The sequence below is a fragment of the Alosa pseudoharengus genome, unplaced genomic scaffold, assembly GCF_046254945.1.
Source record: "Alosa pseudoharengus isolate Yale_2024_CS ecotype anadromous, Long Island Sound unplaced genomic scaffold, YU_APseudo_1.1 YU_APseudo_1.1_scf_16, whole genome shotgun sequence".
Taxonomy (NCBI): domain Eukaryota; kingdom Metazoa; phylum Chordata; class Actinopteri; order Clupeiformes; family Clupeidae; genus Alosa; species Alosa pseudoharengus.
Genome location: NW_027468630.1, coordinates 7,736,785 through 7,880,963, shown reverse-complemented (window position 1 = coordinate 7,880,963; position 144,179 = coordinate 7,736,785). Strand labels below are relative to the sequence as shown.

At 42.6% G+C, this 144,179-nt stretch overlaps 1 protein-coding gene across 1 annotated transcript; it reads left to right on the top strand.

Moving 5' to 3' along the window:
* Nucleotides 1-76,163: 76,163 nt before the first annotated feature.
* tox3 (TOX high mobility group box family member 3) lies at nt 76,164-119,931 on the top strand. The gene is made up of 7 exons (XM_076286933.1): nt 76,164-76,965; nt 101,033-101,098; nt 108,303-108,542; nt 115,182-115,445; nt 115,856-116,086; nt 116,636-116,716; nt 117,351-119,931. The coding sequence occupies exons 1-7, from the start codon at nt 76,864-76,866 to the stop codon at nt 118,248-118,250; spliced, it is 1,884 nt and encodes a 627-aa protein (XP_076143048.1). The 5' UTR covers nt 76,164-76,863; the 3' UTR covers nt 118,251-119,931.
* Nucleotides 119,932-144,179: the final 24,248 nt, after the last annotated feature.

The following is a 144,179-nucleotide window of genomic DNA, read 5'->3' as shown; positions in this document are numbered from 1 at the left end:
CTACATTTTTTGTTAGCAGGCTATTACAGGTAGCCTTCTCTCATTGGTTGTTTTGCTGTGAGCACTTTGGCTGACAAACACACACACACACACACACACACAGACACAAATAAACGGGGAAAAACCATGTCTCATAATTATAGCTTTGTAATAGAAAAAACAAGCCAGCATTCAATGATTTAATGTGCAACTGTACATGCATAAATAAATTGTCCTCTAAACATATTCATGAACTTGTTCCCCCCTAACGATCTAATGAACATGGCTTGCTTTTAAAACCTCCCATTTGTAAGTGTTGTGGTTGAAATGGAATCGCAATGCGTTTGCGTGTTACATGAGTGATGTTGTATTAAAGCCGAGGCCTCAATCTATTCAAGGGCCTCTGCTGCCCTATCTCCACAATTGAGTTAGTTCTGTGCAATCGGTGTCTATTCAGGAGCTGAGAAATTGAGTTTCAAGCCTGCAGCAGTACCAGTCTTGTGGAATGGGCAGAGCAGTGAAGGAGAGAGTGAAAGAAAGAGAGAGAAGGACACATACACACTCTCTCTCTCTCTCTCTCTCTCTCTCTCACACACACACACAATCACACACAAACACCCACCCATACACACACACACTCACAAACACACACACACACTCACACACACACACTCACACACAAACACCCACACACAATTCAGTGAAAGAAAATGAGTCAAGGTGTATCTCCATACTCTCATGGCCATGCTGCAAAGAGCAAAGTGGTGGCGTCCTTGAAGCTTAGATGGGAGAAATTCTGCAAAGATTAAAGAAAGGCCTTGAACTCCCCACACGGAGACAATGATCTGGAAATGGTGTTAATTGTCTCATGAAAACGAGGCAATGTCCAAATGGTTACTCTGATACCTATCCTTTAACCTTCTCGCTGATTATAGGATTCTGTTGTAATGATATTTCATTTCCCCATCTTTTCAAGGACTGATCGCTGGCAGAAAGTCACTTTCACCTACCCGCAATTACAAACCATAGGACAGAAAATTACATACCAGGCTGAGTTCTATTCTCATCAGCTTCTATCTATTTGCAGCCATCATGGCAGTATTTACCTGCTCATTTGCAACGGCTGATTTTGATTGAATTCTGGGTTTTAACCACCAGACCTTTCTTCTGGTGTCTCACGTGTTCTATACGAGTTGCTATGTTTGCCATTAGTGCAATCTTGTCATTACTATGTTCAATTATGTGTGCCTTTGTCTTTGACTAGATGAACCATCCACAAGAACAGGGAAGGTCCACAGCTTATCTCTGGAGAAACAAATGCCACACTAACACAGATAACAATATTGACTAGGTCCACACCTTTATGTATGATATAGGATTATATTTGGTATATATTTTGAAATATATTTAGAAGGTGCATAGACCTTGATGCAAACTGACTCTTATTTGTGACTCCTAAAATCCAGCAAAACAAATGACAGTAAAGCAAATTGCATAGATTTGTTATTCTCCTCTAATAGAAAGGACAGACAGACCAGAAAGCAGGCAACCCCAAAAAAGATTTGGTCATTATTTCTGAAATGCACAGCCATACATCATATGGCAATGATTCCAAATGCTGTATGCCATCAGCCAGTTCAGATGTTTCAACTGATTTGTGTAATGACTCGTTGGATATTGGACAGAGCACAATGCATGGCAATCACATCCTCTCAACTAAACAGCTTATTCATACGAGTGCACACAGAAAAACATTGAACCTTTAGGACCTGATTAAATGTCCACGATTGCTTATGTTGATAATCTTGGGAGTATAATCGCCAGTGGTTTAGGCCTAATATATGTGAGCATCAATATTTTCCATACATGCAGTAATTGAGTGAAGGATTTGTTTGGCACGGGGAATGGCTGTTGGCAGCCCTCCACACTCATTTGAAGGGAACAGGCTTGTGGATTTTCTTTCCAGATAGAACTGTTTTTCAAATCTATTGCTTTAGAATAAACAAAAGAAGCACTGATGAATCAATCAATGAACCAATAAAAGAATATCAGTCAGAGAACATAGACTATATCTCTGAAACAGAAATTAATTTAAATGCCTTGAGCTAGCAGGCTGACTCAGAATAACCATTATAGTTTGTGTATACATTTAAATTGGCATAAGGTATAGGGTGTCGGGTATAGGGCCTCGAGTGCAGCAAAGGTGCAGCATTATGTCAACAGTACCTGTGTTTGGGTAATCAGAGACTTTTTAAAAACACATCCAGTGCACATGAAAAGGGTGCACAGTGCAGTGCACAGTTTTATGCTATAACTTTTATCCTTCTTTTGGCAAAGACTTCCAACGATAGAAAATAATAGCATCTGACGTCTAGGCGAGATAGGTCACTTTGTAAGAGGTGTGTGAGGATACTCTGGCCACCCAGTGGGCAGTGTGCAGGGGCTCTGTCCATTTTATATGGTTGTCTCAGCGCTGCAGTACTTCATTACTTTCCAGGCAGCTAGATGCACCAGCAACTTGTTTGCACTTTATTTGCTTGTGTGGACTCAGGGAAAAGTGTTTGTGTTTGTGTGTGTGTGTGTGTGTGTTTATTTATTGCCTGGCAGTTAAGGGATTTGTTTATGCAGTGTCTTTGATAGCCTATTTCCCCGTGAGATATGCCTGAATTTGGCCCACGAGACAAAGCACTAACCTCCTACCTTCGGATGAGGGTAAAGAGAGATATTTCCATATCTGCTGGAAGTTTATAGTGGTTGTTTTCCTCTGCTCCAGTTCCAACCCTTAGGGTACGGTGAAGGAGAAACCGTAGATCATAATGTTGCAGGGAGAAATCGTGACATTTTCCTAATGGTCTTACAAGAGAAAGTAGACAGGAGTAGCCATAAACATGCCCAGGCATAAACAAATCTGTATGAATATGAATAAATGACACAAATAAAGTGTATGGGTCAATGCATGTGTGTATGATCAAAACAAAGCATAACTTGATAAAACATGAACTAAAGCACATGTATTATGTGGGAAAAAAATACTTTTCTGAATTGTCCATGGTGTCTCCCAGACTGGCTGATTTTGAAGATTATCAGCCACCCTTTTGTGAGAGCTGCCGCGGTTGAGCTTTTTTTTTTTTTTGATATCTCATGCAAATGCATTCAGCTGTGCTGAGTCAGTCAGACTCGGCTGGAATTAAAGGGCAAGTCATTAGAAATGAAGGAGTTGGAGCCGACGCGGCTGCAAACTTTTTTTTATTCCAACTCAAACACTACCACTTCTCTCAGGCAGCCTCCATGTCATCCTCTCTGTGTTATTGTTTTCCCTCCTCCTCTTCTGGTGTGTAGAGCGTTGCTGCATGTAAATAATTTAGGAAGTGTGGTGGGTGAGGGTGATGTTCAAGGTTTTGTTATGGCTGACTGATGGGCTTCTCTCTGAATGAAAAAAGGTCCTGCTCTATCACTTTGTAGTGATATGTTTCACTGCTTTAACAGAATTTATGAGTGGGTTTGTACCAGGAGGAGACCTTGTGTATCTGATTTGAGCGAATACACACAGAATTCTTGTTAGACATACTGAGTACATGATGTTTAGTTCTTCTTATCCAGTACTGAATGTACAGTACTTCTTTATTTGAATCAGCCAGTGGTGTGTTTGTTGTTTTGCTGAATATTTGCTACTACAATAAATATACACAGACTCTATTCAACACAAATCACAAGACAGAAATCTAATAATGGTCATGTATGCAAAGTGTCAAGTATCGAGATCACATAAATATCGAATTTCTGTTGTGATTGGATTATTTAAATTGTTTTTTTTTTTCTTAGGTGTGTCTCCTTGCAGCTGTCTCTCTATTATCCTATCCTATCATTACCTTTGCTGTCTCTGTGTTACAAGGCTACTAACCAAACATGCATTTCATTGTCTACTGTAGTCATGATTCCCTAAAACTCTTACCACCATTCAAATGATACTCACACATTGGGTGGTGTAAGTATGATGTGGATGAGCAAATGTAGGTGTCTATGCACGATCCTAAATATGTCAAGATGCCGCTATGTCCAGACTCACATTCTGTAGATACCTTGTACACATGGTATTTATGTATTAAGATGCCCTAGTCCACTCTCTGGTTGTTCATATATGTTAGTCCTGCTTATGTAAAGCCTTTAAGTCTATATGATCTATATATTTGCTTTGGACTCTTTCTTCTCTGCATGATATCCTAGTAACAAGAGAGTTCAAGTAGCTCTGGCAGCGACTACAAAACCCAGGATGTTGTATCACCCATGCTAGCATGCTATCCCACAAGGGAGCTCAACATTGCGCTGAATTATTGAGTGGCTTCACTGTTTTATCACAGCTGGACTATGGACAGTGTGGAAGAGCCACCTGGACAAGCTTGAACCTGTCGTCTGGCCCTGGAGGCAACAGTACCATTGGATATGGCTGGTCTTTAAAAAGGTCATCTGCTCATTTTCAGAGTTCACTCTCTGCCTAGCCCGTGTCATATGACAGTCAGTGCTGACTGCTTTTCCAGGTTGAAACAAACACACACACACACACACACAGACACACACACACACACACACACACACACACTTAAGCTGAACTGTGTGACAGGTGTCACCACATACTGTAGCTGGGTTTGCTACCAGTAACCAGTAGTCGAGTATTACTAATCTACAAACAATGGGGCTTAGCGCTTAATGCCCAGGAAATAGAGCTAGCAACAGGAGCTTATAAAGTCTATATCAGTAAGATTTGTTGGTAAGGAGAAAGCAGGAAGTAAGTGGCTAGCATATGGGGATAGAAGTAAGTTGTACAAGGTTGGTATAAATAACAGATGAGAGAAAGGAAAGTCAGAGTTAATTATGTAGAAATATTAGTACCATGGAACATGTTATACTTAAGCTATATGGCATTAGTGACTACTGCTGAACCAGGCGTGGGTGTATCCTTACCAACACCACATGTGTTCCATATTGCCTTTATACACCAGTTCTACACCATCTAATTTAGTTTAAAGACATCAAATTGTATTTTATATCGTCTATAAAAAATAATTCCAATCTCTGTTTTAGTGTCTCCTATTGTCAAGCAATGCAGAATATCACTTGAGAGCCTACAGTAGTTCAGTGAGAGAGACTGTGTACAAAATAATTTGAATAGCCTACTTGCTTGTATATATATCACATACCAAACTGAACATTCACTCCTCTTCCGTTACTCTGAAGTAAGTATTGAGTATTTTCTTTCTAAATAACTTTCTTTCTAAATAACTGTCAAATGTGACGTTATGAAATCACTATCGCGCTGAGTTAATGGAATGTTCACTTCGGACAATTCAATAGCTGTAGCCTAGTTTTATGATGCCGTCCTGAAAGGCAATTAACAAAGGCAATGAGGTCGATAAAAAACAGTTTAGAAATTCAGCCATAACTCCACTCCAGTTGGTTAGATTGGTTGGTTGTATTGTACCCAGGTCAGTGCCCATTGGAAATGTCAAGGATGTGAACAGATACCATTGGAGATTTGCCAGACCATGAATATGGTAAAAAGCAGTAGCCTAACTGTATGTCTGGCAGCTGCCATGGTAGGCTAGCATTAGCAGATACACTTTAGCATAAAGCACCATAACATTTAGTCCCAGCATGGCAGCCTTATCAAAAGTGAAACAGCCGACCACCAGGGGCAGTGTTAGGTGGAACTGGTTTGGTTTTCCCCCCGGGCAGCAGGGCAGCAATAATTTCACATTATTTCACACAATATCAGCCTTGTTTCCTTCGGTAACCAAACCATTTTCTTAGGTCAAATGGGTCTCATCTACCATGGCATATGATAACTGCTGGGCTTAGACCTGGAGTCAGCCTGATTCTTATTCTGAGTCTTAGGATGGAAACTTGTGTAAATCCATGTTGTACTGTCCCTATAGTCTTCTTGGGTGCTGCCTCTGTTGGGAAGAAATTAGTTTTTACTAATGTTAGTTTAATTTACAATGCTTCTGTGTTGTGGTGAAATGTTGTGCTGTGGTCAGATATTGTTCAGTGGCTAGGGTTGTTCTTCTGCAACATTATGGTGTGTGCCACCGCACTTTAACAGGCAGGCATGGGCAGAGATTGACATGTTACAGCCAAGGACAGAAATAAAATTAGACACACACATCTTTCTTGCCTTAGTCTATTTGGAAATGTGTCTGTTGACTTTAGTCATAGTCATAGCCAAACATCCTTTACTGATTATGCAAATTCTACATATGCTTTCATATCCCTTACCGAGATATACAGTATCAATCGAATACATTACATTCTAGTATATTATATATTTCTAACAAAAACAATGTCAACATTTTCAATGATATTTAGCATACTGTAAAGTTCTGTTCAAGGTGGGATATAAATTATGGAATAATTATTATGATTAGTGTCAGGTCTTTGTTCTTTGATGACCACCATTGCCACAATAACTACTTTCAGGGTATCCACAAGCTTAATGACATTAATACAAGCAAATGCATTAATGCGTAATGATAATTTTATGCAAGTTCACTACCATCTGTGTCTTTTACTTTAAAAAGCCATTGTAAACCATGCACTTTCTTACTTGGTGTAGATAGATAGATAGATAGACAGATATATAGATAGATAGATAGATAGATAGATAGATAGATAGATAGATACTTTATTGATCCCCAAGGGGAAATTCAAGTGTGTAAACACACTGAAAAATATTTATCAGCCGTCATAAATACCAATACCGATATATCGGCAAAAAGCTAATATCTCTATGATAAGCTAATATCTCTATGCTAAGCTACTTATCGGTCTGGCTCTATACAGTATGCAACACAGTAGTTGGAATGCATGCCAGTCTACATGCTGTAAATCCAGTCTGTAAGTCCAGTCACTTTTGCTACAGTGGTTCATGCAAGACTTAAAAAGCTGCTTCACACAATTAAAATTGTGCATTTTGATTAATTAATTGATTGACTGACAAGAGTAGACCAAATAATAACACATCCTCTAATACAGCCATATGGATTTTTGAGTAAAATCTAATTCTGTTGTGCTTGATTATGAGCATGTGGTGTTTTGTTTTTAATTAGCACAGGGTGGATGTGTGTGATAGCGGAGGCAGTGGCAGGGGGATTTGTCTGATTAGGATAATAAGTGTTCTAAATTACATTTTGGTGCAGTGTGTCCGACAGGTGTAGTGGCAAGATAGGGGAGGGGAAGGTGCTGTTGGCCACTGCAGCTGTGTTTACTGTCTTTGTGTGGAACAAAGGGCCCTGTCATATCCACCATGATTGATGCCTCCACCAGAGAATAGTTAGGAGCGTATTTACATGAATCCCTCACGGGGGGTGAGTTGGTGAGTTGCCTACATGGAGCATGCACACACACACACACACACACACACACACACACACACACACACACACACATTTTCTCTCCCTCTCTCTCTTTTTCTGACGCACACACACAGACACAGACACACACACACACACACATTTTTTCTCTCTCTCTCTCTCTCACACACACACACACACACACACACACACAGTGCCATGTTCATACAACACCCCCCCCTCGTCCTGCCTCCTATTAGCCGTTACTTTCACAGGTCTCGATCAGCACTCTCACACCAGCACACATCTTGCTAAAAACACTACCAACGCCGTAATAACCTTTCTGTCTATCCTCTGTGTGATTAGACCAGTGTGCTATTGCACCCCCTGCGATTCCCTCTGCTGTAAGACTTGCCGTCCGCTTCCATCAGCATTCCCCTGAAAATCCCTCACACCATTTGACCCGCTCTATTCACCCTGCCTTTATTTTACGTATGCATTTTTTAGCACATCACATCAACAAAAAGATAGGAGGCCCTGAATGTGTTAGCAAAGAAATTCCACCCGTGCATACAAAGGATGTTTAAGTTCATGCATGGCAAAATAACGTTATCACACCAGCATGCTGATTATGCATAGAGAGCCAGGTAAAACAAATAGGCTTTCCTGAGTATTCATATGAGTGTTTGGGATCACAGCAGGCCTCCCTGCACACATCAACCAGACACAAAAAGAGAGAGAGAGAGAGAGAGAGAGAGCAAGAGAGAGAGAGAAATGTTGAAAGGGCTAATATAGCTTTGTGTTGATTTGAAAACCAATGAGGGAGAGGAGCCTCTCAGGCTGAAGGGTTCAGAGACTCATTTCACCCCCTCCTCCTTCCTCGAGTGCTATACACCCACAGTGCCCCCTCCCCCCACATCTGATCTATTCCTCATACATTTTAAACGGCTGACAAATGAGAGAGGGGGGGGGGCGATATTGCTGTCATGTTGACATGCAAAAAATCAAGTGTGCGTACACATTGCACCGAAAAGAAAACCTGCTCGCACAAAGCAAACAATGGCAAATTCAAGTTCAGTGCGTGGATACAGTGTGCCTTTTGACTAGGCCAGGGTGAAAACACATTAACGAGATCTCGACTCTCGATCTCGCCACCTCTTTTTAAACAGTGGTAAATCCCGACTATAAAGGGGCATTCATTCCGATTTAATGGTTGCCAACCCGCAGAGGAAATGTGATTCATACGGTATGGTGCACAGTTAAAACAGAACATTCCCTCTCTTCCTCGCTGTAACATGCTGGCCCAGGCCAGTTTCCCATGCCTATAATTAGATGGAGCATCGGAGAGCCCATGAGCCCAAGGTAAATCAATGTCTCAATGTGCACTGTGCAACGACACGGCTTGAAAAAAAATGGGTCGAGGATTATTAAAAACTACATGTATGCAGGCCGCTCACCAAGCAGCTCATCTGAAGTAGGTTTAGAAACTTCTATAAAGATCCATCACAAATAAAATGGAGTGTGTTTGTATTTTTTTTTTTTTTTTGTGGATGCGTTTTGACCTTTCAGTCGTGTGATTGGACAGAGGCTCTGTCAGTCATGTTTTAAGCCCTCCCTCTTTGAGGCAGGCAACGATTTCCCTTGAGGCCAGAGCAGGATGTTAATCAGTGTAACTACTGACAGACAGATTATTTGGAGGGAAGCATTGTGTGCACATCTGGGTTTGCCACAAACTCAAATATTGATGTGTACACTTATATGCAGCTATTCAAAGCAGGCTTCCACATTTCCTCCACTCTGTTCACTAGTGAATGGGACAAAACAAGATGAGAACAATATGAGCATGAGTGACACTATTGTCACACTATATAATATTCATGTAGTATAATATAAATCAAGTTATCATGCAATGGTATGGCTTATACCATTCTAGAAAGTATGCTTAATGGCAGTTCTTGGAAAAATGATACAGGGTGATATTGTAACATCCTCATTAGGGTATACCTATCATATATGTCTACATTTTGTATAATATGACAAATACTAATTTCAAATCATCATACAACGTTAAAGTAATGTATACAGTAAAAAGGAAGCTAAATAGCAGTTGAAACGAAAATGGTACAGGGTATCATTGGAACACACCCGTTAGAACATGACATGCTATAGGTTGATGTGCTTGTTCAAAATTAACCTGAACCTGACCCGGTGCTTGTGTAGAGACAGTTTGGAGGCGGATGTTGAATTAGAGGTAAAGTCCCGTCTCAGGAGAGGAATTTGCTCTGTTTAAACAATACTGTGGCTAAACGTGTGAGGTGTGCCTGGGCCGCACTCATCAGCCGGCTAAGGGTGCAGTTTATGGAGAATAAAAATACTTTAATTGCCGCTTTCTCCTTGACTTCAACCCCCCTCCGTCTCTGGAGTAATCAATATGCATTAAATCTCATCTCATTTTATGAATATTAGTGGAGCAGTGAAAGGGCTGAGGAACAAAAAGACACCTAGCACACAGCCTTCATGATTGTTGTGATTAAAATTGTGTGTGGGGGGAGGGGGGGAGTTTTTTTTTTAATTGGAATGTTATCCTTTTTTTTTTTGTTCCCCTTCACTGCCAAGATGACTTATGTTTGACAGATAAATAGTGACTTCATATGCACTGATTAAAACATAACAAGTTTCCCTGACACATTTTTCTGTGAGTCATCACAAGCTTAAAGTATCCTCCATAAATTAACCATCACAGATGGCCTTGCCAATTTTCTTTCTTCTTTATGGACATGAATACTGTATGAGCAGGTCCTTCTCCTACTCCTGGAGCACAGGGAGGAAGAATGAATCAGTGATTAAAAGAAGAATAATGGAATTGTAATAGAAATTAGGTTTTGGACACTCATAATCTGCCCGGGCTTCTTTGTTCAAATACAAGTGCTCGGGGCTTCAATTTCCATTTTGAATAATGAGACAGTAAAATTGAAGTGCGGGGCAGAAGGGCTGAGAGTGAGGCAGTCACATGGCCATCTGAGCCGCCACCTCACTCCGGCCTTGTTTTGGGGAATATTAAATATTCATCTCATATTTCTCACCCCGGCACAATCAGAGCCCATTTCAGACGCCGCGCCAGGTGACACTGCGTTATCGCCGCCAAAGTGGCAGTTGATGTTTGTTATTATCGTTATTATTAGGAAACCCATTTGCTGCTGTCTGTCCATTCTCACTCTCTTCCTGTGTATGTGTGTGTGTGTGTGTGTGTGTGTGTGTGTGATAGGCGTGCCACCTTGGGTTCAGATAACCCCAAAAAACATGAGCAATCTGTATTCACTCACATGTTGTGGCATGCTGCTCTTCCTGCTGCTCCCCTGCTTTGTGTGTGTGTGTGTGTGTGTGTGTGTGTGTGTGTGTGCGTGTATGTATGTATATGTGTGTGTGTGTGTTGTCTCTAGTTTGCATTTGCATCCCCTTCCTTCATGTGTGAGGCATCAGTCATTTTATATGATCTTACACCAAGGTCTCTTGTTAGAGGGGGGAGCTTATGTTCTCTGCGGGGGGGATGGGTGGAGATACAGTGATCTGATAATAACAATAGGGTGGAATAAGTCAGTGGCGTAGTCAGCTCCAGACACCAGAGAGACTTCTGGAAGACAGGCAGAAAGAGAGGGAAGGAAAAAGAAATAAAAGAAATAGAGTATTTGGGGTTTCATGACAGGCAAAGGTGCTCAGTAACTGAGTCACTCTCTGATAACTGAGTTATTTATTAATGACTGAGTGTTTAAGAAATCTAAATCGAACATGATGATTGATCATCTACCTTGGGATATTGATCTTTACATATCTTTATATGAAATAATTCACTTTGTAGCTACAGTTTATTAATTTGGGGCAAATATTGATTGTTGACATATGACTACACATTCGCTGATTAAATATTAAATCATTATTGAGTCAGTATGTTTGTCTCACAATAAACAACAATAAATGCCTCTCACATTTGAATACAGGCTAATTTAACCACATTGATTGACCTAGTGCATAAACTGATTTTTTTTTAAATATTGTGCTACCATTTTGCAATATGATGGATAAAGTGAGACAGGAGTATATGAGTTCCACCTCCCCTCTGTCATGCACACACATACTCAATAGGGTACTGTCGGTTTTTTATCCACCAAACAGTAATATATAAGGGATAATGGCCGCCGAGGTGTCCCAAGACCATCCCACTTATCCTCGGTTGCCACTATGTATACAAGCAATAGTCATGCCTTTATAGCACGCAAAGGAAACAAGCAGTTCAGTTTAAAGGTACCCTTTGCAAGATCTTTACTTTAATATAACAGTTTCAAAGTCATTTTGATGGTAAACAAACTCGTAGTAGAGCGAATCATGCTGCTAGCAAAGCAGGAGGGGCCCAGCAATGCAACCAGCAATGCAACTTCGGAGTCGCCTACCCGAATCCACGTCGCTAGAATCACAAATTGCTTTACGGCATGACGTCACACACATCAACAAGATATAAGAAGCAGCTAGCACGCTAGCACGCTAGCACGGTATTTCAGATGTGAATGATAGGAGAGGTGGGTGGTGAAGGGAACGAAGAAAGCGATTTCGGAAGAGACGAGGAAGAGGAAAAGAGAAAGCCAACCTCGGTCAGGCTTTCAGTCATTAAATACAAATACTCCACGACTCTGGGGGGAGCTTGTTAACAAAATGTATGCAAAACTGCAAAGTATACCTTTAATAGAAGCCAACTTGTTCAGTTTGTTGTACTGCTTTCTTTGGTCCTGAGTCCTGACAGTGATAAAGGTAAAAAGTATCTTTGATAACAGTGCTAAAGTATCTTTGATAACAGTGGGTAGTTGGCTTGCTTACAGTTGATTCCATTGTTGCGAAGTCTGATTCCTAGTTCAACCGACGTTTACTATGGTTGTTGTTGTTACCATTCAAAATAGCATTAATATGGAATGGTGATTAAACTTTTTTTTTTACCAGATCTACTTCATAGGTGTCCCTATATACAAAATGAATAGCCACCCCACCAGCCAACAAGAAAAGAGAATTTCATGCCTCCAATGGATAATGAGTACTTAAATTGTATAATGTTAATGTTTACAGCATTTTTATATCTAGTACATACAGTTAGTCAATGAGGTATGTGGGCCTGTGTAGTTTTTTTTTTTTTTTTGCGGATACATTGATTTGACGTTTTCCATTGGCTGCTATGACAGTGCTTTTGGTGCATTGTGAGTTGGGGCTTTGGCCATTGGCTTGATGGACAGTGGTGCTGAAACACTGGCAGGCGGGATAGCTTGACCTGCAGCGTGTAAGGGCCGGCGTGTGTATGCGGAGGAGAGCTTATGAGGGAGCAGCAGGATTCCACTCCCCCATCTCTGACACCCCGTTCCACATCCACGTCAATCTCAGCGCTCTGAAGGACAGCAGTGAGATGGGCTGCTGTTGCCGCTGCTACTCATTCCAGCACAGCTACAAATGGTCTGCTGGCCGACACGATGTGCGGACGCAGGTTCCTGCCTGGGCTCGGTTAGAGAGAAGTTGGCTCGTGTCACTATCTGTTACTGTTCATGAGAGAGTGTCAGCACAAGAGTTAAAGGCAGGTGTGTGCCGTGTCGCTCCCTGAGGAGATTTGCTAAAAGAAGAACCTCAACAAAGCCCACAGGATAAGGGGTTAAGGGGCTACCTTTGAGTGGTTTTCATTTTGCTTTGAGAGGCTATGTTTGAGTGGTATTCATTTTGCTTTGATGTGAAAACACATGAAACAAGCTATTACACTTCATTGATATTCACTGTGTATTCACATACTACATGTGGTTGAGGCACAACAGTATTTCAATGTAATATTTAGTATTCAACAGTATTTCAATATCCACAATAGTGGGTGAAAATAATAAGTATAGGTTATAAGCTCTAATGCTCAGAATTAGAGTCACATTGCTGGACTGTATATGATATATGCACATAATTGCTTATACCATATCATTACACACTGGGCCCCCTATTTTCCATCCTGGCGCATGGCGGAAAACCCGTTTTCCACCTGGCACTAACTATTTTGCTATTTTACACGTCTTTAATTTTACACGTTTTTAAACAATACGTCAGGAGGTGTGGCGATGAACAACCTAGAGAGTGGTCCGGCGCGTTGTCTAAAAATCGCTATCGTACACAACCTGAAATGCATTGCGCCACTGACCAAGAGAAACCAGGGGCCCGTTGCACAAAACTAGGATAAGGGATTAAGCCGGGATATCTTGGTTATCCTGGCTCAATTTATCCGTGATCCAGTTGCACAAAAGCGGGATAGGGGGCAGCAGGATATGTTATGGTATAAGTTACCATGGCGATTTATTTTGTGGTGCTAGCCTGCTCCAGACCAGGCTAAGTTCCAGGATCTATTTAATCTCATCCCTTATCTCAGTCAGCAGTCACCACAAACGGAAACCAATAATTTTTCCATTTACACATTGTTATCACATATACCTAGACCCACTGTCATTATTTAAACGTTTGTGATCATTAAATAACTTTTACATACTCGCCGACCTGCATATGCGACAATGTGACGTCACGGGAGTGCCCAACCATTTCACGCGTGGTGGTCGCGGAACTAGTTGCAATATTCTCCTTAACAGAGGTGTTGCTGTTTGTTACTTCACACCGTAGAAGAAGCAACGAAGCCCCTCTAGTTGCCATGGTGAATCAGTGAATCTGTGATCGGTGGCGGGGTCTATTTGAGGGAGCCGTGAGCGCGCACTTATCCAGGATAGGTTTCACCTGGCTTGATAAATCCGTGTCTGCTCATCCTGGCTTGCTCTTTGTGCAACCAATTAAGCCTGTACGGTCGTGTTTTAGATTCATTGAGCGCAGCTCATCCCGGATGTCTTAATTCTGCTTTTGTGCAATAGGCCCCTTGTCAGAAGTCTATGGTGAGTTGTTTATATGTTATTTTAGGAGCACATTGTCAACGGTTATACTATGCTAGGTTTTATTAAAGTATGGTTTAATGGAATGACTGTTCTATACACAAACAGACTCCTTCAAATGCGCCGCTGACTCAAAATACCGATGCATTCTTTGACGTCGCGCTTCGCGATGTTAAAGGGAATGACAGATGTCATTCTCATTGGTTTAAATGATGTTACAGCCCAAACACACCCATGACTTGTTACACCATCCACCCGACGTTTGATAACAAGAACACTCCCAATCCTACTAAATTTGATTAAGCTTTTGACTAGTGACCATGCGCTTTAGACTGTCATAATAAGTCCCTCGGTCTATATATCCACGAATTCATAGTCGGAATAATTTATTCACCGGGACAATGGTTTCCTCTTTTTTCATGATGCCCAGCTTTGCTAGAATAGAATATAAATAAAAGTAATTGAATAAAAACATAGACTATTTGTTTTCAGGAACACAATGTGCAAAAGCCATTACTAAATCTGAAAAGGAACACATAGGTAATTCAGCCATAAATAGTACAAATCAAAGGTCTCTGTGCCATTGTCTCCTTTCCAGCCCATGCATCAATAGAATAGATCTTTAATCCATGTGTACCTCAGAGAACAAGGCAAAATGAACCCATTTCATGCTTGTATAACCAGTCTCATTAGTGCAATTAGGGGCCCTCTTCTGGCTAAAATAACCATTGGACTCTTTTTACAATAACACACTAAAATGCCATGCAAATATGAAGGCCGCCGAGAGAGAGCGAGATGGAGAGAGCGAGATGGAGAGAGAGAGAGAGAGAGAGAGGGAGAGAGAGAGAGATGGAGAGGAGGGTGGAGATGGAGATGGGGAGAGCAGAACCGCAGTCTTGAGTGCAGCCACACGGCTTTGATGCCACTGGCATGGCATGATACAAGTTGTGTTCTTTGGCACACAGACACCACCAGCTTTTATAAAAATTCCCCCCTCTGAAAATGTTTTGTTAATCACAACCTCGAAAAAACCCAAGCCCGTCTATTTACTTTGCCTCTGGCTTTGAAATACAGTGAACTTTTGTGGCTTTTTCTTTGTTGTGTAAACACGCCTAATACGTCAAGTTTGCTTTGATTAGAAAAGTGAATCATTGTCAGCACTTGAGTTATGAGAAGAGAGAGTGCAGGAGAAAGTGAAAGAGAGAGAGAGAGAATGGACAGTGAGGGTGTCCATTTTGAAAAAGAAAAACAAAAAAAATGTGTCTAAAAGAGTGGATATAGTCTGTGAGTCTGCACACACAGTCCTGAGAGAAACTTAGTGTATCAAATAACCTGCTCTCACTCTCCTTGGCTGGAATCCAGGTGTGTGAGGTATGCTATGCTCAGTGGCCCAGGCTGTTGCCAAGCAGACCTACTTTAACAAGACATGCAGCTAAACCTTGGAAGCCCGAGCAGAGTATACATTGCATTTATTCAAATCTGCCGTTTCTGAGTTAAAGGGGTTGATTAGGTAAACAGTTGTGACCTTTATGAAATTGCAATTAGGGATTTTCAAAAATACCTTTGTGTACTGTGTGATCTTATGTACTGCTCATAAAATCATGTAGACGCAACGTTTTTTATGTGAGATGGTCACACCCCTCAATAGCAATATAATAACAGATATGACAAAACAGTAATGTTGTTTTAACAGCTGTTTTATGTCCAGATAACAGATTCTGCATTCTGTGTGGCATATGTGAGATGGCCATCTGAGCTAACACTGGTGCACAGTGCATAATCTCAGAGATCGAGACGCACGATTGATAAGCAAGGAAAAGCTGTGTGGATGTTGACAGTGGAAAAACATTCCTCCCTCCTCCACAGCCCATTCCCCCCCAACCCCCCCCGTCCCCTTGTTTTTTCCCCCGCCCACTTCCATTCCCCTATGGTTAATTGAACAGAATAGTTCAGTGGCACAATTAATTGTGATGTGGGGAGATGATGTATGACTCTGACACAGTATTGTGTGCAATAACAAGAGAGATTTATTCACAAGCTGGCAGCAGACCCCCCTTTCCCGACTAAATTAATATACTTTTTCAGATTCAAATTATGAAAGAAAATAGGGAGGAAATTGTGTCAGATACACACACACACACAGAGGGAATCAATGTTGCTCTGGTAGGGTAAATTGCAAATGTAAAACGGCATGAATGAATCATACTAATGGCACGGCTGACACCTGGACTCAATATTGCGATTTCAAACCCTCCAAAGATTGATTATATAACCTACACTTTATTTACTCTGCGGAAAAGGATGGGAATGCGTTGCCCTGCAGTGTGCTGGAGCAGCATAGAGCCGGTGCAGAGGAAATAAGAAAATAAAACAAGCACATTTGTTGAGTTAATGTGCAGTATCTGAGAATAGGGTGAAGACAAAGGAGAACATGGTGTGTGTGTGTGTGTGTGTGTGTGTGTGTGTGTGTGTGTGTGTGTGTGTGTGTGTGTGTTTGTGTGTGTGTGTGTGTCTCTGTCTGTGTGTGTGTGTGTATGCGTGTGTTTATGTGTGTGTGTGTGTGTGTGTGTGTGTGACTTAGTAACACTTTATTTGTCCCAGAAGGGCAATTATTTTGCAGAGGTAGCATGCAAGGTTACACACACACACACATAAACACACACACACACACACATGCTTCCACAAGATAAGTCAAAACACAGAATTAAAATAAGTCGAAGCACAGAATTAAAAATAATAAATAGAAAGAGAAGTGTATGGGGCAGAGGGTTATCTCCGTGTCCTAGAGTTCAGTAACTGAACAGCAGATGGTATGAAGGAGTGTTTGTATCTGTTGGTTCGGGCTAATGGATATTTAAGACGGGACCCAGAGGGTAAGATCAGAGGGTGTGTGTGTGTGTGTGTGTGTGTGTTTTCTCAACTGTGTGAATAATGTACCAAGTCTTTCTAAAGCTCCCTAAAGACACAAGGCTCCTCTTTTAAGTTTGCTCAACAGTGAAACAGGTGTGAAGTGGAAGTGTTTGCACACTGAGAGATCAGGTCCGGTAACTTTTCACAAAGCCCGGATCTGCCATTAGCACATGTAATTTATGTTAACAGAAAGCTGATTGATGCTTGTCTGCAGTGTGCAATAATCATTATGATCACAAGCACACCTGGGGTGACGGCATTGTGGAATGAGAGGCTAAGAGAGAGACATAGAGACAGAGGAAGAGAGAAGGAGAGAGTGAGAGAGAGAGAGAGAGAGAGAGAAAGAGGTGGATAAAGCAGGTGTTGCTCAGGCGTCATTGAAACAGGCGAGAAGCGATGCATTATCCCCACATTGTGTGTGTGTAGGCGAGTGGAGCGCGTGGCACCGCACGTGAATGGTGACACTTGTGAGAAACAGTTTCGCCAGAACACCAATTCTGTGGCTGACACTTCAGCGTAAATGCTTTCAATTTGAGAGGGGAACATAAGGCATAACTAAGCAGCGCATAATAAAATCCAAGCTCGTGAGGAACACAAATGTGTTGATTGCTCGACAGAATAATGAAGCACTTTTTCCTTTTTTGCTTTTCATCTGTGTGTGATCTCAAATTACTTTCCTCCCCCCGCGGATGTCACTCAATCCTTAACTGCTAACAGCACCTTGCCCAGGAGTGTGTCTGCTTCATTCAGAACCAGCGCAGGATCTCTGCCAGTTTCTGTCATTGTTGCACAAATGAAACAAATCTCCTCTGTTCTGAAAATGAGCTGGACATGGAAAGGATGATGTTACCTCCTCTAGAAAATAAAAAAAAATAGCCCTTGGTCCAAACTCAGCCTCAGCCTCAGCTTGTGTGAAACTGGTTCTTCTGTTTTAAGCAGCAGCCCTGGCTGGGCTTTACCCAGAGATGGGGACACAAGGTTCCAAAAATTCAATCTAGCAAGTGGGAGGAGTTAAAAAAACTGCCCAGAACCCCCACCACCACCCGACACACACACACACACACACACACACACACACACACACACACATCTAATGTATCAGTAATGTTTCAGTGAACTCCGAGGAGATTATGTCACTCTAATGCAACAGTAGAGAGCCATTTATGAAAACAGTTAACCACAGTTGGCTGCAGGGATTTGCTCACAAAGCAGTCCAAACCCCTCAGCCACGAGTAAACAGATGTGAAATGGAATTCCAAATGAGTACCTGTCAGCACTATTTGCCCCTAAAATTATACTGCACTTCTGTTGATTGAAAAAGTGATTAGCGGGCATCTGTAAAATACTAATTATAGAACAATACCGTACATCTAGAAGCCATGACCGTAGCTTGGAAAGTGGTTGCACACTTGTATGGGAGGGAAATATATATGTGCTGTATTACATACATGTATAAGGCCAGGAAGAGGTGCTGATGTTTGACTCCATCTGTTCCCAATGCATAAAACATCAGTCACAGTGTTGCATCCAATCCTACAGTGTGCGACATGACAAGCATGATAGAAACTCCAGTTCGCTTTTGAAACCTTGGAAGATGAAATGCCGAGCTCCAGTCCTTGGCCCTAACAATACAACTGCAGGAGCTTTTGAAAGCAGGTGGTGTTGTTGTTTTGCCAAAAAAGAAAAAGAAAAAAGAAAAGATGTTTTTTAGAGTTTTACAGATTGCTTGTTGGTGCTGCATGCATACTGTACCATGCGTGGTGTTCTGGAATGATAGCTCTGTGTCCTGCTGGGGAAAAAACAAGTGGGAAACGTCTGTGCCGTCAGCAACTCTTATGAAAATCACTAACCAAGCAGAGTTTCATCAGCAAAGGTCAAAATTGCATGTGTGTGCGTGTGTGTGTATGTGTGTGTGTGTATGTGTGTCCGTGTGTGTGCGCGTGTGTGTGTGTGTGTGTATGTGTGTATGTGTGTGCGTGTGTGTGTGTGTGTGTGTGTGTGTGTGTGTGTGTGTGTGTGTATGTGTGTGTGTGTGTGTGTGTTTACTATACAGTTGGCCATTTTTACCTGCCCATAATCAGTGTACACTGTGTTTGTATGTGTGAGTGCATTTCTGAAATATGTTACATTTTAAACAGCTGATGTTCAAAAAGGCAAGTAAACTAAATAATTCAGTCATATGCACATGAAATGATAATATGCAATCTAGCCTTTTCTCATGATTCAAGACTCTAGTGACCCCAAAATAGGCATTTCCTGTCCCAATGTACAATCCTGTGTTTTGATGCAGCGTGTGCTGGTGGGGACTGCTCATCTAGTCTCCCTGTCATTTGCACGCCACTATCAGAGCGTATCAGATCTTCTCCGGTCGGAGCGCATCATTATGAGGTGACGCGATCCCCTGCTTTTAATCAAGCCCTGGTGAAACCACAGATGAGATGGTGTCAGTGTCACATCCTGCTGGTCCAAACACCCTCACCCCCTCATCCACACCCCTGTCCCTACCTCCATCTAAAAGCCTCCACCCAACCCCATCCTACCACAGCCCCTGTGTCCTGTCTCAAGCTTGCTCACCTCCCCGTTCATTTGGCAGGGGAGTTCAGAGCTGGGGACGGGTGCCATTTTGAACAGAGTTTTATTGGAGATTAATGAGCTGATGCTTTGTGCAGCTCTTACTTATCCCCTGGCTGAGAGACCGCGCAGCCAATCACGCACACAAAAGCCGCTGCAAAGGCGACAGCCGGCCTCCATTGAAGTGCTACTCATCGGCTGGACTTTCAATTTCCCTCTGCCACAGATTACGGTAATTGTGAATCAAGCTGAATAATAAACTTTACCATGTTTTCACAAGGTTGTGAGGCATATCAATTAACACGCAGGATACACTGAATGGATGACAGAGTTTAATTAGCTCTGATTGTTTGCCAGAGAAATGCCATTAGAAGGATTTTTTATATGTGTTGATGGATCATGTTTTTCTCCAAATGGAATGTGAGAATTTGCCTTCTCGTTATTAATAAAAAAAACACAAAATGACACATTGATACTGCATAAAGCATTCTGAATCTGAGGAGTAGTGTACATGGAACATGCTTCATTTATGCAATTGTCTGCTTTCCTCATTCCATTCACACTTTGTCCTTCATCTTGCAAAGGAAGACGGGGGGGGGGGGGGAGAGAAAAAACGCGATAATCATCTTATCTTGGCAGTGCACAGCTAGCCTTTCATCAGGACTTTTGAGACCAGAGGAAATGGTTTAGCAGTGAAATGGTATTTCAGTCATGGTTGGGAAAAGAAACAGATGAGTGAAAAGAGTGACAAAATATGAAAGAGAGTCAGATAGAGGGAGGGAGCGAGTGAGTGAAGAAGGGAAAGATAAAGTGAGAGTGAGACAGCATAGATACACTCCCTAGCTCTGTGCGCCCTAGCCAAACAGAACCAGTGCCCATGATGAATTTCACAGGGCGCCCCAGACCCCTTACACACTCACTGTGCACATGTACCATACTGTACAACCACCAACTCCTCTCTCTACTGCTGTGTTATTAGCATAGCCCTGACGTGTCCCTGGTGAAAGCACACTCACATGTACAGTGGACTCCCATCCATCCTCACATATATACACACACGCACACGCACGCACACAGTCACATGTAGAGCACATCTATGCATGCACACGTTCATTCACTCAGTCATGCTTGCTCACGTTCACATGTGTACTGTTTAACATATGCATGCACAGACATATGCAGACACACACACACACACACACACACAAACTTGGCCGAGTGAGTATAGACGTTTGGCCATAATCTATCCCTGGCTTCCGGCCTTGTTTTTAAGCAGCCGCTGCTGAGGTTTGGAGTTTGGAGCCATGGCGATGAGAGCTGGGAGAGATATGGATGAGGGGCGATGGCGGTGATGATAAGGTAATGATGCCATTGATTAGGGGCATAATTGGCAAGGGGAGCCGAAACTGGTGCTAATATAAACACTGCTCGCTTGTAATTTCATGCATGGCGGAGATCAAAGAGTTGTCTTGCGCTAAAATGATTTAGATACAGTTGTCATTGGCAGCTGCTGGGTAATCATATTGCTCCCGTTGTCAGCTGACGGACCCTGATGAGCAGGCTAGCGGCTGAAATCATTATTAGATCCCCATTGTGATAAATATTATTTATTGCTGTCAAGCGACATTAATGTTTAATTCAACGGTGGAGAATGGGCACCGGCGTCACTCGCCGGCCCTGCTGCTTACGGACAGTTAGGACAAAAAGGGGAGGGGTGCTCTGTGTGTGTGTGTGTGTGTGTGTGTGTGTGTGTGTGTGTGTGTGTGTGTGTGTGTGTGTGTGTGTGTGTGTGTGTGTGTGTGTGTGTGTGTGTGTGTGTGTGTGTGTGTGTGTGTGTGTGTGTGTGTGTGTGGGTCTGTGTGTGTGTGCGTGTGTGTGTGTGTGTGCGTGCGTGCGTGCGTGTGTGTGTGTGTGTCTGTACACCACCATCCAGATGAACTTCAGGGCCCAGAGAGAGAGGAGAGGGGTGCACGGATAATGGCGTTCATTTGCATGTGTTTTAAAAGGGTAATGAAGTAATATGATGTTTATCTTCTCTGAAGAGTTTAATTTCTGCTGGCCTGCGCCCAGAAGGCCTGTGACACAATGCAGTATGGGATAGCTGGGGGGACGGGTGGGGTATTGGGGTATTTGGGGAGGGGGTATGTGTGAAAGGAGCAGATGCCAGGCTCTGTGAGCTGGTAAGGTGGGGGGGGGGGAGAGGGGAGGGGCATGAGTTCCATTTGGGAGGACTCGATGAAGAGGACAAGAAGGGGGAGGAGTGGGGGGCAGGGCTTCATGTGCAATGATTTATTCATTAAACTGGCTAACCAGCACCAGGGCCTTGTTTGTTTGTTGACCCTCAGTGGTGAGCGTGTGTGCGAGAGACATTTATATCTCTCCTAATCAATCGATCAAGGCCTCTTTCCCCCATTATCCCCGACTGGAATTGTTTCACTTCAAAAAAGCAGCAGGATTCCAATTAGTTTCAAGAACTCTGTGTCTCCTCCCATCGGCTCCCTTCTGAAGCATATTCTCTGCACTCTACAATATACATATATTCAGCAATCTGTGTACTTCTCTTTTTTCTCAAAAAAAAAGAGATTTCTCTGAACCTTGAAGCAGTTTCTTTTATCTTCTAAGGCAGAGGAGAAGAGAAGAGTTTCTCATGCCCATGAGGAACATGTTCCTGAAATAAGAGGATGATGCAGAAGGGGTCAAGTGCTAATCTATTTTTCCCTAAGTAAAGCCCCCATTTATTATGTAACACAGTGCATTTGTATGCAGGCCACAGACCCCTGGTGCAGAAACATTTTCAGAGAGATCCACTTATAAATACTCCCATTTATTTGTACCTCTCTGGCTCGTCTCCTCTTTAAACCTAGTGGAAAACACTAATGGCTAACCTTGAGGAATCATGTATTTTTCTTCGTCCTTTACACAAAGAAATGAGTAGATGAGAAGTAAAAAAAGAATTAATATTGACCCCCACCACCCCCTCCCCACACACACATTCTCAACTCCCTTCTCTTTCTCTCTTTGTCCCAATGAACCATCAAATATTTGCTTTGGTAATGAACAGGATCCCTGACTTCATAGAAACCTTACCCTTGAGCTCGACAGGAATTTCAATTTGAAACCTTATCTGGGGTGCAATCGCATGAGAATGAAGGGCTCTTAAAACAAGTTTTCTCCTTCAAAGTACTTTTCCAGTCCTTTTTGGTGCACAGCGGTCTGTTAAAAAACGACAGCATTTCTCCCCACACTTTTTTTATTTTACATTACCAGTTCAGTAACAAAATATGTAAAAAGTGTCAAGTTATTCTCCTTGTGGCCATTTATAAAAACGCCACTACAAGTACAGGAAATATAACGATCCAGCATGAAAAACAGCATCGCTGTTGGTTCCTGCTCACATACAAAAGGGACACGGCTAATCATTATTCCAGATGATTATAATTGCACTGAGGCAGTGGAGCGTCAGTTAAGCATCTCTTTAGCGATACGAGGGAAGTGCAGCAGTGCCTGAAGAGGGGTGAGCCACTGCCTGAGCTCATTTCCCAACCTCCTCTCCGCACGATAAAGGGAGGTTGACATCATCTCGAGCAGCCCAGGCCCATTTGTAACCAGGTTACCAGCTATCTTTCATCTGTAATTGAGAGCATGCAGCTCGAGTCAGAAGTGTATCAACAATATAAAATGTTGTTAGGCTTCCATCAGGCAGGCTCTGAGGGGAATTAATAGCTATCATCTGAGTGGGAAAGAGACCTGAGACAGAGGACAATAGGCTTTTAGTGACAGTGAGGGATGGACATTGTGACTATTATTATTCCTGCGAGTGAGTGAGTGAGTGAATGAGTGAATGTGTGTGCTTGTGAGTCAGTGAGAGAGAACGAGTGTGCAAATATGGTGTGCTTTTCATGTACATAGTGTAAAGGTTTTTGAACACTGCAGTGTAGAGAATGTTTTTTCCTCCCAAAAAAATCTGAATTTGTAAATCAAAATTTGAAAAATGGAATCTGTCACACTACACTACACCTAAAGAAAACACTGTTGAACTCAACCCGCTGGCCACATGTCTGTCATGTATGTGGATGTGTTATGTGTGTGTGTGTGTGTGTGTGTGTGTGTATGCGTGTGTGTGTGTGTGTGTGTCTGTGTGACAGTGTGGATGACTGTATGTGTGCATATGTGTGTGTGTGTGTGTGTGTGTGCTTGCTCGCATCTTCTCAGATTCCCAGCCCAGCTTGACACAACATCCCGCCGCTGACCTTGGACAGCGATCGCCAGACACTCACTCGGCTGGCATGCGAGAGGGTACACGCAGCCGATACATGATAGAAACACACTTCCCCCGCATGTCAGGTCATTTGCCCCCACCCTCCGCACCCCCCTCCCATCCCCTCCCCACCTCCACCGCCTCATCACTCCCTTCCTGAAATGGATGTGCCAGCAGAGTGGTAGAAAACACAGTTCCTGACATACATCCGATCCTGTCATAAGACCGACCTGATTAAAACTCAAGTGTCAGGACTCTCCTCGCCGTGGCAACGTAGACCTCCGCCCGCCATTACATCTTGCAAAACGATTTGATGCAGGCCTGCGATAACGCTCTCTGATGAAAGCCGGTCATGTTTTATTAGGTTCAGTAGTAAAAGAGACCGTCAAATGCTCTCAAGTGTGTGTGTGTGTGTGTGTGTGTGTGTGTGTTTGCCATGCCATATGCTCAGTCATGGGGCCAAAGGCAGAATTAAAATGACAAAAAGTGTTCTAGAAGCTTGCACAAAGAATCCAACTCCCAAAACAGATTCAGGGAGGAAATCGTTTTTCGAGTTGTTTTCACAAGTTTATGAACATAAATGGTTTGCTTTTATGGTGCTCGGCTGCAAGAGCGCTCTGCATAGTAAGCAGAGCGGCCCAGGGGGCCGTTGAAAGAGATACATATACATACTAAACTATCTTCAAGCACAGCTACACGCTTTTCATCACTTAGAGAGGAGTCACATAGCAAATAGACCAAAATGTCCTTTCATGCGAAGAAATGAGTTTGGCTACTTCCTACACACAAAGAAAGAAAAGCACAAATAAAGGAGATGGAAAGAGAAAGAACGAGAGGGGATCAAGGCCAGTAATGTTTTCCTTTTGCGACCACTGGCTGACATCCAGTGGCATGTTCAAATGCAAAGTCATTTGCAGTGATGGGGAAGTGTGTGTGTGTCTGTGTGTGTGTAATGGGGGGGGGGGTGACCACTTCCTATTATTTCACAGTAGCATTGTGAAAATGGATTAAAATGTAAGTGATGTAGAAATTGCAGGCGTCTGAGGGAGAGTGCGTCTGTGCCTGGGGCACTAAGCAGTTCTGATATAATGGGAATTTTCAGTCCTGCCTTGTTTGCCTGGAAGCTGAACAACTCCAGTGCTCTGCTTGTGTGTGCTCTAATTACAGTCAAGATTAGAGCAGGCAAATTAAACTGCTACCAGCCACTGTTTGTAATTGCTACAAGCAAATGTTTGTAATTATGAACAGATTGCTTTACTGTCGATAATTAAAACAACAACAGAACTTACTTAATGACTGTCTGGAGATGGCACTCTCAAATTGACAAAGTAACCACAGAAAATTATTTTTTCCCTATTGCTGCCTGTCTTTATTCTTTTTTCTCTCTTGCAGTCTATTTTTCTTTGAAAATGCCTTTCTTTCATTCTTTTTTTCAATTTATCTATCTATCTATCTATCTATCTATCTATCTATCTATCTATCTGTCTGTCTGTTTTGGTCAGCTCTTGTTTCTTGGTGCTATTTTTCCATGCGCCCACATTGCAGATCAATATCCGTGGGGACAGCCTCTTTTGTCCCCATGCAGCTGAGCCTGTAGAGGCTCATGATGTTTATTTAGCCACTGCGATCTCTCTCAGCACCCAAGTACAACGTGTCCAGAGCTTGTCCCGCCGCGGCCGAGTTTGGTCATTGTGCTGTGAGAAGGAGGACCACTGCATTAAGCCCTCGATAATTTTAGCTCCCTTACCATGCTTACTAAGCCACCAGCAGCTGCCTGATATTTAATATAAGCCACATATGACACACGCTTTAAGACGCAAGCGCACATAGTGAATGTAAAACTAGACCTGGAGGCCTAGGAAGCCTTTCTTTATGTCCCTCCAAAAGCAAAACCACTTTCTTTCAGACTCAACATTGTTAGTGCTATTAAACCCATTCTCTTCATAGTCTCATGAGATTGGTTGTTGGTTGGAGGAAATCTGGAACATGCTCCCCAAGGGCATATATGGGCAATGATCCATGACAAAAGTGCAGGAAAAATCCTCTATCCTTGGCTAAATCTCATCACCGCAGCATGGACAGAGTTTATGTAGCATTCATTGTATCTTCGCATCTTCATGGTATAGCTTTTCTAAGCATGGCTGGTCATTTGAAATTTGGGCCTGCATTTTGACGTGCTCACGTTTGTTTGTGTGTAGATAGATAGATAGATAGATAGATAGATACTTTATTGATCCCCAGGGGAAATTCAAGGTCTCAGTAGCGTACAGACAACACACACACATTCACTAACAGCAGAAAAAGTAATTAAAAGTATATAATATAAAAACACAACTAAGCAATAAGGACAGTAGAAGATAAAGAATACACTAAATATACTAAAATACAAATTATACTTAATCTAAATCAATTCTAAAAACAGTGTCCACATAGTGGTGATTAATCAATCAAGAGGCGTTTGCAATGACTGAGGCAGGGACTGAGCCTGTGATTCTCTGTGCATAGTAAGGTAAGGTAAGGTGCTCTGTGTAAGTGAGTTTCACGGTGATAGTGCAATGGTGATAGTGGTCATGGTGATAGTGCAAGTGAGTAAGTCCAACAGTGCAAGAATAAGTCTATATATCTATATATATAACTATTATAAGAAAAGGTATAAGTGTGGCCACAGTTCGGCTGTGGCATGGAGGGAGGGGTTATGCATATGTGCTAATGTGCTAATATAGCACACAAACAGTGAGGCAGAAAGACAGTGGTAAAAAGTGGCTAGTGGACAGACAGTATCCAAACATGGAGGGGGTGAAGAGGCAGACAGACTATGCAGAGAAGTCTATCTCTCCTCTTCCCTTAAGTGAAGCATTGAACAGTTCAATGGTCCTGGGGACAAATGACTTCCTCAGTCTGTCTGTTGTGCAAGGCAGTGAGCGAAGTCTCCAGCTGATCAGGCTCTTCTGCTTAACAATAGTGCTGTGGAGTGGGTGACACTCGTTGTCCAAGATGTTGACCAGTTTGATGGTAATTTTGATACCATAGATTTAATAGAGACCCAGTCAGACCAATAGTATGAAAAATCAGGAACAGAGTTTATTACAATGATGCGCATCAAGGGAGAGACAGCATGACTTCACCTAAAGATCCATCAGCTGCTCTAACTAGACAAGGAAATAGTTAGAGTTTAAGTATCCTTCCAGGCTGACGGGAGATGGCGTCGGTCATCCCATCTCACGTGGACTACACTGAATCAGACCCTGATTAGTGGCAGCCTGGCAATCCGGAGCAGATAGCTACTGACGCAGCCATGCAGAACAGTAAAACACTGCAAAGTCATAATGTTCCTGCTTATCTCTAAACACAGTCACACAGAGATATACACAGGGACAGTACAGATATCATACAGTCATTACATAGAATCATACTTTTAATATCAAAGTGACCCACTAATGAGAAATGCAGAACATTAAACCACATATTGGAATATTGGACATAATGCAGAACATTAAACCATATATTGGAATATTGGACATAATGTTCTATTCCACTTTCTCTCAAGTTTGTTCAGGGTCCTTTTGTCAGATATTGAAGTGATGCACTTCAGTTCAGCTCCCACTACAGAGCCAGCTTTCCTTACCAGCCTGTCAATTCGCCCCGCATCCTTCTTCTATTTGCTTCCTCCTCAGCATACCACTGCATAGAAGAGGACGCTGGCAACAACAGACTGGTAGAACATCCTGAGGAGCTTGCTGCACACATTGAAGGACCGCAGCCTCCTCAGGAAGTACAGCCTGCTCTGCCCTTTCTTGTAGAGTGCATCAGTGTTGGCTGACCAGTCCAGTTTATTGTCCAGGTGGAGACCCAGATACTTGTAGGTGCTTACCACCTCCACATTGACCCCATCAATGGGGACTGGTAGCAGAGTGGGCTTAGACCTGCGGAAATCCACCACCATCTCCTTGGTCTTTGAGTGTTGAGTTGAAGATGATTGAGTTTGCACCATTGCACAAAGTCCTCCACCAGGCTCCTGTACTCCTCCTCCTGCCCGTTCCTGATACACCCCACAATTGCAGTATCGTCAGAAAACTTCTGTGTGTGGCTTGACTCGGTGTTGTAGCAGAAGTCAGATGTGTACAGGGTGAACAGGACTGGAGAGAGCACAGTTCCCTGTGGCGCTCCGGTGCTGCTGATCACAGTGTCAGAGAGACAGTTCTTCAGTCTGACGAACTGTGGTCGCTCGGTCAGGTAATCTGTAATCCAGGTTACCAGGTGAGCGTCCACACCCATCTGCAAGAGCTTGTCTCCCAGTCTGAGGGGTTGGATGGTGTTAAAAGCACTTGAGAAATCAAAGAACATGATGGAGTTAATGTAGCCTTCCAAGTGTATGATCACTTTCAGGACTTCAGTCTGAGATAAAGAGAGGAACAAGTGGACAGAACTGCTGGATGCCCATGTCTTCATCCTGGTGAACTAACTGTGGATATTGCTTTCTTCTGAGAGAGAGAGAAAGAGAGAGAGAAGGAGAAGAGGGTTCTTTGCGTAGAAGGTTATTTTCTTGACGGTTGTGAAGGTGGCATTTTGCATTCCACTGCTCAAATACATCTCTCAGTCAAATTTCCAAGCTCAAACATAGACACACAAACACACACACACACACACACACACACACACACACACACAGACACAAACACAAACGTTCACACAACTCAAGATGATATGGATCAATATGCATCTTCTTTCCATAAAGCACTATTTGTTATCTTGGATGAAATGCAGCCAGCCTTGACACTGTGTATAAAACGGTTTGCTCTCGTTGCGTGGAAAAGCGCAAGTATAGGGTGTGGCGGCTGAGCCAACCTGAGCGGTAGCCATGCCGACGCACCCGACGCTCTCTCTCTCCATCTCTCCTGCGCCTCCTATCCTCTGATCGCATTCTATTTCCTCCCGTATTCATTATCCTTACTCTCACCCTGCTGTCTGTTGGATTTTTATGTTCTAATAAGGCAGTCTTGATGCGATAACAGATGGCGCTTCATTTCGCACAGACAGCCCTTAGCTGCAGAGAAGAGGAGAGAGAGAGAGGGAGAGGGAGAGAGAGAGAGAGAGAGGGAGAGAGAGGGAGGGAGAAAGACAGAAAAAAAGAAAGAGTGTGCCATGAGTTGTGATGTGTTTGATTTTATTAGAGATGAGATTTAACGCATACATGCTACATTACTGCAACAGCACTACCATCCCTCATCTGCAGCAGAAAATGAAACTGTGATGAAATGTAATATAGTCCCCCTCAGGCGAAACTGAAGGGACTGGGAATTGCAGCACAATAAATCTAATGGATATTACTGCACTCAGCTCTCTCTCTCTCTCTAGGCACACACACACACACACATGTGCAGTACACACACACATGTAGACACACACAGACATGGATCCAGACACACACACACACACGTGCACACACACACACGTGCGCACACACACACACACACACAAAGGCATTGTGTCCCTGTCAGAAATAAATTTACATTTGTTGCTGTATGACCTGCTCTTGCTTCCATGAAATCCACTTATATTTACCATCTGATTCATTTGAGGTATTTTTTTAATGGATTTCAGGGACTTGGTCTCAACTTCAAAGCTAAATGGGGTCCATGCCTTTCTCTGCCTCCAAATGTGTTCTAAAAGCACAACAATTTAAGAACATGGGGACAACACCTATAATTCATTACCTAAACCATGTAAGAATAAATTGTTCCTTTTTCCCCCAGTCAAGACTGACAAACTGAATAAGGATGCTCTGCCCAGAACACATTGTGTCTGTCCTACTGTAGGCTTTGTTGTCGTGTCCCTCTTGAGATGAAGTAGGCTTTTAATGCTAGGATGAGAATTCATTTTTGTTTGAGATGAACACTCCTGGTTTCTGCTCTGATTGATGAGAACAATGGCTTAATGTCAAAACCCTCAGTATAGATGTAATTTACTCCATTGATTTTGTAAGTTAGCCTTTTTACCGTCCCTGTCATATTGTAGGAACAAACATGATTTGAATGATTATTTGTGCATAGATCACAAAACAAACAAACAAAACAAAAATGGGTTGGTATTGGTTGTAAGCCTCCTTTCCATCTGATGTAAACCACTTGTGAAGTGATTATTTTTCCTTGATTTCTAGAATGTATTATAACAAAGATCTGTGAAGGACACACAGAGGGAGTGGCTGATATTTTATGCAAAACTTCAACACATTGATTGCACTACAGTTTCGGCTACTTACAAAGACGTCCAGAGGCAGATGGGTTAACTTCTTCCCCTTTGCATTGCAAACCATTTTTTAATGGTTTTGTTGTGTGGTAATTAAAGGGTCTCATCTGGAATAGCACTATTCTGTGACACTGAACACAGTGTTATTTCGCCTAACAACAATAACAACCAACAAACAACCAACCACTAGCACCTAGTTATTTGATGGTTGGTAATGCCCTCAGATAAAGACACAGGCCAGCCTGTTCAATGGATTTACTCTGGTATACTTCTATTTTGAAATGACATCTCTCATAAAACCGTGAGACTATTGACTCTATACTTCAAAAGCCCCAATTCACACACAGCACACTGACCACAACATGGCCACCGTAGGCTCCAGGGCCCCTGGGACACCAGCACGTGGGCACACAAGACAGAAGGTCCAAGAGCTCCTCTCAAACGGCAACCAATCATTTTTGTGGTATCCTCTCTGTATCTGACATATGTGTTCACTGTTACTAAACATTTCCTGTAAAAAAGCGACTGTAAGTTATTGGCAGATATTGGCCAGTAACGCAGCTCTTTTATAGTATTTTATTGCCATAGTAACAAGAGGCAGACTGTGTGAACAAATAAGTTGTATATTATCTCCCAGTAAATTACCAGAAAAAAGGCAAAAGTAAGTCACTGCAATATCAATGTTTTTGAATGTATGAGTACTTCTACTGAAAAAAAAGCAGCAGTATATTACTGGCAGCAATTAGCCAGTGAATTACTATAATGTTTTTTTAGCGTGATCTACCGTTTCCTTATGTGATGTACAGAAAGGCTGGGATTATTGGACTTCAAACAATTACACCCCCCAGTTCTTTGTCAGTGCACTCACCTCAGGAACATGACACTTGTAGTGCACAGGTGATCAATCCCAGTTTTGGGGGGTATACAGCACAGTTTATTCACAACAAAGCTTATTCCATTTGTTAGTCTGGCAAATTCCAGTTTCTTCCAGTAGCAGCAACTAGAATCCATGCATTTCCACTGAATTATTTTTGGAATCTGATCCCTTATAAGTTCTCAATGTCTCGTTTTAAATGTCAGGGCCTTCGGTAGTATACCAATGAAGTGTGGAGATACATTGAGCCTCGTAAATGGTGTAAAACAGTGATTTATTTGCACGGCTAGCCCGATGCCGAAGCACCACCATTGAACAAGCTGTTGGTAGCATCGGCTAACTAGCACCAGATTTTGGAGTGCAGGGGACAAGCCGAGATGGGCTATGAGACATACGTTCACACTCGGTATGATGTTTCAACACACTTTAGGTCAATATCACACCGGAATTCTCCTTTAACTGCGAGTAAATCCCGTTTGCAGCCGTAGAAGAAACGCAGGACAGATTAAACATTCTGGTTTTCTCCGAGTGCAACGATGATAGACAGACATCATTTGGACAAAATATAGAGCATATTAACCTCCGTTGCTCAGCCAAATGCCTTCCTGTTACGTCCTGTTATCACAGAGTTACAGGCGATAAACGATTTTTGATTAGTTTACTTCATTAGGGACTGTTCGTTATTTATTTAAGGGGCTACCGGAGGAGTTTTGGGAGCATTAGTCAAAAAAAAGGTGACCCTCCCTCGCCAGCAAGAAATTTTTCTATGACCCTCAAATGATTATGAAAAAACGCATGACCCTCCCCTTCAATTTATTGATGCTTTCTGTAGGCTACTGGGTCAATTTGGGAGCTTGCATGCTACCACTCCTTTCTTAAAATGCCTTGAAAAGGCTGTCGTTTGCACAATTTCATAAATAATCACCAGGACCGAAACATATCCTACCTGTCAACTTTTTCCGGGTTTATCACGTACTGTATTTTAACTTTTTTCCCCGTCTTAGGAGGAGCTGCAGGGCCGTCCCAAGGGGGTGCGAGGCCCTGTGTGAACTTGACAGGTGCGAGGCCCTTTTCACCCTTTTCTTGCATGAAATCATGCGATAGCCTATTGACGGTGCATTTTAATAGTAGGCAAAAGGCTACACCAGCTTGTCTTTAAGAGGAGAAATTGTATAGCCTATAACATTAGCTGAGTCACATATTTGGCCATAAGCCGTTTATCATAGGCTATCACAAAACCAAACTACAAAGGTGAACACTTTAATAGGGGGAATTAATTGGGCATGAATCATGCTGAACGCTATTTGTCAATGAGTTGAAACACACATGACATTCAAACTATTGATACATTGTGCACTATGGAAACTAGTTTGTAGGCTACCATTGGACAAATAAATGACATTGACTCGCCATATCCTGACTCAGAAAAAAAACATCTTCTTGCTTTTTACCACAAACTCAGCAATGAAATCATAGGCCAGCTTGCAGGTAGCCTACGTCTTTTTCATTTCATAGAAGGGTGGATGGTTGCAACCGCGAGGACGGCAATGAGTTGTTAACTCATTGAATGCCAAGCTGTTTTCGGAAGCTTTGTCCTAGAGTGCCAGCAATTTAGACCATCGTTGATGATTTTTGTATAGCCACAGCATATTCTGTGTTATAGCTATGAACACATACAATGGCTCGTTTGAAAGGTGAGACTTTAAGCTCTCAGTGGGTGCAAACCGTGTATTTCTACACGCTTCTGTTCCTGAGAAATCGCAAGAGAAAACAGTGGCTAGTTTTAGTTGTCTGTTTTCACTCAATGAGTTAACAGACATGAACCAAGACATATAGCCCAGCAGCAATCTATCTAAAATAACACATACTTGAAGTACCATTCATGATATGTTGTCAAATATTGAAGTCGTGGGAAGTTTACATAATTTAAGCTGTAGGATGTTTCATTCGTCCCCCTTAAATAACTCTTGAACGGGCCCCAGCTGTGGCGCAACTGGCTGGGGCACCTGCACCGTATGCCGGTGACCCGGGTTCGATTCCCGCCCCGTGGTCCTTTCCGGATCCCACCCCGACTCTCACTCCCACTCACTTCCTGTCATTCTCCACTGTCCTATCAAATTAAAGGCATAAAAAAGCCCCCAAAAAAAACTCTTGAACGGTTTTGTTCAGAGCTATACATGCAACTGCTTTCGACAAAGGACAGATGTATGTTGCTAGTGACAAAATATTAACTTTCAGTGTTTTACGATGTCTTTGTCATGGGTAAGTGTTTTTCCCCATGCATTTATTCTAGGCTACTGTCAGTGACTGCCGCGAGAGAAGCGGGTTCTGTGTTGCATTCATTTCAGTGACTGACGCGAGAGAAGCGGGGTCTTTGTTGTGTTGCGTTGCAATAATTTATTTTCATTGGGCATGCCCTGCCGTGCCGTCCACAGCTCTTCAGTTCCGACAAAGCCGAAATTACTCATTTTGAAACAATGAGTGCAGGCCGCGTTTGTATGGTTATATTGCTATACCATGATAGTTTCCAAACTTCAGTAGTCTGGACTAAGGTGGTTAATGTCATTTAGTAGCACGTGAAGGGCACACCTGCACATACAGTAACAGAGACTTAATGATGGACTACCTTAGTTTAATCCGTGAAATCTGTTTTTCTCAGGGTCATCACGTTAATTCATTGGTTCATATAGACTGACCTTGTAAATTAACCACTGCTTTGAATTAACGTTTAACACATGTCATTTAAATGTGCTGGTGAAACAGTTTTGTACTCTATTGTTATTTATCCCCTATTCACCCACACTGTCAATTCTGTGGCGCAGTACGTTAAGGCCGGCTGATGACAGCCGCCGTTACGCAGCAGTTATCAGTCCCCTGTCCAAGAGTTTGTATCTGGGTTAAGCGTAGTTAGCTTTTGGGAAACGCACCCCTGATGTCTGATGTGTGATCAGTGGAATATGGGGAGGGAAGTGGCAGTGTTTTTTTGCGCGTCTGCAGAAGTCAGCCATGAATGTAATTCTGCAGCATAAAGCAGATGTATTTGTTTATTGTACAGAAAAATAAAAATGACATGTCAAGCAGTCAATTGAAGTATAGCAAATTATTTTACGAAACCAAAACGTGGGTCATAGTTGTCTAAGCCTCTATTGCGTAGCCTGTTAAAAACGTCGCCAGATAGTATTAAAACGCCAACAACATTGTTTTCTGCAGAAGCCTACCCAAGGCTACAGATTAAAGGACAATTCCGGCGCAAAATGAACCTAGGGGTTAATAACACATGTGTACCGAGTTCGACCGTTCGCTGGGATTTGTTTTCATGCTAGTCGAATGTGACCAGTTTTATTGCAAACCGCTTATTAGCGTTAACGCTAGCCTTCGGGGCACACGTACAGAGAAAGACATCGCTATTTCTATACCATTAACAAGGCTCAAAATAGCCCCACACTTACACAGTAGCATAATGAGGGTCTCTACATGTAAACCGAAGCATTGAGAACTTTGTAAGTGTACAGGCAGTTTATTAAAAAGAAACACATTACCGTTGACGTCTGGTTCACATACAGGCAGGCGCCTTGGTTACAACTGGGATGTGAAGTGAATCTCGGGTGAAACGTTGTTGCAGAAGGACTGTGCAAAAGAGAAGCACTGAACGCAACAGGAGACATAAGAGATGTCAGGTTATTTGAACGAATTTGAAGACATCAAGGATGAACCCTTATTGGACGTCCTTATCTTTTCGAGTCGGAATACCAACGAAGAGCTGCGGGAGCTCCGTGAAAGGGCTATGAGAGAGAGCTAGAAGCTGTAGTCAATACCACACACAGGCGGCGGCGATCCATAGGCTACCAGAGGGACATGGATCCACTAAGTAAGTAGCCTACACTACACAAGTTATGTTACATCGGAGCTATTATTTCTGATAGGCCTATATTGAGCAAATTACGTTTGATTTTAGTTCACATCGCCTGCCTGTATATGTGAACCAGACGTGAACGGTAATGTGTTTCTTTTTAATAAACTGCCTGTACACTTACAAAGTTCTCAATGCTTCGGTTTACATGTAGAGACCCTCATTATGCTACTGTGTAAGTGTGGTGCTATTTTGAGCCTTGTTAGTGGTATAGAAATAGTGATTTATTTCTACTGTACGTGTGCCCCGAAGGCTAGCGTTAACCGCTAATAAGCGGTTTGCAATAAAACTGGTCACATTCGACTAGCATGAAAACAAATCCCAGCGAACGGTCGAACTCGGTACACATGTGTTATTAACCCCTAGGTTCATTTTGCGCCGGAATTGTCCTTTAATTCTGAACAGTTATTTCTCTACTGGCTCAATTATCACACAAGACACTGTTTTGATTTGCGTAGTTGCGTTACCCCCAACACTGACAATAATGTAGACAACAAATTAAGATATTTTTTCGTTTTGTGGAGCGGCACCGGTAGGCTATCAAAAGCAGATTTCGATTTTCGTTACCACCGTGTAGTCAAGCCTTAAAGGAATTATCCGGAGTAAAATGCACTTTAGATCAATTTACGGATGATTGGGAGTACATACGTTGAGTTGACATCAAAATCATGTCATTCGGATGTGTTTTGAGAAAGTTCGATTTTACCGTTTTTAGTCAAAACTCGTTAGCCTGGAAGTGACCAGGGCATGTCATTTAGCCGCTACAAAACGCTATTTTTATACCTCTTCTACAGTTCCAAACAACATTACACTTACGTGGTAGTGAGTAGAGGGTCCCTAAAGCCAAACCAAAGTATCCTGAGGTCTTTATGTGGTCGGATAGAGAGTCCAGAATGAATTTCATCAAGCCAGTACCTTTCTGGAAATGTTGCTGCTGCAGCTGGCATCTTTAGGGGAAAGTCCGTAGAAGTCGATTGCATCACGTAGTTGCACGACATCACGTCACGTGACATTTCAAAATTCCAACCTGTTAGTAAGCTAGGGTTTGCTGTTGCATACAACTTCATTTTAATTTCGAAAGAAATACTGGACTATGTTTTTTTTTTTTGTTTTTTTTTAAACGGCGACGAAATTGTGAATTTCCAGAGCGTGTTACTCCACACTCGGCAATCGACTCCTACGGATTTGTTCAAGTCAGAGTTGTTCCTGGACCAACATTCTAAAGACGGTCCTGGACCAACAACTCTTTAACCAATCACAGCCTTGTGATGTCATCAATGTGAGTCTTCTGCTTCTCCCATTGCCATTTTGAAATTTCCCTCCAGAAACAACCAGTGGATCACCAACTTGTATCTCAATAAAGGTAGGTCCTTGCATATTTGTGTGTAAAATAGTTGTAAAATAAAGTAATTCCGAGTGGAATCTGAATATATGCACCTTAGATTTTTTTTTATTTTCGTTTTAGTTGACTTGGTTCCATGTTTGTCTAATGTTAGCTGCCAGGCTAGGGACCATACATTTACTGTAATACATTAGCTTCCTAATAATTCAGTGGCTATGCATCTTTTAAATAACTTATTTCGAAGGGATACAGTAGTTGAAGTAGCTTTGAAGCTCATTTAGCAATCTTGGTGCCGCTGTTATTATGTTAGAGGCTAGGCTAGGGAACATAAATGTATGCCAACATTGTAATGACGGTCCTGGACAAACATGACAATGACGGTCCTAGACCAACATTGTAAAGACGGTCCTGGACAAACATGACAATGTGGGTCCTGGACCACATTGTAATGACGGTCCTGGACAAACATGACAATGTCGGTCTTGGACCAACATTGTAAAGACGGTCCTGGACAAACATGACAATGTGGGTCCTGGACCAACATTGTAAAGACGGTCTTGGACAAACATGACAATGTGGGTCCTGGACCAACATTGTAAAGACGGTCCTGGACCAACATTGTAATGACGGTCCTGGACAAACATGACAATGTCGGTCCTGGACCAACATTATAAAGACGGTCCTGGACAAACATGACAATTAACATTGGCGCTTCACATAGTTGCATGCTGCACCTACCTATTAGCAAGCTAATTTGGTAGCATAAATTTATGTTCCCTAGCCTAGCCTCTAACATAATAACAGCGGCACCAAGATTGCTAAATGAGCTTCAAAGCTACTTCAACTACTGTATCCCTTCGAAATAAGTTATTTAAAAGATGCATAGCCACTGAATTACCTATTAGGAAGCTAATGTATTACAGTTAATGTATGGTCCCTATCCTGGCAGCTAACATTAGACAAACATGGAACCAAGTCAACTAAAACGAAAATAAAAAAAATCTAAGGTGCATATATTCAGATTCCACTCGGAATTACTTTATTTTACAACTATTTTACACACAAATATGCAAGGACCTACCTTTATTGAGATACAAGTTGGTGATCCACTGGTTGTTTCTGGAGGGAAATTTCAAAATGGCAATGGGAGAAGCAGAAGACTCACATTGATGACATCACAAGGCTGTGATTGGTTAAAGAGTTGTTGGTCCAGGATCGTCTATAGAATGTTGGTCCAGGAACAACTCTTACTTGAACAAATCACGGTCACCGCGAAATGACATGCCCTGGTCACTTCCAGGCTAACGAGTTTTGACTAAAAACGGTAAAATCGAACTTTCTCAAAACACATCCGAATGACATGATTTTGATGTCAACTCAACGTATGTACTCCCAATCATCCGTAAATTGATCTAAAGTGCATTTTACTCCGGATAATTCCTTTAAGCCATACCCAAGTAGCCTAAATCGAGGTAATGTTTAATTATGCATGATTTATTTTTTTATTGAATTCGTAGGCTGGGATTCCTCTCGGCAACAATTATGTTTAATGGTAGCCTCCTGCTTTTTCAGAAGGGGCAGCGGGCAGGCTGACAGAGCGAGGCACAGTGGCTGAAAGTGGTACTAAAGCTTCACGCAGCTTCACGCCACGTAATGCGCAACTGAAGAGGCAATTTGAAAGCAACGGCCACTGTATAATAACCACACTCAAGGCTATGTTGATGGACAACACGGTGGTCTGTTCACAGAAATTAATGGTCGAGGTTGTAAAACGGCCCCGACGCGAAGCGGAATTTCTGTGAACAGACCACCGTGGAGTCCATTATCCCGCTTATTCCACTGTTGCCACTTGCGTTTTGTTCATTTCCTGTTACAATTTAAACGTTTTGATCGCTAAAACTTTCTTGTTTGTAGAACTACTTTCTTCCGACACATATCAACTAATTTCTCAACTTGCAGGACAAACTGCCGTTACTAGTTCTAAATGGATGGTTGCTACGGCCAAAGGCCAGTCGTTAGTTATATCTCTCCAGTTGTCAAGCGGGCGTATCCCAAGATTCTGATGAACTTTAGCTTTGAAACATCGCTATTTTACTTAGCCTGCTGTCATCCATCTAGCAAAAAGCCACCTTCGTCATATGCTACAATGTTGCTATGTTCTAAACGTCTGCATTTTACAGCTTGGATGCAACGTGACAGTTCATTTAAACTTCACAACGAGTTCGGCAAATTAAAGAAGCCCTATGCAAGTCTGGTTATTCCTTCGCTGTTTCTGGGTTTTCGCCTGATTTGGGCTCGCATTTTTCATGACATAGCTCCCCCTGCAGCTTCGGTAGCAAGTGACTGCTACGCTAAACCCCCACTAGCTAACGAGCTAGCCATCAAGAAACCAAGCTAAACACATACAGGGCTCACAATAAAACGGTCGAGCAAACACATTGTTCAAGAGACTATCAAACCACATTACAAAAACGAAGTTCACCCAAGGGTAGGCTACTTACAATTTCAGCAGCAACAAAGCCAAGTCGGAGTCCGTTTTGCAGTCTTCTTAGAAACTACAATCTGACTACATTTTCGAGGCCTTCCGCCGGGTCACATCCGGATTTCTTCGGTCCGGGACCAGAAAGTTGCATATTCGTTTTTTCCGCGGAGAAGCACTAGGGGGAGACGAAGCACCCACCAAACGACCCAAAAAGTGTTGTAGAACCATCAGAACGACTCTCAACCTGCATAATCATTTTTGCTAAAATTGTTGCATAGGGCTTCTTTAATATACAAGTGTGATAACGGCCAAAAAAATGGATCTACTTCATAGGTGTGCAAATACAGTTTTTCTCAGTCGCTTTGGTGCTTTTTTCAGATCAGAATGAAAATTCTCATAACTATTAGTTCAACCTCCACAACATTTAGTCATTTGTGCACATCAGAGTAGCAAATTCTCCTTCCTCTGAACAAATTGCAAATGCTTTTGGACATGTATCAGTTGCTTTCATACAATTCTCTGCTGTTTTTTAACATTATCATTTGCTTATGTCATGTCAGTCAGTCATAGTCGTTCCCTATAAAACTAATAGTCTTCATTGATTGAGTCATTACATACAAAAATGGTGAACTAGTTATCAAATTCTGTCAAAATGCTGTAGAATTGCAAAGAGCATACAGTAAAAATGTACGTATTCAGTGTCTTGTACTCACTTTCTCCCCTAACTACAACAATGTGTAACTTTACTGTAGTTTTCAAATGGCTGTACAAGAACTGTATAGTGCTGTCTTGAGCATGTTCAGGTAGCGTCACCGAGTTCTGACCTTTTTTTTGCATTGGAAAACACTGAGAGAACTGTCATAATGAAAACATGACAAAGTCATTTGACTATCTTGTTCATAAACGATGGTGTCAAGACTTCTCATTTTGATGACACTGACAATGTCATTGACATGAATACGTGCTTTTGAGGAATGGACTATCCATTTTGAGCAAGTGACACACTTTTGCAGGTCATCCACTAGGTTTTGCAGTTTGCACCAATTGTTTTGAGAAATGCACTTACTGCTGTGCAAATGTTAATAGTGATGTGAGAATAGCACCAAATCGACTGAGAAAAACTGTAACATACGGTTAATGGTCGTTCTAAATTACGTATGTTACGTCCCTTGTCTAGGGCTTAGGGAAATAACAAAGAGCAATAACAGGCAGACAAAAGATGTCAAATTAATTACATTTATTAATAACAAAAATAGAATAACTTAGGAAACTAAGGCTCAATTTTAAGATTAACGAAAAAGTACGGCAAACACAGGAAAAATCACCACGAAAAACAACTCTGGCCCGAGGCTGGGCCCAAAGGGTGGCGCGGAGTGGCGTGGCAGGCGTCTCAAAGAAAGTCGGAAGAGCGCGCCCCTGCTAACGTCATGGCTGAACTTTTAAAGGGCCAGCGGCCCGAAACATCCACTGGCTGTGATTGGTCAATTAAGCTGCACCGGCAATCAGCAAACTGGCAAAGAGGCAATCTGCAACACAAGAATGAACAAGGGAGCCACAAGGAACAGATATTTTACATATATATACGACCACAGGGTTGTAACACATAGGACAATGGGAAATTCAACCAAGCAGTGGAATAAATATGGGTAAGGCTATTTGTACCCCTGGTACAATTAGCAGTGCTATTTGTACCCTGGTGCAATTAGAAATGTATTCTATTCGTACCCCGGTGCACACAGCAATGTGTCCTATTAGTACCCCGTCTGGTACAAATATCAATGTATGCTATTCTTCCCCCGGTGCACACAGCAATGTGTTCTATTAATACCCCGTCTGGTACAAATATCAGTGTATGCTATTTGCACCCCTGTGCATTTATTCTGGCATATTGATCACACAATATAATAATAAAAAAAACAAGCAACATGTTTTTTTGTTGTTACGTAACAGGGTGTGAATAGCTCAGCTGTGTACAGTAATAGACACTCTGAATAAGGTATTCTGTTTGCATCAATGTATAGTTAGAAGTGGATGCTATTCGTACCCTGGTGTATATAGTACTGTATGTAGGGCTGAATCGATTAATCGAGTTACTCGAATAACTCGATTACAAAAATTACTCGAGGCAAAAACCCTGCCTCGAAGCCTCGTTAAATTCCTATGACGCACACTATACACGCAGGGATTGGATTGTACCACACGGACCGTTGTTCAGGAAGCACACCACTAGCGCGTGAATCATGATACATTCTGAATTTAGCTGGCGCGATGGCGGAGTCAAGATGTCCATAAATGGCAGAGAATGTCTAAAGTTTTCAAGTAAAGTTTTGGGATCTTTACATACTCAAAAAGGAAAAGAACACAAGCATCTGAACCGAAAACATCCACTCCATGCTGTTTCACCAAGCGTCAATAAAGTAGGCTATCTAGCCTATCTGCGTAGCCTATAGCCTACAATGATGTTGGCTGATTTTAATCACATGCTGTATTTGTAGCGATGTTGTGATATAATGTTTAGCTTTGATGTTTTTAAGTAGTAAACGTATTCATGTTCAATTGCAAGACAGTATGCCTAAAAAAGAACCCCTTCCTGTACACACATGCATGCACCCTCATCTTCCCTCACGCACCGCACGCCTGCACACACACACACAAACACACACACAGGTTGCTAGGTTACCATAGCAAATAGGCTCACCCCAGAAATTATTTTTTAAGTAGCCTAATGGTAAAATTATTTGTTAGTAGCCTAATGGTAGGCTATTTTTTAGTAGCCTAATGGTAAAAATATTTGTTAGTAGCCTAATGGTAAATGCTGCAGAAATGTGTAGAAATCTACATAAAACAGATATTTACTTTGATGTCAGGTCTAGATTACAGCATGAAACTTGTTGTGCATATTAATACATTACAATGCTTTCCCTCTTCTCCCTCCCAGCACTTCACAACATAGTATGGACAGCTTTGTTCGCCCAGCTAAGTCATGCACAAGAGGCTGCAATTTTACAGACCGCATTTTGAACATTATTTAATTGTTGGCACTGGAACTTATAAACACTAAATGGGTAAATTGCAATAAATGGGCTTAGTTTTGGAGCCAAATGTTGGAGTTAGAATAAATACCTCTGTGCCAATTGCTTGATCATTTTACAGCCATGTCATTTTCGTTATGCATTATTTGTTTTGGTTGTTTAAAAATGCAAAAAAAATGTATCCGATTAATCGATTAATCGATCGATAAAGTGCTAGATTAATCTATTACAAAAAGAATCGATAGCTGCAGCCCTAACTGTATGCTATTTACACCCTGGTGCATGAACTAGCTAATTGTTGCAATCAAAACTTCCGTTTGAGAACCGATTTCTTGTTCAAATTGCGCGCCTTCTCTCCAGAGATGTTGGTACACATGCACACTCACTCTGCCAAAACGCATCAAACAGGAATCAAACCCCGGTCTCCCACATGCTAATCCATGTCTGTGACCACTGCACTATCTTCTTCCACAAGTAGATTGTGTTTGCAGGTAAACTTATAGTTTATAGGCCTGAACGTCATATTCACAAAATTTCTGTTAACTAACAAACTGACGGTTATATGTGTTCACTGAAAATAAAACACAACTTTTCAATCTAAAACTTAATCTGAACAGATATTAGTGCCGAAACCTTTCAGAATTCTTCACTTTCTGCTGACGAAAAAATGAATGTCCGCCATGTTTTTTTGTGTATGTGAGCAACGTCTTTTTGTTGTTATGTCACAGAGTGTGAATAGCTCAGCTGTGTGGCCAAGGCTATTTGTACCAGGGGTGTAAATAGACACTCCGAATACATACATATATATATATATATATATATTATATATATATATATATGTATATATATATATATATATGTGTATATATACTGTACATATATATGTATATATACTGTACATGGATTTTATATGTTACAAATCCATGAGAAAATGTTGGAATAATGGCATTCTGTAGCTCAACAGGTAGGCTAGTTGCTAAAGCGCTGTTTTAGCAGTACCAAGGTCATGGGTATGACTCCTGAGAGATGCATAATGATAAACCCTGTAAGCTACTTGTAGTTTCCCTGTGTTAAATAAAACAGACTGCTAAGCTTATAAATCTTACATACCCTACACCTGTAAATACAGCGGCACCTGACCAGTTTGATCTCCTCATGTACTGTGCTTATACAGCATACATCATTTACATTATGGCATGGAAAACGGCAATCCTTGGCTCTGCCATAATCAGACATACATCTTAATATGCATTGCTCACCAGTTTATAGAGACACACTTTTGCAGGGTGCTGAATTGTCATTTTTGCAATTACATTTGCTTATAAAGCACTAAATTGACATGAGCCCAGGACATTTTTTCACAGTAAAAAGTTGTATTTTCCTACAGTATAATTATGGGGTACAGTATGATATGGTTTCATTTAAGTAATGCACTACAAAATCAGTCTACAATAACATCCTATAGAAAACACAGTAAAAAAAGTGTAGATTTCACACAAATTCCCAAAAGTATTGTGCTATTTTGCACAGTAGACATTATGTGCACAACTTTGTTTTCCCAACAAGGGCCCATTTTGTGTGGTGCTACAGTGGTATATAGCCCCATAATAACCTCCATGCACCAAAGCACATGAATGGACCTCTCCATCCCTCCAGTCATTGTCATTGTAGTGGTAATCTAAATGCCATCCCATCTGCTGTGGCAGGCTTGCAATATCTCTCTGTTATGTTTGGTGTAAAGAGGAACAACAGTACCCTATGTTGGTGAATTCCCTCATGAGTAGCTCGACATTTTTTGTCATTAGTAATGGTGTAGGTCAAAATCAGTTTCTTTTTTTATCCCCAAGAATCTGTTTGTTTTGTTTGAAGTGCTTTCTGAGGTTCATCAGATGGGGTCTAAGTTGTAAGCACAACACATGAACTCCCAATAGATACAAACTGCTATGTACAAAGGTATTTTTCTCTTATAATTAAGACATTACATTAGTTCAGAGCACTGCTTTTTTCAAAATTCTGCAAGTTCATCATGCTCTGCTATTCTCTATTTACAGACTGACAGTCACTTTGTGTTTTGAAAATCAGTGAAAAGCTTGAAATTCTTGAAAAGCCCACTTTTGTCCTCCCTTGCCCACTTTGTATCCTATGCTCAGTTATTAGTGTAACTACTGCTATACTCATTTTCTTATCTTATGACCATAAAGATATAACCTTAATTCATGTCATGATGCTATTGTATAGGCCTATTCTGTTGTTAATATTTACACCCAGGGATGTAATGGTAAAATAAGAGGTGGGTAAACTATGAATTCTGCAATCTCGGTGAGGTGGACTGCGCCATGCGGTATCAGATTTTTTAAAAAGGCATTCAGAACATGTTTGATGATGGTGAAGGTTATTGTACAATGTTTATAACAATACCAGTGGTATTAAATGGTTCCTAGAGTGTTGATGAGTGTGCATATCGGGAATATAGGATAATATTGGATAATACAGTGTGATATTTGAATGTTAAAAGTGAATAAACTCTTTTGAGAGGTGGATAAACTGTGTTTACTTGCGTTTAGCCTCCACTACATCCCTGTTTACGCCATCTCACTGACTGATGAGCTGAGCATTTGGACATGGCACATTTATCTAGTTACAGGTTTGTTGAGGTGTATGTGGCATCGTTTAAAATGAGTGCGACCCAAACCTTCATATGTTTTGTCTGTGTGGCCCTTGTGGACTGTTTGAAAATGACTTCCAGTAAAAAAAAAAACATGAATGGTTGGAAGATGGTTACGTTGTTGGTGCAACACAAAACAGGGCTTATGCATCTTAAAGGTGCCATTTGTAATGTCCGGCAAAAAATAAATTCATACTCCACATTCCATAAAAGATGGGGGCAGTATGCCTCCAGAAAGTTAGTTGGTTTACCCTAGAGTAACAACCGAGACACGTGTATTGCAGTTGCAGGCTGGTGGTTATGTTGCCTGCATACCGCCTCCCATGGCCGAAACTGGTATTATGACACCTGTCGGGCTGTGGCTAGAAATTTAGCATGCTATTTCAGGTTGATTTTTTTAATGACATCATCTCCCTTATTTCTTCTCATTCTTTTGATGCGTGTAGCTCATTTTTTGGATATTTTTACCTCAATTCTTACACATGGCACCTTTAACTTGCAGGATTATGGCTGGAGACAATCTGCCCATCTATTGTCTTACAAGAACTTTTCCACACACAGCATTATTTAATTAAGTATTATTCTACCCTTTTATACTGCTTTCAGTGAATACACTGGCATTTATTTATTTTCCACTATTATTTGTCAGGGCAAGTTTGCTCAGTAAGTATAAAAAGATGTCAGACTGTTACATCAGCTCTGATCTAATGGAGAGCTCAGATTTCAAGTTGTCTGCATTTCATTTCGATTTGGCCTGATCTCCCCCTCTTCCCTCCAATAAATTAACTATCGTCTCGGCTTCTACACCAGCCCACCTGAGCCTATAACTAGCCAGACTGGTTCTTATTAGGACTGCAGCACAATATACAGACATACAACAAGACACACTCAAAGGGAAGTGGTTGCACTACATAGGGCCTAGATGATTTTAAGCTAACTTTATCTCCAAACAGCACAGCTGCATTGCGAGTTCCTCAGTGCAGAGGTCGGAGTCTGATTAAATTATCATCAGCGGTACAATCTGATGCCCACGTGGCTCAGTCCTCTCTCCAGCCCAGTGGCTCTCTGATGTTGACATGCACTGAGATGGGAGCCTCAAACTTAATAGACCTTGCACTGAAGATTTTTATCTTGAGTGGCTCTCGTTTGGAAGAAAACGTATATGGCAATGAGTAAATGGATGCATTATGCTGCACACTTGAAAACAGTTTCTTCTGCACGCCTCTGCATATATTATTACAAAACTACATCAATTTATACAATTGTTCTTGATGGAAAATGGATTTGATCATGTCACTAAACATGTTGAGGGTATTCATGCTAGCCACTGCAATTCACAGATCATTTTGAGTTATATTATCTCCTATGTATTACATGTTTTTACTTCACTGAATCCTAGGTGCAACTACTCAACAAAAAAGTCATCTGCATTAGTGTAGACTATCCACTCATAGAGAACGCATGGCCTTGGTGCTGTTTAGACCTTTGTCTATTTCAATTGTAGTGCAAAGTAGAGTAGTACTGTAGTGAAGAGGCTCCTGGGTTTGACAGTTATATATATATATAGTATAGTATATAGTATATATACTTTTTTGATCCCGTGAGGGAAATTTGGTCTCTGCATTTAACCCAATCGGTGAATTAGTGAAACACACTCAGCACACAGTGAGGTGAAGCACACACTAATCCCGGCGCAGTGAGCTGCCTGCTTCAACGGCGGCGCTCGGGGAGCAGTGAGGGGTTAGGTGCCTTGCTCAAGGGCACTTCAGCCGCAGCCCACTGGTCGGGGCTCGAACCGGCAACCCTCCGGTTACAAGTCCAGAGGGCTAACCAGTGGGCCACGGCTGCCCCACGGCTGACAGTTGAGAAGAACTCTCTTTAGTCCAAAATTCCACACTTCTTTAAACAGTGAACAATTGCTTGTTGGTTTCTAAAAATGTTCACACGACCCCTTCATCATTCACTGTAGTCCTCTGATGTTGACTTGAGCTTTGACACAGACTGAAGTATGAACTGCCCTGAAAGATTTGACCTTTTGCCTTTGCAATTCACTGTGGCTCACAAATTGCTGAGTAGGAGTAAGAGAATTTAGTGGCACTGTTTTGGAAAAATTACTTACTGCTGATTTTTGGTGTCTTACAAGAGACCACATGCTATTAAAGATTCCCGACTGGTGTCGTCATGGGCTGAACTAAAAGGTTCTCTCACTTAGAAAATACCAAGCTCCATTGGACCATGAAACATGCTGGATTAGTTTGACTGATCTTGAGACTTTATTGTCCGTCTGATGGAGAGAATTGTTACACTGCAACCAATCTGGAGGTTTAGAATGTTTTACAGTGAGTGGTATGTTCACAAAGCAGTGAGTCTTTACAGATGTCAAACACAGATTAATAGCGTAGTACACACACACACACACACACACACACACACACACACACACACACACACACACACACACACACACACGCACACAGACACAGTTCCAGTTGAAGTTAATGGATACATCTCAATTACAGTGTATTCCAGCAAAGTGGATGCGAAGCACTGGGGAATTATTAAACCGGAGAGAAGGAGATCAATTCCTGTCTACTGCTGCGCCATCAGCCTTGAGTGTACAGAGCTCAAGCACACACGGCTGATGGTCATATTTAGCTTGCACTAGCTCTTGTCACCTCTGCTTTGCCTTTCCTGATACCAGGCTAATTAGCTAGAGGGAAAAACAGTACCCATACAGATGCAGCCCCCAGTCCTCCTATAAATATGCCATTTACAGGGTCCACACAAGGCGGAAAAACACCTCAACTTGTTCCAGTTTATGTGATGCACATTGCCATGGCAACACCATTTGATAGATCCCATTGTTGTGGAAAAAAAGAAAGTGTTCAATATCTGCTGGTTTTAAAAGGCCTAGTCTTTGATCACTGCACAAGGCCAATGCCGAAGATGTTTAAAATAGGACCTTGGGACAATGTTTCGATGACAAAGGTCCAGAGAAATCTATTTTCTCAGTGTTAGTGTGCTCGACAAAGAGCAGGCATCTTTCTTTGGTCTCTGGCTCCATCTGATTTCTGGAACACTTCAAACACGATCTTATTAGCACAGTAGCACATTTGCATTGAGACAGACATCAGTGCATATTGGGTAATTCACGCTTAAATCTAAGATAAATGGTCTGATATAAAAACTAAAGTTTCAAAGTGATTGTGCTGAACCGTTATACCGTAAGCTAGGACTGACATGTGCATCCCCTTCAACCCAGGGCTGTAATTTTCCAGAGCATTCCATTTCATATCCTTGACAAAATTAGTTGACATGTTTGATTATCGATCTGGATAATAAATGGGCATTAAAGACCCAGAAAATGAACTGGCTTCCCAATCAATTATCTTTTCAACGGTAAACTATAAAGGAATTGCGAGTTGGGGCTTAATGTCTTTTGTGATTTGATGAGATTCTGTCTGCGAGCCAACTGAAATCGATATAGCCATGGCAGATTTAACCTCTCTATTGCTATGAGTGAGCTGAATATCTGTTATGAGCCAGAGAACTTGTCTTAAGGCGGACATAAATTGGACAGTGTAGCGTCTTATGTGCAAATAGATTGATAGACCATCATGCAGCATAAAGGGGAAAATGATCTCTTCTCCATGTATGGCTCAGGGGTACTTACAAGGGAGTCATAATTGAATTCACTGCTGGATGGTGTTGGAATCAATCAATGATGTGTGATTGGTGAATATACATACTCCCTTTATGGCTGAGTATATAAATCAAAGTCTCTATTTGTCAAGTACCTACACACTGTCAAAAGGTCTCATTAGCTTTAGGTTTTTCCTGGGGCTGCAAAAAGGGAATGTTTTAAGGCTTAGGATACCGAGTAACTATTGAAACAATTCCTTGTAAAATAATGAAATGCCTCCTGAGCCAGAGATGCCTGACAGAAATCCTGAAATGAGGGACAACACTCAGGTGTTTTCAAAACCTTGATGCCTTTGTGACTGATGCAATTGTCTGCTGTTAGTGAGGTTAAGGTGTCTTAAGTTGTTTCTTCTTTTATTTATGCCACATTTTACCCACCATGTATGTCACGGCCAAAGATCTGTGTGTTATATAAAAGTGCTACAATAATCCTATAGACAAAACAAAAACATTCAGTTTAACATTCATAATTTAGCTTCACTATAGCATGATCAAATGGATTATCAGGGAGTGTGATGTTAGTGTACATGGATACACAAATGTATAGTATCTACATGGATTAGCAACATACCTCCAGTTCAGAGGTTCTCAATTCAACTAAATCATCTCAACTCGTTGCACAGTAAGCTCTTTATCCAGTTCATATATGTACAGTCGAGCGTAATCTTCAATATGGTGAGGTAGCAGATGACCAACACAGAGGGACGGACGGCAGCTGAACACTGCTCACAAAATTGTAAAGATGTAACAATAGGAAGTGTTGTTTTAGTGAACCTGTTTATATGGACCAGGTTGCATGTTGTACCTATAGTGAATGAGCATGTTAAAATGCTAAAGGATTTTTTGAAAGTTGAATAAAGAGTTGCCGTGTGGGGCATAAACAATATATTCTGTGCACACGAAAGGAACAGACTATAGCAGAAGATGCTGCTACAACACAGCTGGTGCCTTCCTTGGATAAACTGAACTTAATGTCAGAAAATGTTTGTTCGGGTCCAATAACATTTCAGAACTTGTATCTATCAACTGGTGATGTATCTTTAAACAATTTGTTTTCTTTGGGGGGTGGTGCATTATTGCTTTAATAACTTTCCTTTGGGAGGCCATGCCATTAGGGTTCTTACCTTATCAACAACAGCTCTCACAGCCCCTGGGATTTGAAGAGGTTTGGAATTCTGCCACCCTCCAGAAAAGCTTGGCTGACTGCCCTTCATTTATAATTATTACTTGGTGCTCTACACTGTCTCTTATGCTACCATCTTAAGTTGCAATTAACACATTGTACTTGTGTCTTGTGTCCTCCTACTCAATCCGTGGTAGTCTTGAGTTAGCTCGTACAGTGCTGTAACATTGTTTTTCCTTTTGGAACATCTCATTAAAACTAGATTGGATATCCATAGAACTAAATGAGGGATAGGCATTGGGGTACCATTCAGACTTTGTTTACAGAGTGTATATAGCTCACTGAAGTAAATATGGCCTTTTCGATTTTGCCGTCAACACCACCTTTCATTACTTTACTGAGCGATAAAGAAGCCAGGGACAACAAGAACACCACTGCAGGGTGCATTCCTTTTTTCATGATGAGTCATGTGGACTGTTTTTGGCTCAGACTCTATGCCCAAGTTATGTTTTGAAGAAGCAATCTCCCTGGCTGAGGCATGACTCCACCCTGTTATTGATTTGATGTGTAATGGCCTCTAGTTACAAACTACTTTCTCATATTCCAGCGCTGAAAAAACAAAACTGTCAGTATCACTGAGCGATGCTGCAAGGATACATTTTGGCTCTTTATTCCTGTCTTGACTCTTATGTAAACAGACAAGACACTGAGTCATGTTTATTACTGATGTAAACGAAGGACTAAGCATGTGCTATTTACTTTTAAAAATGTCTTGTTTTTCTAGGACTAAGATGCTGTTGCCGTCCAAAGGGGCATCACTGAGGTTACACGTAGCATCAGTGTATCCCTGTTTTTTTTTGCTCATGCTTATGTAAACACAGAGAAACAGGGGGATGTTTACTGTTGCTGCTGCTGCAGCAGCATCAACAACTTTGAAACTCATTACTCCCATAAATCCGCTCTCATTTTCAGATGTCTGAGTGTGCACTCATGGTTAAACTCTTCTCGATACAACCGCACAGTCCGCAGGCCTCAACGCTGCAGTCCCATCTGTCCCTGATGCTAACGCGCCCCGAGAACCTGTCAGTGTCGCTGACAGCTGACCTGCTAATTAGCCAAAAAGTCTCAGTCTTCAGTTTGTCAATGGAAGTCAAACATGCCCACTGTGCAGCCAAGCGCTAGGGACCAAATCATCACTGAGCTTTCATAACGTTCGGATACATACCAAAGTCATCCATGGAAAAGAAATCTTATTAGGCTAGCTTCTCCGCTATTTATATTCACAGGACACAGATCATAGAGGAACATTTGGAAGTGGACTACTATCAGAGGTCAGAGGCTCTAGGCTATTGAGCAATATCTTCTAGGTCATGTTATTGGGCACTATGTAACATACCCTGAAGCAATAATCAGGAGAGCAAAGATGATGAATGTATGTAGGTAGGTGTGTGTGTGTGTGTGTGTGTGTGTGTGTGTGTGTGTGTGTGTGTCTGTGTGTGTGTGCGCGCGCGTGTGTGTGTTTGTGTGTGATGTGACTTCATACATAATCTGTGGGATGTGTGTGTGTGTGTGTTTGTGTGTGATGTAACTTCATACAAAATCTGTGGGATGTGTGTGTGTGCGTGCGTGCGTGTGCGCGCGTGTGTGTGTGTGTGTTTGTGTGTGATGTGACTTCATACATAATCTGAAACCAGTGAGGGCATGTAGATGCACCTGCATAGTAACACCGCATTGATTAGATGACATCAGCTCTGGCTTGCAGTGGCTTACCACATAGTTAGCCACTTTCCATCACAACACAAATTGGGTGGCATCCTAACATCTGTGCTGACATGAAATGATTTGTTCTCTCAAACTTTCATGCACACGATCCGCCTGTCTTGCAATTCATGCTTCAGGCAACGATGGGATTACACTTTGTTGTTAGAATGCATGCAATGATGGCTCTGGTTTTTAGATAATTAGAACTCTCGAGTTACCCGTCTGAAGATGCATGTAATGAAACCTTTGTACTTTCAGTGGTAGAGTCTTTTTCTGGTGACAACTGTGGATGTCAGAGAAGGTTTGGAATATAATTGGTTGAGGTTGACTCATTTCTGTGTTATTGATGTCATCCAGCTTGGAAATCAATCCCACTTGGCCAAAGTGAAGCTGTGTTCTTTCAGATCTCAGAACATGCAGTGCCAGAATTTTCTGTCTTCATCTCTCACTGTTTTCAACCAAACAAAAGCAGTAAATTGTGAGGTATCGAAAGCCCTGTGTGTTCCTCAAGAAATCCAGTAGCAGTTAATACAGATGTAAGCAAAGTAAGAACTATTTCATGGATTTGAGCAGACACTCCAAGTGTTCAGTGCCTAGCTTAATGGCAGGGCTGGGTGCAGGTTGGATAGGAGAGGTTATAGTGCACTATCCAATTTGTTTATAGCCTTGGCTGACAGAGCACATCTATACATAGTAATTCTCTGCCACTGGGTGTCACAGTAAGGGGACAGAGAATCTGCCATTTCTAAGAAGTATGCTAGCAGACAAACTGTCTTCATTAATCCCCTCAATGCTCAGTGCTACATAGAATGAAACAAATGAGCTGACGCTGAAAAAGTTCACATAACACCGTCTACAGAGTTCAGCAGAAGGAAGCAGAAATAAAAGCATGTGTTCTCAACAACACTCTCTCAGCACATTGCCTCAATACCAATGACCTATGTACAAGGCAGTTACTTCTTCTTTAGATATAACTGAAAAATCATACAGGAACTGCTGTCCTTGTGATAGGAGATTAAACTAGATGTACCGCAGAGCGGTACAAAATATGACCGCCGCCCAGTCCATTTTTTCCACAAAAATAAATCACGCTGAAAGGCCTATATGATTCTGTCTCACTAAATTGCATTATCCACACTCAATTCTCACTGATATCTGCTAGACAACAAGTACCAAAACATGATTAGTTCATAGATTTCACATGTAAAATTAATTTTATACAACCCCACCTCCATCTTGCCTGTTCATAATTCTGAGAAATTCTTGAATTGTGTGCATGTACATGTTTATGTTATGCGTGTGTGTGTGTGTGTGTGTGTGTGTGTGCGTGCTTGTGTGTGTGCCTGCGTATGTGCCTGTGCATGCAAGCGTACATATGTCTACTGTGTGAGTATGTGTCATACGTATGATTACTGTGAATGTATGTGTGTGTGTGTGTATCTGTTTGTGCACATGTGTGCACATGAAATGGGTTAACATGACCCCTGGAGGCAAACATACGGAAAAAAATGGTCATCCTAGGCCCTACAGTTCTCAAGATATTCACAGAGCACTGTGTCTGCCCTACCCTTCTTTCGGGGGGTCCAGTCCAGCGGGGGGGCTACAGATCAAAACGAAAAATTACGGTTCCATGCTATCCATGTGGGGGTACATGCCCACCAAGTTTTGTGTACCCCGGTCTTTCAGTGTCCCGGGAATCCTTGTTGGTGTACGTCACTAAATGTACACATAAATTATTTTATTGTAAGGCCCCCCATGAACGAAAGTACACAAAACTTGGCATGCATTCGGAGGGTGTCATAATGATCCTACACTTTTAATTTCGTGCAGTTTTGACCTTGTCAGCCAGAGATATTGTGATGAAAACACCTAATTTTTTTGCTTTTTCATTTTTAACTAGGTGGCGCTATACATAAAATAAGTGGTAATGGGATGGGTTGACATGCCCCCTTAAGACCAACATACATAAAAAAGGTGGACCTCCTAGGCCCTACGGTTATCGAGATATTCAAAGAAAACTGTCTCCGGCCACCTACAGGCCAGTTGGTGTATAGTAACATAAATTAATTTATTGTGTGGCCCCCCATGAACGGAATTCCACGAAACTTGGCGTGCATACAGAGGGTGTCATAATGATCCTACACTTCCAATTTTGTACAGTTTTGACTTTGTTAGGTCACAGATACCTTCAATTACAACACCTCATTTTTACTTTTTTGTGTTTAACTAGGTGGCGCTATACATGAAATGAGTGGTTATGGAATGGGTTGACATGGCCCCTTGAGATCAACATACAAAAAAAAATGGTCCTCCTAAACCCTACGGTTTTCGAGATATTCACAGAAAACTGTGTCTGCCCTACCCTCCTTTCGGGGGGTGCAGTCCAGCGGGGGGGCTACAGATCAAAACGAAAAACGATGGTTCGAAAAAGAAAAAAAAAAAAAAATCTGACTAAACCTATATGACCGCCGCTTCGCTGCGCGGCGGTCATAATGATAAAGAGATCATGTTATTATGTTGGAGGCTATGATGTTACAATGGTGTGGTTTTAAAGAGTAAGAGGTCAAATGCTATAAGTTTAATGTTATTATGAGGTTATAATGCTGCACGGTTGACTGCTACAATGATACTGTATGATGCATCAATCTTTGGGGCCACAGCCATTGGACTCTTAGGTAATATAGGTACAAGGTTGGAGTCACGATAGTGAGGTGATCAGACTATATGGGCTCTAGTTTATGGCTATGGACGCATGGGGTAAGTGTTACAGTGACCCTATAGTAATACCATGGAATGTTCTACCCATATTTCTAATTCTAGAGAACAACCATTTGACCGGGAGGGAGAGAGAGAGAGAGAGATAGAGATTCAACGACAAACAAAAGCTTTCAAAGGGCTATTTGATGTGCCACTATAGAAATTTGGTGAATGTTCTCTACTCTTGTTCATGTTTTATTGAGGTGGGGCGTGCTTGCTGACCACACATTTTTTAGGGGTAAAATGGCCCTTTGGGCAGCAGCTCAGCTTTGCGTTCTCACTCTTTGTTTAGCCATATTCATTGTGCCTCTATGCCTCCTATAGTCGGCCAAAAAGCATCCAACACCTCAGGTTAACGGCTCATTAGTTGTCACCCAGGCCCTTTGCCTAGGGGCGGGGCACCTGTCTTATGTCCCTTAAGCCCCCACACCCTGAGCCCAGCGTAAAGAGAGAGATGTTAACCAAACTTAAGCATCGCTTACCAGCCGTTTCTCCCACACCCAGGCTGTATGCTGGGGGGTTAAAGAGCACAGTGGGGTTCATTGATTGCCTTTGAAATTATCCTCTTCCTTTATTTTCATAGGTGACTGCTTACTTACGAACTGTTTATTCCTTTATGATAATCCTTTTGAAAGAGCTTGCTGAAAGAGTGAGAGAGAGAGAGGGAGAGAGAGAGAGAGAAAGGCTCAAAGCATTTGAAGAGGCAGGTTTCTGAATATTAAACACAGTTTGTTCCAATATCATCACAGTAAATTTTGCATGAGATGTATGTAGGGGAGAACATATGAGGAGTATCTGATAGTTTATCATGTGTTCAGTGCATGTAAAAGAATAGATCCGAATTCACATGGTGTATGTTATTTTAATTTATTACACCATGTAGATACATGAAGCTCTTCCCATAAAATATTTCATTCACAGACAGCCGTCAAGGGCACAGAACCGTGCTGAGGGTTGCTCTGCCTCTACAGAGGGGGAGAGAGAGAGGTGCATTACTCACTGTGTCTTGTTAAACAACAGAAGTATGCCGAGGATTCATTAGGACAAGTTGTATAACAGATGTTGAATATAAAAGAGAATTTTTGATTGAATTCCTATCCCCCTTGTGCGTTCTGAGAGCCTGTGTAAAACCACCGGCAAAGGCAGGCCGCCCATCAATTACCTTCCATTTCCATGGCGACGTGCTTGTATATCATTATATAACTGTGCAGCTCTGTTTCATTTTTAATACACCAAAATAAAGTTCTCATTTATGCAGCTCTCTGGCTCCTGTGCTGAGTTAATCATTTTTCTGTTTTTGTTTGAATAGCTCTGAGCCACTCTATCGTTCTCTCCTCTTTGCTCCCTTTCTCTTTTCCTCTTTCTATTTCTCTCTCCTTCTTTTTCTCTCTCTCTCTCTCCCCCCCCCCCCCCCCCCTCCAGTTTCATTTCAATATCCATCAGGATTTTCATCTGAAAGATATCACTGTGGAACAATTCTCCACAAAGTCAGATGAGAGGGGCTGTGTGAAGGTTGTCCTTGTGTCCAGCGAGAGAGGGCCTTGCGGTTTGGACCACGATCGAGGGCCGCACTCTCTGTTTTCCCAAATCCCCTCCCTGCTGATGGCCGGGGAAGGATAACAGAGAGGGCACGGCTCACAAACATGAAGGGCTTTGATTTGATTGTTTAATATCAACGAGTCGGGCTACAGCGCGAGGGGGAGATCTCGTTTGGCAGATTATACGATTATGAGATGTTTGAGCACAACAGCTCCGCTTTGCTTGTCGGAAGGCATCGCTGGATTATGTATGTCTCCATTCAATTAGGACCCGTCAGAGGCTAAATCAAATGGAAATGCCGCGAATTGACATCAGGCCAGATTTATTCACTGTTCAATATTGTATAACATCTCGGCTGATTCGTATTGATCAGGAGCGAGGTGCGTGGCCAACGAGCTCCTACAAGCCCTGGCGCTGAGACATATTGTTCGAGAGATGGGCGTTTGAGCATCATGTCGGATTCTGAGCCAGCGGCCTCTGGAGGGCAGTCTGTAGTTCACAGGCGCCGTAGCTGTCTGGAGGCTACATGCCCCCTGCACACAGAAACACATTATTCAGAAACGTGTGAGGAGGGTCACTGCGAGTATGAATACTCTTGTGTGTGTGTGTAATGGTACTGCTGAGCAAAATCATGTTGTGATTGATTTGACAGTGTTTGTTCAATGTTCTTCATGGCTCAATGTACATATGATTAAATATGTATGTGTGCTTGTGTGTGTATGCTTCCTATTTGTTTCTATACAGATGTTATTTTCTCAGCTTTCATCTCTAGTAGGAGTGTGCACAGATAGTAGAATAGCCAGTTAACTGTTCGAGACTGTACTCCCCATTCGGTTATTGTATAATACAGTATTTCCCAAACTGTGTGCCGTAGCAATTTGCTTAAAATTGTAGGCTAAATCACTTTTCATGCAAGTACTTTTCATCCGTCTTTCATGTGATACCATTTGTATTGGTCAATATTACACTTGCGCACACTATAAGACACAACAAAAAATGTGCCCTCTAATAACAGGCATGCTGTATAGCTGAGAGGCATTGAAATAAATAAACAAATACTGAAAAAAAGATGCCTGACCATGTTGCACTATGAAGCGGGCAACAGACAGACTGTAGGCTACAATCAATGATTGATCTTTGGGTTATCACATAACCTGCCAGTATTATGCCTCAAAAGACCAGAGTTTTTAGGTGGTGTGGGGATGGGGGGACAATAAACAATAAACTTGCAATGCTATGACTTTAATATCTTTAATGTTATAGTATAGTATATATACTCTTGATCCCGTGAGGGAAATTTGGTCTCTGCATTTATCCCAATCCGTGAATTAGTGAAACACACTCAGCACACAGTGAACACACAGTGAGGGGAAGCACACACTAATCCCGGCGCAGTGAGCTGCCTGCAACAACAGCGGCGCTCGGGGAGCAGTGAGGGGTTAGGTGCCTTGCTCAAGGGCACCTCATCCGTGCCTACTGGTTGGGGTTCGAACCAGCAACCCTCCGGTTACAAGTCCGAAGCGCTAACCAGTAGGCCACGGCTGCTTATGGTGGTGTGCCGTGACATGTTCTCATAGCAAATAGTGTGCCACAAGAGAAAAAAGGTTGGGAAGCATTGATGCACAGAATCATGGTAGAAGTTGTGTTACCATGGTAGCAAAGCATATAGAAGTTATGCTATCATGGTAGAGGTTATGCTTCCAGGTCACTAATCATTAAGTTAAAATGGTGCAATCACAATTAACAGTGGATCTGAGACATTTTTGCATTTTCTTTGCCCTGTTTTATGTAACATTTAAATGTACAGTTTTATGAAGGGACACTGTACTGGAAAGGCCAGGAGCTATCAATCTTATGCGCTTGATAATGCACTCTCATAATAGCAGTGTTGAACATGCAAATAACCGAATAACTTTAGGTTGGCTGTTCAATATTAGGTTATTGAAATGCGCATCTCTAATATTAAGCTATGTAACTAGAGAGTATTGTTAGGACATGAGGGTATAACTGTGTGTTGTATGCTTCCAGAATGTAGAATGTTGCATGCTTCCGGAATGGCCCTGACCTGGTCCTAATCGGACCCAGATTTAGTGCAGATTGCTGCCATGCGGTCTGTCTCTACCAACAGTGCTCTACTATATGTCAGTGCCAGTGACAGGGATTTGTTACAGATGTATATTTCCTGTGCTTTTGGGGTACCCCAAATATATAAGGCTGACAATGGGTGGCGATTAGATGTTTGTTTTGTGTTTGTTTTAACAATTCTTATTACTTATCCTGTGTTTCAAGGACTTAGCATCTTTTAGTGCATTTTATATCTTTCTGACCAAATGCCCTGTCCATCCATTTGTCTTTCTTATTCATATCGTATACATACTCTTTTGATCGCAAATTTGTGTAAAGGGGGAATCAGGCAAAATTATATATTTTATTTTAGCAATAATGTTGACCTTTGATGCAGACACAACAGAGGTATGGTTCAAGTTATAGACACACCAGATGTAGCCCCAGATTTTAAGAATAGCATTTAAGTCTGTCTTTACCTAAAAGTTTCACATAAATGCATGTCGAGCTGCTTGACGCAAGCCCATCAAGGTGGACTAAGAAATCAGTTGCCAGAGCTCTGTAACAATCTGGAGGCTGTTTGAAGTTTTATTTGACAAACTGCACTTTCTCATAACGCTCAATATGGGACACATTTGGGGCCCTATAAAATGTACTGTATATAAAAGAATTCATGTGCTCGGAGATCATTAAAAGTAATTGATTTGGCCTGTTTGAAAAGAAAGGCTTTAGAGATCTAGCCCTTGTCAATCTAAACTGTGCGGTATTTATTCCCGGACACATGCTTTCAATGGAGCTCCGGCCTGATTGTTGCCAAATGGTCGAAATGGAGCCTGAGTTGAATGTAAGTGAATAATGTAACATTTTGACTCTATAACTAAGGGTTGTCAGTTATGGTTAAACGTGTGACTACAACGCATGCAAACAGGCCAGAACTGACTCTCAGTGCCTTGGCCTCTTCTTCTTAATCTCTGCATCTTAAATAAAGCAGAAATCATTGAGTTGTGATCTCAAAAGAACTGCTTCTGAATCCACCCCCCATCCACACACACACCTACTTAATCTCTTCCCTCCCCGCAAAGCCCAAAGAAAATCACCAGGGCTCCACTCTTTTGCCTGCTTTGCTTGGCTTTCTCTTTTCAAAATCATTTGTCATTTGTTGTGCGATTAGCGCTTAAAAAAAAAAAAAAAAAAAAAAAAAAACTAGTGAGTGACCTGGTTAGCGGTCAGGGGGAAACATTGTCTCTCTGAATATGGGTAAGGGAGCAGTGGAGGTGCAGAAAGATAGAGAGAGATAGAGAGAAAGAGAGAGAGGGAAAAAGAAAGAGAGAGAGACCCATCAGGCCGCAGACAATGGGCCCCATCGCTGCTGATGCAGCTTGACATGTGAATGACATGGTGAATGGTTGCCATGGGAACAAATGTGTAGAATTTATGCATGCGTTTTTTCTCTCTCTCTCTCTCTCTCACCCCCCCTCTTTCTCTCCCTCCACCCCCACCCCCCTTTTCTCTGTGCAATGGGGAGATTTGACTAATGATGTGGTGTCTAAACATTGTGCTGAACAGCGTAGCGCAGAGGGAGATCCTTTAGCAGGACTTACTGGACATTATACTCCTGGCCAAAGCTAATGCGTCAGACCGGTGCAGTTAACGCCTCCATGTGTATGAGTATCAGGAGATTCTGTAGGTTCCCTGGGTGGGGGAAATATGATGATGTGTGGCCCCAACAATACATTACACGTCAACAATGCTGCAATTACCAAGTGAGCTCATCACTTGCTGAAATGAATGGCTGTGCAAGTAGCACAATGCGAGGAATGTTTTTGTTATTTTTCCAAAGTGATTTAGTCATCCCATTGAATAGTTTGGTTTATTCTGATCTCTGCTTAGAGCTATAATAAAGGTTAGATGGCACACAGATCAGCCGTAGTCTGTAGATGTGTGTTTTGAGCTTGCTAGAGCCAGATTTTAGCATATACAACACCTCACACTGAGATACAGTCACTGTGCTGGAATACATGAATATTGGGCTGTGGGTTAGCGAAGCTCTCTCCCCACTATGCACCATGCAGCCACTACTGACTGAGAACTGAACCAGCCGCAGGGCAGATTATGTGCTGCGTCGTCCCCCCACAAAAACCTGCTGATGAGGGGGTAGAAACTACACTCCAAGAATCTCTTCTCTCTCCTTCTTTCTCTCTGGCTCTGTGTGTGTGTGTGTGTGCGCGCGTGTGTGTGTGCATGCGTGTGTGTGTGTGCATTCGCGCATTTGCATGTAAAGACAACAATAGATCTGTCAGCTCTGCGTAGATCTCTCTTTCTCTCTCTCTCCAATTTTTCTTTTTCACTCTCGCATGATAGACAGCAATTTTCCTATGCTTGATTACACTATTCAAAATCATTGTCAGCTGTTAGGGAGACTACAGGAAAGACACTAGATGTGTTTTCTTTTCTAAACATAAAGTATGTTAAGATGTTTCCAGACTTGACAAATTCATCTAAGGGCTGTATCATTCAAAATTGAATGAGTGATGGCATTTATATGTCACCATTATGGCAATTTAGTATGCAGATATTTTAACCATTTATCAAGACATGGAAATTGTTAATGGTTAAGAAAAATAATGATTGTGTCACTATTTTAAAAACTCTTGTACTATTTGATCAATTTTACATTTTCATTGTAATTGAACCATTAGTCTCGTTAAAGCTTGGATTTTGTATAATGGATATTTCCAGCCGACATGACACTTTTGTCCTCTATTTAATTTGTCTGTTTCATTTACAGCTCTGTATTGATTTTTTAGCTCTGTTGTGAACAGGGTGTGGTATTGTGTCATTATCATATTCTATAGCTATAACTATTGTTTACTTTAACACATGCAGTGAAATGGAGACAGAGAGAGAAAGAGAGAGAGAACGGAGAGAGAGAGAGAGAGAGGAGAGAGAGCACGCCATTGGTTGTCCCAAGCCATTAGAACAAGGGATATTTCTGGTTGACTGAACAATTCATTCTCAACATGTCACATTGAATTTCTTCCATTATAAAACACTGCTGCCTTCTCCACTCTTCAGGCAGATTGCCTGCACCTATTTCACTCAGTGAAATATTGCCTCGCTCTCCAATATCTTTTTTTCATCTTAAAGTTACAAGGACTTTCAAAACATAAATTTGGTTGTTTGTGGGATTTCATGCTTTTTTGCTTCGGCAAAGAATTGGAAAATACTGTTGATATGTCAAATATATTCTTGATTTGCATAAACACAAATCATAGTTGATTAAGGTCTACTGAACAAAAAATAACATACATGCTGTGTGACGCTAGTTGTTTCAACATTGATTTTTAGTGCATTCCCCAACATATTTATAGTAACAGAATGTAGTAGCCTACAAAAGAAATGTAATCCATCTGTCATCAATGCACGCTGTGCATTTGTAGGGCTTTTGCAGGCTGGTATTTTTTACCCCAAAAAAGCTCTCGTCCTGACACGCCATGTAAAGAGGTGGACGGGGTCTCCTCCATCACCCAGTGGTACGATCTCCTCTCTCTCTTATCCCCAGTGCTCGAGCTGGTGGTTAGCTCCACCACTTCACAGAGCCTCGTGCGAGGAGCTCTCTACCCGGGCTCTGGGTCGCGCCGAGCCTCAGACAGTTCTGACAGGCCCTGCTACTCAGATTGATGTTGCCCAGATAGACACGGCAGAAAGAATGGCAATTATGTCAGGGCCGGGAGAAACATGTGTCTGTGTGTGACTAGAGAAAGCTCCCTCCTCTGTGTTGTTATCACTCCCAATAACCTAAACTGGGCTTGGGAGTAAATTGAGCATCTGCAGAAACAGAGAGACTGAGAGAGAGTGAGCAAGAGAGGGATAGAAAGAGAGAGAGAGAGAGAGAGAGAGAGAGGGATAGAAAGAGAGAGAGAGAGAGAGAAAGAGTAGAAGAGTGTTTGTGAGTGAAGGATCTTTCTCTTGGCTTTGTTCTCCTCCTCGCCCCTTTCTTTTTCCTCTGCTGAACCTTATACTATCACTGCAAAATAACTTGAAGCCCTTTCTCCCACGGTGAGAACGGAGGGATTAACAATAAACAGTAGGGCAGCAGAAGCATGACTGTGCTGATTGAGTTTCACTGTTACACACACCGAGCAGAAAAAAAACTCCAGGCGTTTGGACACACACTCGCTAACATTCGAGAATAGCAACATACAAATACGTAGTTACACGCTGACCACAAAATAGGCCTGTTGAGAAAATAAGAGACTCCAGAGTTCCTTGTATGATTATTTTTGTGCAGAGAAATAGTAACTGGGACAGAGGAAAGATGATTTATGTTTAATGTGGTGGGAGCCTTTTTTTTTTCTTCCTTTGAGGTGCAAGTGCGCACACTATTGTGGGTTAGCTTCCAGCTTTGCACCATATGTGAGCTGCATGGTAGATCCATATTCACAAAACAGAGGAGTAGCTATTATCGCAGATCCAGATTGCATGGCCCAGTGGTGGATTCTATGAATCTGGCTTGTGTCAGAGTTAATATTCACATCATCTACTTTGGCCAACAATAGCAGTGCAACCAAGGAAGGTAATTGACTGACATGGCCACTTTTTCAATGTCAGCGGTTAAGACAACACAGGACCCAAACTTGGTAAACAATGGGGGAACAAGGCAATAAAAGACTTGGGGTCTGATCGTGGGCAGAGCTGACTATATCTAGGCCTGTGTGTGCACTGGAGGAAATGGCCGTTGAAAGGGAGGGCCTGGCAGAATGTTGGCCTCGTGCCAGGCGTTCCTGTTTCTTTTCTCTCTGGGTTGGCCACCTTCCCTGGGCCCTTTCTCTCTCTCCCTCTCCCTCTCTCTCTTTCTCCCTCTCCCTCTAACTATCTTTCTCCCTCCCGCTCTCTCTTTTTCTCTCTCCCTTTCTCTCTATCTCCATCTTTCTTACTCCCTCCCTCTCTCTCTCTCTCTCTCTCTTTCTCCCTCCCTCCCTCACTCTCCCTCTGTCTCTCTCTCCTTCTCCTCCCCCCCTCTCTCTTCTCCCCCCTCTCTTTTTCTGAGCTGAACATGACACACAAGCAGTTGTGGCAGCTCCTGTGCCACATTCACACAGGGGGTTGGGAGACTATAGAATGCTGATATTAACAATGTTGCAATAATGACGCATAAGATAACAAGCAAGCTGATTCATGATACCTCACTTGGGTCTGTTCCTGATAGAGCTGTACAGATGCATGCATTCCATCGACACAAAACTGCTATATCAAGTTCAAGGTTTCTCCTCCATTGGAGGCAAACCTATATGAGGCACAACACAATGATGAAATCTATATCTACACCCTACAGTATCTGGTTAAGTGATTACACTATACAATGTGTTTCCAGAGCGATATGACTTTCAATGTTTGTGGATCTTTTTTTTCACTAACCCCAGCTCACTGTTTATTCACCGTCCTGACAGAAAGGGCACATGAAACTAACCCTCGGCTGTCTTCCCTGTCAGAGCGGGTAATGGGAAAAGCTGACATAAATGATAGCCAACCAGATTAGAGAAATAATTAAATACTCTCTACAAATCAAAGCTCAACAACGTGTCAGTCAAAGGTGGGACAGATCTCACTTAATTTATAACTCTAAGAAATCACTATTTCTCCCGCCAGAACCCATCCATATCGGTAAAGGACACATTTACATTCCAGGGAATATGGGATAACATTGGGTTTTACTGTCATGTTGACATTTGATTAAAAAGACAACGACCAAGGGGCCAACACCATTTTCCAGCCCTGGTTAATGTGTTTGAGCTCCCTGCAGTCATAATGTCTAGTCAAGATTTTACTGCAGATAGTGTTAAGTAAAGTAGATATTAGGGAGGGGGCAGGGAATAGATTTATGTAGACATTATTGAGTATATGTAAGATATCTTTGTTAACACTTTATCTGTGTAGCTAACTTTAGATTCTTAACAAATGGTAATCAAATAGTTTGTAAACTATCAAACAACTAGCCACCATACACATGAATCTTTAACTATAACCAAAACCATAACTAAGTCTAAACTTAACCTTTCAATGTAACTCAAACTTAACCCTTGCACTAATGCCACCACTACAAGGTAACGTGACCCTAATTACAAACAGAAACGTGTTTCCATATCTCACTATCTCAAGCACATTTTAATCAAGATTTAGCCAGTTAATATGAGCATTATTTGTATTTGTAGATTGTGCCAAGTAAAGAGGTTTCTTAAAGTGTCTTATTGTTTTTATTACATCTTATTCACATGGGTTAATGAAAGATCCAATTCTCAAATGTAGATAATCAACGTTAAGTAAACATGTAGCCACTTCCTTGTATTTATGACACATTTAAGCAGCAGGCCTGACCCTCTGTTTCCTGTTCTGTCTGTTGTTTATACTCTCCTCCATTTTACAGTCACCCCTGTCACATGTTCCATTTCCCATGTTATCAGATGATATTTCCATGACGACGTGGGATCTGAACTGCTGTGGTTAGTTACTCCAAAGACAAGACCCACTGTAACAGCACATATAAGTCTGATAGAGGGAGTAGTCGGCAGTGGACAAATGAAGTTTTGTCTTTCGTCTCCCGAATTGAAAGTAAACTCAGGATGAAGCCCACCAACAGGAATGCACTAGCAAAGTTTTGTAGCCAATGAGGAGGATTTGTCAGCTACAACAGCAGCAGAGTTGTAGGTGGTGTCTTTTTCTCTTCTCTAAGAGCATTGGATTAAATGTGTGCATGGAGGAACTGCATTAATATGCATGAGCCTTCACCAGCAGCCACTACATAAACATCAGAATATGGCTACTGACAGCCATTAGAGAGTGGCCTCACTGAATCAAACAGAATAATCTGTCTTTGATGCCACAGGGTTATCAGCAGTACCATTACCACTGCTATTAGTGGACTTAGACAGTGCCGGACTTCTTATGCAGGCCTTTGCAAAGTTTCTCAGCTCACTGAATCATGTTTCTGTCACCATGCACAAATCAGACTGTCACCCCAGCAACATGTATACTGTGCAAGTGTGTAAGTGTGATTATAGACATAGTCTATGTTGTGTGTATTGTGTCCACTGAATTCTCCATCTCTTGACTACTGAAAACAAATGCCTCCATTTAAAGACCATTCGGATCTATTCTGAACATTCATGTGCAGAGCTCTTAGCTAGATATTTTGAGCAGGACAAAGTGGTTAAGATTGTATTTTGTTCGGATTTGAAAAAGGACTCTTTTTTTCTCTCTTAGATGCTAATGTGACTGGGTGTAGTTCTGTAGTACAAAACTTCAAGCTCAAAGCAGAGTAGAAATATGTTTATAGATGTTTATAGGTTACAAAGAAATATATACATCCTTACATAAGCACAGCTCCTACCCACAAAGGGTTAAAATGCCACATGTGTAGGAGAGGAGGGTTATAGTGTAATGCATAAGTAATGAATACCAGCACAGTGGCACAAGGAGGGTTGACAGACAGGCTCAAATTAAAGCGTGAGTTGGGAACGATTCAGCTCTGTTTGAGAGAAAATTCGTTCAGCTTTGAGCAGAAATCAAGCACCAAAGGAAGGCATATTGTGACAATGTAATTGATTGCAAATAGAAACTCCAATGATCTATTAAACAGACTATGAAAGGAATTGCAAATCTCTGCTAGGAAAATTGGATATTGTTTGCAATTTTGCACCCTCCATCAGCATAACCACTGTATTTTATTAGACTGTGGGGCATATCTTTAACTGTTCCCTTACAGTAGCATATTATCACCACAAGCCTAATGTAAAACTGTGATTGCAGTGCAAAAGAGATTAAACAGTTTCAGAGCATATTAAAAATCTGATCGCTCATCAGCTAATTGTGCTGAAATATTTTATGGATCCAGTTAATTCATTTGCTGAATCTGAGCTTTGATGTCTGACAAGCATGCACACACAAAGGTTCAAAGACAATTATGTGTGACATGTTGTTTGGCAAATGTTGTTAATATCCATGAGTGTTATGCCTACCTTAGAGCCAGCATAAGCTCATGTTAAATGAATAATTAATAAAGCCTTTGCTCCGTGCTTCATGGTAAACAACTGACATAACTAGGGGAGACAGTTTTATTCACCAGAGTTCATCAACACACCACCAAGAAGCCTTTTTTGTCAAGACAGGCTCTATCATCACAATAATTAGGTTGATAAATATTCCGAAATGCATCTAATCATCTGTTTTTTTTTTATCGTAGCCTACAACCCTCTCTCTGGTACATTCAGTGAAATCTCAGCCAGAGTCTTTACTTTGTGAGCATAGACTCGGCTGCATAGCAGAGAGGACATCTTGAAAAATGAAATTATAAGGTGGCAGAACACACTGAAGCATGAAATGTAATTACTTCCCTAAGTTTCACAGAATGTCAATCACCGACATATCGCTGCATCGTTTAATGGGATATTGAAATATCCTCTTCCAGAAAGATGCAATGACGGCTCCCCCTAATTAGTATGAATTATGAGGACTGAGGTGACTAATGCTTTGGTGGACAGGTTTTAATTGAGAATAATAAAATGGAGTATCCGGTGAATTCATCGGAGCAGTGCAAAGATTTTTCATAGGCCCGTTGACATTTTTGAAAGGTGATTCACGATAACAACATTCATCCCATTTGGACACTGAAAGACCTCCACTTTGTCATAGATGTATTACTGTACTGTAGAGCTAGTGTAGTTATTGGTGTATAGAGTATAGATAGAAATAGCTGTATATATTTTTAAATTTTTATTATGACCGCCGCTCAGTGAAGCGGTGGTCATATAGGTTTAGTTAGATTTTTTTTTTTTTTCGCATGCCCAAATTTCCGTCAATGATTCCCGGGACACTGAAAGACCAGGGTACACGAAACTTGGTGGGCATGTAACCCCACATGGATAGCATGGAACCATCGTTTTTCGTTTTGATCTGTAGCCCCCCCGCTGGACTGGACCCCCCGAAAGGATGGTAGGGCAGACACAGTTTTCTGTGAATATCTCGAAAACCGTAGGGTTTAGGAGGACCATTTTTTTTTTGTATGTTGATCTCAAGGGGCCATGTCAACCCATTCCATAACCACTCATTTCATGTGTAATTCCACCTAGTTAAACACAAAAAAGTAAAAATGAGGTGTTGTAATTGAAGGTATCTGTGACCTAACATAGTCAAAACTGCACGAAATTGGAAGTGTAGGATCATTATGACACCCTCTGTATGCACGCCAAGTTTTGTGGAATTCCGTTCATGGGGGGCCACACAATAAATTAATTTATGTTACTATACACCAACTGGCCTGTAGGTGGCCGGAGACAGTTTTCTGTGAATATCTCGAGAACCGTAGGGCCTAGGAGGTCCACCTTTTTTATGTATGTTGGTCTTAAGGGGGCACGTCAACCCATCCCATTACCACTTATTTAATATATAGCGCCACCTAGTTAAAAATACAAAAGCAAAAAATGTGGTGTTTTCATCACAATATCTCTGGCTGACAAGGTCAAAACTGCACGAAATTAAAAGTGTAGGATCATTATGACACCCTCCGAATGCATGCCAAGTTTTGTGTACTTTCGTTCATGGGGGGCCTTACAATAAAATAATTTATGTGTACATTTAGTGACGTACACCAACAAGGATTCCCGGGACACTGAAAGACCGGGGTACACAAAACTTGGTGGGCATGTACCCCCACATGGATAGCATGGAACCGTCATTTTTTGTTTTGATCTGTAGCCCCCCCGCTGGACTGGACCCCCCGAAAGGAGGGTAGGGCAGACACAGTTCTCTGTGAATATCTTGAGAACTGTAGGGCCTAGGATGACCATTTTTTTCCGTATATTTGCCTCCAGGGGTCATGTTAACCCATTTCATGTGCACACATGTGCACAAACAGATACACACACACACACACATTCACAGTAATCATACGTATGACACATACTCACACAGTAGACATATATACGCTTGCTTGCACAGGCACATACGCAGGCACACACACAAGCACGCACACACACACACACACACACACACACACATAACATAAACATAACACAAACAATCAAGAATTTCTCAGAATTATGAACAGGCAAGATGGAGGTGGGGTTGTATAAAATGAATTTTACATGTGAAATCTATGAACTAATCATGTTTTGGTACTTGTTGTCTAGCAGATACCAGTGAGAATTGAGTGTGGATAATGCAATTTAGTGAGACAGTTCAAATCATATAGGCCTTTCAGCGTGATTTCTTTTTGTGGTAAAAATGTGCTGGACTGGGCGGCGGTCATATTTTGTACCGCTCTGCGGTACATCTAGTTTCAGTTGTTGTGCAAACCGAAAGCCAACTTTTCTTGTGAAGTAAACTCATCAGGAAACAGGCTGCCTCTCGTTAGCATAAAAACAAGCTGTTTAGAGGAAGTCTGATTTGAGCGCTATTGAAGCAAATAAACAGCGAATCTAAGTGAAAATATTCTCAAAGAGCTTTGCCTCCACAGTCAAGTCTCCAGCATAAACGTTTAACTAAAAAAATTGAGGGCTGTGCGCAGATGTTATTATTCAGCAGTGAGGATTCTGGCCAATTATGCACAGTATCAAGCCACTGCAGTGTAACCGAGGCTGTGTGTGCAAGTATGTGTGTGTGTGTGTGTACATGAGAGAGAGAAAGAGAGAGAGAGAGTGGTAAAGAAAGAGAGTGAAAGCAGAAGAGGAGGAGGAGGAGGAGAGAAGGGTTATGGCTTTAATCTTTAATCTTGCTCATCATTACTGAGTAGTGTAATAGAGGCAATGGGCCCCAAGGGCACAGCATAAATGCAAACACAGAAGACTAGAGCCTCCAAATATCCTGCAGGAAAAGGCCTGCTATGTACTCTGAGTACCACATACACACACACACACACACACACACACACACACACACACACACACACACACACACATAGTCCTTAGGTTTACTTTTCAAAAACACATAATCAGCTTGGGGAAATGTTCGTGTTAGAGGAAATCAGTGAGGAAACTTGCCCTAGATGATGAGGTCTGAATCATGAACCTCATCCCTCTCTCTCTCATGTGCTGTTATGGTTCCTTATTTCTCCCTTATTACAGTGAACGGGATATTATTGCAGAACTAAAAATACCTAGAGATCGAAATGTACATACTGTATGAACAGACATAGAGACATTCATAATTTTTTTCTGGGTTATGGGTGTGACCAGCATAGAGGAAAATAGCCTGCCTGTGTTCTCTGCTGAGAGAGCAAGTGTAAAGACCCAGAAATTAGCAGCTTTTAAATGACTTTGTCTAGGAGTCTCTGTGGAGTTTGGAGTTTGGAGCTTCCTCTTGTGCAGGCAAGTTGACTAGTGGCTGAGTCAGAATTCTCATTTATTTGCTTGGGATGGAACATTCTGCACTGCTTAAGAAGGAGTCTGGTGTTAAAAATCTCTAGCCCGTAAAAAAACTCATCAGAATGGTATAGCTCAGTAAAGAATATTTTTTATTGATTGAAAATATGCCTTTTGTAATCAGCTTCCTGTTGCTCATGGCAGAGCCTGATGAGTGAAATATGTTCTTTCTTCTGATACTGAGCGCTCAATTAAGTGTTCGCCAAATCTTGTTCCAATAGCTGATTTAGGCCATTTCATCCAGGAACCCATTGCCCAACAAATTTGTGGTTCATTAGCAATCAACTAATGTCCATGATTGCCATGTTTCCTGGCCACATATTGTTTTACTGAAATGTGGTTGGTTACATTTGTTTATTCTGTTGCATGTTCATTCAGAATGCAGAGAAGTATTGTTGCGCTCAGATGATAGTTTCTAAGTCCAGGCGCGTACGCATAGGCGGAGTTTGACATTCAGGCCAGGGGGGGCAGACAAAAAAAACTAATTGTAGCAGCTGAGACCTGGCCTACCACTTGGGGAACACAGCATGAGCACAAATAAGGAGAAAACAAAAATGCTAAATAAAGATATATATAATTACATTGTAACAATTTAACAATTCATCCTTATGAAATCCAATGCAGCAAGGCTGTCTTGAAATTCAATAGACAAGAGTGTCTCCTATAGCAGTTGAAAACATTCGGGGCTTAGCCCATATAGAGTCTGGTTGCTGCTCACTTTTGATAAATTAATCCACCGCCTCTAGCCTCATTTGCGCCAAATTGATTGAATATTTTGTACAATCATACTTTGTCAATTAAAGAATATAATGACCTGTTGCCATCTTGACATTTCTGTTTGCTATTAAAAACGAACTATATAGCCTATAGCCACCTAGCAGAGTGGAGTTTTAAATAACAAGATGCATCGGTTCGTTATGCTTAGTTTAAGGAGAACGAGTCATTGAAAACTCAAATTCGATTCTACAAAGGTAAAGTAAGTAAACTCCAAACTGTAGGCTATTGAGTGCAGGGCAGACCTAAATCATGGCGAGAACTCCAGGAATCAAATGAAGTGTTCACCTACTGTCTGATGCCTCTCCAAACGCATTAACAAAGCGCAATCAGGCCATTACGTTAAGACGTGTTAAAAAAAATATTCAGATTTTGCTGTAAACCAATGACATTAACATGTGTAATCCACAGCGATCAGTAGGCCTAGATGCACAAAAAGGGTCATGGTGTATCTAGCCAGGCTTACGCACGTCACATTCACCAGCCAGTTCCAAACAGGTGAACAAGGCCTCTCCACTTTGCTGTTTAAACAAAGTGGAATAAAAAGTCCAAATCTACACACAACGCAAAATCAATTAGTAAGCTGACAGGACATTTGTATACATGCCATTTAGGCAACCTTTATTGCAACGTTGACACGGCAAGATGTCCAGACTAGTGCAACAGTAATTTTCGTTTTTTGCGTCCTGCCTCGTCAGGTTGGCCGTAATGTCGCTTTCGATGTGAAGAATCAGAAGAGAAGAAAACCTGGCTGCTCCCATCATCAACCGCAGCCCGTTCCTTATATTATTGTAACGTCGGCGCAAAAGACAGTGTTCGCGTTCTCCCGCGCAGGGGATCCTGGGATACGAGAGCGAACATTTGGGGGGTTTATGTCGTTATTCTCCTTAGTTTTGTGTGTAATGTTAGCGTCTTTATTGTAACATGTTTCCCTTTTAGTTCTCCCTCGTGTGTGATCCTTTTTGTGTGGGAGGCTGCGTCCTCCCCTGTATGTGTAGTGTGTGTGCGTGCTTGACCTGCCCTGTTTGCATTGTGTTCTGTGTCGATCTGTGTCCCGGCTCTCGTTCCCAGTGAATAAACCTTTTAATTGGACAACTGTGTGGTTCGCTATCAAATCTTTACATTGGTGTCAGAAGCGACTTTCGAACATGGCCTCCGCTCAGCGAGAGAAGCTGGGAGCGGGAGACCTCACCGCTGGGTGGAGGCCCACGCAAGAGGATCCAGAGAGAGCCCTTGTAAGGGCTACTGAAGAGCTTGAGGCCTTATCGTTACCGCCGCCGGAGGAGAAGAGCTATCGCCGAGACCTGCCTGCTGCCATGGGAGGAGATCTGGCCAGATGAAGTGGTCGCGGAGAAGATGACGCTGGCCTGGGCGCTGACTCCACGGCGAGCCGCGACGCGTGAGCAGAGCCGAGGGAGTGCGGCGAGGAAGAGGTTCCTAGACGATGGACGGTTGGCGGAGCCGCTGAGGGCAGCGAACTCACGACGGTGGGGCAGGTTTGACGGAAATGCCCTCTGAACTTTTAAAAAAAAAACTTTTGGGTGCGTGTGAGAGGCACCGTGCTGTGTGGGCGCCCGTTCTAGTTGGCCTGTTGGCCGGCGCCTTTTGAAAAAGTTTGTGTGTGGAGTTCGATAACACGACCATCTCGGGGGTCGTGCCTTCGCCGAGGCCGCGAAGGAGTGGAACGGGCCGGGAACAGAGCAGTACGGCTCTGCAAGATGGCAACACGAGGAGGGACGCCGAAGACGGTAGCTGCAGCGGGAGAGCTCAGCGCGGTCCGGTTGCTGTGGAGTCGGTGCCTGTCTGTCCTGGTCGGCAGCTTCATCTGGCCCCCCTCGAACCCCGGTGCTTGGTACAGTGTCGACGGTTGTAAGGCCACCTAGGGCCCCGTCTGGAGAGGAGGAGTGCCGTGGTGACACGCCGCGGAAAGGGCAGCCTGAGGGCGGCTGCTGAGAGGGAGCTGGTGACGAGCGGGGTCGGCCACGTGGCTGCTAGCACGCCCGAACTGGATTGCTAGCAGCGTGGCGCCCCGTTGAGTGAGCTCCTGCGGCGCGTGCACCCCACGTGAGTTGGCGGTACTGTCGCACTGAACTGAGTGGCGGGCGACACGCGCCGACGTTAGCATGTGGCTACCTCGTGGTCATTGCCGAGGACGGCAATGGCTTGTTGGGGGACCTATGTAACGTCGGCGCAAAAGACAGTGTTCGCGTTCTCCCGCGCAGGGGATCCTGGGATACGAGAGCGAACATTTGGGGGGTTTATGTCGTTATTCTCCTTAGTTTTGTGTGTAATGTTAGCGTCTTTATTGTAACATGTTTCCCTTTTAGTTCTCCCTCGTGTGTGATCCTTTTTGTGTGGGAGGCTGCGTCCTCCCCTGTATTGTGTAGTGTGTGTGCGTGCTTGACCTGCCCTGTTAGCATTGTGTTCTGTGTCGATCTGTGTCCCGGCTCTCGTTCCCAGTGAATAAACCTTTTGATTGGACAACTGTGTGGTTCGCTATCAAATCGTTACATTATTGTTTTGTGTTATTTAAATAATTTTTTAAATATCTGGTCATGCCAGACATATTTCACTAATTTTTGAAACAATGCAATTACCCGTTTCCACCAGGGGGGGCAGTGCTCCCCCTGCCCCCCCACAAACTCCGCGTATGTGCGTAAGAACCAAAAATGTGAAGATGAAGCTGTAAGTGGTTCGCACTCTGATAAAAAAAAAGACTACACAAAATTTTGCAAGAAAGGAGCAACTAGTTTTAATAGAGCAAGAGCAGACATTTCAGCCATCCATTCTCAATGCTCGCAGTAAATCAACCACAGACATGCAATCAACAAATACCCAGTGGGTTCAGTATGCTCATTCAGACCATTTATAGAGCATACTATCTTAACATGTGGTATGCATTGCATAGGATCCCAACAACAGGCCCTTGACATTCCTGATGGGTTTCATATTGCACATAATAAATACTATAGCTGTTGAAATGCTTCAGCAATAACATGATGTCTGCCACTAAGGAAAATCACCTCCTTAATTTGAATGGAGCATAAATAAAGATTATTAGGTTAATTAATTATTTTGCATTTATTATTCTCTCATACCTCCACATAATTACTCTACGCGCATATAATTGAATTTGAACCGGAGCCAGTGGAGGATAATTTGTTTTCAGGTTACCAAATGGTGACAATGTTGCTTGGCTGAGAGGAAATGACACATGGTAGCTAGACATAATTCATCTGGCTGCCGCACTGACACCAAACCAACAAAAGGAAATTAATTCAGCTCCCCAGCCACACTGGCAAACAACATTAAACACAGAAATGAATAACAATTGGGAATCAAAGACCAGCACGGGGACTGAGGTAGTTGATATCCAGACATATCAAATACAACAACTCCAACCAGGTGAATATGAGATACAGAGAAGTGCTATTTCTGGAGAAATAATATGATGCATGATGGTCTTTTTGCATAACCTATTTAATATGTGAGCAAGGGAGGGAAAGAGAGGGAAAAGCAAAAAGTAGAACAGAGAGAGAATACAGAGAGAGAGAGAGAGTAAGAACGGGAGAGAGAGAGGGAGGGAAAGAGAGAGGGACAGAGAGAGGGAGGAAGAGAGTGAGGGAGAGAGAATGTGTTTGCTTTTTATCATGTAACCACATGTGTACACATGCCTTTGGTTAGTGTGACAAAATGTATTTGTTGGCTGCGTTTTTTTGTCGCAATTCATGCCATATGGAATCTCTCTCCATGTATGGGTGCAACCCAGCACAAAGAAAGCAGTGGCGCACTGGAGCAAGCACAGCCATGAGGATTATCGCTTATCTTACAGCATGGCAACTGTGGTCTGGCTGGAATGTGAGTGCATTTTATACCTCTTTGATTCACTCTTCGGGGAGCATAGTACATGCAAAATGCATTCAGCGCTCACATCCACGTAATTCAATAGCACCATTTGCTTCCCACTCACCCCGGCCTGCTTCAAGCCCGCCACGCTGCCTAGGCTCTGCTGTGACGCTGTGAAATAAACATACATCTAGTAAACTTGTGTCCCACTTTCTCCCCGCACTCAACATTCCTGCGTTCACTACACCAGCATGTTTCACTGTTACAACAAGCAGTGGATTGGTTAGATGTTGATACCTCTATGAATAAAAAAACACAATGTCATACAAGCTCTTGCAGTATAACACTGTATGTTCTACATTAGCTGATGTTTGACCTTATATAGCAAAATCTTACTGAGGCTACAGATCTCCACCCAGACATTAAATCTTTCTGCAATATGTTTGACAAACACGGCATGTGCATATACTGTAAACAAACATGGACACGGAAAATGCTGGAAACGGAAAATGTATTACCTTTCCACTAAACACACATACACAACACACACACACACACACAAACACACACATATACACATGATGTACACATATACACAACCACATTCACATACACACACACACACACACACACACACATACACACCTACACATACACACACACACACACACACAAATTTACCTTAAAGTCAACCAACATTTGAAGGAATATACTTAACCTTCTGGTCAGAGGGCACTGGGCTAGGTGGGAGTTGAAATGTGTGTCTTTGTATCAAGGACAGCATAATCTGATCAAAGCATTGTGTTAACCCCTGGTTGTAGGTTAGAGAGGGACATCTGTTTTTCAGGCAACAGGAGAAATGTAGTACCATTACTGGCCACTGATGGAACATATTACATAAACAATCAAAAACTGTTTTCATTTAATGGTTTGTGCCCACACTAACTGTGTACCTATTTTTACTTGCCTGGTTCAGGTTAGTTCTCTTGTTATTTCTAATAGTTTATTTATCCTCGTCACTATAGTTACATGTGAAATTAACAACATTGTGTGTCTTTTCCTAGCCCTCATATGTATACCAGTACAAAATAAAACAGAAAAATCTGAGTGTGGGTAGACCAGCCCCAATAATTTATCTGACCCTGCTGCACCTCCTGCCAGTGGACCTTAATGAAACGTATAACAGGACAGATCAGTCAGTGAGTAAAACCACAATAGTCAGAATACAGTTAATGATCCCAGGGGCTTCACAAAGTCATAAAGTGTAAAGACATCCTTTTACTTTTTAATTCCTCTGCCCCCTGTGGTCATTCTGCAGAAGGCCAGCATGCTATTTCAATAGAGAGAGCTGTTTGGCTTGGCTTGTTGAACACATGCGGCTTTGAGCTCATTTTTTCCTGTGGCAACTCGACTCACTGCATATGTAGTTTTATGTAAAATTTTGTTCAGACATGTTTTCTGTGGTGAACAAAGAACATGTCTAGCTTTGTGCAAGTAATGTATTGAACACGCGTCCACTCTGTGTAGAACAAAACTGTATAGTCTCAGGCTTGTTAAATTGTCTTTATGACTTCAGATGCTGTAAACATGTCTTTAATGTGTATCATTTATATCTGCACTGCAGTCTGTGTTTCTGCTGAATTCAGGTTTTACCACTGTACACAGTAACCTAAATAGATGATTAAATGAATGACTCAGTGTCCCTGTTTCATGCATTTCTATGCTTCCCTCAGTTCAATGTGCACAGTGATGTTTCTTCAGCTGTTAACAGACTTTGAATTATTAGTAATAACATGGGTAACTCTGTAATAACATGGCTAACTGTGTGGCATCATCAATATTTAACGTCTTATCTTTTAGATGGATCTATGCTGAATTTAGAATAAAAGGATATCACATGCACTGTAGCCCCTTGGCGGGTCGACAACCTAGATTGTTTGCCCCCATTAAATACCCTGAACTTATTTGTGTGTTCTGAGTCTTACCGTATGTTCAGTCATCAGAAGTGTCCCATTGTGCTTTGTGAAGGTAAATTTAGAATTCATCAACGTTTCTTAATGAGAACAAAATAAAGTATTAGTCTACTATGAAGGAAGTAGTAGTGAAAACAACTTTTAGTTGTTCTACTTACACATGTTTTGTAGAACCAATGTTAGATGCTGTGTATTCAGAAAGAGTAAGTTTCTCATTCACATGTAAATTCCACCTGCAGAACTGGAGTCTGGTAAAGCCAACAATGTGATTACTTGTGCATCAGTACACACAATATCTTGTTGTATATAACTACCTCTACTACATATTGTATCACTCACCTCAAGTAGGTATCACTCTGAAATAAAACAGTGACACGTTTATATAACATGTGTTTCTTTCTTGGTGTAGGTATGTGCATAGGACAGTTTTCCCAGAAGGACTGGATGTAAAAGATGTTGACGCCGTTTGTGATTACATGCCAGTCCAGTTAAAACGAACGAGGGTATCAAAGTCTGAAACCTCTGAATCACAGCACACTAGTGCTACACGAAGTGTCACAGTTGTGTATCTCCCAGAACGGGGAGTGGCGAGCGGTGCCCGGGGAGTGGTCCTACTTCTCCGCATGTTCCCCTTGTTCATTATGCTTACAAACTGAGCGCGTCAAGAAGTGGTACGGAGCTGATTGTGAAGGTTACCTCCAGTCAGTTCAGTGTAAAACTCCATTTGAAAGCTAAGAAGGGACAAAAACTAGCGGGATAACCACAATCCGCACCGTGGGACTTCCACAGAGGGAATTAATTTAATTGAAACTGCTGCAACCATAGGACAAACTTCTCCAAGTTTGAAAAAACTTTAAATAACAAGATACGCATGGACCTTAACGGGCAGAAGACAGTGCTATCACTATGGGAATAGTTTGAATGAGTCTACGTTTCAGCGAAAAGTGGTTATTTTTGTAGATTCGTAATAGTCACCGTGTATTTTTCCATTTTGTTTTGTGGCACACCAGCAGGCAGGACTGTGGAGTCTCTTTTGCCGGTCGCGTGGCTTCTTTGTGTACAGCTGCTGCTTCTATGTGCATGCTGAAACACCGTGGCCTGGAACAGAATTCCCAACCCACTAGGAAAACGTCTAACATCACACAATTGCTTTTAGGCTTTAAATCAGGAGCACCAACAAACGCCAGTGAAAGAGGATTACCTAAACTTCACTTCGCCCCTTTCCCTTTCCCCGAGCTGTCCCGCACCGTCCCGACTACAGCCTGCTCGTCTCTCTCCATTGCTTACTGCGCGTGGATTGTAAAAAGAGAAAACAAATTGAGCTCAGTTCATTGTACAGCTGCGCTCTACACACAGAAACATCATGGATGTACGCTTTTACCCGGCTGCCGGAGGGAATTCTATTCCTGGAGATCCACAGAACCTGGATTTTTCCCACTGTTTGGGCTATTACAACTATAATAAGGTGAGATAGCTATATTTTCAGTTTGCACCGTGGACTGTGAGTATTTGTGGGACTAGCACAGCGCGTCTTTGCTAGGTTGAAGTTGATTTGTGTTCCGTCCGATAAACCGACATGCTCGCGGATGCTGGGATAAGGTTTGATATTTGACACGCAGACCAGTTTGAGTTGTTCCTTCGTTATTGCTGTGATACAACAGTTCTGTTTAAGAGTGCATAGATGTCCAATAACCTGGAGGCTCTGCCTAGCCTATCTTTCGGCCATACAAACTTCATTGGCACTTCATTATGTCATTGTTATAGTGTAAGACTTAGGTCAGAGGGACTTCGTTAGGGTAGGTGGAAGTGTAAGTATTAGCGTATGATGTCACTATTATAACATGCTCGGATGCAGTGTAATAAACGGACAATTAGGGAGACATACAAGTGGTTCAAATAATTGGTTCGGGAGTAGCCTATGTTGTATCAAAGTAAAACCTCTAACCGAAAATCTATTGTTATTCGGAATGGAGGGGGCGCATTTGAAACTTACTGCGTGATGGAACATAGCCTAATTTTCAATTCATGGCTATTATAGGTGTACAGATCTAAAAGGTCCTCTCAACTTGGAGTGGGTTTACGATGTAGTTTGACCCAAAACAAAGACTTGTCAATAGGAGAGCTCATATTACAAGATTGGTAAAAGGGCTGTGTAGGCTAAATAACGATGTTCTTCGTCAATTGTAATTAGTTATAAACACGTTATAATGAATAACAGAAGGCATGACGTTAAAGTGTATTAGGTTAGTATAGTTAACTCGATAAAGTTTACAGATGAACAATATGCAGTAACTTCGCGCCAGCAGTTTAATACTTTGTTGGATTCGCTTGCACTTGTCGGCAGCGTCACATGCCATTTTCAATGTGAAAATTGTCATAGGCATAAATGAGAGTGCACACGAGTTGCCTGTGCAGGCCATTGCCTCTAGAACCTGCTCTTTTGATATGTAGGCTAGGTTAGTAAGATGTCAAACCTCATGTAAAAAGTCATTGTTATCAGAAACAAATTGCTATCAGTAGCTTATTTGCACCGAATTAGAAGTGTAGTTGATCATGTCTGTCATTGTCGTTTCTTGTTCTTTGTTTCCTGACACATTATGTATTAGTCATATCCCTTACGGGTTTGTAAAAGTTATTCAGCTATGTGGTAATGTGGAAGTTATAATGGTTTTATTAAGCTTGCATAATGAGGCCGTGTGTAAAGCGTTTTTGAGTCGTAAACAAGTTTGGTTTCTTCGAGTATCTCAATGCGAACAACATGATTGTTAGCATGCATATGCATGCAAATCTGCTTGTGATAGTCATCAGCTCTCTTTACAATAATCATAAATCAATGTGTGTCATTATATAGTTAATATGACCTCACGTTTCAAGCATATAGCCTACTTTCAAAGTACATGTGATCTCAAATCTGTCCACATGTCAAAAGGGGAGAAATGTAAAAACAGTTCAGATTCTCTCAGGGTATGTGTTGAGTTAGCACATAAATGGTGTGCTGTGTGTGTGTGTGTGTGTGTGTGTGGGGGGGGGGGGGGGTGCTCAATCATAACACAACTGAAACTGATCAAAAGGTCATGTCGAGTCATCACATCATCAGCATACCTTCCAGAGACCACTACATTAATTACCCCAAACTGTCTAATCAATCTTACTGCCTCATAAGGGATTTGAGGGGTTGAAAGGGATGAAGACAGGGAGGAAGTCAAACCAAAGCAATTAGTTACTCACATTATGTGTCCAGTTAGCATTGTCTTTGTGTGTGTTTTTGCATGCAAGGTGGAGTCTATCCTTTGACAGAAATCTGCTTGTACTGGGACGCCAACAGTTGTGCTTATCACAAACAATCTTACATCATTCCCAAAGGGCTGTGATGTAGCCTAAATGACAGAAAAATGAAGTAGTGTTTCAAAACATTAAATGAGATTTTGTTGCACATGCAGTCACAATGAGTAATTCAAACTTAATGAGGTTCTACATCCAAAGACACCAACTGCAAATAAACATACATGGTTGTAAGTCAAAACAACTTTCTTTTGTATGGATATTATTACATTCTGGATTTAGTCATTGAATAAATGTTAGTTTAGCTCTTTTTTATAACTTCTGAGCAAGCTGAGGTCATTAATTCTGATACATGAAAGGTAATTATATTTCAGGTAAGAAAGGCTTGTCCTTCTACATTATTCTCTTTGCAGGCCACAACACAATAAGAGCAATGTTCAGGAGCATTCAAACAGAAAACCCCTTTCATTCAGTGATTAGTTTGGTGTTTTTTTTTAATTGTGCGCAGTCTTACATTCTACCAGAACTCAATTTATCTGCGTAATGGCTGCGGTTTTTACTGGCTCTTTGGTTTATACAGAGAACATGTGGTTGTAGTCAGAGAAATTTACAAGAGAATAGCTTCACTTCTGAGATACTTAAAGGAATACTTGCCCATATTATCCTGGACATGCCATGGGCTGATGTTCAATTACCTCGTAGGGGTAAAATAATGTATATGTTACATTACTTATTTTGAACATGTAGAGTTTGGATCTACAGTATGGCACTAGTATATTTTCTTAAAACAGTTCAGTTTAAATACTAGTGAAAGGTTTTGAAAGGTTAGACTTTTCTTACTGCACTGACTGGCCCTTTCACATGAACAGGCGCATTTATTTTCTTCAGTTTGAGATACTCTTTAAGTGCAGCACTGCTGAATCAGTCAAGGCAGGATTCAATCAAGATAGTTGTCCAAGAGCTATTAAAGACTCCATTACTGCTGGTATCTTTAGTTAGTGCACTACAGTGCACTCTGCTCGCTTATGAAGATGCTTTGCATGTGGGTTAGACTGTTAAAAAGCATATGAGCAAACACATCAATATTTTGATAACTCATTTTTTTAAAACTAGTTCAAAGTCTCAGTATGAGCCAAATTAGCAGGTGGAAAGCCATCTCTCTCTCTCTCTGTCTGTCTCTCTCTCTCTCTAATGATCACCGTCATTTAGTTACACAAGCATAGATGATTCTCTTTGTGGAGTTTTCTCCATGACAACCTCTTTGGACTTTGTGTCAGAAAGTGTGTACCATGGAGGATTTATCAGAGCAGATGGTGCCTGTAAAAATATGACAAATTACCTCTGAAATTCTGTACAGTGCATGCACTAATTTCCCCTGCTTTCACTGGATTAGAGTAGACCAAATAAATAAGGGAAGCGAAAAAAAGATATTAAAAACGTACTTGATGTCAAACGTGGAGCTGCACCAACTGTTACAGTAAAACAATCCAGCCCCCTCCATTGTTGGGAGATTTGTGGATAGTGTAACATGCAAGGATGGAGCAAGCAGCTGTGGTTATCAAGAGATGTCAGAGGGGCCCCCCTGTATACGCTGCTCTGGCAGAGACAAAAGCTTGATTGTGAGGACTTTGGTTGGCATTGTTTCACGCCTCAGCATGGAAAACAAAGCTAAAAGGAAATGCGGGGGAGACATCAGTGATGTTAAATTACAGCCTCTTCCACTGTAAACCCACCCCAGGCAAAACTCACAGTGCAGACCCCCTCCATCCAAACCCCCAATACCCCTCTTCTTCCACCTACCCCCCATTCATCCGTTGTTCTGGGCCTTTTGTGAGATGAGGATTGAAAGGGTTAAAGTCCTCTCCAAACACTGAGCTGCATGTGCAATGCAGCCAGTGTACGCAGCTGGTGCCATTTCATCACACACATTCTAAACATATCCAAACACAACTTTAAATGGAGGTACCTTGAGAAGCTGCTTACTTAGTTATTTTTGAGGCCTGATTGATGAAACCAAAGCTCCTTGCTGAAGCCCCTTTTTTCCACGGTAGAAATGAATACCTGTTTTGTATGCTCTGAACCTTTTGAATCACCCCTTGTACGTAGACTGTTTCATCATGTTTATTAAATGTGCTTTCTCATTGGAAAAAGGTAAACTCCTTACAGCTCTTTCTGCTTTTCCAGCCTTTCAACTATATTAGGTTACACTTCCAGTCAAACAGAACACAGATATGTGTGCCACGAAACATGTATTTTCACATTCATTAGTGTTATTTTCCTTATTCTCTGACCACACCCCTTAGCTTCTTTTTAACTCCTGTGAAGGAAGAGCTTCCTTGACAACCCTTGAACAACAGCAGTGATGTTGCCATGGGAGCCATGCTCAGACACTTGAGTGATAGTGTATATTTGCCTTTGTAATGGTGTAAAGAGATTGGTGGCCCTGAAGCAAAGGAACAATGGGATACTTGCAGGACTGAAATGACATTTCAGGCTTTCATAAACAACAGAGTACACCAGATGCAGAGGCTGATTAATCATGAAATGGGTTCCTATTTTTGAGCAGACAGCACTTGTTGTTTTTTTGAAAGCCCAGCTATTGTATAATGTTTTTTCGGCCTTCATGTCATCAGCGGTATCGTGTTCCATAAAGATGAACAGATATAGAAATTGTTGACATCAAGACTTGTGGCCGTGACACCCGCAGTGGGGTCTGTTTTCACTGGATCTGCAGTACACTCAGTCCACTAAGCTGACCTTCATATCGAATCACACTCTGATAAACGCTGGCATGATACTGTTGCAGCCCACCACATCTGTGCAGAAAGCACTGAAATAAAATCCAATGAAGTTGCTTCTGCTGTTGTTCATATTGATCCATTTTTTTGTCTTGTAAGATCAACCTGTGTTCTAATGTGATTGTACCCTTCAGGACAAAGGACTCAGTCTTCCCTGAAACAGCTGAAGCCAAGCAGGCTTATTTTACTGACAGGCCATGAGAGATGTTATGCTGAACAAATTGGTAGATGATACTTAATCCTCCTGTGGTTGTAGATGACCAAGGCCATTTCACATGCAACAGTTGTATTAATAAATCTAACAACAAACCACCCCATAGCGTAGCTGCCAATGTATATGCATCCCTCAATGATCATTTTTAGAATATTACAAAAAGATACCAATGCACCTTTAAATATACTGTAGTGACACACATGTAAATGCACTTGCCAAAAACAATGGTCTTCCCCCTCCACTGTTGAGAAGCAGTGATATGGCCCCTTGGTGTAATCTCGATAATGTGCATCAGGGATGCTGCTGAATATGTAAATCTTTGGCTGACACAGCCCATTAGCTTGATCAGATCTCATAAAGAGCATGTTTAATCTCATGGCAGGCCATAAATTGAATAGGCATCGTCTTTTCCTCAAACAACATCCCAGAGGCCTTAGCTTAAGGAGAATTTGGAGACATGTGGAAACCCATGTTAGGATATCTTCTGGAATCTTCTGACAAGCCTCCTGCAGTAGTGGATGGTGCCAACACGTGTGACTGCAGTTTAGATAAGAGGACTGTAGTGCTGAAGAATCGGTGTCAGGCTTGGTGTTGTATTACAGCCATTTATCATGACACACCATCAGTTCTTCAGTCCACTATTTATTATACCACTCTAACACATCTGTGTGTGTGTGTGTGTGTTGAAAGACAAGAAACATTCATCTTGAACAGCTGAAATAGTCACTAAGCTCTCCTTGAGAACATGTGAGACAAAAATAGACTGACTTCTCTATACATATGGATTGGCAATGCCACTGGTATCAGTAGTATTGCACTGTGCCTCTTTTATTTGGAAGTACTATATCTGTTGATAAATTATATTTGACACCCAAGGTATTCCACCCTTAGATACAGAAAAAAAAAACATGTAAGCTTAGTGATTGCTATGATTTGCCAAACTACTGTCCTAGTTTCCATAAATATATTAAATTACAATTGGATTCTCTCTCTCTCTCTCTCTCTCTCTCTCTCTCTCTCTCTCTCTCTCTCTCATAAGTGACCTTCATATTTCTTTGCTTTAGGATATAGTTACATCTGGTATAGCAATCACATTATTGCCATATTTTAGGCTGTGTTTCAAGACCTGTACATATTTCTAAACACATGTTGGTTAACAACAAAATGGTTAACTTAAATGGTTAGCCATTCTCTCACCACAGTGATTTTTTTGGCAACTCTGTTACACTAGGCTCTGCTTTCATTAAAGTCTTAATGGCCTGAGAAAGTAGAATTTTATTGTTCTAAACAGGAAGTAACCTGAGATTTAAGAGCTTTCGTTAAGACAAAGCCATGATAATGGAAACCCTTCCCAGCCCCTGGTTTACAAACCCAAATCTGCCCCAACCCTCTCTTAGCACACAGGGGTGGAAGATTTTCCTTCTGAAACCCAAGAGCCAAAATGTTGTCTTGCCGTTATTGACATCTAGATCTTTTCTTTCACCTCAGTTATGCTTGTGACCCATACTGCCATCGTCGTGAACAGCCTTTCCCTCGTCCAAGCTACAGTCATTACTCACTGTTTTGGTATTCATTTGCAAATGGGCAGACCAGTGACCCGAGTGCATAATCAGCTTTCATTTGCGTGCAGCATTCAACAGGGAAATATGGAGGGTCTCACATACATGTCAGATGAAAGAGAAGCATACTGGGGTGATTATTTCATTAGTTCTTTGTTAGGGGCTGGCTGTAGCCGAGGCACACATTCCCATAATGCTTTGTGCCACCAGGTTGTCCTTTAGGGAGTGACAATGGCAGCAGGTGTGCAAATATTCATAAGGCTCACTGAGCAAAGAGCCCAGATAATGGGAGTAAATATAAGGCTTATTTGAATGTTCAAATAGAGGGCATATTGAAATGAACCACGGCAGCAATGCCATACTGTTCCTCAATAACAGTGCTACTTTATGGTTAAATCACCTCGCTGTTGGTGGACCAGGAACATAGGGGGGGGAAATAAAAGCTCATTATTTAAAGGCACTTGGCCATTAGTAAACAGGTCCTGTTTCATGTTTATCATCCTTTCTCCAGCCCATCACACAAATTTGCCTATCTGGGAAGTGGAGCTTTCCAGCGTTAGTTAGTGTTATGGAAATTGGACAACCATGTGTGTTCACTATTGGTTTGAAAGGTCACAGCCTAAAGATATTATAGATTTGCCCCCCCCTCCACCCCCCCCCCCCCACCCCCCAAAACATACACACACACACACACACATTTCCACCTCAAAGATCATAATATTCTCTGTAGCAACAGCACAGTGCATGGTTCAAAAATCTGCTAATCCTGTCCCACTAAAGAATTAACACCATGGCATTCAAAGTCATCCTCGCCCAATAAATAAAGTTTAATAGTCTTCACAAAAGCTAATATAAATGGGAAAAGCACCAGCACACTGTGGCAGACTTTAATTGGATCTTTTATAGAAGTGCATTAGGCTGATAAGTCTGAGGTCCTTTGTTTTCCCCAGGATTGTAATTCGACATAATTTATGTTAAATTAAGTGGCAGATCTTTCTCACTGAGGCTGCTGCTGTTGCTTTCGGCTCCCCAGCTTGTAGCTATAATACTGTGTCATTAAGAGAGACTTTAGCTTTATGCCACGTTGTACGAAGACGTTTGGACTTAAGCCTTATTTTGTTTACAATATGTTTTCCCTTGAAGCCCATTCCTTTGAACCACAAACGTTGATCTGTCTGAGAAGGAAGTTTGATCTTTTAAGAAAGTAAACAGTGTTGTAGTTGTTCACTTTAAGCCTGGCTTGGCCTCAAGTGCTGGCAAGAGTGGGATCAAATTATCTAAATCAACTCTAGGTGACTTGGGTAAATATATGGAAAGCTGCAATATTAAAGAAGAGAAACTGAATGACTAAAGCATGTCCTCATGGGTACCACAACCTTAATATTGAATATACATGTAGCATTGGATGACATTTTCCATTCCTCCCACAGAAAAGTATTTTGTGTTCAGAGTGTACATTTTCAGTCCACTGCCAGTAATTTTAAATTTGATAGCACATTGTTTTGGGCTCCATTTATAGATTATTTTCATTAGTGAGCAAAAATATAGAGAAGACATTAAAAAAGCATAAAATCAACAGAGGGAAAGAGAGAGGGGATAAAAAGTTACACAGCTCTTGTCTCTCGGCCTGGAGACATATGGTTTCTCTCATACCAGGCCCAACTCTGATATTTATTTCATACGCACATTAAAACCGTGGAGTGGTTGCTTTGTAGACAGTTTCCAAAAATTGTCCAGTGATTGCTTCATTGCTGATGTGATTTTTACTGGCCTCAAAAGTATCTTCAACAAAAAAAGGAGTGAGTGAGCCCGCCCTTTCCCTCTGGATGTAATTGAATGTTACGTTTAGGATGTTCTAATAAAGGCCCAATTAGAGCCACGTTGCAGCTGGCTTCCATCTGCTCTTTCTCTCTCTCTCTCTCTCTCTCTCTCTCTCTCTCTCTCTTTCTCTCTTTCTCTCTCTCTGTCTCTCTCAATGCCGTATTGATGTCGAGGGAGGAGACGCAGAAAGTCACCCTGTAGTTGGCTCCACTCCTCTTCCATTCATCCGCTCTTGATTTGAGGCCATTCAGGTGGACTTTGGAGGTGACCGCCTCTCGGTTGTTTGCTAAAATGATGAAAGCAATAAGAACAAGCAAGGTGTTGATTTGGGGGTGTTGTCGTTGGCACGCCATTTTCCACTTACAATTGTCTGAGTGTCCGAGTGAATTATCAGGTCCACCGTTTTTATTCGTCTGGTATTCAGGACATGGCACCACTTTGTTGGTGATATCAGGGGCAGGCAGGGGCTGTGGGTTTCAGTAAATCTCCATGTAGAGACTTTGGCAGGATCTACAGTTAAGCGCAGGATTCTGACTGTCCTGTATCCAGTATCAGAATAAGTGTATTCTGTTGCATTACCGAATGTCTGTGGCTGTGTAGACCATTACAGATGGAGATGGATATTCTTTTATAGGATATTTGGTGGGAGATTTCCTGTAACAAGTGCTTTGATTTCCCTATAAAACTGATGTAAATTCCCTGTCAATCAACAGTAACCATTTGCTCTGCTTGCTCCATATTTCATCTTTTGATATCCTCACAAAACACAACCCCCCCCCCCCCCCCCATGAAAGCTCTCCTGAAAGAGAGAGGTAGAATGATTACATTGTATCAAAGACATTACAGGCAGTTGATTAAAGCATTACTTCAGAGTTATCCAAGGTTAACCGTCCATAATGAAAGACTGTGAAAATAATGATACGCTGCATGGTTTTATGAAAGCTTGTGGCCATTCAGCCAGGCTGCTCTGACCTTCACAAGTCATACGAGCTAATCGGAACGAGTCCCCTTATCACAGCCGTGTTTTCAGGAAGATTCCCTCCGCCCCTGGCGTGAGGTTAGGAAGACTGTAAGGCGCTGGATGCTGCAGTGCCTTTTAGTTTCACAGGTGTTAGGGGACAGTGTGTGTACAGAGACAACCTCTTAGCTTTGGGGGTGGGGTGGTAAAGTTTTGACCGGCCTTTGAAGTGTCTTACGCTTTCCCTTTGTAGGTAGATCAGTCACCTCCTCTGCCTCTTTTAGAATTGGAAGTGCGCACCTTTGAACAGGGAAATATTTATTTTAGTATATTTTCCCCCTGATCTCTCTCTCTCTCTCTCTCTCTCTCTCTCCCTCCCTCCCTCCCTCCCTCTCTGAAGGTAGGATGTAGCAGAGCTTGTGCTGCATTGCCTTAATACTCCTCAAAGTCAGAGCCAAAGGTGAAAGCTCTGCTCCATGTCAGACAAACATCTTCGCTGTGCTTTGAGATCTCTAGCCTCGTGCTGCAGAGGTCACCGCGTGTAGTAGCGTTGCACACAGCAGTCCGCCTGTAATCTTTGGACAGTAGCATGGATCATGTGCTCCACGTTAGGTCCAAGGCTTCTGCAGCTCAATGGGGTATTGTTTTAGAGCCATTACGTGGCATGTCTGCCCTAATAAACTACTGTCATGAAGGCATTCATCCCCTCCTGTTTTCTTGGCCCAGATGTTCAGTCACAGAGGGAGTGAAACAACCCTGTTTATTCAGGCATTCGCCAAGGTCTAAATCCCTCCTCAAACAGCCTGAGTCAGCCCGTGTAACTGTCATAAAGTGAAACTAATCTGAATAGTAATACTTTCAATCTTAATAGAAGTAAGCGTAGTGTTGATGAGCTGACATGCAGAGATGACATAGAGGTGAGCGAGAGAGAGAGAGAGAGATAGAGAGAGAGAGATAGAGAGAGAGAGAGAGAGAGAGCGTGGTGGGGATGCTAACTCTGATGCCTTATTTTCATAATTGCCTCAATGACGGTCTATTCTGGTCATAAATTAAAATAAAGCTTATTCATCTGTATACTCTGTAATGATGAAGTCAATTAAGTTATTATCTGCACTTTATCTTTGTGCATTTTTTTGGTCTTGGAAGTAGTTAGGACAAATGGAATGAAGACATAGTGCTTCTGTGAAGCATGAAAGGCTATCAAGATTGTGCACTTGCCAGAACAGTGAAGAATAGCTAGTATTATCCTTTCTACATTACTTGTATATGACATGGTGGCAGGTGGGTGTGGCCTATCATCCATAAGCAACATCTAATGAGGGGAATGAATGTCACATGGAAGTCATACCATAGCCATCATTATTACAGTATTATCATGTGCAGAATCGTTGAGCTCTTCTGGCTTTATACATCTTATATTGAATTTCCCCTTGGGGATCAATAAAGTATCTATCTATCTATCTATTGGGCATTGTCTTTCAGATTCATTTGAACACTCATCAGAATGCTTCAGTTTTTCTTTTTGTAATTTGGTCGAATATGTTTGCTTTTTGGGATCATGACACAGGGCAGTGTGAATCTAAAGTGTACATGATGTTTTGACTAATTCATTAGTCTGTATTCTCACAGTAGTCTGATCCAGTTGGGTGGCCACGAAGGTTAAGAGCTAATTAGTGTTTTAAAAGCCAATCAGTTCCGTACGATTGCTGCTACTGCTTTCCGAACGGCGTTCTCTCACAATCCTATGAGTCATTTTCCAACAGTGATGTAAAGCATTTTTCTGTTTAACAGTACAGGAGATTGGTAACAACAGCATTCTTGCTTTCTTACTTTGGGGAAATATTGCAGGAGTTAATTAACAAATAAGAACAATTGCTTTATCCATATTTTCAACATTAGGCTCTGCACAACAGGCAAGCCTCAAGAAGCAACAACAAAGTAGTACATAAATCAAAGTGGCTTTCTTTGCCAAACGGCCCCCTTTGGGAGGTGCCTCAGTACTTAATTAAAATCTAGAAGGATCTTGTTTTAAGTGTTAGGTGACCATGCTGCATAATAATGACAAATCGTGCCCCCGAAGCATTAGTTAAACATTTTGGAACATAAAAAGGGCCCCTATCTTATTTCATATAAACTTAAATGAGATCTGAATGGAAGCATTTCTAAAAATGCAGCCGTGCATGGAGACTTCTGTGGTTTTTTCGTTGATGCTACTACTGCTGTTGTTGGCAAAGAACCCACCCCTCAAAAGCCAGAATATTCATTTCAAAATTACCCGTGTGGGATTACATGGCATGTGAGGACTTTATGAGTGCATTTATAATGTTTATCTTTGTACAGTGGAGGTAATAGCACTGTATGTTATTCCACTCATACATGTTAATGCAAACAACCTGGATTAAAATAGGTTATAATGCGGTGATTATGCCAAAAATGGTATGGGGTGGTTTGACTAGTAGTGACTACTTGTTACATGTTAAATGCGCTATACAAATAAATCTGACTTGACTTGACTTGACTTGACTTAAATTGGGTCACTCCTGTTTGCTTCTAATTCCAGCACATTGAAAACCGGTTCATTGATTTCTGTCTTGCTATCCTTTTGACGTGACAAGAATGATCTGTTTTGTCATCGCCGGTGATGGAATGTCCCTCGAAGACAGGTCTGCCATTTTGAACTGTTGCTCTTTGTATACACGTGTGGACAGGGGGAATGAGAGTCAACATTACCCTGGTTTCTTAGCCCATTTCCAGAGGCAGCTGATAATGATGGCTTCAATTAGGCCGACGCCGATTGAGCTCAAGCCCTTGCTGAAGTGACTGACTGATTACACAAATAAGTCGACAGATTGATGGACAGTCATACGCTGTGAACCCTGATGTGCATTGCAGTTTTGTCCCTGACAGTTCTACATTGACCACTATGAGTGTCCCCTGATCTAACGTGGCACCTGGTTACCGGAACGATTATAAGTGATCATCTGAAATCATTGGGATTGGAATGCCTTCGAGCAGTGATGTCGTGGAATCTTTTTTCTTTTCGGCCACTGAGCAATCTGCTCTTGTGTGAAGCCCATAAAAAGGAATAATACATTAAAGGAGACACTTGTAGTTATCAGCAGAAAAACGGCAGTGAAATAAAAGCCCCACTCAATTACTAAGTGCAGGAGAACTATCCAAGGGCAGCCTCTGTGCTGTAGTCAATCAAGTCACACCGAATTGCAGGGATGGATATCCAGACGTTGCAGATTTAGGTAAAAGACATGATGATCACGCTGGGCAAAACCTGCATCGCTTCCATCTGCTCTTCTCTATCAGGGCCAGCGGGAAACATGTCTTGCGGCTCCTCCTGATCAGAGAAATGCAAAACCTCAAGAGCTGACAGCCAATCCTGCATCCTAATTGGGTCGATTTCTTCAGCAGCGATGAATGGAGAGATTAATTCTTCCTATGTGTCCAATAAATCTAGCACTATCTATCTCACAATAAATTGGCTGATGGCAGAATGACAGGTAGAATCTCTTCTTTTTTCCCCTTCCCCTTTGACTCCAGGACATAACTGGAATGTTCTCCTGTTATCCAGCACCCACTGTGTCGACCACTACACTAGCTCTGTTTCAATCTCAACATGCCGACATCCCAGTCTTGATTGTCTAAATCTGCAATTGTGGCGCGGCGCTAGCCGGCGCTCCGTGGAGATCTAGGCTAACATCGCTAAGGATACACATGCGCGGCTCCCTGAAGAGCTCGGGCATGACGGAGATGTGGAGAAGCGGGTCAAGCGTGAGTCTAATGAAGACGAATGGAGCCGAGTGCCTCTCACGTGTGTGCCCAGGATCAGGGCTGGGGGTGGGGTTGGGGGGTTGGTCTGATGGGGTCTGGTCCGTCGCATCGTGTGTGGATCTGGCGCGAAACCCATTTATTTCTAATGCAGAAACCCACAGTACAGCTCCCATTTGCCCCTAAAATAGAGGTCGAGACTCATGTACAGGATGTGTCACTGGCCCCGTTTCTTGTCTCTTCTTCTTGAAAATGGGATAAAAATCTGCCAGGCGAACATGTACATTTGCTTCGATCAAAATCAAAAAGTAAACGTTTTATACAATTGGCTGTGTGTAAAAGCAGGATATGCCTGAAATATGTCTGCCTCCACATGTAAATAAATCACATCAGTGATGGGACACGGGAGGATTATAATGAGCACTAGATTGAGCATTCAGTCACCACATATGGTCCATTGCTTTTTCCTTCAGAGGATATTGTCCCTCTGTCAAAGTCATTTTATTCCCCACCATAGATAAACCTGACAGGAGTCCTATTTGAAGCCCAAAACCATCTTACTGGGAGGAGTCGTTGGAGCCAGTTTTATTGCACCTAGGCAATTTAAGTGGGAAAAATCATGACTCTGGTTTTTCCGTTACATATCCATACCCTGGCTTGTGGTTGTAATGTGTATTTGAAAAACTGGCTTTATGACTTAATGTGATTGACACATACCTCAGTGCAGAAAAGTGTGGTGGAAAATGTAAAAGTAGCGTGTTGTTATCCTGAAATCCACAGTGGGAAGCATTCCAACTGGTTGAAGCTTGCTAGAACATTTGCATCATCAAAAAAGAAGTGCCATTTCTGTGTAGTTTATAACAGATGCATTGGTCTTTAAGCAGTGTGTTTTTTCTCCTCACAAAAAGAAGAAATCTTCTGAAACATGGACCAACTCCAGTAATTCTTAAGGGTTGTCATTTTTTGCAGGTGCCTTTGATCTCTAAACTGTCTCCCCACATTGAAGGAATGGAATAATTTCACTGCATATCTGAATAAATCCTTAGTACGGCTTTGTTCGCCAGCTTTCTAAATGTCACCATAATGATGGGAAATGAATGGCTCAGATTAGTTATTGTAATTATTCTACACTAGTATCATAATCTTCCTCTTCATTTGAAATGTAAAACGTTTAAAAATGACAATTTTAGGAGTAAATACAGAAAGAATATACTAGCAGCACAGACTGGGGGGTAATTCTTGTCAAAAAAAGAACAACAACCCCTGCGTGTGTTGAAAAGAAGATGTAAGTGTATCTGTTATCGAGCTCCCAAGATCCTTTTGTTAGAGTGTCAGTCAAACTGACGAATGGTAGGTAATTGGTGAAAACTCAGTGCTTGAAATAGTTAATTGTCTCTAATGTTTGGGCAGGAGAGCAGAAGCTGTCTGACTTTTAGCCACAGAACCGCCTTCACAGCTGTCCGTCCATTTGTGTAATGTAAAAATAAAACACACTGTTACAAAAAGCATCCTTCAAGAGGCACTGTGTGTGTGTGTGTGTGTGTGTGTGTGTGTGTGTGTGGCTGCAAGCCTACTTTGCACCCTCAACTATTTGTTGCCTGGTTACGTTTAAAAGCATCAAAAATACAGGTAATCTCCAGAGACAAAATGACAGAGCAAAAGCAAAAATCTATTCAAAACAAACTAAACTAAAGACAACACCCTTATCCTTGCATTTTCATAATTCAAGCTAATTTTCTCCACTCACACCGTTAATCTTTGTGCGACCTGTTGATCGTTAGTTTCCAGACACATTTCTGGAGGGGCGCCCAACAGTATTTGCAGCAGGACCCCTGTCAGAAGTGCCAAGCAACACAGCCACAAATTGGAATGTGGTTGGGCTCTGGGAAGGGAGCCAAGATTTAAATTAGACAATAACCTCTGCTCCCTTCCTCTGCTTCTCTTCTTCCAGCTGTAGGCACATCCATTTGTTTAATACAGTCAGCCCTGCAGTGTGTAATAGACTGATATATGAGTCACCACTCAGCAGTTTGTGTTCCTGAGATTTATAAAGACCGAACAACTGGTCAGGTTTGTACTAACTGGAGCCTTATCAAGAGAACATGCATGGGGAAAGACATGTATCCTTTGTGCGGAGGAACCACCCCTTGCCAGCCTCCGACCATATGTTGCATATCTTTCCACGGTGTAAGCATATGGCATGTATATTTAATTTGAGGCTCATTTACGGGATGTGTGTTTATTTCACGACAAATGACTGCACGGTCAATTATAGCGATGCCGCAGAGCACTGGCGTGGTGAAAGCGGTCAGCACTGACAGATGCCATTTTAACAAATGCGCACTGAAACACCGATGTACAGATCAATGAGAGGACACTTTAAAGGAGACGGTTTGTAAAGAAAATCATGTGGGAAAAACAACATATCTAGTTGGAATGGAATGCTTACGTCAATTTGAAATGGACAGGAAGGAAGGAAGGGCATGCATACCATGCATGGTAACATTTAACTGAATTCCAGTATGTTATCTGGTTTAGTAACTAAAGAGGCATGTTTTTACTTCCTAGCAACAAGAACTGTGTGGTGTAATGTGATATAGTGTAATGTAGTGTAGTGTGTGTGTGTGTGTGTGCTGTGTGCCTGTGTTAAAAAAAGGTGTGTTATACTTATGTATGTCCCCCTGCACCCATTTCCCTGATGCACTGTCGGGGATTAGATGATTACATCCTCCGCTCTGACCTCCACAGTGCCCTGTCTTTCTTATCCGCAGACATTTCCTCTGATGGCTACATTAGCCAGTCGTAATGTTCAGAGAGAGCGAGGAGAGGGAGCGTGCCTCACACTATCAGGCCTGCGAGGAAGGAGAGGCCTCATTCCCTGCCTCGCTTTTTTTGATGTGGTTTCATCTTGCTCAAGTGACTGAGCCTGATCGCGACTGTCAAACAAAGTGCATTAGCACCCACGTTTAACACCACATGCTGGGGCAAAACTGTTTTACTTCTCCAGAGCTTGACTTGCATGTCCCATTGAACTCGGTTCTTAATCTCTGTACTGCAAGGGTTGTGTTCTCTCTCTCACCACTGGGAATTGCCCACCATCACCACAACACACACCAACATACCATTAGTATACCCTACTAAAATGTACTTTGTTTCAAAATATTCTAGTGGTCCAAAGGCAAAAACCTACATGAGTAACATAATTTAAGAATTCAAGAACAACACCATAGGAACATGGCTAGCATGTCATGGTGAATGTCCCACTTGTCTGAGTCAGTTCATCTCATTTCGCTAAAGCATTGCGCCATTTGCTGATGGGGTCAGGAGGGCCTTGTGCCTGTAGTCATTGTGGGAACTGTGCCTCATGTTTCTGAAGCTCGCTCTCATGTCTAAGCCCCTTTGTGGCTGAGGTCCAATAGCTTTTCACCCCGCTAGATCAAAGATGAAGCTGCAATCAGCCCGCACTTTCTTTCAGGATTTGCTCGGAAAGGCCATAGCCCCTGACTTGAGCCTTCAGTAGGGGTTAGATGAAGAGCCAGGAGGGTTGTCCTTAAATCTGCGACGGTTAGACAGAATATGGTGAGCACATGTAAAGGCCAGTCCAATCAGGGAATGGTAACGGAGGCTCCAGGCTTTTTCCTGTGGTGGTTTTCAGGCTAATTTTATTCCATGCTTCATTGAGGCCAGTAAAAGTGGTATTTGTTAGGTGTTCCTAAGACTAAAACCCAGTCTCACTACAGGCTCGGAGATACAGTTGGGTGTTTCTGGGGCCTTTCTTCTCTTGAAACTAAACCCTAGTCTCATTTCCATACATATGTTTGCAATTATAGTTAAGCTCTGAAAACAGTTTCTTGGTATGGAAATAGATTTGACAACAAGTATTGTTTGGTTGGAATTTTGATATAGCCGCAATGCGTTTCTTAGCTTGGTTATTTTTTCAGTGAAATTTTGTTTGTTTTTAGAACATTCCATGCATTCCAGAAATAAACAGAGTCTAGTCCATGTTTTGCCAGGACATAACATTTGATTTAATTAATATAAGCAAGGAAACAAGGAAATTGAATTTCATCACTGGAATTGGTTTCAGAGTACATTCTCCAAACAATCTCCAGACTCTTTTCAACGTTGCAGTGGAGCTCATTTGTTTAACCCCCCAAAAGCTGGCGGGACACAAAAGCCCCTTTGAAACACAGCTCTCTCTACGTGAGAACTTCAGAAAGGCAAAGACGTCTTAAGTCACACACATTTTTTTCTAAAACAAAGTACAAATCGCACGTGTTGAAATACAGCAAAAAAAAAGAAAAACATCTTAAGCCACGCACTGCATTTTTGCCATTGGGAAAAAGTCCCTTTTTTGTTGAACACTCATATTTCATAAAGAGCTCTCTCAGGTGTGTAACCCACTCATATAAACATGTCCTTTAAATCCAGCCCAGTCTATCGCTAAGCATGGAGACCAGGGACCCACTCTAACACACTCTAACCTTTTACAGAGCCCTGTGTGCAGAGGGGGAGGGGGACAGGTGTTCTTTCATCACCGTGTTTTTTTTTCTCTCTCTCTCTCTCTCTTTTAAAACTCATGCAAAGGGTTAAGCAACTCCTTTAGCTCCTGCCCCTTGTGAAAGCAAACAGGGCCTCCCAACACACAATACAGTGCCACAGCAGCCAGCAGGTACAGAAGGAGACTTATCAGGACAGAGTGCTGAATGAAACTGTCATCTCACTAGATCCAGGTTCCTGATAAGAGCATTCGTTCCCTTCTCTTTCTCTCTCTCTCTATACTCTTTGGCCGGTCCTTCTTGAGAGTTTTTAATCTGTTGGTTTTGACTGTTGCAGCTATAGAAGGAACGGAGGGTGAGAGAGAAGGAGAGAGTGTGAAAGAGAAGGAGAGAGAGAGAGCTTTAATATTTGCTTTTCTGTAGCCCTCCAGAGCAGCTGCGGGCGGGGGGGGGGGGGGGGATCTGACTGCGCAGTACAGGGGTGTAACGATTTTGGCTTTTAACTGAATATTACCGATTGATTGAGCTTGCAGATCACACTCGGCTCTGCAACCGGCTGGGTGGACACACTGAGCACCAGAGTCCGTTTACAAATTAACTACAACACGGCAACGTGTGCGTGGGTGTCTGTGTTTGTGTGTCTGTGTGTCTATGTGTCAACACGTGAGTGCGTTTATGTGTGTGTGTGTGTGTATGGAAAGGGTGGTGCGTTTTTTTCATGTTCTGTGGCCTCTGTGATCATCCAGAAGGCCGATCTGCCAAGCAGGGTTGTAAATGAGGGTGGATTTGGAGGGGATCCTGTGGAAGTGCAAGGCAGGCTCCTCAGAGGGCTTTTGTGCCCATCTCCTCCACAGTCACTCAGGCAATTTAAGATGGAGCTCTGCCAAATATAAAAGGGAAACTGAGGCAGGCAGGAAGAAAAAAATGAAACAAAGCAAATTACCCCTGGTTAGCGCGAAACCGCGGGTTTTTAGCTGTAACTGTGCTATTTATGCTCCGGAGTGTGGACTGGAGAACACATCAGTGGGAGAGACTCGGGTTTCAGCAAACAGAGGCCTCCCTGTGATTGCAGGGCTCAAGCTGAACTGTAAAATTGCTTGTCAGCAGCTGATAGGTTTCTGCCAGGAATATGGTCTTGATTGAATTAGTTTTTTATGCCAGGGGTGAAATCCCCATGGTGTTTAACTATCTCTCACCATGCTGGGTAGATACTATAATTAATGCTCTCCTTCCATAGGGGACTGTATAACCCGAGCTCTGTAGACACATTGGAGGGGTCAGATTTTTTCCCTGGGTATTGACCACATATTCACATCAGCACACATGTAACATGTCGGACACTTTTGTTCAGACGATTTATTTTAGTCGACTAGACATTCGCCCTCAGGAGCCATTTGTGGAACTCGAAGGCCTGATATTGTGTGTCACAAAATGGGAGTCATAGCCAGAGGGGGTCCACACTGACAAATTTAAAAATAAACATCTATACTGTGACCCCCCCCCCCCCCCTTTTCCCCACTTTGTCTGTTTCTGTCAATGTTTTCTGCCCTCAAAGAAGAATCTCCTCATAGCACTATGAATTTGCTCTTAAGGAATAAAGCCTCCCCCAGTATTGAGGCCAAAGAGTTTGTGAATGTTGTGGATTAAAAGATGACCCATTGTGCAAAGGCGGTTTGAACCTCAGAAATATTGCCTGTGTGAAGGGGCTGCTTTTTTTCTTTGCTGCGTTGTGTTAAAATAGTCCCCTCTGCCCCCACCATTCATATTGCAATCTCCACAGTCTCTCTCTCGTCTTTGTCATCCAAAGCCTTTAATGCTTTATCTCAACACACACAGTGCAGGGCTTTCAGTGGCCAAGCACCGCTGATACTCAAAATAGAAGAGCATTAACATGAAGTTTATTTTCAAATCCTCGCTAACCTATTTATCAGACATGTTTGTGGGCTAGGTTTCTCTGTGTTGGGGTTTTGACATGCTGAGAGGAGCAGTTGCACAAATTCAGGTTTAGTTTAGGGATTCGTGTTAGACTCACATATAAACAATTGTTTATGCCATGTATGAGTTGACATTGGGTGCTAAGTATTATAATGTATTTTTTTTTTTGAGGATTTGCAAATTGTGCTGTCCTTCTCACTTTAACATTTTAAACACTTTAGCATCGAGAGAATACCCCTTGCTGGATACAGTACATGTTCACTGTTACACAGAAGTGCCAAACGCACTGTAGAATTATATGCTCGTCTGCTATATTTGTGTGTGGTACAGATTGTTCAAAGGCTCGAATCTAAGTGTGCCTTGCGTTTCACAGTTAACATTTCTCTTCCTGCTAGCCTAAACTGAAATAGCATCTGATGAGAAAATAATGAAACAGACAGAGTTCAGTGACACAAGCCAGCCCATGTTGCACACAGTACAAGGTGCTTTATTTGTACTTTAAATATATAACAGCCACCACCACCACCACCACCTCCTCTCCAGAAGCTGTTTCTTGTTGCTGCTGCCTCTGAAACATGCTTTATGCAAGCTTAACGTGTTCCTTGCCTATTTACTGATAGGATCAGGCTGGCCTCTCCTTCATATTGGGGGTGAGGCGGGGTCACGTTGGTGTAATATTGTTTGTGCCCCAGGGTTGAAATAATTTTGTATGTTGTAATAGCTGCCAAAACCTGCTTATTTCCCACTGGGCCAATTCTCATAAGAATATTCCTGTGTTGTTAAGGTTATGAAATCCTGTCCAGTTGAGGCATAAATACTGAAATGAAAACTCGGATCAGTCCGCCCGTGGATTACGGTACAAAATAACGAAATAGCTACCATGACCCTTGTTGCATTTGTTGATATTGTATGTAAATTATGCACAGTATACAGTAACATCAAATGCCTCAGAGAGCGAATACTAAACACACACACAGAACATGAGCTACTTGCATGCCAGTGGAAGGAATGTAACTGCTAAGGAAATATGTTGTTAGCATCGCAGCCTAGATAAAAGGGACACACGGCCCCTGGTGCCTCCATCGGTTGGTCGTATTTGTAGTCTGCATACTTGTCTTCTCATGTTCCAGAACACTGTATAATTGCAGCCATGGAGAGGGGGCCTTTTCATTAAAGCTTGCTGTCCCACTATAGCTGTACTTAAGAGAGTTCCACTCGCAGATCCATGTCTGTTTCCTTTAGCCCAAGACCTCCTGAAGAGAGTGAGAGAGAGAGAGAGAGAGAGAAGGGGGAAGATACAGTTAGTACATGTACCAATCATCTTCCCAGGAATGCTGAGCCTAGGTGTTTGGGGCTGACTAAGTCATTACTTGTCTCTGGAAGGGGATGGCTGTGATGCTTTCTCCTTCTTGTGGTTTGTGGTTCCTATTAGCATTGTATCAAAGCAATGCCCCCTGAAGCTTCAGAAAATATCTTTATACTCTTTCTGGCAATCCATCATTACCTTCCTCCTCTTTTCTCTAAATGGTCACTCTGGCCATTTGGCAGAGTCTTTCTTCTGACCAGAGTGCTTTTGGGGCACTTTCTGTCTTTGCGTTGTGTAGGCTATTACCAGGCCGGAGAACTGATCAGTCAGCTTGGCCCGACGCAGCTCTGCAGTTCCTTTCTTTTTAATTACAGAGAGTTCATTGTCCACACTGACCCATTTTAAAGCAGTAGCTGCCATTAGCTGCCGAGACCCTCCAATCATTCTTAATTTCATTTGGCGTTTGGCTCCGGTCGGGCCAATCATCAACATGACTATTTCCGACGCATGCACACACACACACACACACACACACACAAAAACTAGAAAAAGATTAACTTCAACAGGAAATGTTTGTCGCAAGACCCTTTGGTTGGCATCCAGTCATCATGTTCTCCACAAGGTCCTCCTGATCTCCTACACCCACGAGCTGCTCAGAAGTGATACCGCTGTCATTATCAGCAGTGTTACTGAAAGAACGTCCACTTTGGAACGTCTAGGAATGTAAAAGGCACACATTAAGCTTCCTGTCTGCCGAAACGCAACCCACTTTGTGTCGAGGTGCGTCGTCCTCACAGGCCCCTCCGCGCTGTGCCATTGAAGGTGGTTCACGTCCCCATTGTATACTTTCCTCCGGAGTCATTTATCTAAGGCTGACTCTGTGGGAGGAATTAGAGCGGGCTTTGGCTCTCTCCTGTGTCTCGCCACTCTATTAGGGCGTTTGTTCATTGGCGCGCATTTGTTCGCGGACAGGCTGGAGTTAATATTCATGAGGGTTGAGGATTGCCATGTGTTTCGAGCACAGGGGCGAGGAGGCCAAACATGGCAGGTAATTGGATTGTGGGAAAAGGGGGAGGATGTTGATGGTGTTAATGAATAACTTAAACCCTCGGATTGACGGTGGCACCTTAGCCTACTCGAAAGTGCCCCCCGCCCCCCCCCCCCCCCCCAACTGCAGCGAAAAAGAAATATGCATTCGCTTCCCTTCACGCTGTTAGCATTATGCAGTGCCCACATTGAGGATGAAATGAAGCATTCACAGTCTCATGGCCTCCACTGTCCTTCCCAGAATCCTCAGTGAGAGAGAGAGAAAGAGAGAGAGAGATCTTTCTGTCTGTGGCTTGGGAGCCATTGTTCGTTCGCCCCACTAAAGTCTTATTCACATCCCAGCAAACAGAGAGAGAGAGCAAGAGAGAGGCGAGTGGGAGAGCAGAGTAGAACAGAGTCGAGTGTAGCCTTGCTATCTCTTCCCACATCGGCACAATGTTCCCTGTGTTTGAATAGAGAGGGATATCTCCGCGACTTCAATTTGTAATCTAAAAAGACGAAGGAGGACGGGGTAGCACTCCACCGATAAGCCGCTCGTAAGGTTAATTACTACCCGAGTACTTCTCAGAATGACTGACTTAGCCTCACCAAGATGGCAGGGAGAGAGTGGAGGCGGGGGAGGGGGGGTGTAGGAGGATACTGTGGAGTTGCTGTGAGGGACGTTGTCAGGTTTACTCCCGGACAGATGTTTTCTCCGCAGAGGTTATCAGTCTTGTTTGGTGTGTGTGTGCGCGTGTGTGTGTTTAAAGACCCCAAGCAATGGATCTCTGAGCTGCAGTTTAGAGAAGAGATGGTTCCAGGTAAGAGGCGGCTGGAACCACCTGCTTTGCCAGCTGCCATCAGCCTACTGGTCCTGGCTCAGTCTAGCGTTACGCTGTTAACATTGCCTCCGATTCTTCCCTCTCCCTCTCCAGGGCATAAACTAATTAATGGATACCATTCGTAGTTGATTAGCCGCAGTTCCTTCGGTAATTACATTCGCATACTAACCACTCTGAAGAAAAGAACAAGAAAAAATAGGAAGAGGGGGAAGAAGGGATAGGTGGGGGGTGGAAAAATAAATTAATGCACTTCTCATTTTGCTCTGATCTTAATTTGTTTCTGCTATTGTTTGGACTAGAGAAAGATAAGACACCATTTTTTTCCATCATGTGTGTGCATACAGGCCTCTTATTCAAGTTCCTTTGCATTCATTATGTCTGTCAGCAAGTCTTTGTAATGAATACACAAAAGACGATTAGTTTAGTTTAGCTCCGTTTAGACAAGCCTCTAGAAATTGTGGAGGGAGAGTCTCTCCTTATGTCCTCGTTCTCTCTCTCTCTCTTTATTTCTCTCTCTCTCTTTCTTTATTTCTCTTTCGTTGTCTCTCCAAACTCCTCATGAAGATGCAACCCAAAGTTCTTGGTGTCCCTGTTCTCTGTCCTGCGCTCCCCTGGCGTAGGTTGGGGTTTGTGTTGCTCGGTCACAGAGAAGCCCATTGTGCTCCAGAGTCCAGCTGCCGTCCCATAATTCTTCATTCTGTGTCCCATTGTTCCTACCTGTCAGTGCATTTGTGTCTCAGAAGAAAGGAAGTGGCTGCCATTCTGCTAGGGGGTTGTGTGTGTGGGTTTAAGAGGGAACGGGCCTGAGGACGAGGGGTGTGTGTTTGTGTGTGTGTGTGTGTGTGTATGTGTGTTTGGTGTGGGGGGATGGGGTGAAGCGGGTGTGGGGATGAACAGCCTGTGAGGACCATGCTATTCCTCCATTTGCCCTCTTAAGCATGCCCTATTTTAATAGCCCATCCACACCAAACCCTTCTCCAGCCACTAGTCTGGACCCCCAAACAGCTCCATGTTCTCAGGATGCTTCTCTAGTCCACACTCCCCCATCATTGTTTTTGTTACTCGACCGAGTCACCCCCCCCCCCACCCCACCCCTTGGGTTACTTGAAGTTAATAACCTGCCGGTGCATCTCGATCCTTTGCTTTGTGATGCAAACCCATCCTTAATTGGCATCCCATAAGGCATGAATACTGAGCCCGGATTCTCATTACCCTGCGCTGAATTGGCCGAGCCTCTCAAGCGTCTCACGGGCCACAATGGAGTAATGCGGCGGCTCTCTGCCCGTGTGTGAGCAGAGCCAGAGGTGAACATCGTATGTAAACACAGAGAAGACTGTTACTAGGGTTGTCCGCACGGATTTATTTTAGGGTGTGCTCCTTCAGCTGGAGCTTAATTGCTTGTGGCCATAGTCCCTCAGAAGAAAAGGAATGTCTTAAGTGTGCATCATTGTGTAAACATCGTTCTTAGAGGGCCACTAACATGTGTTTTGTTTTTGTTTTTCCCTCACGCAGTTTGCAAACAACAACAACTACATGAATATGGCAGAAGCCAACGGAGGCCTGCTCCCGGGTGGTGATGTGAGTATTTATCTTATTTATTAGTATTCCTCCTTATCACAGCACAGCATTTCACACCTCATTCAAAAACAGTTACCTCATTAACCTGACACAACACCTCCAGCTCAGCATCGTCCCTGTGCCAGGCAAGAGTCACTCGCCGGGTACACAAAAGATCAGGTTCCCCCTCTACACAAACATCACCCCTGTACGACCTCTCTCTATCCCTCTATCTGCATCTCTATCCCCCCGCCATCCATCCCTTTCTCTTGACCCTGACACGGAGAGCGGACCTCGGGAGCCTCTTGAAACACGTTGCTCCAGATTGCCCAGTTTCAGGCGCAGCAGAGGCAATCCCCGCGCGTGGAGAGGTCAGATGTGGACAGCAGGCACTATGGTCTGGGCCTGACCTGGGCGGTGGGTGTATGGAAATGCGGTGAGGAGGAATGCAAGTGGCAGCAGCAGCAGCAGCACTGGCCTTTGTCAGGGAAACATAAGGTGTGTCGCAATGTGCGGCCATCTGCTCACAACGCTAACACAGCGACATGTGGTTGCATCGTCACTGGGAGCTGCGAGGCTGGGGCCCGCAGTGATAAATGATCTTCCCTCAACCAGCATCCTCCTCCGCTCGGATGCACCGGAGCTGTGTGTGAAGTGTCCAAATAAAGCAAAGCTGAGTGGAAGATGCACTGATCCCATTTCTGTAGGGCTTTGGGTGTGTGTGTGTGTGTTTTGTGGAGAGTGTTTTCCCCTCGCCTGACCCCGTCTCTTCATACAGCCTCCATCGCGGCGGCGCAGTATCTTAACAGCTATTTTTCGTGATGTCACGGCTCGGGAGCCTGGGAGGTGTGTTGGGGTGGGATTATGGGTGTTCGTGTTCAATTTGAGTTGGTGTAATATCATGGATTTTGGAGGAAGCAGGCGTGAGTGTGTGTGAGTGACGCATCTGCCTTGACACAACTCAGCCGTCAGAGAGAGAGAGAGAGAGAGAGACAGAGCGAGAGAGGAGGGTCTGACGCCGACACCACAGAGAGTTCGTCTGTAAACACCTGTTCCCAGGCTCGTTGGGAGACGTGATCAAGGACACTCTGCTGATGTGCGTGTCACTGCTCACCCCCCACCCCACCCCAAAAAATCTCATGTTTGGCATTTTCTGTCATAGGAGGGTTGCCTCAATTGCCATCTCCTGTCATTAGAGATAAGTCTGAATAATATATGTGCGCTACTGTAAATCAGTGAGCTAACGTCTGAAAAATACATTCTAAATTCTCTCTCTCTCTCTATCTGTTTCTCTCTCTCTCTCTCCCTCTTTCTCTGTCCCCCTCTTTTACTCTTGAATCCTCTTTTACTGTCTTGAATCTTTTTTAGTTTCATCCTTCCTCTCCCTCTGACTCCCAGTCTCACTGGGTTCGTGTCCTCTGGAGGCTGGAGTGAATTATGATCCAGCTGTGTTCAAAATAGACTTTTTGCTCCCCCTTGGCCCGCGTCGCAGCTCTTTCATTGACGCTGGAATAGTGACAGAAACGCCGGCATCATCTGATCATCCCATCTCATCTGCACTTCAGCAGCTCTGGCCTATACTGTTATTCCTTTTAACAGAAAAAAATGATCTTACACAAGAGAGGGGGCTCTTTTTTTTCACACAGTGATTCAACGCCCTTTGTGTTGCTGTATTCCACTTTCACATAGCAACCATTGTTAACAAGCCCAGGCATTGCACATAGTGCTTCCTTCCCCGTCAAAGCATTTCCAATGCAAATCCCAGGTGGGGGGGAGAGAGACCTTATAGCATCCATACGGCTTCGCCTCGGCAGCAGTATAGCCACAGTAGCCGAGCCTCACGGTAGCTACAGCCCAGTTCCTCTCCGATTCGCGGCTCGAGCCGTGAAACTGGACCTGCCGGGGCAAGTATAATTTTACCCCCACGTTAGATCCAACTGGCTGCATCCCTCCGGATCGGAGCGCTTCTACTGTGCTGAGCGCTGGCCAGCCGGACCCGGAGCTGTGGCTGTGAGCTGAGGCAGCCAGCCCCAGCTGTGAAGGCCTCTTGTGAGAGCAGTGGGGGCTGGGTGGACTCGAGAGAACAGCCCCCCCACCCCTCCCCAACTCATTTGCATTTTATCAAAAGGAACAACTGTTTCCTCTGTCATGGTGCAGATGGTGTTGCACTGTAGCGCACATTTTAAAAATTAAAAGTGCAACGGCATCAGGGAAAGAGATTTCATTTCGGTGTTACTTTTTTGTTGTTGTTGTTATTGTACTTTCTAACGAAAAGCTGGGGGATTTTTTTTTGAGTGTGTCTGCAAAGCATTGTTTCTTGTAACCTGAGCCGAAGTGGTATTAAAAGAGACTTTCCACTCAGCGTTGTGTAATTTCACACTGAAATGATTTTTCTCTCCACTGTAACGCTATATTAATCTACTTAATGTGTCAGCCCCCGGGTCCTGGGTGCAGTGGGTGGACTGGGGTGGGGTGGGGGGGTGGGGGGGTCCGGAGTCTACACCAGCTCCAGCCAAAATGCATCTGACTCAGTGACAAATGCCTGATCTGCCAGGAGTGACATCTCAAAAAATGGTGCTCATGTAGGCATTGTTTAATTCCCCCCTCCACTGAGAGAAGTGCTTAACACACATGTTTTGACGTACTATCTCATTTATGTCTAATGGCAATGAGCCATTTCTGTATCAGGTCATTTGTTTATTTCTCGAGCTTCGCTTGTTTACTTAACGTTAATCTGTTTCAAAATACATCTGCAAAATGAAAAATAATAAAAGCTAAGCTGAAATAAAATGTTTTGCTTCTAGAGAGAAAGCGCGTGGGTGTTTGGGAGGGATCGTGTATCACTGTCTTATGCACTTGGGCATGGTTGATAAGATGACCTTGGCTCCCCTGCCCGAGAGTGTACGTTTTAGCAGGGAGCCGTTCCAAAACGGAAACCGATACGCGCAGATTGAGTTCCGTCGAGCAGTATCGCTTGTCTCAAGCAATCAAATTAGACACATGTAATTACTTATAAATATGCTGAAATGGATTTTGCGATGGCAGAAATTTGAGGTATGCTCATTGCTGGGGCCCAGTGGTGATGTCATCCAAGCGGCGAAGCTCTCCGCCTCACCGATATTGGAAACTCGGCTTCGTCCCTCCTCTATTGATCCCCAGCCTATTATAGGCTGTAATTGCCTGCTGCTCCCTCTAACAAGTCCCAGTTATTGCATCGTTGAATCGGATTACAAACTTTATTGAGAAAGTGAGGGTATTGCTTCAAAAAGCTCTATCCCACCACTTCCTCTGGTCTGGAAGAGACTTGGATATGAAATGTCCAACTCATTCCTCCAACTCCTCTACAGTCAGTGGCAACTGACAAGAATACTCATTTACTCTGGCCCAAAATTCTGATTTATAACTCCGCACTTGAGCCAACCAGCATAACAATGGTTTCATAATGTCCTGTTTGCCTACCTCATCATTTGCGTAGGTATTTGTTTTGGGCAGCAGCGGTTATTTCATGCTGAACAGATGTAAGGGGGATTATTTGGGGATGCCCGTGGTGGCTGTTGAGTTATGCTGGGTGGCTCGGGCGAGGGTTTCACTGCCACCGCTGGGCACGTCTCTTATGACTGCCGTCCTGCCATCCTCTCTGCCTCGCCATCTGAGCGGCGTGTGCCAGCTGAACCAGCCACACTCGTGCACACACTCCACAAACACAGATACACATCGCATCAGATCGCACACACTCGTGCACACACACACACACACACACACACACATAAATACAGAAGTTGCCATTTACACACATCACACCCATTACACACAGACATCCACACACACATCCACACACACACACACACTGCCAGGAACATCCACACACAAACAAACACAATTGTGAAAACACATGCATACACACACACAAACACACACACACACACAACCCTACCCAAATCACACATGCGAGCCAGCCAGCATCTGGCTCTGCCTGTGCTGAGCTTTCAGAGCAATTTAAATGGATAATCAAGCTGCTGACGTGAAGAAAGTGGATTGTGCATCACTTAATCTCAGATCAGTCCCCAAGCTCCACCACCACCACAAACCAACTCATGAGCACACACACAAACAGACACACACACCTACACACACACACACACACACACACGCACACACACACACACACACACACCTACACACACACACACACATACACACACACACGCACGCACGCACGCACACACGCACACACACACACACACACCTACACACACACACACACACATACACACACGCACGCACACACACACACACACTCAGCAGCAGCAGCAACAGCGTCCCTAAGCTGCTCCCAACGTTAGAATTAGGCAGGCTTTATGTGAAGTGACACTAGGCAGGCAGTGTGGTACAACTCTGTCTCAGCTCCACCAGGCGATATCCTTATTCTTGCACCTCATCCCCGCGGAGAGGGACTTGCGTTGACAGCTGACACCTTCCGTACACTCCAGACAAGCCCAAAGTTCACATCTTCATTTTCAGCCTCCCCCCCCCCTTCGTCTGTACAGATGTTCATTTAGATCATCATTACTGACGGGAGATGGGGAAACTGCGGAGGTCCTCTGATAGAGATATCACTTGTTCTCTCTTTACTCTTCGCTTTTATAATATGCTTACTGTGCCTCCACCCACTCTACACATTCTTCTTTTTCTTTTCCCTCTGACTCAGAGCTGGGCTGTAGAACCTTCTCCTCTCCACCCCACCCCACCCGCCCACCCCCATTTTGTTCTTGCAGAGGCAGGTCTTTGTTTGTCTAAAAGGTCAGAGTCACATTTGTTATGTTTTGATTCTGAAGAAGCAGAAGAGAAGGGGTGACGGTGGAAAAAAAAGAGTCCAGAAGAAAAAGAGAGAGCGAAAGAAAGAAAGAAACTCACCTAACCTCACCTTGTTATCTCTGCATGTTGTATCAGATCTTTTGTTTATGGCTTTTATTCAGGGCCCTCTGAACCAGGTCACGGGCTACTGTTCCCTCCGCTCTCTCCCCTCTCTCCCCCCACCCTCCACACTCCTCTCGCTGGTCCGCTGCTGAACAAGAAAACCTGCTTTTCAGAGCAACTCCCCATCTCTTGCAGAGAAGGAAAAGGTCACGGAGTAAAGCAAATGAATATGACTCCCCCCCTCCTCCTCCTCTTCCACCTCCACGTCCTCCTCCTCCTCCTCCTCCATCACCTCCTCCCTTTCGCTTGCCTTCCTTTTGAATCTATCCCCACAGTGGGTTGTGGGACAGGGCCAAACAAACAGCCGAGTGTTTCCCCAACACGTCATTCTTTTTTTAATGACAGGTTCAACACTTGGCGCCGGGCCTGCTATGATCTGATCTCCCTGATCACTTCCATGTGCCTGTGCTGCTGCTGCTGCTGCCGCTGCCCCTTTCTTCTTCCCACTCTTGAGTCACGGCTGAATCCATCCCCCCCCCTTTTTCTTTCTTCGCATTCATAGTTCATAGCTCCCTCCCTGTTTCGATTAGCTCGCTTGGTAATGGGGCTAAGGTGTAGGGGTGGGGATGGGAGAAGAAACGTGCTTTAAGACACAGGAGCTACTGGTCTAGTAGGGAGAGGATGGTGGGTGGGAGGGGGACTTTGTGTGTGTGTGTGTGTGTGTGTTTGGGGGGGGGTTGGAAAACAGTGCAGTGAAGAGTGAGGGGTGGGCGATGGTTTCAGTTTCAAGTGCTGCTAATGCGTCCACTGCGATGTGCAAAGGCGTGGCGAAGGGGGTCGACTGGAGACGAACATGCCGCACCGCGCTACGCTGCGCTATGCTCCACTCGGCTTGGCCTCAGTGCAGAAACCAGAGACGATTTCACAGCTGGGAAATAAAGTGTCAGAAAAAGTTAGACTTGGATGGAGCTGTAACACAAATGAGACAGAGAGACAGCAAGAGGGGGGGAAGAGAGAGAGAGAGAGAGAGAGAAGGAAAGAGAACGCGAGAGAGAGAGAAGGAAAGAGAACGCGAGAGAGAGAGAAAAGAGAGAGAGAGAGAGAGAGAGGTAGAGAAGGAAAGATAACGCGAGAGAGAGAAGGAAAGAGAGAGAGAGAGAGAGAGAGAGAGAGAGAGAGAGAGAGAGAGAAGAAAGGCACTCCACTCTATTAGCTGCCACCACCACTGGAATTCATCAGGCTCGTCAAGGCGGCATTTGTGAGGAGGCTGTGAATTAGTTTCAAGTGTCTGTGTGCTAAAGCAAGCAAGGGGAACATTAATACACTCTAATCAAGGGCTATGCTGGCATATTCCCTCTGCTGCCTACACAGTGTTTTTCTCCTCTAACAACTTAGGCTAGAGAGCGACAGCGAGAGGAGGAGAGAACGCCTCTAGATGGCTGTAATTGACAATGCTGAACATAGAGCGACAGCAGAAAGCAGAGGGATGAAGAGCGAGAATAAGTGAGAGAAATAGTGATACATTACACCCAACAAAATGATGACTGAGCACTGTCTCACGGCAAACACGGATGGAGATGATGATACTGTGTTTGTATTCAAGACTGATACAAACTGAGACACAGACAAAATCGAAATAAAGCGAAATTACAAGGCACTGTACTGGAATGCTAGTAGATAAATAGAAAGAGGGAATAGAGAGAGCGAGAAAGAGAGAGAGAGAGAGAGAGAGACTGCAGGAAGTTGTAGAAGACAAGACCAGAGGAGAAGGTGAGCAAGTCCCGCCTTGGAGAATCCAAACTAAGCAAATTAAGTGTGACCAACAGCTTTAATTCGAAGGCAGCGGGATTAGCGTGTTTGATGAGCAGATTTAAGAGTGCAAGCGACGGGAACAAAGAAAAACACTTCTGGCCAAGCATAATAATCTGGAGAAATGTTCTTTAAGCCCATCTCCCTGTGACATGTAGTTTTCTCTACACTTCTGCCGAGCATCTCCCAGCCCCCAGATTAAAGGCTTTCATCGTGTTTCTCCCTCTCCCGTGATGGCTGGCCGATATTTTAGCGCTTTGACATGTTTGCTTCTAATATCCCCCATACCAGGCAAAACATTTCATGTTTTAAGTTATATTTTTGTCAAGTGTATTGCGGGTTTAGTTTTTACTGTCTTGCATTTGAGTTTGGTGTTGAGGGTGTTTTTCTTTGCAGTTGTATGCCTTCGTACTTTAATGAAACTTGTGTCTGATTTATACCTCATCCTCCCTCTCCTCCCCACCACACCTTTTCCATCACCTTTTCTACCCCTTTGCAGACTTTCCACACCCCCAGCCTGGGCGACGAGGAGTTCGAGATCCCCCCCATCACCCCTCCTCCGGAGACGGAGTCTGGCATGGGCCTGTCAGAGGGTGACACGCCCTTCCCCAACCTGCCCGAGCCCCCACCTCCACAGAGGGGCAACTTCACCCCTCAGTTCCCCCCTCAGAGCCTGGAGCTGCCCTCCATCACAATCTCCCGCAACATGATGAACCAGGACGGAGGCCCGTTGCCCATGGTGAGCTCTCGACAAACACAAACAGACCTGGCACATCAAAAAACAAACACATGCAAACAAACATACAGGCGCATTCATAACAGATATAATCCTGACAGCCTAGGAACCAAAGATCTCATTGTGTCCCGAGTAAAAAAAAAAGAAAACAGCTGATGCAAACACAGCGTTGTGCTGCCTTCATGACAGACCTCATCCAGTTCTATTAGTGAGAAGTGAGCGTTGTGCCTCAGCTACCGTGCACCATACGGCAAACTCATACATTATTGGTGGGGATTTCTAGAAGCAACTGTTGAGTGCTGACACAGAGTTCATTTCTGCAGCCACGTGAAGCGTTACCAGAGCTTGTTTTTGCAGCTGGGCGCTGGCATGAGTGGCAGGGCATTGTCTAGACCTCCAGCATTTTCCAGGGCCAATAGCGAGTGTGGTCTCTCCATGGCTAGAACACAAGGTACTACTAGCCACGAGAAACAGGGGTTAGAGAGCTCAGCCGTTTATAGCAATACTGTTGACATTGAGCGAGGTTTCATAATAACAGTCCAAATAATCACTTACATGGTAACCATAACATTTAATGTGTTTGGGACTTTGGGCTATTGATTTTTAAAATAGAGAGACTTTTCTCGAAATGCCACAGACTAGGGTAAGACGTCTGAAAAAGAAGAAAGGAGAAAATGTCACAGTCTGTCTAGTTGCATTAAAAGCACTGTTTCAGAAAGGCAGCCACTGTCAGAAGGAATGAACTAGCCTGAGCTGAGCCATGGTTTGGGTACTATGCTTTTGATGTTGTGGAGGTTTTGAGGGGAAAGGCAGACTGACATTTCTGACTAGCCTCATGATCACTGTGTTCATTTATTTAAATGGGTCTCAAAACCTCACAATTCCACACATATGGCGAATTGTGCCCTGATATTAGGCATATTTATTTACATTCCAATATGGGCAAGCACTATAAAATTTTATAGCTTTTTTCCCCCACCTTCCGTGCTGCTGGCGTGTAAAAATAATTGCAGCTTTTAAAATATCTGCCCTGCATAAGTGAGTCCCTGAAGGCTTTTGCCTAAAGAATTTTCATTTCATGGTCAGTTAAGCTTTCTACATCTGGAAGAAACAGAACCTTGACACAATTACGGGCGCTGTCTGTTCTCACAACTCGGCGCAGGATTAGATTTGATTCTCAAACATTATTCCTCCTTTAACGCCATTTGCATGCCTCATGTCTCTGATTGTATGGAGACTCTATTAAAAAGTAGAATGGGAGGCGCTGCGTTCTTCCCTTTTTCGCCTGGTGGCAGAGAGTCTGTTGCATGGGCTCTGGGCTGCCACTTTATCACCCATCGCACATTGGAAAAAAAAGCCATAGAGAGGCCTTCTTCTTCTTCTTCTTCTTTTTCTTCAGTGGCATTCATTCAGACGAGCAAATGGGATTGATTCCCTCCAAAAACCCCTCCGACCAAAAGACAATGCGCTGAAATCCCACTGATTTCCCTCATTGTCGCACTCATGAAAAGGCAGAAAGATTTGAGCAAGTAACACACTCCAATGCCCAATAGCGAGGGCTTTCATGTGCTATCCAGTGGGTTGACTATATCAGACGTGTTGCAGCCAAGGACAACATTGTGTGAGCAATCTTACATTGCTCACATTTGAAATCCATTTTGCTCATATTTCAATCTTATTTCGAATCTTACTGGGCTCACATTCGAAACCGAAGATTGGCAGAAAGGGGGAGACAACAACCATTCTGCTGCGAGTCCGCCATGAGACCCCTCTTCAGAGAGCCCAGCCTCGTTTCATTAAAAGCTTCAAAGCGACATTCTTGTGGCTTTGTGAGTACGCCGGGCCGTGATACAAGCCATATTGTAACGGGGGAGAAAATAAACAGTGTACCTGTGCTACTTTCACTTGCCCTTCTGAGCGACCGCGCTGCCAAGTGTTCCGCTAATTCTGCGATCCCTAATGCCCCGCGTATGTCTTGCAAATTGGCCACAGATGCTGTGGCCCCTACAAAGCAAAATACACTTCTCAGCTGCGGAGACGTCTGGCAAGGCCTGAATCTGAAGTCATTATTTATTTAATCTGCTGCCCTAACAAGCTCCTGACTCTCATTTTTGTCTCCCAGCATGAGTCCCTCTGGTTTTTTGATTCGGTTTCAGTTGTGCCCCCACTGCTTTTGCCATTGGTGGTAGCGCTGCCAAGATTGGTGTGGACAGCACTCACTCTAACTCTCTATCTCACTCTATCTCACTCTATCTCTCTCTTTCTCTCTCTTTCTCTCTCATCCCTCTCTCTGTCCCATGCTGCTTGTTCCGTGGAACTAGACCTGTTAATTTATTTTAAAGCCCATGGCATTGTTTTATACACAATATGCCTTCCTCTCCATGGGATTACAGATTATAAAAACATTGTCTTGGACTGGCCTTGAAACCCTGCTCCCCGCTACTTCATAAGTGTATTCAGATGCAGTGTTTGTGCAAGCCAAAATCAAACACGCACATCTTGTTTTTATTTCTCCGAAACAATCCTAGTATTAGTCTGCTGGCTTGTGAGATGTTTGTCGACATGCAGCAATTGCCATCATAACAACCCAGCTGGGCTGTTGTAGATTTATGTCATCTGATTTGTAGTTGTTTGCAGACTTGCAGTACATGGTGATTTTCTCTGTGTTTGCTACCTAATGGGCTATCCTTGCCTGTCAGAGTATACAAATAAATACTCTGATTTTTGTCCAGTTTGTCTGCAAATACAATTCCCTCACACAAAACCCTGAGAAGAAAGCGACAGGTCACAGGCTGCTCTATCTCAAATAAAATGGAAAATATGACCGGTGTTGCAGAAACCATGTTTTTTAACACCTCTGTTATCTCCCTTCCAAGCTGACTAGCACTGACATCAGTTGTACATCAATTTCAGAAAGTGGATTTTTCCCCCCACCCTCGCTCTTCTCCTCTCTCTCTCTCTCACTCTTCTCTCTCTCTCTCTCTTTCTCTCTCTCTCTCTTGCTCTAGCAGACAGCTATTGTGACATATTGGGTCAGTCAGAAATGAGAGATATTCATGCAGGCATGCAATACTCGTAATGAAGTCTCAAGCTGACCTTCTGTGTGATTGATTCTGTAATTTAGTTTTCTCAGGCAGTGCTTGAAATGAAATGAAATCATGTTGAACAAGTTTTAAATACCCACAGTGCACCGGGAGAGAAGAGAGAGAGAGAGGGGGAGGGGAAAGAGAGAGAGAGAGACAGCGAGCGATGGAGCTGGTTTGAGGAGGGAAGGATAAAGGGAGTGTGGGGGTTGGTTGTGGAAAGAGAAGGGGTTGGTGGAGGTGGTTGTTGTTGCTACCCCAATGGTCAACCAGAGGAAAGCAATGGAGAAGGTAGAATACCATTTCTCTAAAGCATGGTGATGGAAGGGGGAAAGGTAGAAGCAAAGACAGTATGCAGAGCACAACCTGTGAGGTGTATAGAGTATGAAACAGGGGAGTGCAGAGAGCAAAAACAATTTATCTTCACACTATTATAGCCTTTGCCAGCATTCAAAATTCCATTTTTATTATTTGGCTTAAGCACTGACTTCTGCAGGTAGTCATAAATGGGGAGAGAGAGAGAGAAAGACAGAGAGAAAAAATAAAATCGTTTTGTAGTTTAAAAAGCACAGTAAAGGAATATGTGCAGGGGACTGATAAACTATCTTTAATAGGACTGACCTTTCATGCTGGCAAAAGTTACTGGGGGATTCATCCTTATAATTACCATATAGATGATTTTACCCCTCTCCTCCAATGGAACATTTCCAAGAGCACTGCGGCTGATTGAATGGAAATTGAACTTGTTAACATTCTTTTCAGCCTGTTACAGCTCTCGCAGTGCTGCTTTTAATAAAAATTCTCCACCTCCCCAAATCTTTTAGAACAGACCCACGGCTCCCCTTTTTTATTGACATCGTTCTTTAGATTTTTATCCGCGTACTTTGGAGTGACTAATATTACATTTTTCATTCCAGCTGTTATGTTTATTAGCCCGTGTGTTGTGAAGTGGAGCTGTGACCATTGTAGCTGGGCTTTAGTGCTGTTCCATCAGCCCTTGATATAGGGGCAGTGGATAGTATTTGAAGTTTGGGGGGCGAGCAGTCATCTATCAAACTTGCCAGTGTGTTTGTCATGGCCTGGCCAGTTGACAGGCGATTGTTGCCGTTGTTGCCCCTGTGCTTGTAGGTTTCTATAGCAGCCTCAGACTGCAGCGTTTAAAAGCATTGAGTGTGCTGTGTGTGCATCCATCTTCAGTATTTCCATTACAAAAAACCTCTGTTATACAGAGAGAGAGAGAGACACATGCACACATGAACTCACACATGTATACGTATTGACACGTAAACACCCACTCCCTCCATCCCACATACTCACACACACACACACACACACACACACACACACACACACACACACACACACACACACACACACACACACACACAGGGCACATCTGGCCTCTTTGCACTCAGGATAAGGCCTTATTTCCAGATTTATGATGACTATCAAAGTATCTATTTAGATGTCTGCTGTGACTCCCGTGTTCCAATCAAAATGCAAATGGGGACCGAGGCGGGAGGACATAAATAAACAGATCTGTTACAGGCGCACACCTCACACACTCGCAGAAAAACACTGTGGCTAAAGAAAATGTTCCGCCTCAGACCCCCCTCCCTCGCTGTTAGCACCCATGTCAGGAAGCGGCAAGTTCTGCTCTGTCGTTTCTCATTTCCATATCAACCACGGCCGGTGGAGTCAGTGCGGAGAGGCTTTAATCATAATATTAATTACTCTAATGATTTTGACTCACTTGACAGAGTGGCAATTTTTTTTCCTTAGTCGATCATACTGAGGAAACCCATCAGTGACGGTAGTCTATAAAACAAGCATGGCCCATTTAGGATAATTAAACTGTTAGTATACCACCGAGCCACACACACACACACACACACACACACACACTCATAAGTGTGGGTCTGCTTAAGTTAAAACAAAGACAAGATATTATCTAAACCGACCCCCCCCCCCAAAAAAGTGCATTTTACCTAATTTGCACAATGTGTCATTGCTCTTAGTGGAATGGTACCTCTGGGGCTGTGCAGAAGTGCTTCTCTACAGATGGCCACTGCTAATGAGCACAGTGCGCGCATCTTTGATGTTCTCTATGAGCCGAGACCTCGGCTAGCCCTCCACTGCTCCCTGGTAATGGGAATGACAATGATACTATCAGATCAAGCATGGCACTTTAAAAACTGGAGAGAAGTCAATGTCAAATCACTCACGCTAATGGCCTCGCTCCGCTCTAATCAAAGTCATCGATGTGCTCGCCATTGTTGTGGAAATGTGTGGCGATGCCACGGTTCATCTCTCAGTGCCTCGTGGTGTGGAATCTTTTTTGGAACACCAACAGAACCATATTTGCCTTTTGGAGATTGTGATCACGATCAAGTCATGGATTTGGCATCTAAGACAAGAGAGAGAGACAGCAACTCCAAATCCAATATGTTTTTTTTATGGGTGTGTCTGAAAAGGTGTTAGAAATATTGTTTTTGTATGTGTGTGTGTGTGTGTCGAAGAGTGAGTTCATGAGGTCTTTTCAATATGGCCAGGTGCGTAGCTTTATGATGTGTTGACATTGGGGGAGATTGAGTTTGCGCTGCTGAATGCCAGATGGATGTGCTGAGGGAGAACAAATCACCACTTCTTTTCTTCCCCTCTCATTCTTGTTTTTGTTGTTGTTGTTGTTGTTGTCGCCGTTGTTGGGCTGGGTTATTTTGTGCGATTCTTTGTCAGTGCCACTGCCCTCCTGATCGGTCTAAACTGAGCCAGAGTGACAGGTTGTGTAATTTCACTGGCCGTGCAATCAATGCAAACACTTCACCTCCGCATTCCATTAAGAGCTTTTGTCCACCAAAAAGCTTTATCACAAATCATATAAAAACGAGGAGGAGAGAGAGAGCAAAACATACAGTGGAAAATGATAAAATATTATACTCAACTATTATGCTTATGTGGAAAAGGAAAATGAGTATCTTTCAGTTCTCACATCTTATCCTTACACATGTATCAAATTTGGGTTTTGACAGCATTATGTATGACAGCTGCCAAAAGAATGTCATCCGTATTTGAGTCATTCGTATTTGAGATTTTATTTTGTTCCTTTGTCACAAACTCAATGCTCAAGGCTCTAGGAAGAATTCACAAAAATGATACACGCTGAATGATTTCTGTTTGTAAAACACAAATCCAAAAGGCCTCCCTTGTACTTAGTGTGTCTGCATTCTGTGTTTTATTCTACGTGTCCAAGCGTTTGGCAGACAGGACTGTGTTTCACTTTGGGTCCCAAGGGTGTGGCAAAGAATAACCCAGAGCTATGGCGAGACTTCTGTGAAAAGCTATTACTTGGAATTCTGTTAGTGTTATAATGTAATAGTTTGGCAGTCCAGTAGCAACAGAAAAATTGGAGGATTCGCTTTCTGTAGGAGCTTTCTTTTTTATGTGAAATAATAAGACTGGTGATATGAAAAATAATATCTCTTCAGACGCTGACAGGCAGCCGTAAATCAGAGGTGATGTATGCTTACATATGTTGCATTTGTCTTCCTCTCTCTTGCAGAACATTGGGCAGGCCCACCTTCGCCAGTACGGCCCCAACCCAGCCATGGTGATGAGGTCCATCATCAGCATGAACAATCCCAATGGTATGATGTCGCGGAACCAGCTGACCACCATCAACCAGTCCCAGCTCAACGCTCAGCTGGGAATGAACATGAGCGGGCCCAACATCGCTCACACCTCCCCATCCCCGCCTGCCAGCAAGTCGGCCACTCCCTCCCCTTCCAGCTCCATCAACGAGGACGAAGGCGATGAAGGCAACAGAGTGAGTGACAGCTCTTCTTTGCTTTCACAACTACCAATACTCAAGAACGGAATTCCCTAACTGATGCCAGTACCGCTCCCTCCTAATACATACATAGAAATTTCATATTTTGCATTTTGCCTGAAGCGGTTCTTCACCGCACTTAAGGGATATCTTCTGAATGTGATATTGTGCCAGTGATATTTTAGAGAACACAGGAAAGGTCAAATCGACTATGTTATTATCTGGTTTGCCAAAGTCATTGTGTTTGGTTAAAAGAGACATTTACATGGTGCTGTGTTTTAGATGAAATGTTACTTGAACCAAACATGTATCTGCTGGCGGAGTAAATGTGATGGGAAAACAAACATGTTCTGGATAATATTTGCCCAAGGAAATCACTAACATCCTACATCTGTTCTTCTCTACAGCAGATGACCGGGGAGAAACGTCCAGCCCCCGATGCCGGGAAGAAGCCCAAGACCCCCAAGAAGAAGAAGAAGAAGGACCCCAACGAGCCCCAGAAGCCCGTCTCGGCCTACGCCCTCTTCTTCAGAGACACCCAGGCCGCCATTAAGGGTCAGAACCCCAACGCCACCTTCGGGGAGGTGTCCAAAATTGTGGCCTCCATGTGGGACGGTCTGGCAGAAGAACAGAAACAGGTACTATTTGTGTGGCTGTAGTTTGTTTCCTCAGTTAGCCTACAGTCATTTCCTGTGTATTAGCCACATTGTGTATAAGCCGCAGGACAGTGTTTTATGCAAGTTACAAAAAAAAATACCATATTAACTGCCCTCCCTGCATTAACCTCATAGCTGAAGAAATTTTTCAAAATCAATGTATAAACCGCAGCTGTCTACTGCTATTTTTTCTTTGTTAAAAAAAACAATACAACATGCTCAGTTCCCAATAACCTGAGACCTGAATCCTGAAGAAAATATATTTTGCCCTTAAAATGTTATTCTGTTGTTTGCCACCAATAACTATTTGGATGAGGTTTCAAGCTGTGTTCTCATTTACTGTATAAAACCATTTAGCAATGCTAGGCAGATCTTCAGGATTTATTAAATCGGCTCCTAATTGTGTCCCTGTTTAAATCATTTTGCAATGCCACAGCCTCCAGGTGGAGCAGACATAAACACGCACACACTACAAGATGATGTGCTGTTAATTGCCTGTTTTTCACACCAATTTCTTTCTTGTCTTCTCAGGTCTACAAAAGCAAAACAGAAGCTGCCAAAAAGGAATATTTAAAGGCCCTCGCAGCCTACCGTGCCAGTCTGGTCTCAAAGGTGAGATCCTTTCTCATTTTTTTCTCCCACTGTGGAAGTGCAATAATAGCAAGTAGCGAGTGCATTTAATGATCCTAAATTATAGATTCACATTCTGCCACATGCCTCATTAACTCGCTGCATCTGTGAGGTATTCAGCAACATTTCCATGCCCGCTGGTATCTTTAATGTCTTCACTGATATTTACATATTCTAAATTAATCCATATCCTCTACCATCTATCATCCTCCTGTAATATCCATATTTATCCCCTAGCTTAACATTGAGGCACAAACAATTCCATAAAAATGCATCCAATATTATATTATTTAAATTATTATATTGTATAATTATTATATTGTTATTTATATTATTTGTCTGATTATTTAGCTGATTCTCTTATTCAAAGCGAATTACAGTTTCACAGCTTATGACAAGGGACAGTCCCCCTAGAGCTACTCAGGGTTAATTCTGTTGCTCAGGGGTACAATAGTGGTAGCTATTGTGATATTGTCTATACCACCACCACCCCAAGCTAGTGCATCTGTCTTTATATCAATAAAGTATTTATCTATCTATCTATCATGTAGTGTACCGTATATGTGTGTTACGTCAAGAAATACCCAACTGAAGTGTTCTATTTATTCACCTCAAGGCGGCAGCGGAGTCGGCTGAGGCCCAGACCATCCGCTCTGTCCAGCAGACGCTGGCCTCCACCACCCTGTCCCCTTCCCTGGTGCTGCCCTCGCCGCTCAACCAGCACCCCTCCATGTCGGCCGCGGCCGCCGCCCAGGCCCTCCAGCAGGCCCTGCCCCGAGCCATCGCCCCAAAGCCGCTGCAGATGGGCGGCAACCAGATCGTCACCTCGGTGGCCGTGGCCCACCAGAACATGCCCGGCGGCATCCCGTCGCAGCTGCTCGGCCAGATGGGTCCAGGCGGCAGGGCCATGGGAGGAGGCGGCGGCCCGCCGCAGGTATCTGGGCCGGGGTCGCAGATGAGCCCGCCCATGCCGGGCGTGCAGCAACAGCCCCCGCAGCAGCAGCATGCGTCCCTGCAGCAGCTCCAGCAGCAGCAGCAGCAGATGCAGCAGCATCTGCAGCACCACCAGATGCAGCAGCAGCAGATGCACCACCAGCAGATCCAGCAGCAGATGCAGCATCAGCATTTCCAGCACCACCTCCAGCAGCAGCTTCAGCAGCATCACATGCAGCAGCAACAGCAGCAGCAGCAGCAGCAGCAGCAGCAGCATCAGCAGCAGCATCAGCAGCAACATCTGCAGCAGCAGCATCAGCAGCAATTGCAGCTCCAGCACATGCAAATGCATCAGCTGCACCAGCAGCAGATGCAGCATCTCCAGCAGCAGCAGCAGCAGCAGCAGCAGCAACAACAGCAACAGCAGCAGCACCAGTCTCAGTGTTCCCCTGCCCAACACTCCCCTGGTACCCCCCACTCGTCCACGCTAGGCAGCCCAGCCCCTGCCCAGGCCTCGGCCCCTCCGCAACACCACCCCTCGCAGATCCAGGCCCACGCCCTCTCCCAAGTCAGCATTTACTGAGCCAAAATGCACTCACACGTGCGGTCAATCCTATTTCAGAGTGGAGGAATAGAGGAAGAAAAATAAAAGCATCATTCCAAGTTGCTTTTCTAAGTTGCACTTAAGAAGTGTGTAAGAATTAGAATGTTTTACAAAGAACTGTCCATTGTTCTAGACGGATATTCAGATGTGTAAAAAAACGAGGGTTGGGGAGGGTGGGCGGGGGGAAATATCTTAAGCTGGACTTTGTCTATAAAATAGGCTGCGCTATGAGAAAGCTGGTTGCTGAGTGCCCGATTATTGTTTGTATGTAATGTTAGTCTTGCTCTGTTTTTTCTCTCAGTCGTCGATTTTAAAAATGAACTTTTGGGGCGAAGCTTGGTGAGACACAGACAGTGATTTCCATCATGGACACATGCCCCGGTTTTATTTAACAAAGCTTTATTTATGAGGTCAACGTTGCTGCCAGTGCTTCGTCCAGCTCTTGGCAAAGCGAGCGGATCTCAAACAGAAAACTGCACAGGCTTGACCTCGGTGGATGACACATCCTGAAGGAGACATTTTTACATAAAAAAGGTGAACACCAGAACTGAGTTTAACAACACAGGTACAAAGCCCGTTGGTCGACACGTTTCTTTTTTTCAAACGGTTGTTTCCTCCTTGGCCAGTATGTTTTGTCGAACTTCTTCTATCTCTCCCTGACCGCCGATATCCTCTCTCTTTAACCGATCCCCCACCCCACATTCCTGTAGATCTAGCTGTTCAACAGTTACCTGAGGGGACTCAATGATCAACTCAATGATCAACTCAAAACGCTTTTCAAACCAAGTGACGTATGAGCACATTCATCCTCTGTTACCAAGTGTTGAGGACAAAAAGGGAACTGAAGGACAGTGTGTGGTGTCTTGCTGGAAGAAGACTGGACAGAGGGTCCAGAGGCTGTCATAGATCATTTCAGTCATAGTACGTCGTCAGACTGTACCCCATACCTGCTGTACTGTTTGGTGTATGGAAGGGAGAGAGAAAAATCTGAGCAGGTCTAAGCTTATTTGCTCAAAGGTGTGTAAATGGCACTCCAAAAATAGAAATAAATCCTCCTTTTATGTATTTGTCTTTACCTCAGATGTTTAATGAACTTAAATTATGTTTCTATTTGTTTTCATTTTGTGAAATAAAGTGCATATTTTATGGGGGTGGGGGAAACAAAATTCCAGTTGTAGGTTGATGATGGTTTCATGATTAATGTATTTTTACACTATTCCTTGATACCACAAACTTATCGTATGGCAGAAGAAGATAAAGAAGATACTTAGCTGAGACATTTCGTTGCACTGTCAAAGCCAACAGAAAAAGGCATTGGAGGTATTTTGTGCCAGCTGTAATGGATTCTGTAAAAATAAAAGAGAAAAAGATGTACATTTTTCATATCACCTTGTGTAAAGTTTTAATATGTGAGGCTTTAATTAAAACATTGGTAAACTGACCTGTGGATTGCTATATCACATAGTGCATTTCTGCTCTTTTATACTTTTTTATGAGTTACATTAGCGGCAATTCATTTGTTTGTATTTTGCTTACAGATTTAAAGAAATCAACTGCTTTTAAAAATCTATCCATAGAATAAACACATTTAAGTATGGAATCTGATATTTTTGAGCTCTCAATAGGCAAATTTATTTCAGTTTTGCTTGGCCACTCAAGAAACAAGAGACATTCCGTAACTAATGTGATATTAGCCATAATTTTGTATGGAGTATTATATATTTCTTTGTCTCTTTGTTTGCAATTAAAAAAAAAGAAAACAATCACAAATATTTATTTCAAAGAATCAGTTCATTTCTAAGATGATATTAGCCATAATTTTGTACGAGGCATCTCATCCTGTTTCCATGTTGGCCATTTGAAAATATAAATAAAATGTCTATGCTTAGCACCAAAATCACTTCAGAGCAAGCCAGAGGCAACATTTGTATGTTTTCTATAGAGCAGTCCTCTGCAGAGGGTTCATGTTGCCATTATGATAGTGTGTACTGTTTTTCTCAGTGATTACAATTGAGTACCCTTGTAATTGTGTGTGTTTAAAAAAAAATCAGTGTAGAGACTGGACAGGGTTAGCATGTAACTGCTACTTGTCTCAATAACAGTCCCATTCTCACTGACCAGTGACTCTGAATCCGACTCTTCTTTCTTGCTCTGTTTTGAATTGCTACATTTCTAAGATGGCCCCTGGAGTGGGGGTGGAGGAGGGCGGGTAGGGATGGGGTGGGAGGGAGTTAGGGTTGTGGGCGTTCTGGGAAATGGTGAGAGGGGGAGGGGAAGATAGCAAACACTAATTATCATAAATCCACAATAAGCATTTGGAGCGGGTGGACTTGGAAAGGACTTGGTGAGGGGGGTGATAGGGTTGGGTGTTTATGGGGGGTTGGGGCAGTTGTGAAAAGAAGAACACATCAAAAGCATGCACTGGAAGGATGTTTTTTATTCAGAGACACACAAAAATGTGCCTTCACATATTTCACCGCAGCTTGACAGAATTTTCCAAACTGAATTTTGTTCTCAATTAGTTGGTCTTCAAATGCGTTTGTAATTTCGGATGAGGGTCAGTCCGGCATGAAGTGATTGGCTCTTCAGCTCAATGTGGCAGCGATGCCCAATTCTCTTCCCTCCGTGATTAATTGCGGCATCTGTCCTGTCAGGAGTGGTGCTGAAGAGGTCCACAGGAAAAACTGAAAATAAACGCTGGCAACACATCTTAAAGCGCTTATGATGAAATGAAAATTAAAAACAGCAAGTGCTGTGCATGACCTGAATCTCAATGGGGGAGGGGGAGGGGGTGATTCTGAGAGTGGTGTCCATGGCGACCAAACACATGCTTTAAAAACACACAGTAATGAGGCTCTGGGAAATGGCTGTTATTATTCCGAACAGATTCACGGTGGAAGACATCAATAATGCATGGAGCGGCTTGTTATTCCATAACCCTTTAGCACTGTGGTCAGCGAGTGTACAAATATCTCACAGCAAGGGCCGTAGCTCGGGTTCTGGTGCACTTGAATAAAAAAGGTTACTGATATTTTCACTAAACACGGAGACATTTGCAATGAACGTTAGTGTGACCTCCAGTTGTGGTAATACTGTGATGTTAATGACTTCTGCCAGCACGTTTCAAAGGGGTAAAAAAGGAATATTGGCCTCTCTGCAATCTAACATATTCACTGCCACTCATGCTTTTCACATCATCAGCTGCACATCAGCAATCCATTTTGCACGGACTATTTTGTGCAAGCAGAATGCTATCAGCCTATATACACATACATAAGTACATATAGATATAGTAGCCATGCATAAAAAATCTATACGTGTCAAACTATGTTTATAATGATACAAAATGAGTACACTAGGGGTGGATATTATTGTCTGGCATCAGATGAAGATCAAGTGCTTCTTTTGTATGGCTGTAGATGCCAGATGTGGGTGCTGTATTGAACTACATTGTAATGATTGATTTGCTCTCGTGTTTTCCTGCTCATTGCACAGACACAATGCAAGTGTAACAATCGTCCTGCTGCCAGCGACCTACAAGCCCAGACCACAGCCACTCACCACTCACCACTCAGCTTGGGACAGCGTCGGGGATGTGGATCGGCCATATTGTGCATTCTCTGTATTGTTCATTAGAAATGTACCCCCTCAACCCCCCCAAAAAAGGCACATATAGCCTTTGACCTAACTAGAGACACCTGGTCCTTGGAAGAGCGGTCCACCAGTCCTACGTTCAGTGGCAGGCTTTGTGAAGCGGCCTGTTGAGCTTAGCACAGTGGATCCCATTGTTTACAGAACTGCTGACCTTTAACTTCAGCTCTGAACTTTGTGTGGGGGATTCTCTTTGCTCCCTCTCTCTCTCTCTCTCTTTCTGTTGGGGTTGTCCACTTGAACCAGGCTCATGGTAACCTTTGCATGGAAAAACTTGACTTTCAGAGGGGCCAGTTGATAAAGGCATCTAATGACTGGAAAATACATTAAGTTCTCAAGAATGATCTTAGTTATTTTGGCGTATGAGGATCACAGTCATTTAGTAGGATTGCAGTTGCCAGTATAGCATTCGGTTCCCCAAAAATAAGTTGGCACTGACCTTGCTAACAGTTGTCTCTTGTCATTGCCATTAAGGGAGATTTTATATAACAATGTTCATCAGGAGATGCTTACACTTTCCCAGTGGGTACACGTCATCCGTGAGTTGAGAGGCTGTGGTTTTACATTGTTTATCAAATGATATTCATAAGATTAGCTAATAGTACCACACCATATGAATAAATTGTTAAGAATTCAGCGTTTGGTAACATAAATGTTTAAAAACCAAGGCATTTGAGATATCCTCTTTTGAGATGTAACCCCTGTTTGTCAGTATTAGCAGTGTTCCGTGAGGCATACTTGGAGTAAAGCAAAGTGAAATAATCCTTAAAAAGGTTTTTTTTATGATTGCAGGATACATGTGTGGTTTTGTTAATGTCAAGAGAGATTATGGTCCTAACTTCATTTCAAGCTGCTGTTGGAAAGCTGTTTTTTTTTTCTGCACTGCATACAAAATGTGCAGGAATTATTCATTTCACTCAAAAAATGAATGTGTTCACACAAGCAGGCTAATGCAAAGGCTCACACATTTCAAATATTGTCTCTAAATCTACTTAGTAGGCCTACTTTGGTTAAACTCACCAATCACAATTTATTCATTCATGATTTAAAAGTTCAATTATTTCATTTCGAGACAGGCACCTGATCCTAGAGAATGTGTTATTTCCCTTCTAATGAGTCTTACACTGTCTTTACGACATGACCTGGTAATTTCACACAAAACATCAGTTTGACAGCCATGACAGACTCTCTCATAGTATTGCACTGATTCATGTAATACACTCTGTGATAAACAATAGCAAGGAATCATTTCAGTGAAAGCTGACAATGGTTTACCTTCGCTCTGGGGCCATATGAAACTGATAGCACAGACACTTAGAAGTCTGGCTGCATGTAGTTAGCGTTTGAACTAATGTACTGCGCCAGTGTCAATGTGGTATTTGTTTTGTATTGAGTTAGAGACTCAAATTGAAAATTGCTCTGCAGGCTGTCAATGATTTGAGAACACTTGCTTTGTTGTGACAGACCATGAAGCCCCAGAGGTTGACGGATGTCCTCAGACTTGATTAAAGAGGGACCGGTTTCACTTTATCCGCTCGCGTTCAGTAGTGGAATATAAAAACCATGCTTATTCGGCCCCATTGTCACTTTCCAATTCCCTTCATCAGTATTTTATGGGCTTTGTGTTCGACAGAGGGCCTAGCTCTGAAATTGCCTTTTATTGCGACTTACTTAGCCTGTTAATGTAAGCTATTACTGGGTGCACAGGTTTCTATAGCAACAAAACTGATAAAGTGTACCAGGAGAACAAAGTGATAGATTACATGTGCACGCTGTGTCATATCCAATTAGCTCAAACTGACTGTATGGCATATTATGCCACTCCTCCAAGAAAAATCAATAAATATGGACAGTGCCCAACAAGGTCCCCTCTTGTCTTTTTTATTTATTTATTTACCCCCCCCCCCCCCTTCTCCTCCTCCTGTTCAGTCCAGCAATAGGGAGGCAGAGACGGATCATGCCACGAGGATGTCTCTGTGCTGCTGCTACAAGAGGCAGGTGCTGTGTAGACACCATTCAAAACTTGGCCTATTCAATCCAAACTCCTCTAACGCTCCATTCATGCATAGCTAAACGCCATCTGCTCCTGTTTTGCCTGAAGCAATCACAGCTGACCAAAAAAACCCTGATAACAGCTGTTGCCAAACAAAAGCCAAACAAAGGGGGCAGGGAAAGGTTAGACACAAGTTCCAAACAGAGAGAGAGAAAAAAAGAGAGAGCTCAGATGAAAATGTGACAGAAACCATAGGCTTGGTAATCCAATCAGTAAAAATTGTACAGAAGAAGAGAAAAAAACATGCACATCAGAGCAATCTTTCCATTCATCGTAGGAATAAAATACTATATGGAGGAATAAACAAACAGTGCGGTGAAAATATATTTTCCGGGGGGGGGGAATGCTGTATACCAGTGAGAAGCTCTTACTCAATTACTGCCAGTCCATTATTTGCTGGAACAAAACCAAATTCACTATCAGAAGACTGAATGGTTCATCACAATGCTCTTAGCGTTGCATGTGCGTACCATGCTGTACTAGACAAAATGTCTAGTGTTAATGTGAAAATGATTATGAGCATGTTGTGCGGATCAAATCCAGATGGGAAAACTGAATTCAAAGTATTTATCGGAACTCTGCCTATTACTGTCGGTCCCGTATTTCCGCCGTCTTGCGTGTATGTGTCACTTAATATCCATTTCTATACAAACCAAGACGGCGGATTCCTAAAGAAATGCAAGCACCCACACCAAAGGTGTATCTAAATTAGCTATGTACCAAAAATTACATTTTACCGTGACTCGAAGAGCTATAAACATTGTTGTAAGGCTGCGTGTACACATCCGCTTGGAGCTCCAGTGGAATTTAATTCTCGGTTTAACCGTTCATGTGCTGATGAAACGCGTAAATAGGCGACCCACCAGGCCAACACTAACCTCCGAACGTGGTAAACAAAATCGGATATTTCAGGCAATAAATGCTCCCGTTAAGAACCAAAACAGATTTTGTTCAAATCTAGACACCTATGGCTACTGAAAAATGTAAGGTTCATTTATCAAATGTTATTTTGAAGTATTGAAAAACATCGTTGTTTTAGAATTTTCGAACGAAAGTGGTGATAATTGGAGGCGTTACTATATGCAAGTTTAAAAATGCTGCCCTTGAACATGTTTTTTTTAAAAATCAAATCGTATAGCTGCTATGGTTTTCCAGTCCAGCCTCCAAAAAAATATTGTACACACAGCAGCCTGTGCGCCCACTCTGACTCTTTGCAGGTCCTGAGACCTTTATCAGAGAACTCAACAGGGGCAAGGGCATCTGCTTGTGTATCTAATGAGGCCCCCCATTCTCCCCCATTCTGAATGCTCTGTGTTGGGGTGTGATTGGCACCAGGCTCCCCGAGCCATAGCCGGAGCGCTGATGGAAGCCTCTGGTATAATACTGCACGGCTGTTGACCTGGGGGAGGAGTGGGCGGCCAGAGGAGGATGTGAAAGACTGCGAACAGCTTGCGTGCCTTCAGACCCTCAGCCTGGCGTTTTGCAGTGCCGAGGGCCCGAGCCCACTGGTGGAGCTATAGTCACAGCTCTGCTAACGCAGTACTAATAGAGCATTCATGATGCCACCATGCAGGCAGAGGATCACCCCACCTGACAACCAAGCACACACATCCGCTATTTCTATGAAATGCTAATGTGATGTACAGTGATTATATATACTGCCAAAATACAGGGAAAAGCATAAGTATGCAATGTATTCATAATCTTGTGTTTACATTTTCTTGTGTGTGTGTGTGTGTGCATAGTGCATACATGTTTATATGCATATGTGACACTTAAGACCACAATATTTACTCCAATGTATTCATAAATACATAATTAATGCATAAAATAGAATGCAACAAGCAAAGCCAGAGTTATTTGCCTTATTTAAGCACCCACTTGTCTACTTTCGCTATAAAAGGAATTCGGAGAAGCCAGAGGTCCATATTAGAGCAAAACCATGTGAAGGACAAGCTGAATTCAGTGAGCGAAGCTGTTTGCTACCTGCCTCAGAAAACATTTGAGGTCAATCAGTCTTCCGCTTCCTTTAATCATAAATATTCATCTGTGCACTGTACTGTGGCTCACATGAAGGACAAAGTGGGTGAGTGTGGGGGACAGGCTCTCTGTGATTTGTCTCTGTGATTTGTCTACAGCGCTGATTTTGAGTCCAGCGTAGTTTTTATCAGTTTAATGCACAGGCAATGTTCATTATGTCTTTGCCTGGCGGGTCGGCCTCTCTTGAGCTGAACAAGTATGGGTTGTGTTTCTGTCAAAAGGGGGGTTTTCAGTGCTTGACCTGCGAAGCCATTCAGTACTCAGAGTGAGCCATTGTTTGTGTCCTTTCTTTGTTTGGACTTTGCAGAGAGATAGAGAGAGAGAGAAGGAGAGAGAAAGAGAGAGAGAGAGAGAAGGGGGGAGGGTAGAGGGGGCCACTACAGGGGGAGAAGGAACTGGGGGCCTCTGGGTGTGCCAGACGTTTGCAGCACACACACAGACACACACACGCACACACACACACACTCACACGCACAAACACACGCACACACACACACATTCACACTACTTTTCATTTATTATTGCAGCAGACACACAGACACTCAAAATCATACACACACACACACACACACACACACACACACACTCGCACACACACACACACTCACACGCACAAACACACACACACACACACACACACATTCACACTACTTTTCATTTATTACCTCATCGATTCATTATATGCATCTTGAGTCAGATATAGTCCTTTTTTATCTAATCAGAAACATGGCAGATATATAAGCTCATACAGTATATTGCATGTGAATTAGGCTTTCCTAACCTAAGCTCTTTTAAAGCATTGGTTTCACTCAAGCTGCCCATACAAATGTGACATTTCCTCAGTGTTGAAAAAATGTTGCTGTTCATCATCAACCACATAGAATGGGCAGCCACAGACTTGTACCAACCCTCTCTCTTCTGACCACACCAAAGCCAGAATGATGGCACACTTATAGCATACCTTAGATAGCAGTGATGGGCAAGCTACTCAGAAAATGTAATGAGCTAAGGTACCAGTTACTCTATTGAAGCTTAAGTACACAAAAGCTTCCTCTAGACAAAATGTAGCTAGCTAAGTTACATTCATAGTTTACTACATCAGAAGGTACTTTGTATTTTTACAAAAAATTAACATAAACAAAAAAAGTGAACCAGCTTCATGCCAACTCAGAGTTATTTCAATGGCCTAGTCAATATAACTCAGTCAAACAGATACACATTAACTTAGTTACCTTTATTTACACATAGGCTATAACATATGTTCAGTTCAAAAACAATTACCCTTGATTGTTACTTTCACATGAAAAAGGCTCCACATAATAACAAAAGGCAAGTACTGAGAGAGTCGATATGGACCATGGGCAGGCTCAATTTGGGCATTTATTAAGCTAATGTGTGGATAAACTGCAAGCTAACTCAAAACTCCTTAAATACATTTGAAGTACAATAGCAAAGGAATGCACTATGTAACTGTGCGTGCATGCATGTTTGCATCTTCATTGTTTGGTGGATTTTTGCCTGTAAAAGCTTCACTTTTTAACGTCTCTTGATCATCCCAGTTCAATGCCACATGGCAGAAATTGTGGTGGTACATTTAGAAGTACAATTAGGCTACCCAGACAGTCTATAAGTTAAAACTAATACAAAAAAATTGACAGCCTATTTTATAACCACGCAGTACAAACCAGACTCTACCACCAACATCTTTGCAAGCACAATTTCGTTGCTTCAGCTCTGCCATGAAGCAAAATGAGTTTGTCTTACAAGTTTACACCGAATAGAGTAGCCTAAATGTTTCCCAGACAATGTAGTGCAATAAAGGACCAATGCCTCCTGGACAAATGTGTCATGATTGTCAGATCCATTCAATAGAATATATATACACATATATACTTGCATGTATGAGTGGCCAGAAGGAAGTTCTACTGTAAGCTCCCCAAATGCTCTGGAAAATGTAGCTTTCTGTAAAAGCTACTGCACTACTTGGTCAAAAAAACAGCTAAGCTATTGAAAAGCTATCTGCTTCAGAAAAAAAGCTACGCTACCACCAAGCTACTGAGAAATGTAGTTAAGCTAGTAGCTTTGAGTAGTAAGCTACTGCCCATCACTGTTAGATAGCATGCCGACAAAACATGTGAGAAGAAATATAATAAGAATGCACGCACAAGCTTCTCATCTTGCTTTGCTTTATTTGTATTTCATTAATGCAGAGCATGTCTTTTACTGTACTCTCTCTACAGGTCTTCATTCATTAGAGTAAAACCAAACTTTTCAGTTGTCATGCAGTGACACTACATGCTATTAAAATAGCTACAGTTGGTACAAGCTAAGCTGATTTGGGAGGACAGTGGTGGCCTTAGGCAAATAGACGCCAGGCTGTCAGGCTTTTATACCATTGCAACCCTAACGCGTGTATTTCTATGGAGTATCATCTCATCAGTATGAACCTGTAAACCCTTATGTTATCCTTATACAGTTTCATCCATACATGACCTTTTCCAAAAACAAAATGCAAAAAAAACAAACAAAACTTCATCTAATCTGGAGAAAAAAATAGGGAGGTCCAACCAAGAGCGTAATTACATAAGATACAGTAGTTAGAGATTTTAGTCTGAGTCACTGTAAAGTTCCTCAGTTGGCTGCTTCAGTGCACACCAACAGTGTTGGCCTAATAGATTAAAAGGAAAAGCAACAACGTGCATGAAAAAGGGGAAGGTTAAGATGGGCAAAACAACACAGCGCGGGCTACTGGGCTCATTCCAAACAGATGTGCCTGTGTTGGATGTGTTTGGATTAAAGTGTAGACAGAGATGTAAACAAGTGATAGAGCAAATGGAGGAGAACTTGATACCCTCTACTCAGAGCTGCTCTCCAGCTGGTAAATTGGGAGAATTAAACAGAGGCCAACGAGTTACAAACCGGATAGGTGCAAATTCGATCAGGCAGCAGGACAACAATGTAAAGGATGCTTCTGAGATTTGCAACAGCTATTCGTTGAAGAAACAGGAAGCTAGAGCACTATTTTAGATGGAGTGGCTTGCACAACTGTATGTGCTTTTCACAGCTAGCAATATTTAGCTATGTCTAACATGTGACATGCTACTACTTCTGCCTGATGATTGATCAACATTATTTTGATATCCTGCAGTCATATGTAAGGGATGTACCTATCTAGGAGTAAGCTTAACGTTTATGTCTGCTAAGACCATGACACAGATAGAATGCGTAACTGGTATACATTTGAATCACATAATTCCAACACCAATTAAAGTGTTTTCCGGCACGGACTTTTCTTTTTTAAAATGTCTTATTTATTTATTTTATTATAATTTGTTAATTTTTGTTTGTCGTCTGTCTTGTATGTCAACTGTTAGGCGTCTCGGGTACGCTGGCGATTGCGCCGCTCCGTCCGGCATCGTTTGTCTTGTGTCATTTGTTATTTTGTAAATTTGTTTGTTTATGCCTTGTTGTCGTGGGAACGCTGGCGACTACGCACTCTGTCCGGCATATTTTGTCTTATGTGTAAAATGTCTTGTGTGTGCTGATTATTATTATTTTTTGTTTACTCTGTAAAGCGACCTTGGCTGCTTTGAAAGGCGCTATGTAACAAATAAAATGTATTATTATTATTTATTATTATCTATGTTCTGTGCTATGTAAAGTGGCCTGAAAATCTGCATTTCATTAGTCAAGTCAAGTTTATTTATATAGCACATTTCATACACAGAGGTCATTCAATGTGCTTAGAGGCCATTCAATGTGCTACTAGATTTGTGCCACTTACATGAACCAAAAGATATAGCTCTGACAAAACATACATTTTTGCTACATTGAATTCATAATATTACAGTATGTTTACTTATACGTATACAACTGCCTATTTGTTTACTTTGTTAAACCTACTACTCAACCTATTGAATTGAATCCCATTATTTGAAGATTCGACCCACTACCTTGTACCAACCATGTCTGAGGGTTCAGCTGATTGGTTACAGTCAATTTGTATTTGTAAGCGGTGGTGGGTCTATTTATCATGCTATTTCTTGTGTGTTAATTCTGTGCTCACGAGCTTCAGTGGTTTCATCGATCAACGTCAAGTTGACAGAAGCCCCTCTCCCCCCCCCCCTCCATCCACACCCCAGCCCCAACATGTTCTTTTAAAAAACCCATTTGCATAGCCTAAAAAGGGAAGACACTTTAACATGTTCATCATTTCAAAACATCACTCGGTTTTAACTGCGTGTTGGTAAGTCATAACTCAGAATCCTGCCTGAATAGCCTGAACAGGAGTTCCAGAGACAAACAAATAAAAAATACAGCAAATAAGTTAAATGTGTGCAAGCCACACATTGTTATCTGGGCATGTTTTTCACAATGCTTTCCTCTGGGGAAATGAAAAGATAGAGGATCCTTATTATCTCGGTACAGGTACACCAGGTGAAGGCTCTGCTTACACAAGTAATAATATTTATAAGGCAGATTCAGATGTTGATAGAAAACACGTATGCACACACGCGCGCGCGTGCACAACACACACACACACACACACACACACACACACACACACACACACACACACACACACACACACACACACACACACACACACACACACACACACACACACACACACACACACACACACACACACAAACACCACACACACATTTATTCTTGGTGACCATTACATTGTGGAAAAGTGTGTATCTCGGAGATGGTCAAAATTGACAGCACACTGTATTCCTCTCAGCCCCCCCCCCTCCCCCCAATTCCTCTCCCTCAGGGGTTCAACTGTAAATTATTTCTTCTGTGACAAACAGTTCCAGACTCTCTGAATTATTTAGTTCTCACACTCTTTTGCTAACAATGTTTGGCTCCACCGTTGAGTGTCATAGGAGCTCAGCACTGTGACACATTCACGCCTGCAGGAGCAGCAGCAGCAGATGAAACCACACTTTTTTCGACGGCTCCGGTTGTAGCCTCGGCGAGCAGCAGAGGGTTTTTAGAGATTAAAAGTGACAAAGCTAATTCGGCAGATGGACGGCCCAAAACATGAGCTCTTGCTCTGACCTTTTCACTGCCTATGAGAGCAGGGCACCTCACAAGAGCAACTATATTAAAAAAGTAAATGGATGGGCTTTTGGAAAGGTCAGGACACATGTTTCTGAGATGTCTAGCATTAGCCTTTTAGCAAAGATGCTATGACTTTTGTATGATATAGTTACAGGGAGAGAGGTACATTCAGATGGCATATCCAAGGGAAGCATAGAACAGCAACTTTGTATTCATTCACAAAACATTGTCTTTGTTTTCTTGGGAAACCTCTCTAATATTCAGTATTTATTTTCTAGTTTGCTTGTTTGAATGTCAAACATTCAGGCTGCACTGAAGTGCGGCAAACATTATTCACATCACCACTTAGGTCTGTAACTACACAGTTTGACAATAATTCACTGTAACATCTGTGAGCTCCTTCTTTCTAGTCATTTACCTGCCAGGACCAACACTGTGGAGTGGGCCAAGGAAACAGAAACAAAAAGGCCCAGTCCTCCACAGTCAGGAGGCTTGTATGTATAGGCAGGGGCTTTGCACCCAAACTCTCCCCTTCTTTTGACTGCACTATGCAACACTTACGCCACATTTCATTTGGGGGTCTTTACGTGCAACCTCGGGTCAGTGACTCTGGCAATGGTTTGGGCCATTGCGGCAGGCCAATGTGCTGATACAATAGAGGGGAGTGGGGGGGGGGGGCTATTCTAACAGCTGCACTGTTCACAGTCTGGCAAATGAACTGACCAAGCCATGATGAACTTTACCCATTGTTCCCTTCTATAGACCCATGGCCTCTTTTTTCCTTTTTTTCTCCTCCCCTTTATTTCGTTTGGGTAATTTCAAATCGTGAGGTTTTATTGGACAAGGCATGCAATTGGCTTTTCAGCTTAAGCTGTTTTCATAGTGCGTGAATGTTTCTATGCCTTGTACAAAAACAATGTTGCCTGGAGTTTGAAATTAGGTTTGCAGACTCATATGGATTTCAATTATGTAATTGAAATTGAGTGAACACATGACTCCTTTGCTCATTGGTCCAGCAAGCTATGTATCACAGGGGTTTTCCTCATGGGTTTTTTCTATTACGTTTGTGGGTAGGAAACATGATTGTTATTTATGCATTCAGACTGGACTTTTATTGAATTGCAGGCTTTACAGTGAAATATGTAAGATCACTACCAATTCAGAATTGCTCTCATTGAAAATAATCTCTTCTTGTCTTCTAGACAAGATGAATAGGTCTGAACTAGTGAAAGCTTCCAATGTCAGATTGCAGTTTTCAGAAACTGCTCCCCATTTCAGCATCCACAGAAATCTGAACATGCTGGGTTGTATATCTGACAAGGCTATCAGGAGAAAATGATTGAGTTGAGGCCATGTTGTTCATGCATAGAATGTGCTCGGCTCCTATTTCTGTTCATTGAGAGGTAATAAAACTCTAGTGTTTTGATGTTGGCAGGATGGGATGCAGCACATCAATACAGGAAGAAAAACAAGACACTTGCATTGCAGATATCACATCTAACCACAGAACATGGGCAATCCTAAAGACTAGATTGGTAGATTATTATTTTCTGTTTTGTTTATTTTGGATAAATGTATGTCTATAGATTTGTTTTCCACTATGTCCAATATGTTGTGTATATTACCCTCAAGTAACATAAGAGCATGATTAATGTCTTGCTAGAAAGTACAAAAATGGCTTTGGGATAGTTGTTGAAATAATGTTACCCCGGTGGTATAAATCTGCAGTGGACTAAGGAAAACGTTTGTGTTGCTGTCAGGCTTAATAAAGCACCTTGGCATTTCAAAATGCTTTGAAGAGTTTTTTTTGGATAATAAATTACGCATCTGGCCTTGGACTTCAGGACCTCTTGTGGAAGTGAACAGTAAATATCACACTGATGAACCTCAGGAGGAATCCTCAGGAGGAATCCTCCAAGTTGTTAGATTCAAAACAAAACCATGGAGATGGAATCCGTTTTCTCAGACAAACGATTTCAATTCAGACACCCACTGCAGTTGTCCGGTGCCCCCCCCCCCCCCCACACACACCCCACCCCCCTGCACAGTAAAAACGGAATCAGTTTCCCCCGCAAATACACAGTCAATACATCATGACATGTCAAGACGGTGATCTCAGAGTGCATGACAACAAATCTCAGGGGAACATAAAGGTCAGGTGGACTATACATTCATTGCATCACTTAAAATGAGGTGGATACCTATTATCATTTCCATTCATGAATGTTTTCATCTCTCTCTCTCTCTCTCTGTCTCTCTCATAAACATGGTGATTCACTGCTCCAGTTCTGAGCAAGCTGATGGTTTTAATTTTCTGTTTTCAGAGTAATAAACATTGACATGAGAATGGGCCTCAGGCAGACACTTCTAATGAGAAAATGAAATTAGTTTTTCAGCTGACTGATCAGAAACATTTTATTTATAATAATCAAGCATTTATTTTAATGGTTGGATTTCTGAGCCTGTAAGGCTGAGTATTTGTACATGTATGTGTGTGTGTGTGTACAATATTAGGTAGTGTACAATATATTCTCCTGTTTGACTCCATATAAATTGATTTCACATTCAGGGTAAATATATCTTCAGAGTATTGTACTGTGTTCATACTGTATTTACACAAAAGTCATATTTACCACCTTTTGCCTGTCTATGTATACATTACTGTGTCTGTACTCTATACAAGGCATTATACATGCTGTTTATGAAATACTATTGTGCTTTTTTGGGTGCACAATAGTATTATAACCTGAAAGGAGTAAAAAATCAGATGTCCATTAACCTGAGGCATATAGGTTAAGCATCAGGAGTGAAACAAAATGGTGTGTGATGGCAAATGTTGATGAGATTTTGATGGTAAGAATGTCATCAGGGCTTGTCATGAAATGATCAGCAGTCATGCGATGATGTGAGCATAATTTAATTATTAAAGAAAAAAGAGCTGTCAATTCATTAAAAGAGATAACTAATTAATCACATGATTTTCCATAATCACAATTTTTCATGATCCATCAGAACATTACCTTACAAAATGTACCATATACTCTGTGGAAGCAAATCAACCATGTGAAAAGTATTACATAAAAACAAATAAGGTTATTGATGCCTTTTTACAGTATTTTTAAAAGCAAAAAGCCTTTGCAACACGACAGTGCCATCAACATTCCCAAAAGACAGTTTTAGCTTGCTAATTATAGACCAAAACGCCATAATGCACACAACTCCAAAAGCTCTAAGCTGCTTTAAAATTCTAAGCACAGACATTCATTGGTTACATTTTTCAAGTGCACATGAAATAATATCTAAAAAATTAACATGTCGCTGCTGAAAGGTCTGCATAACCTTTCCTAATTATTGTCTCGATGGCAGAAGACATGGCATCAGCATTTAACATGACAACAGTTGACAGCATTGAAAAATGCATTAACACTAGAGGCATGTCGTTACACCAGGACATTGCACAACATTGAGCATTTGATCCTGCACAGAGATTACCAAACTCTACTATTTATTCCAATGCCATTCATTTGGAGGATTCCACTAGTGAAAAAGATCAACCAGTATGCTTGCCTCTATGGTTTGGATTTATGCCAGGTTATGTAAACTTAATCTACAAGTCTGCAATATACCCTGCTTTAAGTGTGCATATATGTACATACAACTGTTTACATTTTGAGTACTCAGAATATCTGGCATATTACCCTAATATTATAAGGGAAGGAAAGGCAAGACAGAACAGCAATGATGATATAATTTCAAAGCAATAATATAAACAGCACAATGATTAACTAATTAAAGAAAAAAAAAAAAACAGCAGACCGCATGTTTTGATGGCTGTCACCTCACTTCCAGTAAAGCATGAACATCATCACACAGGTTTTCCCCTGGTTTACAAGTATGTGTCATGCTTTCCATTATTCATCCCCTGCACCCAAAATACAAGCTCCTACCTAATTGCCCATCCAACACACCGCTTAGTTCATTTACACATTAGTTGACCTTTTCTTCAGAATGAATAATTGAATACATATTGTTGCCATTTCATGTGCTTGTTGTTGAGTCACATACCACACAGCTCACGCTATGAACACAGACAGTAAATACCTCATAAACAGGATCTGTTTTGTGCCAACAGCAACACAGTTCAGGATGTGCTTATGTGATGTGATGAAAAGCTATACATCTTGGGCTGTGTGATGTCAAATACAATTTGAAAATGATTCCAACATGTGAGCAAGAACAGCGCAGTTAATAAGATCATGGCCTTCTGTCGGCCAATCAAGTGTTCGGTTTAGTTTGTGGAGCTTCCGCCTAAAGTTTTTCCGTTAAGGTTCATGCTGGTTCACTGTTTATGTTCCTTCCTTGTTCGGTAGATCCTCAAGGACATGATGTTAAATTGAATGCATTCAATCATTGTTCCAGAGTTTTATCTTTTGATTTCACACAGTCTGAGTTTTGAGAAATCCCTTCTTGGAATTTCTCATTTATTAGTGTCGAACAGTAATTCCTGCTTTGAAAGCGAAGCTAGCGGTAGTTATCTGCTGTTCGTACAGAGAAGCAGCTGAGACACAGCAACCATCTTAGCCTTTTCCCTGTTGTCACTTTACAACAATCAGTCATCAGGCACAACAAAGGATGGAGAACTTGTTTATTGGAGTCCCTGTTTCCCTTTTTTCTCTTCTCTCTCTCTCTCTGCTCCACTGAGGGACAAAAAAACCTGCTGTGATCGCATTTGTTTGATAAACACTGAGCATGGCTCTGTGGGCCTTTACAGGCGTTTAATTAACACAGCCGCATAAACAGGCAGCGTGCAAACACACACCCACATTGTCTGACAAATGAGCACAGGCAAATCTCATATGTAGCGCTGAGCACACGCACCTCAGCTGGATGTGTGAGCAGATTGAATCTAAATGGCCAGAGTACTTATAAAGAATGAGAAGGCACAACGGATTATAAATAACAAGCATAGTATAAATGTTTCATTTTTCTTTCAAATTAAGTAAATATGGGATTTAACAATATGTTCATTGCTTGTTTCCAAGGCAGCGCATGTTTCTTTACATAAATACTTTGTTATGAGCGTAAGCAGGCAAACATCAGATCAGGGTCTCTGGCCGCCCCCACATCTGCTTCTCTGCTGTGTAATATCTCAGAGCCTGGAGCTCTGCTTATAGGAAGTCTAACCCTTGACTGCATCTCAGCCCTTAGTGCAAGGCTGATGGCGCCCTCTCTGATGACTCAAATCATTAGGTAATTTTGCTAAGGCTTTTCTGTGCAACGATTAATGTAAGCCAGTCCTGGTCCGTACACTGCTCCCATTGCATTTACTCGCAGTCGTCCCCAGGAACCGAGTGCAACTAATTGCTTTAACACGACTTGCAACTAACTGCTAATTGTATGGTTTTTATCAAAGCATTTGTCAAATAAAGCAAGGGGGGTGCTGCTGAAACAGGTAGAAACCCCTCAAGGATATCGATTGCAGGCTAATATCCTTGCGAGACTCGTGCCTTATAAGGGCACAGGTGGTCCTCATTACGAGCCGGAGGGGAAAACCAATCCAGTATCAGTATGCTTCATCTAAGATGCCTTCTGAATGTCGACATGCTTAGGTCTGTAATGTACTATGACTGGATAAACAACTCAGGCCTGCAGTCGTTCAGAAACAAGTTCAAAGGCTTGGCCACAGCGTTCTCTGGGCCAGACCAGAAACAACGGCCCTGTTCATAACATTGTTATTATATTTTAGTTATTTTTTGTTTATTTTACGAAGTGGGCCCAGTGTTCACAGACATTCTCAGCCTCAGCTTTTATTATTCCACCCAGTAATAATATGTTTCTGCTCACTTACTGACCAAGCAAGTGTGTCTACACAGTATCTGGACGCCCCACACCTGACTGGACTGGTCCATCTGTTCGTGGGAGAGATTGAAGGCTCAGGGTGTTTAGTCCTGTTAGTCTGGACGCCACTGCCAGGGCAGGGGAATGTGACAGACGGCGATTGGGGAGGGATCACACGTCTCACTGACTGCTCCAACCCCTGAACTCATGCTGCAAAAACTAAGAGACCCATGGCATGGACACAAGTTGCACCTATAGCCAGGGTCGATGTAATGCCGCCAAAGCCCTTTTAGGCAAGTCCCTCCACTCAGCGGCCATATTGCAACGCTTTTTGGGCGCTTATCGGGCAGAAATGCGCGTGCGCAAGGCTTCCCGACACCAATCTTGCTTCAGCGGCGAGATCACAACACATGATTGGCACGATGTCTTCACAACACACCACATCAATGGCTCAATGTATTCACAACACAACACATGATTGGCTCAATGTATTCACATGTCGACGTTTTGCCGTGGAAGGGGTGTGATATGTGTAGACAACTGCCATACTGGCGTTACAAACTAGCCCCATGCATTTCTATGGAGGATTTTTTGAGTGCTGGGTCTCCTCATTAGAAAGTCTCTGATGCAGCCAAGAGCTAGTTGACTCCCTTTTCTTTCTCTGAAACTCAACTGTCTTACAGCTGTTTTGTATCACAAACATATGTACAAATGGCAAATAGTAAAGATGACTAAGTTATGAAAAAACTGTGAGAGCTGTCACTATATTTCCACTGAAAGTGTGATAGTATATCTTTCACAAAGGGAGGAAAAAAGGTTACCTTTGTAGCTGTTCATTTGCAGAGCTGTAGCGTCTGACAACAGATGGGGAAAAACCCCTAAAAACTCTGCTACACTCCAGGAGCAAACTTAATGGCCTCTGCTCATGTCTCATCAGCCCAAAAGAAATCAATGGGCAGTGGTAACATTTCACAGTCACTTGGTTTTACATAATAAACGTAGTTCAGAGGGAGAACGCATTGCATAAAGTGGCTTATAGACTCATGCATCGTTCAAAATAAGGCAACTAATGAAAAATCTCTTTTCCGTACATACCCCAAATCTTTTTTTTCTAACAGCTTCTCCCAAGATGTGATGATGATATGGGGATAGTAATATTTTGTGTGTGTGTGTGTGTATGTGTGAGTGAATTACCGGGACAAGATTGTGATTGAAATGCAGTGAGTTCAATCGAGTGCCTACAGATATCTTTCTACAAGCTTGCTGAATCAGCAGATAGGTAGCAGGAGGTGACTCTGACTATGGATTTGGGTCAATGAACCTCTTGCACTATAACAAATCTGTGGAAATAATTAAGGCACCAGCACTCAATGGCCCTTTTGATACGTTAATACCCTGACAGTGACAAGTCAGCCCTTATAAAAATAAGTGTGATCAGGTAATACTGTCTACTCACAACATCGATTCTACAGTCCTCATGACACAGATTCTTCATGTCTTCTCAAAGCAGTTAAATGGGCCTTGAGGTGTAGATTTGTGAACATGACGATACATGGATGAACTTTAGCCCGCTAACTCTCCATCTTCTAATGACAAACCAATGTTTACTTGTTCGTTTGTCACTAATGTGAAATATGGTGCCTTATTTGTGATGTTTACGTTTATTGTCTTCCATTAGTGCCACACCATCCCGGTTTCAAACTAACTGATGAGGCCTGCAGTGAGTTTTCACAGCCCCAGGTGTAAGGTCAGTAGTAGTGAGTGTCTCAGTGACAAGCTGTGGTGGTGACTGAGTCAGTAGATCAGGTCCAAACTATGGTCCAAACCTGTACGGCCTCTGTCCACTCTGTAATTGAACTCATCAGAGACACGGTCACAGATCTCTGGGAAAACGGTACAAAAGGGTAGGTGGGTACCACAGCCACGACAGCAATAAGCTCATCCTGGTTTAAAAGAGAGAGAGAAAAAAAGACATGGCCCTTCATCTCCTCCCCAGGCAGTGGCTCCTAATCCATTGTCAGTTGTAAGAGCACACTGTACCTCAGGCTAGGGCCCTGAAGCTGCAGGAGGAACATTCATTATTAGCTTCCACGATGGTGTTGGCCTACTTACTGCAGGACACCCCATCCACTGTAAATGGTCTCAGTTTCAGCCTAGAGCAGTTCATCAGATTAACTGTGGCCCAATATGGCTGTGGCCTCCATGACACCATATTCGGCTGCAGATCCCTCCTGATTAATGGCTTTTGAGCTTTAACAAGCACAGTTATTATGTGAATGAGGCTGTGGGGTTTTGCAACGCTGCTAATCCCTTTTTGTAACTATTTGCAATGATCGGATAGTAATGAAACCGAAATATGCATTGCTCTATTGCCAACAGACACACAAACTCAGACACACAGATACAGACAGACAGACAGACAGACAGACACACACACACACACACACACACACACACAGAGGCTATGCGGTTTAAAATAAACCTACATGTAGTCATACTGCCTACAAAGTGGTTTTACCCAAATAACGGTCTTCCCAACTGCCAGGTGCACATAGCTCATAAGCAATTTTACATTATTGCATTCCATTATTTATGTATCTTTCTGAATTGAATTTTCCGTCTGGCTCGTGGAATGAAGGGTTCTTTGTGCACGGCAAGATCATTACTCATGATTTTACCCTCTTCTCTTCCTCAGGAGATGTCACAGGCGCTTTTATCCAGAAGAGTCAAATGCAGAGTGAGGCACAGCCGTTTCCACCGTGTTAAGCTTATTTCTCCCCACAGTTGCTATGCAACAATGTGAAATGTTGGCACAACATGATTTAGATCTCTTGCAACAATAAAGTAGTCTACATAGCAGCAAATATATTGCCACAGTGGATGTGTGCTTTTAATGTTGCTTGGAGTGGTATGATGAGACATAAGACTCATAATGGATCCTTCATCCCTTATACTCGGCAACATTGTCATTTCTTTTTTTCACCTCTAAGTACATCAGCGATCTTTCAATGATTTAATGGAAGCTGTAGGGCAATTTAATCTTAACATTGTCAGAATCTCAATACTGAACCATTAGTTTCCACTGCATTGAATTAAGACAAACTGAACTACAGAATGGGTTTGGTCGTGCTGTTCTTTTACATTTAAACACACAGTGCGTGTGCAGTGGACCATTGCTGCCACTGCCACCAAATGTCTGAGGCTATTTTATTTCACAAAGCCAGTTTAGTACAGTTCTGGGACTAGAAAGGAAGAATATTACTGTTGTTTAGCACGATGAATCATATTTATTTAGATGTCATGGAGTGATGTACCAGCTGGTTTGGCTGTCTTTTCCCTGCGCCATCACAAATGTTTGTTTTGTTTAGTCTTTGCGGCTCTTCTCTTGGTTTGTGATTTTGCATGCTTGTGTCAGGCCCATGGTTGGCAGGTTTGTATGACCAAACTAATTACAGGATTGTGATGTTTAGTTTTGTACAGTGACTTGACTTGTGCACTCCAAATATGGAATATGTATACATTCTGTCAGATTTCTTATATTTGTTTTTTTCCACATATTTTTTCTGAGAGGTAGTATAACCCCCTCCCTGCCAATGTGCTGTGCACATACAAATTCATTGACATCCAGATATTTTTGTGATGGCTGTCAGAAAATAAAAACTGTCGTGTTGGGGGTTCAAGTCAACCAGAGATGTAAATGCTATGCTCCTTAATGTTTTTCAAAGGCTACCATCTCACAATATAAGTGATATTCTTACCTAACTTTTTCCATTTTCAGCATGCAATGCATCCATCAGGATGGGTTATTGTCATAAACAGATACTGCACAAACAACTATGTTGCAAGCAAATAGCCTCTAGGTCGTTTGCACATTGCATGATTTAGGTATAAATGAAACAGTGTTTATCAATGTGTTCTGCACTACGGCTATGGTTTACAAGGACAAAACCCTCACTTTCCATTAAGGCTTTGATATAACACATTTTGCAGCCTTTTGTCATGCATATTTAACTTTGCAGCAATAAGTGCTAGGCAGTGTTCCTGCCATGCAGATTGCATTACGTTTTGTCAAGTTTAATACCAGGCTTGCATTTGAAGATCGTTTTTGAAATAAGCCATTTATGAGAAAATGGCAGGCCAAATTTGTATTTTTGAACAGTGCAATAATCTATGTAAACAAGTCGGAGCTTTTATTTTCCTCTGCACATTCTAATAAGGGAGCATCATTCTAAACAAAAGGGACCAAAGCTGCACATATACTGGGAGGACATTCTGCACATAATGACACTTGAAGGAGGAACACAGTTCATTAATCATTGCTTTCTTTCAGAGCCTTGACGTATGAGACAAGGAAATCTACGTTTATCTGAGACGAGCGAATAAATATGAACACTTCACAGATTACTCCCAGCAGAACAGAAAAATCTACCCTTTCACCGCACACACTCTTCAACCATCACTCAGCCACCATAAATGAGCCAATTATTTCCTATACAACAGCGTGCCAATTAGTTAGACATCCACACAATGTTCATGTGTGCCAGATTCGTTGGTAAGGTTACTGTCAGGCGATGTCTCCCCCAGCCGCCCCCTTTAAAGTGATCTATAGACACTGTTGTATACAAGGTGATGTGGAGATGGATGTTAGCTCTCCTGCTCTCTATGATGAATGATGGAGCATAAGTGTAGTCCTCTTTACGTTTTGGCTCCCTCCGTTATGGGCTAGTGTAAAAGACACTCCAGAACTACGTAGTTGTTATTGGCACAGGAAGTGCGGATTCATCTCCTCAACAAAGAGCCCTATTGATTTTTTTTCCCTACCAGAGCAATAACATCTTAATCTCTGTTAAAAATCGCATTATTACTCTGTCGACTATTTTTACACACATGAACCCTTAATGCTCATGTAAACACAACGAACCGAAAGGAAAACCTGTGAACATAGCTTGTACGGAATATCGAGGTAGTAGGAGTTTTTTTTTTTTTTTTCTCTCTCGCCCAAATTCCTTCAACAACATTTCTGTGGCTGTCTACTCAGGGTAAAGTGATACAGCTTCGCTGAGGCCCTCCATATAGCTCTGCTAAACACACTCGGCTGGCAACTCGGGCTTATTCATGAAGAGAGCAGCTGCTGAATTTTCTCTTTTCATACTGACTCAGCATGGGCTTAATTATCAGGCCCATTCTGTTATCTGATTCACACACGTAACCAAGACACCATTTGCCCCCTTTTAAACCCACACTTGTTACCGTTTTATTCACGGGGAAAAAGAGGGAAGCTGAAAATTCAGCTGGCTCTATTGTGTTATTATAAAGACGTTATTGTTTTTTTTTTCTTTAAAGTGTGACACAGTTCAGCAGAATGCTTCTTGTGTTTGTTCAGTAAGAGAAAAGTGTGTGCTGTTGCTGAATTCTTTTATAATGGAGGATTTGGTTCATTCGGTTTGGTTTATTCAGTAAGACATTTCTGTTCTCTGAGTTCAACCTGGCTTTCTGGCAAGGTTTGAATACGTTGTAGCCCCTGCTAAATAAATATTTTAAACCTTATGACTACATTAATTAAGCAATTTTGCAAACACAAAATAACATATGGTCTCTGTGCAGCCATATGCTATTCTGAATAGCATTACATCCACTCCAAAGCCTCTAAAGATGAATAGAGCTGAATGCATACCCTGTTGACTATTTGTTTTCAATGACTTAAATATTCATTATTCATGTAAGGGATTTATTTACTTAAATTCCAGTTTGTAGATGCACATGGCGTGTCTAAAACAATCTGACACACAAAAATAAAGTCAGCCATTCTTAGAAACTGGGACACAGTCATATGCTGCAGTCAGCAGTACAATTACTTTTATGCTGTCCCAAAACAAAACAAGCACACATAAGCAGACCAACAAACAGCTGTTAATGGAGGTGTCAATAACATGTGATATGCTGAAGTAAAAAGGGCAGGTTACAATTCTGTGTTCTGATACATTTCCATGACAAAGCCTGTTTTAGGACAGTTTCATATGCAGTATGAAGTGTGATTTTGAAAGGACATCAGTTATATCAGAGTTAGGGTTTGGCTAGTCAACTATCAACCAATAATGATGAGGGGAAATGTTTTATGTAGAAGCTGCAGAGCTGCCAATCATGGCAAAAGTAAAGTAAAGACAATGGCCTTAAAGGGGTGGTTCAGGATTTTGGACATAAGACCTCATTTCCAAGTAAGCAAGTGTGATATTTATCAGTGGAGACCGTTTTCAACACGTTTCATCCAGTCCTTCTAATTGCAGAGTTCGCAGGTGCTAGGCTAGCGCAAGTCAACGGTATGTGCTAGCCTGCCACTAAAGACAGTCTTATCCACTCCAAAGTACACCTGAGGCAAATTCCAGACAATCGATGTAAATGTCTGTGTTGATAGAATAGTGTAAGAAATACAACTACCCTTGCATCGCGTTGCAATAGTTATACTTTGGTCCCTGAAGTTGTTAGTAGTCCTTTTGCAACTCAGCGGCGAACTGATATTACCAAGGCTACTACTAGGTATCCCCATTGGAGTGCGCTTTACTGTTTACTTTCGGCGCAGTACTACTAACTGGAGCAAGTATAATTCCGTCGCTGCTAAGAAACTAGTTCCTCAAAATGTAATGCGATCGTTGAAATGCAAGTATAGAATAACGTTAGAAATAACACTATCAATACAGACATTTACATCGATAGTCTGGCGTTATAATTTATTTGCCTCGGGTGTACTTTGGAGTGGGTAAGACTGTTTTTAGTGGCAGGCTAGCACATACCGTTGACTTGCACTAGCCTAGCACCTGCGAACTCTGCAATTAGAAGGACTGGATGAAACGTGTTGAAAACGGTCTCCACTGATAAATATCACACTTGCTTACTTGGAAATGAGGTCCTATGTCCAAAATCCTGAACCACCCCTTTAAAAGCCAAAAATCCTAAATCCTCTCAGTTCACCTCTCATTCAGATGATACTTTAACCAGCTACAAAAATTAAGTGGTCCTCAAAGTTTAGGGTGCCATGTGTGGACCGCTTCTGGGCGAACAGTGATATCTTTAAATGGCGCAGTGAAATATCTTTGCTCCACAAGTCTCATCACTTTCTGAGAACCTTACACACACACTTGCCCCTGACGGTAATAAAAGACCTTGAAACTATCCATGAAATTTCAAATGTTGAAGAGGAAACATGCTGGACAAGATAAAGTAGTTCTGCTGCTTTGAACTCCCCCCAGAGGCCCAAG

What these genes read in the sequence shown, in the direction of transcription:
- tox3 (XM_076286933.1), top strand. Translation starts at nt 76,864, where the DNA reads ATGGATGTACGCTTTTACCCGGCTGCCGGAGGGAATTCTATTCCTGGA. An exon ending in AAGGCGATGAAGGCAACAGA is followed by an intron (nt 115,446 to 115,855) that starts GTGAGTGACAGC and finishes TCTTCTCTACAG; the next exon opens with CAGATGACCGGGGAGAAACG. An exon ending in TGGCAGAAGAACAGAAACAG is followed by an intron (nt 116,087 to 116,635) that starts GTACTATTTGTG and finishes TTGTCTTCTCAG; the next exon opens with GTCTACAAAAGCAAAACAGA.